Source organism: Castor canadensis, chromosome 6 (genome assembly GCF_047511655.1).
Source record: "Castor canadensis chromosome 6, mCasCan1.hap1v2, whole genome shotgun sequence".
Lineage (NCBI taxonomy): Eukaryota > Metazoa > Chordata > Mammalia > Rodentia > Castoridae > Castor > Castor canadensis.
Window position 1 is genome coordinate 100,273,670 of NC_133391.1, and position 144,179 is coordinate 100,417,848.

General features: G+C 34.6%; 1 long non-coding RNA gene across 1 annotated transcript; it reads left to right on the forward strand.

The window, feature by feature from the left end:
* Positions 1-13,308: 13,308 nt before the first annotated feature.
* Positions 13,309-113,118, forward strand: LOC141423906 (uncharacterized). Its single transcript, XR_012448669.1, has 6 exons — positions 13,309-13,895; positions 20,544-20,648; positions 71,951-72,112; positions 110,782-110,890; positions 112,037-112,116; positions 112,808-113,118. It is a non-coding gene; the product is annotated as an uncharacterized lncRNA (long non-coding RNA).
* Positions 113,119-144,179: the final 31,061 nt, after the last annotated feature.

Below are 144,179 nucleotides of genomic sequence, written 5' to 3' on the forward strand. Positions count from 1 at the left end.
GTAGGATCAAACCTAGAAATAATAGGAGGGAGGCTACTGAGTGTGTTGATGGCTGTCAAGACAGGGTAGATGTGAACTTTTGGGCAAAATGTTATGGATCGATGTGGTGATTGATTGTGGAAACTAGTGAAGAGTGATGAAACACAGCTAATAATATGAATTATATATTTCAAAATTGATAAAAAGAATATATTTTTAAAGTCTTCACAACAAAAGATGATAAATATGTCAGTTGAAGGATGTATTAACTAGCTTGATAAAATCAATCCACAATGTGTTTATATATACATATATATATATATATATATATATATACACACGCATGCATATATATATGTATACCTACCAAAACATGACATTGTATCCTATACATAGGAACAATTATTATTTGGAAGGGGTGAGAAGGTGGAAAAATAGTGAAGCGAGGGGTAAATACGGTGCAAGTACTGTGTACACATGTAAGTAAATGGAAAAATGATACCTTTTGAACTATTCCAGGAATGGGGGTAGAGGGGATAAAGGAGAATGGTGGAGGGGGTGAATTCAAGAATGATGTATTTGATATATTGTAAGAACTTTTGTAGATGTCACAATGTACCCCCACCTAGCACAATAATTAAAAAGAAATAAAAATTTAAGTTAAATAAATAAATAAGAAATAAGTTTGTAGCTAGGTGTGGTTGTGCATATCTATAATCCTAGCTGCTTAGAAGGCAGAGATAGGGAGGATTGCTGTTCAAGGCCAACACTGGCAAAAGGTTATGGAGACCCTATCTCAACAAAAAGCTGAGCACAGTATCACATACTTACAATCCTAGCTTTACAGGAGGCATATGTAGGGAGGTTAGTAGTCTGAGGACTGCCCTGGGAAAAAGCAAGACTCTATTTGCAAAATAGCTAAAGGAAAAAAAGGAAAAGAAAAGGCTGGGGACATGACTCCAGCAAGTGGCAGAGCCCTGAATTTAAACCCCAGCATTTCCCCACAAAAGAAGAAAAAAGTCAGTGATAATGTAAAATATTACAGCCGTTATGAAGAACAGTTTGGAGGTTCCTCAAAAATCTAACAATAGAACAACCCTATGATCTGTCAAGCCTTTTATTGCGTATATACCCAAAGCAAATGAAATCAACATGTTGAAAAGACACTAAACGCCTTTGTTTCAGCACTGTTCACAGCAAGCCAGAATAGGAAATCAGCCTTGGCGTTTCGCAACAAAGAAATGGATAAAGAAAATGTGGTATGTGCATACACACACACACACACACACACACACACACACACAGAGGAATATATTTATCCAGAGAAGCAGGAAATGTGGTCATTTGTGACAGCCTGGTTGGACCTGGAGGACATGACCTTAAATGAAATAATCCAGGCAGAGAAAGACAAACACCACACCCTCCCACTATTAGTGGAACCTAAAAGAGTCATCTCCTAGCAGTTGAGAACACAGTAGTTACCAGACGTGGGGAGTGGGGAGTGGAGAGGACAAGGAATGGGAAGAGGTTGTTCAATGTTATTGTTTGACAGGAGAAGAAAATTCTGGGGTTCTATGGCACAATAAGGTGAATACAATTAAAAATAATGATCAAGTATCTCAAAGTAGTTAGGAGAGGCATTTGCAATGTATCACTGTAAAGAAATGATAGAAGTTTAAGGTGAAGAAATAGGTTTAAGGTTTAAGATATGCTAATTGTCCTGACTTGGATCACTATTCAATATGTATGTGAACCAAAACTTGACATTTTTCCCTCCTAAATCTGTACAAACAACAAATATTATGTGCTAATTAAAACAGTAAAAATTCAAAAATAAATGAATTCCAAATTTTTGTTCCCACTCCCAAATAAAAAATAAGTGAAGAAAAATACTGACTTTGAGTTTAAAGATATTTTCTGAAGAAAATACCTCTTGTCCCCTAAGATTCAGATTAAGCAGGGTGCTGGTGGCTCACTCCTGCAATGCTAGCTACTTGGGAGGCTGAAGTCAGGAAGATGGTGGCTCAAAGCCAGCCTGGCTAAATAGTTTGTGAGATCCCATCTCCAAAATAACCAGAGCAAAATGTACTGGCTCAAGCAGTAGAGTACCTGCTTTGCATCCTGACTTCAAACCCCAATCCCACCAAAAAAAAAAAAATAATAAAGATTCAGAGTAAGAGAGGAGTATGGAGGGTGTTGGATAGATTTAGTGGGGAGTGGACTGAGGTACAATGAATTTGGCATTAAGCTTGCAGAATTTCAGGTACACCTGGAAAGATCTGTGGTAGATAGAAGGCAAAAAGCTTCCATGAGGCACCTACTTATTTTTAGTTTTTATTGGTTCAGTAATATAACTTAATGGTTAAAACCCTAGATTCCAGGAAAAACTAGAATCATATTTTAGTTTGCTTAGCATGTTCTGTATTTATAATTATATACAAATTATATAGTCTCTCTGAGATTTAGTTTGCTAGAAGTAATGTGATTTTACTTTATGATTGCCACAGGCTAATTATTGTAAAACTTCTAGCAGACTGCACGTAACAGGTAAAGAGCTACTATTAAGAAAATGTAAGAAGAAAAATGGCGCATCTTTATTATTTTAACCTGGTGGTGGTTGTATTTAAAGGTTAAGTTTTTTCATAAATGTTGGTTTATTGCAACTATACATTCCTATGATATTGTTCAAGACTCTTCCTTTGCATGTGATAGAAACCGATGCACAATAGTTTTAGGGGGAAAAAACCCCACTGGCTCATGCAACCAGTTAATTCTTGGAGGAATTGGATTTGACTTCCTTAGATCCAGAGGGTCAAACAATGTTGTTCTCTTCAGCCCCAGTTCTAGCTCTTGCTTGCACTTGTTCAAATTTGCCCCTCAAAAAGTGATCCCCTTCCCTCCTATGCAGAAAAACACCCTCCTGTGGCTGAGGACCATGCTCACGATTGGTTCCAAGCTTTCCTCATTCTAACTTGACATGGCGGAAAGAGAGCTTCTGTCTCCTAAAATCCATGACTCAGTCTGCTGGGATCTACTCCTTCACCCTGCACAGACCAGCCAGCTTTTCTTGGGAGCACTAAACTCTAAGTTTCCATTCTGTGTAATGGAGAAACTTGCCTTTTTTGCTTCTAGCCTGGTGCCCATTTTGTCACTCAAATTATTTTCTGTGTTCTGTGTTTCAGATAAAAAACTGGTTGCCAAAAGCTTGGTGCTAATGTCTTGAATGCCCAGCCCAAAGTCAGAGAGGTGACCAGAGACACAGGTTTGGAAATCCTGGACAGCTAAAGAGCATTAAGTACCATCTAGGTTCAGATGATGGCATGACAGAAAGCAATGTCTGTGTGTCTTAAAGAACATTGATATGTTGGTTTCCGTGATGAAGAGTCCCTGTTTCCATCACACCCCCTGCCAGGCACTGAAGTGAGGCTGCTGTCATTCCCACCTTCTGTGGTATGGAAGAAGCAGGGTTCTGCTGTGTCTTGTTGTCTGGCTGACTTCAGGTCTTCCTTTTCTTGAAGTCTTCATTGAAATGCTTTAAAAAGTGTGTGTATGTGTTTGGGGGTGGGGAGTGGTAGAGAAATTTGAGGTGAAAAGTAGTAATATTCTTTCGGTTGCTAGAGTAACATTCATGCTCTGCCACAAAATGTCCCTTGGTGCCACTGTCAGAACTGTAATAAGGCTCGTTTGTCAGATCCAATGTGACATTTCTTATGTTTTTATATAATGCTTCTTAGATTACAATCCTTAGACAATAATCATTGTCAGCGTGATCATCTTTGAAAACACAGGAAAACATGAGCATCCAGTGCCCCAAATCTGAACTGTTCTGCTTGCTCTAAGCAGTGTGTGCCTGCTGAGGGGTGAGTCGGCTGTCCTCTGTGTCCTTTCAGCAAGTAACGTGATTGACTTGCTTCCTGCAATGAATGGGGCCCAGTTATTCATTCCACTTCAAGGGCTTTTTGACTCGCCTTCGTTTTCTCTTGTGTGTACATATGTGTTGGCAAGATTTTGCTCAGAAAGCTATTACCCATTTAATTTTGTTTTAAAGGTTACAAGGGCCATTAGAAGAGAGCTGTGTGGATTTTGCTGAGTCCTTGGTGAAAGCCAATCATTGCAGCTCAGTTTCTTACATTAGAACTTACATACATTTTTAACAAATAGGATGCTTTAGTCAAAATTATGCTGCCGTTTGCTCTTTCTTCTTATGCAAAAAAAAAAAAAAAAATCCCAACTTTAGATATTAGGAAATCCAAGGAAAAGGTGGGGTCTTACATGCAGTTTGCAGGTGGCAGTTTCTAGCTTGTTTTATTTCTAAATAATCTCATTTAAAGAGGGTAAATCACCTGTAACCAGTCTGTGTAGACTGAGAAAAGCTGACATGAAACCAATAATAGACTTTCTCATATATAATAGAACTACTTTTGTGTAAAATATCTAACCAATTTGTGCTAAAGCTTTTGTGTGGTTATTTAATTATTCAGATAATTACCTTAATTTGCCAATGGGAATATAGCTACCTGAATGGAGTTCAGGTTGGGAATATAGCCCAGTGCTTTTCATTTTGTTTTATTACATTACTCAGAACATTGGTTTGTTCAATCTTCTATTGTTCTCTTTACACTTTCTTCCAGGCTAATTTATTTTTACAGTCCCAAACTGCACCTCTGTGTGAATAAAGTCTAAACTATGGATAATTTCCACTCTGTCTTCTCAGACATCAATTCCTATCTTTTTAGATACCTACTGGACATTTCCATTTAAATGACTTGTCACAATCTCAAACTCTGTGTAGCTAAAATGAAGTTGGAAATTTAAAAATCACACTTTATTTTTGACCCTAAACCACCAAGCTTTCCTGCCCTGTCTGTGTTAATACTTTCATTACTTTTGCAGATACAATCCAATTCTCTTTCATTCCTTTAAACAAAATTCCTGAGTTGCTCATCTTCATAGCTTCCAAGATTTTTTTTTATTGCATCAAGCCTAATTAAGCATTTGCCTCTTCCTCTCCACAAAAACACTTCTTATAATTGATGACCTCATGTGCAAAATGTAAATGTGAAACCACTTATTTAAAAATTAGTAAGAATTTCAAGAGAGCAGAGTATTAAACTAAGTGCAGATGAGGACAATCTCTGATTCAATATGTTGACAACATATTGGTTTCAACTAGAGACTTGACATAGATATTGTAAGTTGAAGCTACCATAAGTAAAAAATTATATTTAATATTCCTAACCTACCAAACATTATGGCTTAGCAATATAGTATGCTGCAGACTATCAGTTGTTTACTAGGATCGTGTGGCTCGCTGGGAACTGGGGTTCACTGCTGCCTGCATTGCCCAACATCATGAAAGAGTGTCAGACCACCTATCACTAGCTCAGGAAAAGTTCAACATTCAAAACTTGGAGTAGTTTCCATTGACTACCTGTTGCTTTTACAACATCTCAGTCAAAAAAACTTTTAAGATGAATCATCATAAGTTAGGGACCATCTGTACATCTCACCTCTTCCACTCTCATGGGATCAATTAGCATCATCATTTCTTCCTGAGCTGTCTAAATGATGTCCTACTAAGTCTCCCTATTCCCCCTGCTGACCCTGTAAACTTATTCTCACCTGAGCAGTCACAACCACCAATTAAAATATAAGTCAGATCCTACCACTCTGCTCAAACTCTCCAGTGATTACTGTTTCACCCATAGTAAAGTCTTCATTTTTCTTTGAATCCTAAGTTAGTAAGTCGTCATGTCCCACCGAGATAACTGTAATATTCTACATGCTTCTCCACACCACTGAGTCCTGATTGTGATGTGCCTCAGCCCTCGATAAGGCTGACCTCTATGAAACACCATTTTTACCACTTCATAACACACAATCCTTATACCATTTCAGCTGAAAAAAAAAAGAAATCCCAAAACCCAAAAAAATGGCCTGACTCTTAAAGCCCTCTACAGCCACTTCAACACTACAGAACAATTTCACTGTCATCTTTTCTCAAAAAAAACTTCTTTTAAATTAGTTAGGCCAGTCACACATATACTGCATATTTACTCATAATCCTGCTAAAATCAGATACTCTGTGTCTGTCTCTATCATACACATCCTACCCTTCCCTGAAACTTTTCAGAAGATTCTCACAGGTTTACCCTGAACTCTGATATTGATTGAACTTAGATTTTTGTATTACCCATTTTAAAACAATTTTATTAGTGTATATTTATTGTACAAAATAATGGATTTCATTATAACAATTTCATATATGTATATAAGGTAATTGGATTGTATTTACCACCCCTATTATACTTACCCTGCCTCCTCTGGTTCCTTTTCTATTCCTCCCTATTTCCTAGTAGTTGCATTTTTATTTTCAGGTGTGTGTTTCCGGGAATCTAACTGAGGGTCTTATGCTTCCCAGGTAAACACTCTACCACTGAACTACATCCCCAGCCCTTGGGTTTTTGAGACAGGGTCTTGCTTTATAACTCAGTCTGGTCTTGAACTTGCTATGTAGCCCAGACTGGCCTCAGATCACCATCCTGCTTCTTTTGCTTCCTAAGTGCTGGGATTATAGGCATTATCCAGTATGCCTGGCTATGGTATTGCCCATTTTAACACAGAGGTCTGTGGAATTGGATACAGGTTGTTTCACTTAGTATGCATTGCTTTAGGCAGTGTCCATACCTTTCCCATTTGATTATGCATTGCAATTCTGAGTCCAAGAGAAGTACTCAAAACACATGTATTTACTAAATGGTTGTATATGTGATCTTAGGTTATTACTAGATACTGACTTATTAAAGAAATTGTATGTTTTATCAACCAGGTACTAAATAAGAAACAAATTAAAGCAGACCCTTCTGGAGTGGTACTAGAGGGGAAACTCAAGATATATTAAATAAAAAGAGCTATCATTTATTGAGCACATTCCAGGCATTCTGCTAAGGGTTTTCATAAATAAGTTCATTTCATCTTTATAATAACCCCATGAGTTAGCTATCTTTATTATTTCCATTTTAGTTATGACTAACATAAGATTCTAAGGAGCTCCCTCAAGATGCAAAGCCAGGACGCCAGGACATGGAAGAGTGGGGTTTGAACATATGTGTCCTGACAGTTGAGACCATCCACTGAACTGTATTACCTTCATGGTCTATATTTGTTCACTATAAAAATTTAAGGTCTTGGAACATGATCATAATCTCATTATAAATTTCTCTATATGCTTTGCTAAATACAAATAATGTTTTATCCTTTTTGCTATATCAGAGAACTATAGAGCCTTGGTACTATGTTTCTGTCAGATATTAGACAGAAAAATAGCTGAATATTCACCCATTTTCTGTGGTGCCCTCTTTATAAATAGCTCTTGGCAGACTAGGGACCCACATGGTGAGCACATAGCACTCTCTTTCAGTCATTCCACCACTGGGATGAGAATTTCAAGGATCTGCCAGTCTTACAAATTAGTTTCAGAAAGACTTGTTTTCAATAGTTGAGTTTAAAAACATTCTAAATTACATTTACTACAGTTTGTTTAAAGCTTTTTTCTGGCCTATCTTTCTAGTTACAGCTTAATTTTTCACTGTCTCATTTTAATTTCTTTCTTTTTTTCTAGATTTCATCCTCTCATTTATTATTCTTTGTCTCCTCTGTGTTTCTGGCTTTTCTTCCTGCAGCTGGGCTTTGGTTAGAAGGGGTGGACGCAGCTGCCCAACCATTTGCACATTCTTCACTGATATGATTTTCTTGAGGTAAAACATCATTTTAGAAGTATTACTCAACAATTAAATGTTTCTGTCCTCTTCAAATTCTGTGTCTGAAAGTCTGCCAATAAGACCCTTTGCAGTTGTTTGTAGTGGTTCAGATTCCTTCCTGTTATGCATTATTTTATTTGTTCTGTCCTTGTTTGCCTCTTATGTTAATATTTTGTTATAATTCTAATTTCCTGTTTCTGTATAATCTTCAATACTGACTTGTTTCAACTGTTATCTTTATTTTTTTCAGAGGATGGGAACTCATTGATAACTTTCCAGTACTTTTGACTGCTTTTTAAAACTACATCTTTTTTTGACTTTTGACTGCTTTTTAAAACTACATCTTTTTTTGATGGGCCACATTTTTACAGGTTTCAGAGGCAGTTTTAGAGGTAGGAGTAAAACTCTTGCTTAGCCTTTGGAGACTCCAGCTTGTCTGCTCTGCTTTTGATTTGAAAATTTTGGTTTGAAAATTTTGGTTAATATCACTGTTGAATGCACAAAATTGAGCCATTGAAAAAGTGATTTGCAGTGGAAACCTGACACTATCTGGTCTCGAGTGTGATTTCTAAATGGAAGTGACTTTAAGACTTTCATTAGTTACACTGGTTTTTTTTTTTTTCAGAGTAGTACTTTAACTTTTCTTTTTTTTTCCTGTGTAGCTATTTAAAGGAATTCTGAGTAATGTACACTGTTTAAGTTTAGGCAATTTTTAACAATTTATTAAGAAAGAAGAATCTTGGGTTATTTTCAATGGAACTATTAGATATTTAAATATCCAGTTCTTGATAATTAATGGAACAGTATTAATTGCGCTTAGTTTATCTTCAGATACATAGAGATGTATCAAATTCTTACAAAAGAGAAGTATGAGGTTGAGTTCAGGACTATTATTAACATATTTAAGAATCATAAGCACCAAAAAAACAAAATGGAAGCCAGTCTTAGAGAAGGAGTTGGATCTTGGAGACTTCTGTCAGGCTAAGACCTTGAATGCTGAAATATTGGCAAACTGTGGTCTCAGTGGAGCAACAAGAGATAAATTGGGGAACATGAAATAAATGGGATTATTTTAACACTTTAATAAATGGTTACATGTCAGTCTTGGACCAGAGTGTGTTTGCCATTGATTTATTTCCAATGCAAATGCAGTCATCCCTTTCAAATACGTACAGTGTGGCAGGTAGACTCACAGAGATACTGAGGTAACGTGATTTTTCATAGTAGTTCCTAAAGAAATGTTATGTCCAGGTAAAGTTTAGATTCTTATTAATTGAGTTTTTAAACTTCATGGGAATCAAAGTTTATCATTGTCTATAGAAAGAAGAGTTTTAACAAATATATTTAAAATGCACTGAATTTGGGTAGTTTGAATATCAGCTGTATCAATTATTATTATTATGGATTATTATTATTAAATGTGATTTGGGAAATATAGCATAATAATTTTGGTTTTCATCCTCCTTCCTTATCAGTAAAAAGGAGAGAAGTGGATCAGATAAGGTTTAAGTTCTTTATAAGAACTAACATCTTCTAATTTCATTGAAATACCAACAAGAGTGCTTCTGATATTTAATACAGGATTGAGTAAAAACCAAAAGGAATTATCTGACAAACTCTGGGCATATAAATCACCCTGTTAACCATTTATTAATTTTTTTCTATGGGTTTGCAGCATTCTGCTTAAAGACTATCTTGCCAAAATCTTTTCTCTCCATTGATTTTTTTACAAAGGCAAATAGCTATAGAAAACAAATTGCTTTTTCTCTATAAACTTAACATTGCATTATATTCTGAAACATCACTATAGCATTTCTACAATGAGGGTACAGTGATACTGAATTCTTCTCTCTGTTTCATATGGAAAATAGAATTTTCACCCAATGTTTATTTCAATTTGAGAATGGGTTGAACTTTGTGATAGTTCACTGCTGAAATAGTGTTTGTCATTTTCACAACCATGGCAGAGTAAGTTGTTTTTCATATTAATGACACCTATGTAGCAAGACTGAACTACTGTCAATGTGTGATATAAACAGTCCTTGACCAGTCTAAAGGAAGAAACAAGAAAAAATAATCTTCTCTGCAATTAATCTGGTACACACACCAGAATCCTTTTAGCTTTTGCCATTTCCACACATCTAGGAAGCACAATAGTTGAGTTGTTTAGGTTATATGGTTTTATCATTTTATAGGCTATAGATTGAGTCTTTAAGGATCACATTTTGATGATGCTCTTACTTAGAAGCTAAATCATGCTCTTTAACAGAACATTAAATAGAGTCCCCTTCAACTAAAGACCAATATTGTGGGTTTTAGTTGTCAGTTACAATACTATAGATCATCTGTGACAAACATGCTTTTATGATAAAACAGCCCTAAGACAATAAGTGCTTTATCAATACATTTCAATCCACCTTAGGTGTAAGTGTTTTGGTTTCAATTTAACTGGAGTTTATTATATAAGAGTATACAACTGATTAGGGATGATACTAACAACTGGAGCTAGAAACTAGAAAGAGAAATTATGAAAGAAAAAGACTCAGCTTGGCAATTTAGTTAAAGATGTGTTCATTTGTTCTTCATCTACTCATCCATTTTGCATTAAGGAAATATTTATTCAAGGCCTAATATTTTCTAAACAATTTCTTATTTTTTTGTGATGTAAACATGAAGAAAAATAGTAGTTAATCCCAAAGAATACATCTTTTGGGGATAAATCAAAGATGTACATTATTATAGCACAGTTCAGTTTATAAAGCTAGAGAAATATATCATAAGGTACAGTGGTGGCAATGGTAAGAAAATTTTATATAGGTCTTATCCATGCCAGGAAATCATTTAATTTTTGTAAGAACAGGTATGAGACAAGTACTACAATTATTATTCCTATCCTACAGATGGGAAGGTGAAGTACAGGAGGTTACTTGTACATTATCTATAAATGCATTCTGGTTCCCGTGAGAGGGATATTTCTCTGAGAGGGGATTCAGATCTCTCAGAGAAGAGAGATGAACTCCTAAGTACAATTACTAAGATACTGTATGCAGCAACACTGAAGGAAGTCCTGCTCCCATCATGCCCTAAGGATGTTTTTATCCAGAATATGCAGAGTATGACTTATATTGCTGAGGATGACTATAAAGGACCCAGTCTCAGCATCATATTTTTCTTTCCAGGTACTTATATTTCATAATTGTCACTGTTTTTTAAAGTCTATTTCTTGAAAACATTACATGAGCTAACAAATATCCCTACTTTTTCACCTTAATGGACACCAAAGCATGAAGCATTTAATCAGCATACTAGGTATGAGAAACCCAAAGAGGGAGAGACCCAGAGCTCCAGCAGGTGTCCAAGTACTTCAGCTAAAGGTCCACAGCAGCATCTTTGGATGGCTCCCATTGTCGCCTGTCACAATTTCTGACTCAGAAGTTTCTAGAGAAACTTGTCTCATGAATCACTTGAGAGAAAATATTAAAGAAAAATACTATTTAGTTTGTATATGTGAAATGTCATCTGGTATATATGAAAATAAGACTATTTTAATCAGTTTTAAAATACTGCATGATCTATTTTCTATTTAATTAGAGATAAATTATTATGCTTAATTTTGTTGAGCATATAAGGAAATGAGTTCACTTATTCAAATTGTAAGGTTGTAAATTGACCTCAATTTGGTGGAGAGAAATGGGAATATATATTGTGACATGATAAGATATAATAGATATGCACAAAGATAAGTGAATGGTGTATATTATAGCTACTTTCTTGTAAGGAAAAAGACTGGAAACATTTACCTAGCACTGGGGATTGGCCTGGCAATAGTATGCTATCTCCAAACAATGGAATACTGTGTAGCCACTGAAAATCACACTATGCAAGATTATTTATTGAAATGAGGGAAATGCCAATGAGATATTTATTATTGAATGAGTGGCTATGCAATACTATCTGAAGCATATCATTTTTATAAAGAAAGACAAGTATATATATGTATATAAAGGAAAAGTATAAATATATATATGTAAAATTATGCATATGTATAAATATACTTTGTGTGTATTTATTAGACTTTTAATTGCTGTGACAAATACCTAAGGGAACAATTTAAAGGAGGAGAGATTTATTTTGACTTACTATTTCAGGGGTTTAAGTCCATATCATCTTGCTCAATTGTTTTTGGCTTGAGGAGAGGCAAAGTGTCAGGCAGAGAGGCACAATGGAGCAGAGGTGCCCACCTCATAGCACTAGAGAGCAAAGAAGAATAACGGGAAGGGTTAGAGTCAAGATATAACCTTCAAAGGTATGCTTCTGGTGACCCGCTTACTCCAACTAGGCCCCACCTGCCACAGTTCTACTACCTCCCAACAGTATACTCACATTTTGAACCCATCAATGGATTAAACCATTAGGTGAGGTCAGAGATTTCATGATCATTACATCTCTGGAAATGTCCCCATAGACACACCAAGAAATATGCTCTACTACTCTCCTAGGCCGCTCACAAGCCAATCAAGCTGGCATTCAAGTTTAATCATCACTGAGTGTACATAGCCATTCTGCAGAACATTATAGACTAACATTCCACAGTGGGATTTTTGGGATTTAAAATTTTTCTGCATTTAGCATGCATTGTGTAATTAGAAAACATAATAATTACTATATAGATTAGTACTAGGTATGGAGTAAGAAGTTCAGATAAAATCAACAAAATACCTCCTTTTGTCTTTTCCACATTTGGTCTCAGCTTTTTGCCTCTTTCTTGTCCATTCATGGACTAATGCCCTCACTAAGGTCTTTATTATGGGTTAGGACAGTTTTGTTTTTAACTTCACTTTGGCTACTTTATATTATTACCATCACTTTCACATTAAAAATAAAACAACAATTTTGTTGATCTCATTGGTATTCATTTATTTTCAGTAGAAAATAAATTCATTTATTTTTGTAGATCACAAATCATTATGTGGCTGAGGCTGGGCCACAGGTGTTGGGATTAAATGCCATAGTATCCTCCAATATTTAGAAAGCATGAGATTTTCCACATAAAAATCTGTGTTTGAGAAGTCTCTTGAAAAAGAGTGGACTTGCAATGTAGAACTGAAACTTTCACCAAGCCATTGCTGGCTGAAGATGAGCAGCCGTTGTTCTTTATAAATAGGCAGAGTACTTTAGCTCAGCATAGATTCAACCACCCCTTACTTTGCTCAAATCCTCGTTCAAATTTATAGGCCATTTGTTTTTCTATTCCTTTTTCAGTCATCCCTGTTTTCATCATATTTAAGAATATGGAGAAAGGAACTGAAAAGAATTTATAAAAGAGTACTGTCTTTACTATCTTAAGTAACTACTGACCATTTAATTTCAGAGTGTGTTTCTACTTTGTCCCCTCCCAAAAAGTTAATGAGGAAGGATGGAGAGGAGGGGAGGAAAAGGAGGGAGAGGGGGAGAAAGAAACAACATAAGGAAGTCATTTATCAGAGGAACATGTAAAGTCAAGAAAATTGGTAATTGAAAGATTTTGTTTTCTGGTTTACAAATTTATCAGTGCCCATACAAAAAATATTTTATTTGAACAGTTCAATGTTTATTCAGTTTGTGCTTTAAAGTAAATAACTGGACCTTTCTTCCCCAACGGCCCAACTGCCTCCTGGGAACAGGAGCAGGAAAATAATGCAACATTTAAAGAAAACCAGATTGCAAATTTATGGAAACCAAAAACCAGAAAAGCAGATCACTGGGAATACTACAAGGGGCAATGACACTCTGGCCTGTTAGGACATGAGGCACCAACCAATGTGCAATTAAAAAATAAAACCTGTGAGAAAGCAAAGTGGGAGAATTAAAGCCTATTACAGTGCTCCTAAGAGAGAAGGCTCTTGCCAGCAGAGCCATCTGTCAAGAGATTATGGAGAAGGAAATTTCTGCAGGAATTTCCCCTTGGGACTAGATGAAGTGCCAAGAAAAGGTGTGTGGCATTAGGAGTGAGGACAAATGCAGAATCTTCCACAGTGCTTATCACAGACAGAGAGGGAACCACCAGCCCACTGGTACCCAGGGAAGAGGAGGAGAAGACAGGGAGTCTCTTGATTGCTTTTGACTGGTATACTGAAGTCAATTGAAAGGACTTTATGAAAATAAATCCCTTTTAAGGTAAGTCAAACTTTGTTCAATTGAACTCTTAAAATTTTCTGTAATTCAAAGACAATGGTTTGAACTTTTCATACTAAGAGCATCATAAAAAAATGAATGTTGAGTTTGAATCAAATTGCAGAAGATGATCAAAATTACTTGAGCAAAAGAAGAATAACATTTTTAAAAACTTGAATTTTTGGAGTTTGTGAAAATACTCAAGACATTATTTAGATGAAATATTCTACTAATGCTATTTTCACTTCTTCAAAGTAAATGTTGGTTATCGAGTAATCAAGATAAACTCATGACTACTTTCCTCTAGAGAATTAAGTTCATTCCAAGCTGTGAAATAATTAAAAACCATATGACCATGAAATTTATAAGAGTTAATAAAAAGGACACACTTTAGGAAGTTCCTACAGTCATGTCAGGAAAAAAATACTTTAACAATTCCAAATAATTCTTAGTTCATATTCCCTGACTTATGCTGCTACATTGCAACATTAAATTTTTTTTTGCAATACAATTATTCCCCATTTTCTCTGGTGATTGACTTTAGGTTTTCTTTAAGATAAAAATGTTGAGTACATGGTAAAATAAAAATATTGGAATTATTATCTTGACTACTAGATAAACTTTATGCAATTTTTTCAGATTTATTAAGGCAAAAAAGAGAGAACTGTGTCTTTAAATGAAAGAAAATAAACAATAGAAGCTATTCTCATGCTAATTTAGCAAATGTTTTTAAACCTGTAACACTGATAAGAAATTGTTAATTAGAAATTAAGACTAGAACATATGTTAATTCAATTTTATTTTTGTTTAATTGACAGATAAAATTGTGTTTATTATGTACAACATGTTGGATGTGTATATATATGTTTGTGTATATATACACATGTACATGTACAGATATATATATATACATCCATATATATATGCACTATGTAATTGTGATTATATTTTGTCTTGATCAAGTTAGAGGCAATGTTTAAGTCATTGGGGCTTAGAGAAATGGGGACGGGCAGATATAAATTCTAAACAGGGGCACAAAAATAATACTGTGTGCTGGGAAAGGACACAGAGTCACAGTGCAGTGCTAAGTTGGAGTGATCACAGTGATTAGTTTGAAGCTGGCACTGTTCCCATATCAGATTGTTGTGTCTGCAATTGGAGAGAAATCATCCTGTGCATTTAAGTCACTTTACTTTGTGAATTCAATTACACTGGACAATTAATTTTAATAATCCAAGCTTTTGACTCTTACTTCCTTCCTCTCCTTCAAATGAATAGCTTTGCCTGAGTTGTCAGGATATTATTTAAAATACTTTGTATTTCAATATGTCATTCATTCCTCCATTCACTTGTTCATTCTACCAGAATTGAGCGAATAATGTCTAGGTGGAGGTCATATTGGGCTGGGCATGATATAGTGAATGGTTTCTGCTCTCAGTGGGCTTACACTTCATCGCACTGCAGTCTCTAGTTAGCTTTAAAGTAATTTTAAAAAGACAATTTGGATCTTCTGTCCCCAACATGAATTTAAGGTTGCAGAAGGTAAGTGATAGCGAGAGGAAGTATCTATGTTAGCATTATAATACAAGACTTTCCTTATGGATTTTATTTGTCCTTTAGTATTTTCTAAAGTTTGTTTAAATTAACAGGATTGAAAGGAGCCTTACTTACTGTGCTGTTAGGTTCTCATTAAATCTGGCTTCTGGTTCTTCATAAAAAGTACTGAATAGACTTTTTTTTTTGACAGAAAAGGTTAAAGAATTATTGTGCAATAAAAGGCAGGCTGGAGATTTACCAGTATTGTGTATTATCTGTGGTCAGTCTTCTCTTCTCTTCACATATATATGCGTACCCCCAAATATTAAGCTATTTTAAATTGAGAAATAGAGTATTAGCTGCTATATACATTGTCATTCCTAAAAATGATTTGGGGTTATGTACATCTCTAGAATCTTGGCAATGTTATAATAGTTTTTCCTGAACAAAAATGATATTTGCATTCTTGAATTATGGAGATAGTCCCTGGGATCCTTGCCAGATGCAATGACACTTTTGCTTGGATGTGTGGGTCTGGAACCTCTCACTAAAAATGTGTTTGTAACAGAGCACTTGTTTTATATCTTTTCAAAATTAATAAAATGTTATGTTCAATAGTCATTATTTTGATAATGTTAATACAAGTATAGTAATATGAATATAATATTCTTTTCATACAGAATAAATTAGTAAAAAAGAAACAGGTTTTAATCCTATAACTATAGAACTATTAAGACCAAGATACGGAACATTAAAATAATATTTCAATGGAATTCAGAAAAAAAGAGCAACTGATTACTTTTGACTTTTTCTCCTTTAGGATGAAATTTGCAGTAGGTTTCCAGCTAGAATTTGATATTTTTATTTTTTGTTCAAAGACAATTTATTGGTCACAGAACATTTTCTCATATTATACTGTACTATACTATATACTATACTATGTTATACTATACTATAGATATTTGAATATTTATCTCCTTTTGTCTATGTTGTATACAAAGGGGTGGAGACAAGACTTTAAATGTATTTTTAATTGTACACGTTTATGGGGATACAGTATGGTAATGCGACGTGTTTAAAATGTGTAATGATCAAATCAGGGCAGTCAGTCATTTCCTTAAACACTTGGCACTTTTTGTGTTGGGAACCTTCAAATTCTTTTCTTCTAGTTCTTTACAAAATATGTAATACATTTTTTGTAAACTATAATTATCCTGCTGTAGACACTACTCCTATTTTTCCTTACTGTACTTTAATAACTCTTTTCCAGCCTCCTTGTATCCCCAGAGCTTACTTTTTTTTGTAACCACTAATCTACTTTCTACTTCTGTGAGAACAAAAATTTTTTTAGCTTCCATGTATGATTAAGAGCATGTACTGTGTATCTATCTGAGCCTGGGTTATTTCATTTAACATAATGTCCTCCAATTCCAAAAACACGATATTTGTAAAGTTGTGAGATAATGAAAAGAAGTCATGTTCTCCACTGTGTCTAGTACCCAACTGCTGTATATACAGAAAGTAGCAGATCCCTAACCAAAACAATCTCTGGACTACTCTTGAGATCTTGTGAATTGCATGAAGTAGTGTGGGGACACAGCTGAGCATGAGCTGCTAATACTAATCCTTCTGTTCAATATTAACTCTTCTGATTACTACTTTGTAAGCACTGGTCTCTGACCTGTTTTCCCAGCTATAAAATGGGGATAATAATGGCACTATTGCTACTCTGCAAATCCAATGAGATAATAAATACATAGTGTTTATCTTACTGTGTTGGTACTTGTGGAGGTGATTATGATGGTGGTGGTGGCTGATGATGGTGCTGGAGACAATGACATGATGGAGAAATCCAGACTTTTCCAGTCTGGCTTGATTTTCACACAGCCCTTACCTGCATCCAGTTTGGAGGGCTTTTTTTAATTGCATTCCATGCAAGCCACCAGAGCCAGCCTTCTATTGAGCAAATCTAACGGTGTTACTTTCCCAAGGTCATTTTTGGCTAAAGATGCTTAAGTGTTGGACACAAGGCCCTTCTCTTATTCCCTCTATGGTTTCTCACACTTCTAAGTCTTGTTCTGTCTGAAACACCTATTCTTTTTTCCCACCTGTCTAATTCAAATTTAACCTTCATCACTTAACATAAGCTGCCAAGAAAGCTTTTCGGATCCCAGCTTCACCCACCCATCTCCGTACCCAGGACTATGCATAAATTCTATCTTGGCTTAAATTTTAGTCTGTCAGCTTGTCAGTTTCTTTAAAGAAACTGTGAACTATTTGAAAACAGGAGCTATATTCTTTTCATTAACCTAGAATATAATACACTTTCTGCTGCATAGAAGGTGCATAACAAGTGTTAACAGATGAATGAATGTACTAGTGAGCCAGTAGGGGGAAGTGATTCTTCTTCTTCTACAATTCTGTAACTTCAGGGTACCAATATCATACAGAGATGCTGACATAAACACAGGGATCCATGATAGGTAAAGCTGGATTGGTTTTAAATATACTCTGTAAAGATGGCTTTTACTCCTTTACACAAAAACAAAATATGCTTTTACTTTATTCTTTATGCTACTGAAGTGGAATAAGATTTTGCTCTAGTGCTTTTAATTTAAAAATAATTGTACAATTGGTACATTAGCAATAAGAATGAATTATTTTTGTTGAAATTTTTGACCATACTAGTTGTCTTAATGTGTCTCCAAAGTAGTAGTGAGAAACTTCTGGATCTTTGATGATTGCTTTTTCTTGTAGAGGAGTTATAATGAATCTTGTATTGGGAAGTCACAATTGTAAATGTTCTTAGAATAATGATATCAGTGTGGGTATAAACACATGGTATTAGAAAATAAGATTAATATCTCCCAAATACTATGTTAGACTATTAGTACTGTTATGAATACATTTAAAGTGTTTATGGAAATAATTGAGCTGTGTTATGAGACTCTTCTTAAAATTCTCACATTACACTGACATTTTGAATATGATTTGGAATTTTAATGTGGTTTGCATATTATTGAATAAGCAAGTACAGATGACTAGGACATGATCTCCATCCCTTCTCCACTAACAGTGAGCTGCTTTCAGAAGTTTTAATATTGAATGTTTGTCACTTTGAACAAAATGTTTCCAAAGTATAAGAGCCTATATTTCAGGTTCTTCCTACTACTTCTCTTGGCACCTGGCTTAAGACTCTCTGCTTTGCTGTAATACCTAGAACAGTGGAGAAAGAAAAACCTCTCATTGCAGCCTGTACTCCCTGTGCATTGCACATTCTTCTGCCAGCTTCTGCTCATCTGCTTCTATTTTTTATTGCTACCCAAGCAGAATGACCCTTTTTGGAGTCTCAGTTTTGAGGTTCTGAATCCTCAACAGAGTGCAATGAACCAAGACTCAGTATCATTTAATTGCAAAAGTCTTATGTTTGTATTAAACTTGTCAGTCAGCTGTGCTATGCTCATGGATTTTCTTAATTGATCTTTTATTTAATGGAAAAAATAACTGTGGCTGGTTATGGATGAAAATAGAAACAGAACCCAAACTTATCTACTATGCCAGAAAGTTATACCAGAGTAACAGTCAACTAGAGTAAAATTACATTACCCCTTAAATAGTTATTTAATTTTTGTCCTATCCTTAATTCTTTATGATATACTCTGATAGATGTCAAGGACTGTTGTTTTACTATCTTATTCTTTCAATAATATTTATTGGAGGTCTACCATGTACCAGTATTTTGGATTTGATTGTACTTATTGGGTAAATAAATCTACATGCTGAATTTTCTAATGGCTTCTTTGTGGTTCTGGAATCTGGCATAATATTTGACACATAGTGGATAGTTAACATTTGTCAATACTTGGATATAGTAAAACAGCTGGACTGTATGTTATGTGTAGGAAACTTGTGAAACTGCAGATTTGACTTCATTTTTAGGAAGAATGTAGCATAAGAAAATAAATGAGAGATCATCTTTTAGATCATTGGGTTTCGTTGAGACATTTTTAAGGGAAGGATAATAAGCAAAAGGAGTACAGAAGCTACAGACATTGAAAGTCTTCCTCTAAAATTATATAGGAACACAACTGTAAAAGTGAAAAATTCCATTTAGTTCCATGGAATGCGAGCCAACAATAAATACTAAGGGAACATATCTATCTAGTATAAAATGCATAAAACTGAGTTCAGATTAAGAGCATAATAATTCATTAAAATGGGAAACAGAAATCCAGTGACAAATTTTATCTATGTATATAATTAAATTCTAATTTTGCTTTGTGTTGTAATAGCACTTTTCTTTTTGCCCTTTTTAAAAATAAAATTGCTGAGATAAACACCTTACCATTGTCTGAGTCACACAAAATTATATACAATATTATTTTGTGGTGCATGAATGCATGGAATTACTTTATTAGTAGTAGTAGTATCAATGAATACAATAGAATTCTGCATTTATTTAATAGTTTAGGTTTTATTAGTCACAAATGTTAGCCACATAAGGACCTTACCAGAACTCTAAACAAATTCCTTCATTTTACAGATGAGGGAGTTGAATCATATAAAGGTTAACTTACTGAGTTTTTTATAAGGAAAATTAACCAAAATTGCAATTCAGAGTTATGTTTTTTGTTATATGAAAGTGGTTATCAATGAGACACTCAAGGTCAAGGTTGATATCTGACTTTATCTCTTTTTCTGAAAATGAATTTAATGACTTCATTAAAATCTAGGGATGTATAATGGCAGCAATACTATCACTCAGTGAACAGAGATTTACTTATCATAAATTTCAAACAAGGAATTCATCAATTTAGAAACTCTTTTCAAGGAACAGAACTGTCTTGTATTCAAAGAATAGTAGGGCTATGTCACCCGTCATGCCCTTGATGAAAATTCTGACAACTTATTCTATGATGTGGCTGAAAGGGGCTGCTTTATGCTTCTCCTAGCTCAGGGTATAGAAGTCAACCAAGATAGAGACAGAGTTAGAGAATTTCTCTTTTTTTAGAGAACCAAGATGCTCCCAGCATCCTCAAGTGTCTATTCTGAGTCAGGTTTCCATACTCCTAAGTTAACATTTCTGGGTGCCCTAAAGGTTATTTATCCTTCTAGGTGTCCTAAAGGCTGAGAACAGAACTTTAAAGAAGAATTAGCCTCCCACAGTTGCTCAAGACCCAAGACCATTTGAGCGAAAGCAGAAAAAAGAATACCAAGATTGTGAGTAAAACACTGACATGACAGACACTGCAGGAAAATCAACACACATGCGCGTGCACACACACACATGCACACACATTATGGGACTATATATCATGATATTGTCTTCTCTATCTTTAATAAAATACAAAGTTTTAAAAAGAAATACAGCATAATTAGGATAAAACTGCCATGACTCAAAAAATAACAGTTTGAAAATGTTTTCTTTCCCTGATTACAGCTTAAGAAAGCATTTCTGAATATATGTTCTGTGTGAACACCAGCCCCTTGGGATATCCTCTTTGTATGCCCTCTACATTCTGAGAATTTAATTATCATATAACTCTTGGAAACAGGGATTTAAGCACAGGTGCAGTCATCTTTATTTTAGGGCTTTCATATATCTTTGTATATCTCTAGGAAAATATTTAAGACAGAGATTTTTCTACATGTATCTGAATACAGAAACTTTTTTAGTTTGAGGCATATCATGATAGCAATGTTCTGTGAACCACACTTCGGAAGCTGGGGCTCCTAGCATTAAGAAATGCATCACACATTTGGGGTAACCAAAACATTTTTTTCACCTTTGTGAAGAGCATAATTAAGTACCATAAAAGGGAGTCTAGTTTGTAAATTTTGTGACTGAGAATTATGACACTATTGACCATAGTGTTTATTCAGAAGAGACCACTGAAATTCCAACGAGCTGTTCAGAAAGGAGAATACACAAGCTACTAGTTTTTCAGCTTTTATGTTTCTTTGTTTGAGGCAGGTCTTACTATATAGTCCAGGCTCATGCCAAACCAGAAATCTTCCTACCACAGCTTCCTAAGTGCTAAGATTAAAGGTGTGAACACCACACCTGGAAAATTTTCCAGTTTCTTAGGACTTCCTATTTTGCACACTTTTCTGTATATTTTCAATATGTAAGATGGATAAAAAGTGGACTTCTTGGAATGATTTGGTATATCATAGCAAGGGTTCTGAGATCATAAGGTGGTTATACTTGTCACGTTTCTTGAACTGAATTTTTAAAAATCCTAGCTGAAGTGAGATTTTTCTTTCTCCTTCTTATAAAAAAGTATCTTTTAAATTTAAATTTTGTTAGCACATAATAATTGTTCATATTTTCAGGGTACACAATGCACTATACACTTCAAACAGCTAGATGAGAGGATTTTGACTGCTCTTACAACAAAGAAATAGCAAATGTTTAAGCTGATAAAAAGTATCTTAACTGGCAACTGCATATACAAGCCTACAAATACCCTTGCTCAATAATTCTGGAGAGTTAAAAGCCACCATGAGTACACTGGTCACCTAAAATTAAATAAATAGGAAAAGGAAACAAAATGAAAGCACTAGTTGAGAAAAAAAATGGATTTGGGAAATACAGGTCTTTTTTATTTTAATTTTTTTATTGTGCTGGGTGGGGGCACATTGTGGAATCTACAATAATTCTTATATCAAATATATTATACTTGAATTCACCCTCTCCATCTTAAAATTCGTGCTGGTTTTCTATTGCTGTTGTAAGAAATTGCAATTTTAAATTATGAAAGTATATTGTTTTGTAGTTCTGCAGACCAGAAATTTCATGTAAGTCTCAGTAGGCTAATTTTCAAATCTTTGGCAAGGCTGCTTTCATTTTGGAGACTCTGGGGAATAATTTGTTTCTGTTTTTTCTGAAGCTTCTAGAGTCTTCCTTCATTCCTTAACTCATGTATACCCCATGCTCTAAGTCAACAAATGAGCAACTTCCCAACCCTGTTTCTCTCATCCCATGTTTCAGTGACCACCAGCGAGGAAAAGGTTTTCACTTTTAAGGGCTCCTATGATTACATGGAATTTATCTGGGTAACCCAGGATAGCTTCTCATTTCAAGGTCTGCTATATTCCTAAACAGATTTGCAAAGTCCCTCGCATCAAGCAATGTAACCTATTCCCAAATTCCTAAGATTTCAGATGTGATCATCTTTGGGATATATTATTCTGCCTGCCAGAGTATCTTCAGTTCTTCCCCCCAAAGCTCAATCTCTAAATGTGTTACAGTTTCATAAAATTAAATAAATGAGTCATTTTTCCTCTTTGCATGTGAGATCTACTCCAAATGAGCAGGAAAAGTCTTCTTATCTTTCAAGATCTTGGGCCAGCGACCGCTGCTATGGGACCACATCCTCTGCTGCATCTGATTGCTGCTCCCTCTGGGTGTCTTCTCTATTGTCAGTAGTGGCTTCTGTGTCCATCTCCCTCTGTGTGCTCCTTTGTCTCTTCCAATAACGCAAGTTCCTAAAAGCAAGGACTCAATGCAATTCAGCTTTTTAAAACAACAGTAGATGTTCCCTAGGTGATATTCCTAGAGGTACTTCCTAGGTGACCCTCCCACATTATAGACTATGGTCTATATGCCAACAAGCCCCAAATCATTCCTCCTAGAGTTCTCAGTTCACTTAGCCAACAACCTAGAAGTATTTTCTCTTTGGTGTTCAATAAACATCTGTGTTGGAAGTTCCCAAGACTGATCTCAGGTTCAATTATTTACTAGAAGGACTCACAGAACTCGGAAAAGCTCTTATACTTATGGTAACTGTTTACTACAATGAAACGACACAGAAGGCAAAGTCTAGGAGACATCAGATGATAGCTTCCAGTGATCTTTTCCTGGTGCACTTGTGTGACCAACACTTAATTCTCCCAGCAATGATGTATGATAACACATGGAAGTAAGGGCAATTGGGGAAGCTTAGCTAAGCCTTCCTGTCCAGGGGTTTGGGTATGGGTCACTCACATAGGCACCAAGTGCCTATGTGACTAATCTTCCCTCCCCAGTCTGCAGCCTTGTGAGAGGTCAAACTAATGTAGACTCAGGGTTCCACTGAACAAAAACAGTTGCTCACCATAAATCATACTGTTAGCATAAACCAACTGTCACTGCCCAATATCCCACATACACAAAGACATTCTTTTTTTCTTGTTTCTTTATATCAGGCTATATTAAGTGTTCAAAGAAGTTTCATTTAGAGAAGGATACTCAAGCCAGGCAGGATATTCTAAGAGCTTACGGGTTTATCTCACATGCTGGTCATGGCCCAGATATTTCTTTGGAAGGTGAAGGGATTGAATACCGTGATCTTGAGTTAACCTTTTATGTGGTATTTCAAACTTCACATGGCTAGTGCAGAACATCTCATTTCTCCCAAACCTGCTTTTCCATGAGTTTTTCTTATTTAGATAACTGGCATTACTACCATCAAGCAACCAATATACAAATAAATCTAGTAACTATTCTCATTAATTTTCCCCTCCTGTTCTACATTAGTTTCATCAGCAAGTGATAGTAACCCCCTTTTAAAACATTTCTAAAGTATCTTGAATACAGAAATAATTCTGTATCTACCACTATCGGCATAGCCCCAGCTATTTTGGTGATGATTTTCAAAATGATTCTTCCCTGCCTACCTTCAGTCTGTCCCACCCAGAGTACCTGGAATGACTTCTTTTTTTTTTTTCTTAGAATAATTCAGATCCTGTCATAACCCTGTGTAAATACTCCAGGAGCTTTCCATAATCAGATTCAAACTCTTCTCTAAATTAAAAAGTTTTAAATAATTTTGCTCCTGTTTATTTCTTTAAGCACACTTGAATCACATCTTCTCTTTTCATCTATGATATAGCCAGAGTAGGCTTCTTTTAGTTCCTTGAAGTTTCCAATCTTGTCTTTCCCACAAGGCCTTTGTACCAACTGCTCTGCTACTTGAAATATTCTTTCTCTATTTTCAGATTACTGGTTTCTTGTCTTTATTTGTAATTTTCAACTAAAATATCAACTTCTAAGGAGGCTTTTCATAACCCATCTTAAAAATGGTAACTGTATTCTTAACTGATATCACTGTATTTTCATTCTTTCCATTGAATGTAGTCATCAATATCTAATAGTTTTTTGTTGCTGTTGTTTGCCTTAAGCAGCCTCCATATAAAATAAGACTTGGGGAGTACAGGCTCTTGCTTGCTCCTTTTGTGTGCCTTGGCTGACACATATCAAAGTTGCAGTGAATATTTTGTCAGTGGATAACTTTCTTTTTTTCACCACAACTTAAAATTTCTTGGATTATAATGGGCATTTAGTAGAAAGCTGTATGAGTGGATTTGAGGAAGAATAACAATAGAGAGAATTCCACTCAAGTTATCTGCCTTTAACTCATAATTTTCATTCCACATATTAATTTGTATGAAATGCTTTTGATGTTTGATCTCAGCTATTTAAAAAAAAAAAACAAGCCAAAAATGATTCCCACAATCTTGGTGAATATTAGCACCATGTTGAAGTTTGATTTTAAGAATGACATGGTTTTTACATATTTTCATCATCAATTAAATAATAAACCAGAAATACATTGAAGGATGAGGTTTATAAGATTCCTTTACCTCTTATTTGATATTTCTAGGGCTTCAGACTAGGCATATCACACGTAGACTAAAGGATTATGTCATTATTTTCATTTTTTTTGTTGTATATTGCTTTTCTCTTCAGTTTGTTACTTATGGTGTTTATTTATTGAATAAAACAACAGTTTTGCCACTAAAATTTAATACTGAGTTGGATTAGCATGAATTTATGATGATAAGGAGAGGCAATGGAAAACTAACTTATTTTCATATTTAACTGAATTATAATTTCTAAATATTTATTTCTTTAATGGCAAATCAAATACCCTTCTAAAATAAACTCAGTTTGATCAAGAGCACATTGTGACATCTGATTCTAAATGATATTGAGTAATTTACTTTAATATGCTGACAACAAACATGCACCAACTGCTGGAATCCCTGCAAGTAGATGAAAGCCCAAGAAATGATGAAAACATATTTGGTAACCATAAAACACCTCATTATCAGACCTGAGATTGAGCTTGGTACAAAGTAAAAAATGTTGCTAACTCTTAATCTGCAGTATTAGCACATTTAAAAATTGCATAATAAATCAATAGCTCAGGAAAAATATACTTCTAGGTGCATTCCCTTTCTGTCTCTAATACATGTGCCTATGACTTGATCCTTACGCTGCTGTTCATACTCGAACATGAAAAAAAAAAAAAGACATCCAAGTGCATGTGTCTTCCACTGCACCCTGGTCCCCAGTGTTATGCCAGGCTTGGCTGACATTAAATAAAGTCTTTAGGGTTCAGGAAGGCTGGGCAGGTGCATCAGACACATCAGAGGCAAATGTGTACAGCGTGGAGCATTTCTGCTCAGCTTGTTGGGTTTGACATGCCAAAATAGCCCAGAAGGAATAGCAGTGTCTTTTGAAGTGGCTGAGATGCTTCCCTGATGTCACATCTCTAAGTTTTAGATCAATGCCTGGAAGATGAATCAGAACATGTAAGAGAGTCACTGAGGGGAAAGGTGGTGGTAAGGTTGCGGGGGTGAAAGCCAGAGAAAAGGTGCAGTGAGATGTGCAAGTGGGAAAAACAAAAGACTGAGTCATTGGATCCTTAATTGACAATGGCACAGCTGTGACAACAAATTGCCGGCTGCCTGACCTATGTGATGAAAGGACCTCTGCTTTCCTTGGAACCCCAGAGTTGCAATGGCTGATAGGAACACACCACTCATGTTTCCAGTGGCTCTGCCTCATAAATACCTAAACTCATAGATGACATTTTTAATGCTTTGCAATTGCTATTCTGCATTTATATTTATTGCAATTCAACATATCCATTAGTGCATCTATCATTGATAAATTTGTCACTGCTTCAGGAATAGTCCATCATGATGCATCAATTTAACTTTACAAGCTATTAATGTACTCTAATACAGCTTACAATAACGTGTGGATGTATTTGATTCGAGAAGTGCCAAAGTCAGTCAGACTGAACTGAGAATTGCAAGAGGACCCAAACTCTTAATTTATTTATTGTAAAGATGAACAGCCTTGGTGCAGAGTGAATGTGTTAACATAACAGGTGAATCTCTTTCACTTTCTCAAATAGGCACTGAAAAGAACAAGTTTAGCAATCTATTTTGACTCAGTTTGAAGCACAGCAGACTTACAATATTTTGTTGACACTTGACATGTTTATTCTTTTAGCAGACTCATAATCATATTTTAATATTTTCGGCATTCAATTAGCAGCTTTATACAAGAGACAATGATGGCATATGAGTCCAGGAGATAGGACCAACTCTGGCTTTCAGAAATAGGGTAAATTAAAATGTTAAAACCTTTGTAAATAAAAAACAGATTTTCAGTCCATGACTTGAGATATTTCTGGATGCTGCAACAATTTCTGTTAAAAAATAAACAAAAACAAAAGGCACCTGTGCAGCAAAACTTTGAGATTATATAGAAGTTAACAATGCTTATAAATATGGACTATATTATTTCATTTTGCAATTAGATTCTGACAAATCACTGTTAGTGTCTGTGGACTCCAGAGGTTTAAATAGAACAAGGCAATCTGAGCTATTTTAGCATTTCTGGCCATAATAAAAGACCTGAGCCATTAAAATTTCTCATTGTACCAATTATAAGGTATAGAGAAAGACCTGCTAAGAACTTACAAAAATCTGCTTGTGAAACACTATAAAATCCACCAGTGAAATTACTTTTCTAGAGGGGTTATTAATAGCTTACATAGACAGATTTGAACTTGAACACTTAAAAAGTATTTCAAATGTGTGGCATCATACAAGGCAAGAATTTCTTTAAACCTCAATTTTAGTTTAATTGTTTATCTCCTTAATGGAGATAAAAAGGAGTCATTCACAGAGGTGTTCTTAGAATTAAATGAGATAAAAATTGTAGTATATCCAACCATGTTATACACGCAGGTATTAGATTAAGATGGCTCTACATGTGATGTTACAAAATGATTCACAAGAGCTAGAATCAAACATGAAGACCAGAGTACCATAGATAAAATCATGATCCATGATATACAAGCACAAAAGCTACTTTGGGTTAGATGTACAAAATATGGAACTCTGTATTGCATTTACATGAGATTGTAGGATAAGATTTACTTTTCATATTATGTCCTTTAATACTATTTGATATCATGCAAATTCTTTGTAATTTTATGACAAAATTGATAGCTTAATTTTAAAAAGGATATAATTCATTGAAAAGATTAACACATTGTCTGGCATATAACTAGAGCTCAATAAAGTCTGATTCTTTGTATAATGCCAATAATAAATGCTCCTTTCCCCCAATGAAATGTGATACACATCTTTGCTGTTGCTCCAAAAGCAATGTTAAATTTGATTTTTTAATTCAAACAAGAGAGTTGTAGGGACAGATGAATTTACAATGTCCATTTGATGAGTGTCTCCACGTGTGGATACATTAAAAACTCAGGAAATGCCAGTAGCCTGAAAGATTTCTTTAAAAGACTGCTAAAAATTTGAGGGTGTTTTCCTAAGCAGAGTCACAGAATGAGGGAGGCAGTAGTTCCTGCCCACTCTCCAGCACTCATAGCGCTCTGAAACCTTGCCTTGGGAGGTTTCCTATTTTAGGAAATTAGATTATGGACAGAGTAAGGCAAGCAGGGCAGTGTAGAATTTAACAAATTCGTTTTGTTAAACAAACACGAGTAGTTGAGGAACTGAAACGAAGCAAGCCCTTATAATGACAGTTCAAGGGCTGCAACACAGAAGAGGGATTCTATTTAATCTGGACTTTGCACTCGCCAAAGTTTAGTAGGTTGCAGAACTCCATACTATCTTTGGCTTCAACTCATCTTCCAGATTCTCTCTTTTCAAGGCTTTTAGCCTCTAACCATTCATTCTGGCACCACAGCCTCCAGAGTTCAAATCCTGGGTGCCACTCCCTCTGATAAGGGACTTGTTTCCCTGCTTCTAGTTTCTTCCTGACCAACCTTTAAATCCTCAGTGCCCCCATACCAGTGTCTTTATACTTCTGCTGTGTATTTAACTTTTTCCTTGCATCAACATTAGTTGGTAATATTTGTTTCCTTTCACTGAAATATAAGCTCCTTGAGGGTTTAAGAGCCACATATTCTTTACTTGACTATCCTAGAATACAGCAAGCCTCAGTAGATTGATCTCACCCTTTATGAAGAGCAAATGGGGATAACTGTGTGTTTGTTATAAAGCTATTCAGACTTCTTTTCAGCTCATAGTTTTTCCATCTCTGATGGTGGCAAGTAGCAATAAAATACAAAGTAATACAATCAGAAAAAAATTTTAGATAATGATGTACATATCAAACTTTCGTCATTAATTGAGAAAACTTACATATGTATATTTTCCTTAGAGTTTCTGGGATTGATACTATGACTAATTTTACATTTGTCCAAAGGTGATATTCTGAATTTGTTTTTTTTTTTTTTTTTTGCTTCAGCTTCATAAGGACGGACAAAGGTTTGAAGAAATGTTGAAAGTCTTCTGTTGTTCTAGGCAATAATTCTTGAGCTTAGACAACTCATTATCCACATTAAACATACCAGTTGAGGCAAACCTCAGGAAGTACCAAGGATAGGATGCTCAGTACAGTGGGTATTCAGACTTTCCATGAGAGTTACTGAGCCCTTTAGACAAGCCACTTAACCCTAGTAGGGCAGTGGAATCTTGGGTGATGTCAGGGCTTTTCAATATGTGGATTTATTTTTCTCTCTAGTCTCTGGAACCCTACTTCAATAGCATATGAGAATTTTTAGTAATGAAATGAAGGTTTAATAAATATCTCACCTAAAATGAGGGAAGCAGAATAGAATTATAGACCTTGTACCCCCCAAAGTGGGATCTTCGGATTAGGATAAATATTACAGTGAACTGTCCCAATTGTTTGCCATAGATTTCCAAAACTGCAGCTCAACTTTGAAAATTTGGCATATTTAAAATAGTTTGTATCAGTTGGAAATATTAGCAACTTTTAAAGTTTTCCAATATTATTTAAGGAATGAAAAGCAAGTATGTTGAAGGAAGGAAAGAGGCATTATCTTGGAAATCTCACACATCAAATTTTTCTTACAACTGTGTCAACAATCTTATAAAAATTGTTTATATACCCATTAGCTCAATTAAAAAGACTATTATTTATTAACCATCTGCTTCTTGCCAGACATATTCCTTATTCTCACTGGACACACATGGATGAGTACGTCTAGACAAGTGGCTATAGTCTTGGGAACTGATATGTCTACAAAACACCTCAGATTTATAATTTTCAGAAGAATTTATTTAAGTTTTAAATTTCCCATTACTTTGAATGTTGACTCTATGTAGACAGAAACCTCTTCTTCCTTGTCCAGCAACAAGCCAATATCAAGCCAACATCTGGTAACTGGCACATGAAGTAGGTTCAAAACATATTTGTTGAGTGGATGAATTACTAGATAAACAAATTACTTTCTTTCAAAGCAGAGCAATAGCAGCATTTGAGGAAAGAACTCATAAAGTACTGGGAAAGACAGGCATCTTTGAATATTAGGATGTGCTATCGTTTGGATCTGGAATGTCACTGAAGACCCATATGTCCCATTGGGACCCTATTGGGAGGTGGTGGAAGTTTTTAAAGAAGTGGAGCCTGGGGATAGAATGGATATGGGTCTCCCAGTCATTGAGTGGATGGTCTTAAAGTGACAATGAACGTGACCTTTCATGTTCCTGTCTCCTTCACATCCCAACTGTGAGGTGAAGGGCTTGGCTATGCCTAATGCACTTTGCCATGATGTGTTCACTTTACCACAGGCCCAAAGTTCTGAACACAACCAATCATGGACTGAAACCTTTAAAATTATAAGCCAAAACAATCCCTTTCTCTTTTAAGTTGATTATCTCAGGTGCTTCGTTGTAGTAACAGAAAACTGAGTAACACAGGGAAAGAATTCATTAGTCTGCTTTTTGAGATATCTACTAAGTATTCGTTATGTGTGCAGAGAGTTGATCAGATAGAGATACCCACCCCTACCCTTCATTCAAAAACATCTAATACTTTAGTCCACAAAGTGTATCATGAGATGAAGGGAAATATATGGGACAATGCTCAATTACCACCCCAACTTACACCTTCCCACAGAGCCAGTGCAGTTACTATCACTGTCCTTCCTAACAGCAGGGAGAGGGAACGCTCTTGACTCGTATTTACAGATGATGGACCTGAAGGTGTTTCAAGCCCTGTGTGTGAGTGCAGACCATAAGATCAATGGAGTCCTGCAGACTGTTCTGCAGGCACAGTATGAATGACTTAGTACTTTCCTAGCTTAGGAGCTGCTGGTGGGGAATCCTTTTGCTGTTAGTAATCCTACATGTGTGTTTTACTCGTGGGCAGTGTGAAATTATTTCTCTAGTGTGAGTCACCCCATTTCTGATTGTTGCATGCTAGCGTGCACTTCTGTTGCTACCCATAAAATGACAGTTTTTCCTTACTGCCTCTGGTGGTGCCTCACAGCAGCCCCATCACTTGTGATCAACAGCTTTCACTTCTCTTCCCACTGCTCTTTAGTCTGTCTCTGTTGGTCTTCCTTAGACTCTCAGCTCAGCAGTCTTTGGTGGCAGTAGGCTTGGCTTTGATGCCACTTGGCTTGGAGAGTAGGCACTCCACAGTAGGAACTGGGGATCCCTTCATTTCATCTGAGGTTACATACAGTTGCTACTAATAAAATGAACAAGAGATCCTGAATTGGGGTGTGATTGGCAAGTGCCATTCTCTGCAGGGCAGAGGCAATCAAATTGGGGTGGGTGATGATTCACTCACTAAGTTAGCATTTTGGTACTCTGTGAATCAAAGGATGGATTAATGCACCCTTTGAAAAGATCTCGTTGGCTCTGAATTAGATAAGGTATTCTGAATACCTGCTACTCCTCTGATTCATGCAGACATTGCATTTTTTGGGGGGAGGGCTATGAGAAGCAACACTAAGTTTGCAAACAATTGTAATCAGTAAATGAATCTCCTCTCTCTGGAGATGAATCAATATACATGGATGGCCATTGAACTTTAGATACTGACAACCTAATAATATGGAAAACCATCTGAGGTTTTCAAATGGGATTTCCATGTTCTTCATCTTATCTCCCAGCACAATTAACTATAAGTACATTTAACTTTCTAGTACTGTTCTGATATTGAACTTAGGGGCCACATTGAATCTAACCCAAAAATACAACCCTCATTACCAGAGTCTCTAGAGTAATTGGCCTCAGTTATTATTTCTTTAAATTCAAAATCTTATTGGATGTGGTAGCCCATGCCTGTAATGCCAGCTACTAAGGAGCTGGAGATCAGGACGATCATGGTTCAAGGACAGTACAAGCAAAAAATTTAGTGAGACCTCACTCCCTTAACAAATAAACCTGGGTATGGTGGTGCATACCTATAATCTCACCTATGCAGAGGCATAGATAGAAGGATTGCAGTCTGAGGATGACCCCTGGCAAAAAAGTACAAGACTGTATCTGAAAAATAACGAAAGCAAAAAAGGGCTAGGGGGTGTGTGGCCTGACCAACAAACATGAGGCCTTGAATTCAACCCTGGTACCATCAAAAAATGTGCAAAATCTCACTTTATGATTTCTAATGATCATTTATAGATTAGTTATTTCAGTCATAAGAAGCAGATAATAATTATTCATAAACGACCCATTTTTTATTTTAAAGTTAGAACTCCTCATTTTTCCAGAGAACTTAAAAATATTTCACAAAACTCTTTTTTCTGCCTGGTTCAATGAGGTGTGAAGTTGTTTGGTGGCTGACAAATGCAGTTATTTGTCAGTACAGATGTATTCAACTTGTATAATTTTAAGTGGTAAACACACTTGCCAGCTTTTGATTTATTTCAAAGAACAAACTATCTCTTTAGTATCAAAATATTTCTATATGTGACATTGTGAAAAGGGTAAATATGCAGTATTTTCATCTATTTACCATTTTTCTTTGATCTAGTTTTGAATGCCATACAAATATTAATCTCTTTTGGTTTTAAGCCAGTGGATATTCTTTTGGTCCGTCTCCACTTAACCAAATCTCCATTTTCCTTATGAACTACCTCCATGAGCATAGAGAGCTAACTGCAAGAACTAGCACTGTTCTCTGACATTCTTCTATCAGTGAGCTGAATACTTAATAAGTGTGAGCTATCCTTGTTTCCAAACCCATTTGTTCCTATTGTAGCATTATAATTAAGTAATTTAATATAATATCTGTTTCCTGATGAGTTACCATTGTGAAGAAGAGAAAGTTGTTAAAACTGAATGAAACACTGGAGAAAACTTGGTAAAGACAAATCATTAAAACAAAATTGTTCAGGAATCAGGTGTGGGGAGGACAACTAAGAAATAATCCTTAAATTTTGGAAGAATTCTTTGTGCTGATTGCTTTAAAATTGGCTCATTATTTATTAGAAATAATGATTATTGCTTTTTGGTCATGGCTTATATAGGATTAACACTGAGAACTCCAATTCACAGATACAAAAATAATTGGAAAATATGTGTAAGTTTTATATTTTAAGTAAAACAAAGATTTTTCTTTTGGGGGGGTACTAAGGCTTGAACTCAGGGCCTCTACCTTGAGCCACTCTACCAGCTCTTTTTGTGATGGCTTTTTCTGAGATAAGGTCTCATGAAGTATTTGCCCAGGGTTGTCTTCAAACTGCTATACTCCTGATTTCTGCCTCCTGAGTAGCTAGGATTACAGGCATGAGCCACTGGAGCCTGGTAAAACAAAAGATTTGAGATGTCCACCACTTTTACAATTTTCTACTAGAAATCAATGACTTTTAGATTAATCAACCATCTACTGGACTAGATCCTTTGGAAAAAATGTTTCTATTATAGCAACAACTGACTCTAACTAGAAGATTTCCTGGAATAATGCTGAGTATCTTACTGAATCTGAAGATGATCTGAAGCAAGAACTAGAAGGGAAGAAGCAGGGCAACTTGGGGAAGTTCAGAAGCAGTAATGTATAATTATTATCATTTATGCTGTCCTGGCATCTCAGTTTGTGTCTTTAGATAACACATTTCAAGTTTCTGGTAAAGAGAATCTGATTTCACTAGCTTGGATTGGATACTCTTGAATGTTGTGTCAACCATTTATACTCTAAAAGAAAGTCCTATGTTATAGTCATGAATCAAGAGGCAATTTTTGGAAATAAAGAACTATTTCTCAACATGCATTTGACTCCAAGAAGGATGTATTGGGCCCCAAAAATGGATGATTTGTTGGTAATGACCCTGAGTTGGTCATTACACCAGTATATGTGTGTGAAGTTATCCTGCTGTAGCCATAAATTTGTATATTAAAAATAATTAATTTATAAAGAATAAGCTGAGGATTCAGAAAAATATGAATAGAAGTTTTAGTGATAAATATACAATGAGGATGGAGAATTTTGTCTACCACAGCTCTGGGAAGATTCTATCAGAGCTAAGAGAAAGTCAAAAGGGGATATCTGGGTATAAGTGTTAAAGATGCAAGAAGTATTCTTAGAGGAAGTCATTCATAGGAGAAGTGGGGCTTTTGGAGGCATAGAGTATGAGCATCCAAGATCTAGAAGAAGGAAATGAAAGAAAACAAAAGTGAGGAATAAGGAGAGAGTATGAAGGAGGAGTTCTTGGCTTTTTACGAATGCAATATTGGTGAGAGAGATCTAAGTTTTTTTTTTTTCAGAATATTTGCAGGGTGAAACACTGCATAAATGTATATCGTCCATATTTTAAGAAAGTCAGAGTAAAAGAATGTAGTTGTTTGATTGGATGAACACAAGAAGCAGAGTTCAACAAGACAGATAATAATTATCCATGCTAAATATACAAAATGTAATACACATTGATTGAAGTATTTTTAATTCAGTGCTTCTTTTGGGATCATTCCTGCTCTTCTCTACTTAGATTATTATGAAGGAAACAGGTAAAGCTAACACATTTATTCCAATCAAGTTAGAGATTTAGGCACTCAAGTTCTTGTCTCTGCTTCTCTAGTTACTAGAAATATAAGTGAGTAATTCCACGCCTCATTTTACTGATTCATAAAATATGGACTGATCTGAATATCAAATGAGTTGACATATACAAATGCATGTGGTATAAAAGAAAAACATGATTCCAGTGTGAAGTTATGAATGACTTGTTGTCCATATGTTCTTATTCATTATGAAACCTAGAATTCTAGAGAGGTATAGAATAGAACAAACATTAATAAACAGATCGATAAAGAAATGGTATTCCATTCTGTACCTTTACTCTCCTCCCCTTTATCATTTCTTTTGGAAGATAACACATCTATTTGTTTTTCTCCAGCTTCTCAACACATTTAGATATTCTGGAGTTCCTCCCCACATACCTCTATAATTTGATGCAGTCTCACTGGTTCTCTCTTCCTACATGATCCAGGAACAAATGTGCAAGTCCCTTTTCTTTGAGAAATTTATTGCTAAGAAGAACTTGAAAATAAGCAGTAAAAACAAAAATTAATTTATATTGGAGAAGATACATCAACCCATTTTCAGGACACTTGACACTGGGCTCTGCAGAAGCACATGGGTTGCTGGCCCTTTACCATGCCATATCTCCTCCTATCTCTCAAAGGCCTTGGGAATGTTATTATGCTTTTAGTATTTTATTCTCTAATCTCTGAGCTTGAATCTCCTAAAGATCTCAATGAAAGTTCTCCAGTTCTTGAAGAAAAGTAATCTCCTGCTTGTTCCCCTCTTTTTGTCCCAGCACCCTTTGTCTCTGGTGTGAAACCTTACTATTATGAAGGGTGACCTGGGAAAAGAAAAATTAATTAGGATAAGTTGAAGACATTACAGTGAATTCAGAGTCAAACAGATCACTAGTAAATTAAGTACACTCTTGGTAAATACCTTCAATTTTAATATCTCCTTGTTTCTCACAGGAAAAAAATACACCTTAGCTCATTTCTGATATTTATTTTGGGTTTTCATTCATATAGCAGCTAAAAAAAGATATGGTTTTGTGAGTTTATACCACACTATATTGCAAAAAGCTTCCCATTAACTTAACTCATAAAGTAATATTCAATGCAAGTTGTTTCTTTTGAGAGAGATTCCCATGGAATGCCTGTAGTTTTAAAATAGTACTCATTGTTTATTGAACTACTTAAAAGAAATCAAAAGTGATTATGCCATGTTTTCTTAAAGAAGAAAAAAGTTAGTTTTTAATGTATTCATGTTCTCTCTATGAGAGTATGTTCCAACTGAGAAATGGGACAAAACAGGAAATACTTTATGATTTTTTATGTGAAAGGAGGCCATAACCATCACTTCTCTGTTTAGCTTATAATTCTTCAAGTTTTGCCAGGCTTTCATCCCCTCCTGATGGGACATTTCTTAACTCTCATCATATACAGTTATGCAAATTGGCATTAACCAAGGAAAAATTACATAAATTATTTAGGAAACTAAAATGCTTTACACATTTCTGTGAAAACTAATATTTCACCATAATTTTTATCATCCTTTGTGTATTAAAAGTCAACATTTACTTACTCTGAGAGAAAATGGAATATATCCTTATGTCAAAGTTAGTGGGAAAAGTTGCATATATATATTACTTACTACTTCTATTTCTAATAAAGTGAATTTTTTTGAAATATTGTATCTCAAAATGTAATATGTGTGAGTGATATTTGAAGATCATTTATTTAATTCCTTCATAGTAATTCCTTCCATATAGTGTAAATCACTTGAACCACAGTCATTAAAGTGCTTTCAAGCAGTAAAGTCCTATACAAGTAGGAAGTACTATTATTATGTGTACAGTTTATTAATACCCTATGCACTTCTTTCTGCATTTTATCGAATTTTTTTATTTTTGAAATCATTGACAACACAGTGAAATTTCCAAATACCACAAACTATGATATACACAAGCACTCTGAAGGAATCATTTAGAATGTTTGAATAATAAAAAATGAAATCAACCTCTATTTGTACAAGTTCTTAGCTGTTACAAATGCAATGTGATCTTCATATTGACCTATCAAAAGAATGCACTAAAATATTGTAGAAAAGGCCATGGGGGCATGGGGAACTCTCTTTTTTTTACTTTGGTTTTCTTTGTGTATTAATTCCACATTCCTCTCTCTTCTCTTGGTCATATTAATGGTCTTCAGTCTATTACTGAGCAAAAATTTCAACATGAAAGAGGCTTCATTTTATGGAGGCTATTGTGGTAATGAATAATCTGCATTTTAATGTTTTTAGATCTTATTAGGACAGTCTAGCTCAATGAACAGTTTCCTTACTTGATAACTTTCTTATGCATTTCTTCTACTGAAAAATTTATCTCCCTTCCTCCTCCCTGCTTTCCTGCTACAATATATGTTTCTGAGTGGTTCTTTATAGTACTGCTTTTAGTCTTTTTTATTTTGCTGATTGTTTTTGCATTCTGTTCTTGTATTACTTTGCTTAAGACTCAAAATCCTTGCTCCAATTAGTCAAGAATAAGTGAGGAGCTGTAATGAAGTGGTAAGAGGAACCTTTTGGAGAAGGAATCTGGAGGGATTCTGATTTTTTTTTTTTTTAACAAGCTATATAGGCATGTTCATTTATTCTCCCAAGAAATCCCCAAAAGTAAGATGGCCTGTTGTGAGCAAAGGGAATAGGCAATGTGCTCTATAACCAGGACCCTTAAGTGGAACAGGTGGAAATATAGCATAACATTGAAGAAAGTGGAAGTTTCAGATTGGCCTAGAGAGAGCCAAGAACATTTCAAGGATGAATCCATTTGAATTACTAATGCTCAGTCATTCATGTTTATATAGTCTTGACAGAAGCAGCATGAATCAAACCATCACAGAGACAGTACCATTATGAACTGTGTAAGTGTTTAGAGTCCAGTAAGTGAAGCTAGTTTGTAATAAGAGTCTTTGTAAGGATTTTGGTTTATTCTAACTTTACCTGAATTTTACTTGGTCATTTCTAGCCTTATTGCAAAATAATAACACATGTACAACTTTTCACCTTCCTCACAAGGGAATTGAGACTACTGTGAACTAATTTATGACTCTGATGCCCTCAGAGGGAGGTTCAAAGTATTGCAAACAAGGTATGTGAGAAAATGAGTTTCCCTTGTTGTTTCTCACTTCAAGTTTCAGTTGTACTCTTTACTTGTTATGGAACTTTGGGCAACTATCTTACATTCTGTGTTTTTAGTTCTCACATAAATACGCAATATTTCTATTGTTGATTATTTGATGTTTATATTGAATATAAGATTTTAAGTTATGTGTAGAATTAAGTATATTATCAGTTATATTCTTTACATTAACCTTGGGGAAAATCAATGCATTTAATAATTTAAAAATCCCAAATTTGAAAATTCTATGCTATCTTCTAAGTAAAAGAATGGCAGACCTGTTTAATAAAAAACATACATCCACAGTACAGGAATAAAGTTGAAGCTTTGATGTTTCTACATAGCTGTCACTATTCTTTTAAAACTAAAACTGTTGTTACAAATTTGTATAAATGCCACCTTTACTCTTTCTAGTGTTTTGTAAACCAACAAAGATAACTCATTTTCTATCAACAATAACATTAGATTTCCTAGTTTAAAAATATACATCTAGTGCTTCTCAATTATCTGCATCAAGGAAACAGTGATATGGATGCTCTAAAACAATAGCTAATATAAGCAGGACTATGTCACTGGGTTGGCAAACCTCGCTATGAGCATGCTTTAATCCGAGTCTGTCTGATCTTTGGGGGATCATTAGTTAGAACAAACTTTGCATAAACTGGATCAGTAGCTGATAGCTTTGTTGTGTGATTTAATTTGAGGAGGTATATTCAAAAATATCTTCTTGGAAAATCACACCAAAACTCTCTGAAATACCTGTTTAAGAATTAAACAGTATCTAAGAAGAGCAGAAGGTTAAATTACTAATGACCAGAAACATGTTTGGCTTCTCTGATTGTGGCTCCAACCCATCCCTCGGTGTTCCTCTCCAGAAAAAATAATTTTCCTTCATTCTTTCTCAAATATTCCTATAACTATACAACTCCTGTTTCTCCTTATTCTGGAATTGACTCCTCTTTTCTCTCTATTTGTTATAATTCTACATCAGCTTTTAAAGTTCAACTTAAAGCCTGTCTTCCATAAAACTTTTATTACTGACTCAAGTTAAAAGGCACTGTCTTTTCTCTGAACACTTAAAAGTTTTGTGGTCTGTATGACTCATTTGGTATTTAATCATTTGGTTTTGTCTTGTGACATCTACTTTATTATATGTTTAAACTTTTTAAAATTGTTTCTATTTCTTTTTCTCTTCTTTTACTCCCCCTCACCCTCTTTTTCTTGTTCAAATCTTTCTTCATATAGCTTCTGGAATGATCCTTCCAAATGTCACTTTTCTGCTTAAATACCTTTCTACACCCAATTCAGTCTAGATTCCTTACCTTGACTTGTGAAGCCACATGGGTCTTCTTTCAAATCACATAATACAACAAGCTTTTGCCTTCTTCAGGGCCATTTCCAATACTGTCCATTCAGCCTCAAATTTTCTCTGTCTCTTTCTCTTAATATGGTTGATTCCTTCTTATTCTTTAATGTGTTACCTCATCCCTAGTTTTTCTCTGTCATTATTTTTGAAATATGACTCTCTTTGGGTTGTTTAGCTTATGATCTTATTCATTTCTTTCATATCTATACTGATATTTTCCACTTACTGAAATTTACTTTTCACCATTCCCTACCTTGCTTTTAAATTTTTTCTGTGGGCTCTCTGCCCTCTGGATTAGGAGTGGGCTTGTCCAGGACTATGGGTGATAGAAAAGGACGGGAGTAAGGGCTGGGGATTTGTTCTCCTGGCTCCCTCTCTTCCATGGCATCCAATATTGACTGTTTGCTATAAAGTAGATTCTGCTTATTAACATTTTATAGATGAAGAAACAGAAAGAATGGTTAAAAGATTTATATTATTAGACAGTTACAAAGTGGTACTGTCAGGACTTAAATTTAAGCATTTTTTTCACATCACTCTGCCTCATTTAACAATTGAACAATCACACTTGATCCAACTTTTATTTCTCAGTCCACTTGAAAGCATTAGTATAAGTATTGTCTATCTTTATATCTCTAAATTGACAACAGAGGGTGGGGATAAAGTCACAATATTTATACCATGCATATTTGTTATCCAATATGTTAAAAATCATCTAGATCTATCACAAATAGCTAAAAGTTGGCCAATTTTTTAAAAAGTAAGAATCATCTTGAAGGATATTCTGAAGATAAATATAATGGTATCATAATAGTGATAATTTACTTTTAAGAATTATATAAAAATTTTCTAAAGATTGTAACAATCTAAAGTTACACATATTATCTACCACACAATATTGAACAAACTCATTTGAGAGATTTTTACAATCATCACACGACAAATTCTTAAACAGTAGTATTTCTATATTTAATTTGTTAGCTAGAAAAAATTAGTACTTATACTTTATTGATTGGAAATGTTAAAATATAAATTCAGTCAGAATGCAAAACTCTTAGAGTTTAAATCTTAGAAATAATCTTATGGAGAATAATTGTGTAGGTCTTGAACATTTGAACCTTTTACATGATTTGCCAAAATATTCTAAAATCTCCTCTCTACTCTCAAATATGAAGAACTGCATAAAAAGGCTTTCATTCTTTTAAGGAGAGAACTTCCATGAATTTCCTTAAACACAGACAAGGCAAAAACATGAAAGATGAGAATGAACTCGAGTGTAAATACAGATAAATATGGCGACAGCTGTAGGCGAATAGTTACAGAATTGGCTTGAGAAATGAAACCTCTGTAGTTCACACACGACACACACACACACACACACACACGCACATGCACACTCTTTGGATTTATTTATGAAACAGCGTCTTCTAAACACAGAAGCTTGCATTGCAGAAAAGGCAATTAAATAGAACAGCATGAGGTTGTCAATCACTTCAACAACTAACAAAAGCATCTACTATCAAAGCAAATAATGTAAATGTGCAAAAAGGTAGCTTGCTATCAAAGCAAATAATGTAAACATGAGAAGGCAAAGACTTCTCTGTATCAAATGTCATCATTTTAATGTTCACTATTTTTGTATATGTTTTTGCATATGCATGATACTATATCAGTTATTCTAAAAATTATTAATAGAATTGGCCATTATCATTTCTTGGAAGATTTGGTGTGATGCTTTTGAGAGATGTTGAGACTTTCTTCTTCTTTCCTTCTTTTTTTGTTGCTAGTGTTGTACAAATAAATGGACAGTCACAGCTTATCATCACTTAAAGATGCATGTGCATGCTGCAGTTTACTGAAACATGATTGGCTGCTACATAAATCAATCTGATAGAGATCGGTTTCATGAAGAAGAGATAAATCATTAGCCAGAGCTTTTGGAATGTAATTCATTTTAGATAGTGATTATTGATGATTTAATTTTAGTGGTACATGTACATGTCTAGACCATTTTATATAAAATGTTAACTTACAGAGATATTCATTTTAAAAGTGAGTATAAAGAAACCAATTAGAAGTTTACAGGCAAAACATGTAAATGAAGCAGCAGGGTGGTGAAGTCCATAAAGTTCTGTTATTAAATAAAAAGTGTAGAACATTTATCAGAAAAAAAGTGAAATATTCCCTTAAGACATAAAAGCACAGAGAAATGTCCCCAAATTTCATCTGAATTATTATGCACAACTAAGTGAGGCCCAGGAACATTTTAAACATATATCTTTGTATCTTGGCTTTCTACTTCTCTCTTTGCCCTTAGACCCACCCTTCTGTTCATTTCATTAGTGGGAATACACCCAAGGAAAGATCTTGTGATCTGAAATGTACTTTTTGTTTTCTATCATAAAGGTGAATCAGAAAGAAGGGACATGACTTCATTTTGTTAACATCAACAACTTTGGGTGACAGTGGCATGAGACTGGCCAACTCATACTGAGGACTGGATGAACTGGGCAGTCCACAGTCTCTAAGGACCAGCTGGGTAGTGCCTTGGGCCACAGTCTATAAGGAACACTAGGACATCTTTGGGAAATTAACAAGATGGAATAATTTTGTTTATTTGAACATTTCCAAGGAAAGTTATATACTCTATGGGGTGAAATGCATTGGGACTCTACTTAGAGTGAGAATGAACAGGTCACATAACAGTAGCCAGTCACCAGAATATCTTCTCAGAAATGTAGTTTGGATTGGAGGTAAAAGCTGCCAGCAATAGAAATGTTTCTCTTTAATCTTTCCTCCATGAAGTCCTGCACTGAATAAATATGAACAAATATTCTAACTATACTAGTTTTCAGGAACACCAATTATTGCCCTGTCCAAGTGCCTGCTTGTTTAAGTCCTTAAAGAATAGGGCAGGTAAAAAACACAGTGACTACCTTCTGAGAATTTTTTGTTTTTAATATCAGACCTCTGGTCTGTGCCCCAGCTAACACAGAGTCAGCCACCTTGTGTTTTTCTCATCAACCCCTAGCCTTTAAAAAAGAATTGCTGTTTCACTGAAGAGACATATTATGTTATACATCCAGATTTCTGATCAGTTTTTCAGTTTTCTTTCCTGTTGTCTGCACATCCAGAGTGTATACTGTCCCAGGCCTGAGCTGAGGAGTTGTCGGCCCTAAGCTCCAGCTCCTACCTTATCCCTTTATACTTGTGACTTTGCTATTCACTGATTTCCTTTGACTCTGAGTGATCTCAAGGCACTGTGACTTCTACTTACATCACAGTGGGTGTTTCTTTTTAGACATCAACTCATCAATGAAACTGGGTGCCTGGGAGGACACTGATATTTATTTGAAAATGAATGACTAGAAGCAAGAAACATCCTGCCCTCTAAACTGCATATCGTTTTCTGTGAATGAGAAGGTTTAAGATATTGGAGATAAAAGCTGCCATATATGAGAATATAAAGGGTGGATTCTTTGTAGATCACACCATGTTTCCTTTCAGGAGCATAAATATTCCCCTCTGTGAGGGTCACAAAGGATTTTAGGGTCTTGATTCCAGATGAGAGAGAAGTAAGAGAGCCAATGTAGCATGAAGTAAGAAGTGTGTGTGTGTGTGTGTGTGTGTGTGTAGAGTAGAGAAACATTCTCCAGGAAACCCCTATGGAGGTGGACATAATCATAGGACATCATAACAATCTACTATTCCATTCTATATTTCTTTTCTCTCATTCTTTCAACTTTTCTTGTAAAAAAGTTGTTTTTACTGTCATTCTTAGGCATTCAATGGAGTTTTGTTAAATATTTTGGCCTGCTGTTGGTTGTCCCATGGGGAATAAGTAGACAGGCTCACGTTCACTTAGGGAAAAATGGCAAGTAGACAGCAGAAATGGCTTCTGGGAAGTCAGACTGGGGCAGCAAGAAGGTATTGGCAGAGGGCACACAGAGACAGATGTGTAGGGAGAGGAAGGTGACAGCCAGCCTAAGTTCTGGGATGTATAAGCAATTTCTGGAATTCTCAGTTACTATGGTACAAGAAATCGCTAAAAGACTCCAGTCTCTCGGGGTGGGGTTTCAGACTATTGTTGTATACTCATTAAAGGGAAGGGTGACCCCTGGAGGCCAGAGCAGCCCACAGCGCGAGCTGGCTTCATTCAGATTCCTTCAAGATTCATTCCTCAGTAAATAATAAAAATGCTAAACCCCCCTTCCCCAAATGCCAGCTAAGCATTTTGAAAATGCATTATTTTATTAGACTATCTTACTGAATTAATGTACAGTTAGAGCTTAAGGAATAAATGCAGACTTAGCAGTGTTTAGCTTGCCAGGCACCACCTGCTCCTTGGTTCTCCTGAGCCAGGGATTCGAGAGCCCTTTCTCTTCCTGAAGACACCACACACAATTCCAGTGGCATGGCTAGCTCACCTCTCTCCAAAGCTTGCTCACTACCAAAAAGACATCTGTCTACGAATACAGAATATTTGTTAGAGCTGATTACTTTTTCTTACAGTCTAGCAAATAAACTTCTTAACTAGATTAGAACATATTACACATTTTGGCTTCACCATCATTCTGTGTGTAGTGGAGAGTTACTCATGCTGAAATTGCATAGCCAGAAAGTTATGTTTACAGCTCTCTTTCAAAGTTTTTAAAGTGGTGTGTTCACACTAAAGCAGAGGCATGTGCGGTAGCTAGAACTGTATCTAGGCCTGGTGGATTTTCTTTGAACCTTTGACAAATGCAATAATTAGTCTTTTTCAAACAGCATTCTCAATCTCACCAGTTTGGAAACAGCTTTTATGTCCTTAAATACAAGTTATGATCCCCAGTTGCCTCACAAGTTACTTTATGATCAAAAGTAGACTTGTTCTGTGGCTTGATTTCTGCTTTGTCTTTTTAGCCTAAGTCACAAAGTACATAACACAATGCATGTATTAAACAATTTCTACTGGAAATACTTTCTGAGAGTAAAACTCAAGAAGAACTGATTTGACTAGTTTTTTAAATTAAAGTTGCCATTCTACTGCAATGAAATAAATTATATGTAGATCATCTACTCTTATAATAATCTAATAATTTTATTGTAGACCTGTGGGTCAGTAAAGCTGTTTAGGCACAAAATGTTCAGGTAGTGATGATTGTGTCAGACTTTGAAGACCAGAACAAAATTTGTTGTTTATTGTGTTCATACTTTATGGAAGTCTATGAATGCTACAAACTTTTTCCAAGTGATGTTTTACAGAAGTGCTTTAAAAAAACCCCAGAGGGTAAATAGTATTCTCAGAATAAACAGAAAAATGCTGACCTTGTCAGATTTAGCTGCTGAAAGCCAAGCTGTTTTAAGACTGGGAGGATCAAGGGTCATGGTTATAAACAATGCAGATAAAAAAAAAAAAAAAGAAGAAGAAAGTAAGAAAGCTGGAAAGGGAAAAAAGCGTAAGTGAGCTACTCCAGGAATGTGAGTAAAATATGTTGACCTTGACAAAAAGGCAATGAGATATTTATGTAAAATATGAAATAAAAGCAAGGCAAAAAAAATTCAGAAAACCTGAGGCTCAAAACTATTTGAAAAAAAAAAAGTTTCTTAGAGCATATTCAGAGCAGGAAATGAGTCACTTTAACTTCATCTGTTTTTGGTTTCTGAAGGGGAGAAAGGTCAAAGCTCCTTTGTTTTAAGTAAGCTGGTCACTCCCTCTGAAGTGTAACATGATAGGGGTCAGGAGCCCTAATGGGAACAGGCCTCTTTCCCAGACACCCACAGTTGCAGGAGAGATACTCACAGTGGCAAGCCAGAAGTGGGTTTCAAAAAGGTGTTTTCCACAAAGGCGAGGCAGAGCTTGACCCTTTCTTGACTTTCACCATATGGACGATAGGTTGCAGAAATAGGCCACTCCTTTCATATATTCATAAATTATGACACATTATAGCTCTGCAACCAAACCATTATAGTGCCATTCACACCTAGGCAGTAGACGGAGTTATGCATTTTTTATGTTGCCTTTATATAAGTGATGCCTTTTGATAAGTCTAGACAAACTGAAAAAAAAGTTAAGAACAAATTCTCATTGCTGAGAACAAAAGAAACAACTTAAAAAAATTCAAGAGCTTAATTCTACTCAAATCAGCATCCTTCTAATGGGAATGTTAAAAGTGTTCCATGTCTAGAACAGTGGTAGGGCTGAAGTCCACTGAGGAAACAGGTTTTAAGAAGTGAGCTCCATCCCATCTTTAAGCCTGAGAGGCCAAAATAAAGAGAATATCTTCCTTCTCATGTCTTTACTACATTTGTCAACAAGAGGTCTGAATTGTGAAGAGGGAATTTAAGAGGAAAGAAACAACTTGTAAATGCAGTTAGACACTGAAGATTTCCACAGCCTCTACTATTTGCTGGTAGCTGGCCTCTCCTTTGCTGGCTGCCTTTGTTCCATCCAGAATGTTCTGCCCATCTATCTGATCTCTAGGGTGTTCTGTTCATACCTTTGAACTCTGGGCTTGCTGTTCCTAACTTTGACTTGGCAACTTTTTTTCAGCCCTATTTTATTCCTGACTTTGCTTCCCATGTGCAATATATTCACTCTGGGTCTTCACTACCATGCCTGTCACCATTTTGCTTAATGGTTGGGTTTTGATGTTTTTGACCTTGGGTTGAACTCAGTAATGAATAACTTCTCTATACAGGCTCAGTGGCTGAATTATCAGTGCCTTTGCCTGACAATGTGCATGTTTTCATTGATTAGAAATGTAGCCTCCAAGTAAGGAAAGGGATAGTATTTACATACTCCTGGCTTAGCTGGAGGTTCAGGAGCTGCAGAATAGGTAGCTATTCATACAGTAGCTCCAAAGTTGTGCTTAAAATAAGGACAGATCCTCTCTAAAACCCTATATAAACTTCTCCTTCCACCTTGTCCCTTTAGGACCTCAGAGAAATGTTTCTCAGCCACTAAATGCAACTCTTTAGAATTCACAAAGATTTTTCATACACATGTACTATCTTATAGGATTTACCATAATTATAGGAGCTTTATAATAAAAATGTCATACCCCAGAATCACACCACTGGAAGGTGGCAGGTATGAAACACAATTCCATGCTCTGGGCCTGAGGAATTGCTCAAATGGTAGGGTACCTGCCTAGCAAACACAAGGCCCTGAGTTCAAACCAGAGTATCACACACAAAGAAAAGAATCCATTCCCAATTGTCTCCAATGTGAGCCCTCTTTTTGTCATGCTTCGCCTCGCTCCCATTAATATTATAAGAATAATAAGCCAACAGTTGCAGAGCTTCAGAGCTGTATGAAAATTTGAAGATTGTCTAACTTAACTGTATCATTATTATTACCATCGTTGTTGTTACAAAAGAGAACATTTAGCTCCAAAGCAAAGAAGCGACTTATGCAGCATTATTAGAGGAAATATCACATCCTCTGACTCCGAATCTCATGTACGTTCACGTGGGAAAAGAGAAAAGGAAGGGAGACTGAGACAAAGTAAATAAAGCTAGGAAAGAGTAAAAAGGAAAATAGCAATATAGCCTCTGGTTTCATGATAAAAAAACTCAGTAAAGGCGAGGTTCTGGTATGAAAAACTTCAAAATAGTTGGTTAGATTTTTTCTTAACTACAGAGGTTGTGTATACAGACTAAGGTTTTGATAATTTTTTTAAAAAAGTCTGTAACTTACAGTTCTTTTTAAAATTTTATTTATTGAATGTCTCCTGATTTTAAGATGTTATTGATGATATAAATATGACCAAGACATGGTTTTCACACTCAGAGGACTTTCTCTGTCACAGGAAATCATGGCAGTTTTAAACCATGGCCACAAATTCTTTGATACTCCTCCCTTCAAAAGGTGGAATCAGCTGTGCGTTGGTGGCTCACACTTGTCATCCTAGCTACTCAGGAGGCAGAGATCAGGAGGATTGCAGTTCGAAGCCAGCCCAGGCAAATAGTTCTGTGAGACCCTATCTTGAAAAGCCCTTCACAAAAATAGGACTGGTTGAGATGCTCAAGATGAAGGCCCTGAGTTCAAGACTCAGTAGTGCCAAAAAAAATAAAATAAATAAATAGTGGGAGTAGTTCCTCTCTGCAGGAATCTAGGTGGTCCTGTGACTGCTTCAACCTGTTATGGTGATGCTTCACAACTTCTGAAGGTAGGTCTGATAAGGCCATGCACTTGGTGACTTGAACAAACAGGAAAGAAGCCCAGCTACAATGAGCCACCATGCCAGAGAGATAACACATATACCCATATGCAGGCACTGGCACACCTGGTAACAGGCCCAGCTAGGCCCAATCTTCCTATCAGCCTTATCAAGGCATCAGGCATGTGAGGAAATTTATCTTGGACTCTTTAAAACTGTTCACTTTCATGCTGAATGCCACCAAGTGATCCTGATTTGTCAGTGACCTGGAAGAGAAGAATCACCTGGCCAAGCCCTGCCTAAATACGGCATCCACAAAAAATCATGAGACATAATAACTTGGATGTTGTTTTCAGCTACGGAGTTCAGGGACAGTTTATTATATAGTAATAAATAACTAGAAATGGTAAAATAAATACATTTTAAGGAATTCAGAAACAATATAAATAACACTAGGAATGATCTTGATATCTAGGAGTTTGTGATGCATGTGAGTAAGAGATAAGAATGTTTCTGGAATAAATTAGATTAATAAAAGCTAAAAAAGTCAAGGAAGACAGGAGAAAGTCAAAATTGAATGAATCTTGGAGAGACAACGTGCTTTAGTGAGGAGGTGATTTAGGAGTGAATAAGACGATATTTAGTGAGCTTCAAACTCAGTATTCCTAGTAATAGTGACAACAACCATTTATTTAGTGCTTATTATAAACTAAGAATTCTACAAAGTCTTTTATATATTATTTCATTTATCTTCAATAAACTCTTAAGATATCTTCACACCTGATAGGAAATAGACCAGTTAGCTTGGTTTACACATGTAATGTATAGCAAGACCAGGACTCAGAAGAGTTAAGACTCTGAGGCCCATGCCTTTGACCACTGGTCTACAGTACACTTCTGAACTCACCCTTTATCAGTGTGGAATAGATAACTGTATTATACCATAGTTTGTGTAAAACATGATTTGTATCAATAAGATGTAAAATAAATTAATTTTCTAGAATTTTAGTAAGTAAAACAAACAAGGCATATATTTTACCTCTTCTTGATTTTGTGATATAAACCTGGTAATTAAAAATCATTTATCAAAATTTTTGAAGTCATACAAGTATGGGATTTACTTTTTAGAAGTTTAAACAATGCCCATTTCTCTAGTATCATCCCTTTCTCACTTGCCTAATTTTATCTTTTTTAAAAAATCTTTTGGTTCTAATAGAGACATGCTGACATTTCTAAAAGGTCCTCTTTGTGGAATTCTCTTTATAAGTCCTAAGAAAATATCCTCTGTGGCAGAACACAGGTTTGGTTATTTCATTGAAAATATTATAACCTCCGTAAGTTATTAAACAAACCTTCAGTAAGTTGGAGCTCAAGCTTGAACACACTAAAATAAATGACCAATCAAAATAAAATGAAACACATGTAAAAAGGTGCAAAGATCTGCAGATAGGTAGGTTGAAGAAGTCACCTGATAGTGAAAGGATATTGGTAGGTTGGACAAGGTTGGTTTCTATAATTTAAATTGTTATGAAAGCAGTGTTAATTTAGAAGTGATAACCACAAACTTTACACGACCTACTCTAAGGAGAAACTTCTTCTCTCAGGGGAGAGAAAGGGAAGTAAAATGTGCTCACCTAAGCAGGCAGCTCTGCACAGGTGAAGGAAGAGAGGGTTTCTGGTAATCTTGATTTTGATGTGGACTAAAGTACATGACATTGTTGGAGAGAAAACATCCATGAATGGAGATAGAGCTTTACCCAGGAGAAATGAGAAGAACTTACAACAGAGCCTGGATAGGAGACTTCAAAAGTCGAAGTATGTGATACACACACACACACACACACACACACACACGTAATGCCAATGGTCTATGGCATCTGGTGACTACATTAAGACTATTTCAATGATAGAGTAAATGTCAAAAAAGTAAAGTGGCTACACGTTTGTAATCATTTGACAATCTGTGTATTATAAGTATTTCCCTGTCATTATTTTTTCTATTATATGGAAATGCTAAATTTCACTAATTTAGTTTTGTGTTTATTGGGCATTATAAGTTCCTAATACAGAGAACTTACTTGAGTATAAATCTTTAGGTACATTCTTAACACTTTCCCTAAATACATTCTAATTAATTAACTTACTGAGTTAAATACACATTTCTCAGGCATTTCTTAAATATTGCCAATTTGACCCAGAGGCAAGTTGTCTGATAGACTAGAATAGTGTTTGTTTCTTTTCACTGAGTATAGCAATTTATGAGTATTTTTCTTAACATGAAAATATCTCATTTAAAAAAATGTGTGAATTTACTAAGCCTATTTACATTATCTTTTCATTTTCTAGGTACATTTTTCTTCAGATGTGCTACTTCTTAACTATCAACTATATCAATATGTTCCTTAAAGTTTCTCGGTTTGCAATGATAAGTCAGCTGTAATGTCTTCTAAACTTTTATGACTAAATTTTAAAAGCACATTAAAAAATTTTACAAGCACATTAAAAAATTTTACATAGAATTCATTTTGATGCATATGGGAGAAAAAAACAGTTTCTACTTTTCAAAAAAGCATATTAAATATTTCATATCTAAATATAATTTTCTTCAAGGTCATTATCTTAGGAAGCTAATCACATATTCTAATGACTTCAGAACATATAATTCATAACTTTTATCTAAAATTGTCTTCAATGCCAGTAGAAATTTACAAAGCCACATAAACACCCCATTTTGGGATTTATAACTATGCTTTGATTTTGATCAGAAGTGGAAAGACTCAGCTTGATCACTTACCTCATTCAGCAGACTTTGCTTTGATTGGCTTTTTGCTCTCTCTAAAAATAAAATCTGACCTCAATTGATGAAGATACAGCATCACTAAGAACATTTCAAAAGGTATATACCAAGGATATCCAAAAATTCCCAATAGAGGATTTCCAAAAATATTCTGAGCAGTGCGATAAAAGTCTGTCCTCCTAAAGTGGCAAGTCTGACACTATCAATTCTCCTTTTATTATATTTATTTTGGTTTAGGTGTTTAAACTTTGTTTTCCTTGTATATTTTATATTTTCTCTAAGAATCAACTTGCTGAGGGACCAATCCTATGTATTAAGCATAACTTGTATGATTTCAAGATGCAAATGTACTTGTGGGAGGAAAAACATTTATGTCAAAGCAGTAGTATGTGTGTTTGCATGAATATGTGTGCGTGTGTGTATTTTAACTAGATTAATTCTTGGACACACATGACATTATGTAAAATTTGTGGATGATATTCTCATTAAATATCCATTCTTTTTCTGATTAGTTTAATGAGAAGCAATAGAAAACTGAGGAGAAAATGATGCATCATGTTGATTTTCATATATGTATTGTCTAATAATGATTTTGTATGGGAAAGAAAGTGCTTTCCCAAAAATATCAAAAAAAAAGTATAGGAAGAGAATCGAGATAATTTATTATCCTTTACCTTTGGAGTCCACTTACCTTGTGACCTATAATTTTTAATTCCTGCCTGAAAGTTAAAGGAGACCTTGGGGTTTGAAGTCAATTTCTGTCTGGTCAGGAGAGTTTCAGTAGCACCAGGCCAAGAACACAAATAGGACACCCTCTGGCTTCCTCTTCTCTTCCCATTCCCAGATGTACTCTGCACCTTGACTGATCTTGTGCACCCACAGATGGATTTTATAGCCACATATCTAAATTCAAGCTCCATCTTTCTTCCACCTTTCTCCAAAAGCCACTTTGCAGCTACAACTCAGGAATATAAGTGCCCACACAGAGGGTGCTGTCAGTTACTGAGAGGATAGACCAGGACAGGATTATTCAGGCCCCAGAGTGTGCTTGGGTTTATTTGGAGGAGATTCTAATAGGATGGGTTCAGGTCTAAGAGGGATGGTCTAGAAGGATAGCATCCTCCTTGAGATATGTTGTCTTGTTAGCATAGTGTACTCCTTGATCATGGGAAGCAGCTTCTCTGGAAAAAGTTACCAGAAAAATTCTTTAAAGCACAGCAGCCAGATGGGGGCCTTTCTTGCCACAGTTATCATCTTGTCTCCAGTGTCTAGAATCTTGTGATTCGTTTAGTCTTGGTCTCAAATCAGCACTTGCATTCTGCTGCCTTCTTCCTAAGAACCAAGCTATATTTGGAACCCAAATTACAAAGGTTATGTACCTTCTTCTACAGATGACTTGAATCTATCAGTTCTTTCTGAATCTATTCTCCCTAGGGAATTAAGAGGCTATTTCAATGAGAGGCCTATTGTTCCTTCTGAACATTTATATAATCATTCTGAAAACAGGCAAGCAGATATATCTTCACTGTAGGCCTTATTTCTTGCCTTTCTTCTTGGAGATGCCTGGAATGTCTTTAATAGGAATACAGACTTTCATTCTATAATTAGAGACAAAAGGCTCAAAATACAGTGGCTTGACTGGTTAGGTATTTACAGAAACTCATTCACACTCACATGTCATCAATCAATCAGTTGACACCTATAATGGCAGATACTGCATTAGATCCCTTCCTGTTTTGATGGGGAGAGCATAGAAAAAAAAATTAGAAAATCAATCCTTCCATATATGTAGGTGAAATAACAATTGAGATGGGAAAAGAAATTAAGAACCTAAAAGATAACATCAAAACATCATGGGTTCATTCACTTTATCATTGACAGACTGAGTGTGGAAAGGTCACACAATGTCACTCTTAGGACCCAGTATTCAAAGAAAATCATCCACAGGGGATTTATCAGTAATGCAAATGTGTTTGAAGAAGAGACTATCACATATTTCTATCGAATCACTATAGATTGGAGAGGAGACAATCTTTCAGTTACATTTTGAAGCTAGAGTGCCCAGATCTGAAGATGCTTTTCGTGTGTGTGTGTGATCTATAGGTAAGTCACAAATCAAGCATGGTGTCTAGACTGGTGCCCTGACAGAGGATCTTGCAGCTGCTCTTACCCTCACATACCATTTTCTTCTCTTATCCTTACTTTGAATCTAAGTAAAACAGGTTTCATAACAATCCAAAAATAGTATCTTTTACTTTTTCAAACAAAATATTGTGTTAAACAAACTAGATTACATTATTTCATTTTTACTGCAAACTTTGGAGACAAAGTTGAAGAAATTCACAGAGAAATCCTGGCAGAAACAGAATTCTCAAGCAGGCAATTTGATCCTGTCAGCGCTCATGGAAATTCTCATTGTTCCCTATGAAATGTAACAATAAAAACTAGATCTTATGGATTCTTCTGTATATTTTTGTGTTCATGTTGTGGTCTCCTTCAAGACTTTGGGTTGGAGAGAGTGTTTTGTGATAGTAAGGGATGATACAAGAAACACCAAATTTTCCTATAGTTTAACTCTTATGAGCATAACATGTTTTCATCTTATAAAACCATGAAGTGAGATAATAGGTGGTACAAACCTGCCCTTAAAGATGGCTAATGACTGATGAATATAGCAAGATGCTAACTGTGGCCTTCTGCCAGGAAACCAAAACAGAAACACATGCTTGAAATGCCTCATTTGGAACATACAAAATAAAAGTCTGATGCAAACCTGCTTTTTAGATTTCTCCACTGAAAGGATTTTGTTCTTCCTGGATAAACTAGCTGGAATGCTCTCGTTAGAAGTCAGTTGGATTCTTTGTTTTTGTTGTTGGTAGGACTGGGGTTTGAACTTGTAAAACTTTACACTTCCAAAGCAGGCACTCTATACCTTGAGCCACACCTCAAATATGTTTTTATCTGGTTATTTTGGGGATGGGATCTTACAAACTATTTGCTAGGACTGGCCCCAAATTGTAATCCTCCTGATTTCAGCCTCCCAAGTAGCTGGCATTACAGGCATGAGCCACCAGCACCTGGCTTCTGCTGGACTCCTGATAGAAAGTTTAGGGAAAGTGACAATTTTTTTGCTACAAGATACTTCACTTCTAGAACTTAGGTGATACTAGCATTATGATGAACGTTGTAAGATCATTGAAAAACAGACAATTAATTATCAATTCTGTTATTAGTTACACAAACATTTATTGAACACCAATGAGTGATGATGCATTAGGCACTATGCTATGTTCTATGGAAGATACAGATATTACCCACATAAGAATCAAGTTTCTTGGCTGTGTCAACAGAAACCAAGTGAAGTTAATATTGAATTAAGGAAGATTTATTGTAAGTACATATGAAATTCAGGTCAGGCTCTGTAGCTGAAGCCTGTAATCCTGGCTAATCTGGAGGCAGAAATTGAGAGTGTTGCATTATCAACGAAGGCAAAAACTTCCCATGACCCCATCTCAACCAATAAAAACTTTGGCAAGATGGTCATCTTGGCATGTCTGTCATCCCAATTATGCAGGAAGCATAAATAGAAGGATGGCAGACATCCGCTCAGGCACACATGTGAGGACTCTATCTCAAAAATAACCAAATCAAAAAGGGCTAAGTCTGTGGCTTAAGTGGTAAAGTGTCTGCTAGCAAATGAGAGGCCCTCAGTTCAAAACCCTGTAAAGCCAAAAAATAAAAGATGTATGAAATTCTGAAAAAGATAGTACAGATGCTCCTTGACTTGTGATGAGATTATATTCCACAATTCCACCATAAATTTAAAATACTTTAAGTGGAAAATACATTTAATATGCCTAGTCTAACTGGATCTCATAGTTTAGGAACAGAGTACACCAGATTACCAGTTGTTTATCATCTGATCATGTGGCTGACTGGGAGTTGTGGCTCTCTGCTGCTTCCCCACATTAAGAACAAGCATCAGACCACATATCACCAATCCAGGAAAAGATCTAAATTTAAAATTCTAAATGGAATTTCTATCTAATATATATTGTTTTCTTGTGGCAACATTTTAAATATCTTATGTGAAACCATTAGAAGTCAAACCATTGTAAATGGAGCATGTCTGTGTATAAAACCTAAGGAAAGGATGTTCTAAGCGGTCATGGGGCTTATCTTTTTAGCATTGTAGCTAGAACCACCAATCCATTGGTTGGTGTTTGATTACCAGTCATAGAATAAACCTAGGGCCGACTCAGAAACAGAAAAGTTTGTAGCTAGAAACCCAGAAAGTAGTAGTGGCCAATGTCCATGTTTCATCTCTTTGCCTTTACATTTGTTTTCTTCTGCTCAACTGACAGAAAATATGATTGCTCTTTTATCCAGAGTTTGAATATTATAATCCATCAACATATCTTAACTGTATGCTGCTTTAATTGGCTCAAATTGGATGCTCAGGCATAGAGTTGGCCTAACTTTCTTGACTAGGAATGAGATTATATAGAAAAAAACATGGCTGCTGGGGGTCCACCCTAGAGAGAAGGAAGTAATTATGAAGTTGCTATTAATTGCAGACTTGACAAATAACTCAAGAAGTATTTATTCCAAGCTAAAAGGAGATACTGCACTAAGAGGACACACACATATACACACCAACACAAACACAATTCCAAAGTCACAGAGAAATCCTGACAGTAACAGAACTATAAACCAGTTGATTTGACCTTGAATACTCATGGAAATTTTCTTTGTTCCATGTAAAGTATAACATTAAAAACTATACTTTACAGTTTCTTCTGTATACACACATTTCTGAGCACATGTCATTTGAGCCATCTCATTATAGTTCTTATGAATATACTTCTTACACCCATGTTTTCAATAACCTCTTATAAGTTAATTATTCCCAAATTTATATTTTCAGTATAAATTTCTCTCTTGAGCTCCAGATCCATATATACAGCTTTTAAAATTTGTATTATGTACGTCTTTTAGATAGCTGAAATTTCAGTTGAAAACTGATTCAATTTAAAACTGAAATAAATCATCTTCTTTTCAAAATTTGCACCTTCTCTAGTATTCTCCCTTTTCAGCATGTAAAGGTGAATATTTTATGAACACATAGTGAAAGGCTATGGTGAATATTGGCAAAGGCTTCTCATTAGAAGCAAAAGTATGTGAATACAAAAAGGGCATCTCACAAATTGAAAAGGAAAACTATAATCTGAAAAACTCTAGTCATGTGACACATTAATAAATGTATGTCCATGCAAAGTCTGAAAAACAATGTGATTTTAAGTTCAAATTACTGAATTTGGTTATTGATGTTGAAACTTAGTAGTAGGGTAAATGTTATGATTTGAAATCCAAATGGCCAAAAAACACATGAAAAAGTGCTCACCATCCCTGGCCATAAAGGAAATGCAAATCAAAACCACACTAAGATTCCACCTCACTCCTATTAGAATTGCTATTTCAAAAACACCACCAACAACAAATGTTGGCAAGGATGTGGGGAAAAAGGAACCTCATACACTGCTGGTGGGAATGCAAGCTAGTACAACCACTCTGGAAAACAATATGGAAGCTCCTTAAAAAACTAAACGTAGATCTGCCATATGATCCAGCAATCCCACTCCTGGGGATATACCCAAAGGAATGTGAGTGAGGTTATTACATAGGCACCTACACACCCATGTTTATTGCAGCACTATTCACAATAGCCAAGTTATGGAAACAGCCAAGATGCCCCACTACTGAAGAATGGATGAAGAAAATGTGGTATTTATATACAGTGAAATTTTATTCAGCCACAAAGAAGAATGATATTTTCTCATTCACAAGTAAATAGATGGAACTCGAAAACATCATCCTAAGTGAAGTTAGCTAGGCTCAGAAGGCCAAAAATCACATGTTCTCCATCAGATGTGGATTATAGACTTAAAACGAATGCAGTAATATTATTGGACATGGGTCACACACTAAGGGGAGAATGTACATGGGAGGAATAGAGAAAGGAAAGGAAACCTAAATCTTGAATATGGTTGATGTGCTTATTGTACAGAGGGAATAAAGTAATCTTAAACTGGCAGAGGGAAGAAGGAAATAGTGAACAGGTCTGGTAGAGATGAAACAATGTGGCTTGCAATACACAAATGCATGGTAGCAACACTAGGAAACTCTGAATAGCTACTTTATTTCAAACTAGCAAAAACTGTATGTCTTTCTATTATCACTTATGTTTGCTCTTCAACAAAATCAGAAAAGACGAGGGCAGAACAGGTTCTGCCTGGAAGTGGGGGTGGGGGTAGGGGATGGCTCAAAAATGTATACAAAGAATTCCAAGATGGCTGCTAAAGGGAGGAAGCAGAAAGTGAGCCTCCTATAGTGAAATCTTGGAGAGACACCAGAGACCCACTTTGCAGGCATAATCACTGAGAAAAGGCATAATTTTGACCCTTCCACACCTCCTGCTGGCGCAGAGAATCTCCACTTCACATTAAATGGAGAAACAAGGAGGGCCCCCGGGCCGCCAGTTGCCGTTGCCCAGACGGCTTGGGAAGACGCGGACCAGGTGAGCTTTGCGGTACCGCGGTACTCCCACAGACAAGCCTGGGCCAGAGCAGCATAGCCCCCTGGACAGACTGACCTCCACCCGGGGAAAAAAGAGAAACTGAGTAATAAGCAATAAGAACAAATAAGACACACAGGAAAGAGGGTGGGGCGCACTGAGCGCCAAAGATTGGGGGAAGGGAATCCTTCCCAGGACTATAAATAAACAAGCCGGGCAGGCCGGAGAGCCTCTGGTGGGAGCAGGGGCGTGCACCCAGCAACCAGGAGTGGGAAAGCTTGTGAGAGTGGAGGAGGGAGGAAAACTCCACAGGAGAGGAGGGAAGACCCACTTCCCACATGAGCTGTAAACAAACATGGTGGCTGGCAGGAGCAGCAGCACCACCAAGTAAGCAGGATCAGGAAAGCTTGTGAAAGTGGAGGTGGGAGGAGAACTGCACAGGAGAGGGGGGAAGACCCACCTCCCACATGAACTGTAAATAAACACGCAGGCCTGAGAACGCGGGTGCAGTGTCACCTTTCCCAGTGCTTGGAAAGGGGAAAGCTTGTATCAGAAGCTCATGCACAGGAGAAATCTGAGTAAACAAAGCCTGCAGGGCCAGGTGAGTGCTAAGCTCACCCCAGAGATCTGCATAAATAACGCCTCCAGCAACAGCAGGCTGACAACAGCGGGCAGGCAAGCCACAGTTGCAGAAACCATTCTCAGAATGGTCTCCAGATGCTTTTTTTTTTTTCTTTGTCTCCCTACCTTTGATGAGAGAACAACCGAATTACACCTGCAAGCTGAAAAACTTACTGAAACTGTATTGCATTTGAACTTGGGACACTTGGTGGGGTTTTTTTTTTGTGTGTGTGTGTGTAGTTTTGTTCTTCTTTATGCATCCCCTTTGATGAGACAACGACAGAACAACATCTGAGGCACCATCTCCGGGATTGGAGACTGTGACTTCACTGTATTTGAACTTGGAGGTTTTTTGGTTTTTTAAAATTTTCTATTTTTTCATTTTATTTTAATACATTTTTATAAATAGATTTTTCTTTCATTTACGTATTTTTTATTTTTATTCTTACCTTTTTTTTTATTTTTGATTTTCAATCCTCTCTGTCTCTAATGTCTGTTCAGCTTACTGTTGATTAGTACACTAAAGCTCCCTGTTTATACCTTTGAAATCTTCTTGTCTGATACCTTGTTCTGTTTTCTCCCTCCAGTCTGTGTATTTGTTTTTCCCATTTCTTTAACTTCTTGCTTTCCATCTCAGCTCACCCTTCCATTCTAAATATTACCATTGTTATTATTACAAGCTAGAAAATACTTAATTGCACACAGTACAGGGACAGTAACAACACCAAAGACAATGACGGGAAAACAGAAAAAACAGGGAAACCAGTTTCCCCACAGCAAAAACTTAGCACAAGAACCAGAGGGCAATGAAGAAAACAGAAACTCAGATCCAACTCCAACAAAATGAAGATAAACTATGCCAAAGGACCCAATGAAGCCCACAAGAATAATTTAAAAGAAGACATACTACAGGTACTCAATGAGAATTTTATAGAGATGATACTGGATAGGGTCAACCAAAATGTACAGGAGACACTCAAGAAATTCCAAGACAACAAAAATAGAGAATTTGAAAAAACAAAAGAAGAAATAAAGGAAACCATTGAAGCACTTTATAAACACCAAAGTGAAAGAGAGAACACGATGAATAAACAGATAAATGAACTCAGGACAAAAATAGACAACATTAAAGAGGAAAACAGCCAGGATATGGAAAACCTCAGAAAAAAGAATGATACAGAACTGCAAAACAAAACGGAAGGCCAATCCAGCAGAATAGAACAAACAGAAGACAGAATCTCAGAACTTGAAGATGAAATGGTAATTAAAGGAAAAGCTGAAGAACTATTAATTAAACAACTCAAGACCTGTGAAAAGAAAATGCAAGAACTCACTGACTCCATCAAAAGACAAAACTTGAGAATCATGGGCATCGAAGAAGGAGAAGAGGTGCAAGAGAAGGGAATGCGTAATATATTCAACAAAATAATAACAGAAAATTTCCCAAATCTAGAGAAAGATATTCCCATACAGATGCAAGAGGCCTCCAGGACACCAAACAAACCAGATCAAAATAGAACTACCCCATGACATATCATCATTAAAACAACAAGTTCAGAAACTAGGGAAAGAATATTGAAGGCTGTAAGAGAGAAAACACAAGTAACATACAAAGGTAAAACCATCAAAATCATAGCAGACTTCTCAACAGAAACATTAAAAGCAAGAAGAGTGTGGGGTGAGATCTTTCGGGCACTGAATGAAAATAACCTCAACCCCAGGATACTCTACCCAGCAAAACTATCATTCAAAATAGATGGAGCAATAAAAGTCTTCCATGATAAGCAGAAACTAAAACAATATGTGACCAAAAAGCCACTACTACAAAGGATTCTGAAAGGTATTCTGTACACAGAAAGTGAAACACAACTTAACCATGAAAAGACAGGCAGCACCAAACCACAGGAAAAGAAAAAGCAAGAAAGTAGAGAGTAACCTCAACTTAGGTACACACAATCAAACCTTCAAACAACCAAGACAACTAAATGACAGGAATCACCACATACCTATCAGTACGAATGCTTATTGTTAACAGACTTAATTCACCCATCAAAAGGCACCGCTTAATGAAATGGCTTAAAAAGGAAGATCCAACAATTTGTTGCTTACAGGAGACCCATCTCGCCGAAAGAAATAAGCATAGGCTAAGGATGAAAGGCTGGAAGAAGATTTACCAAGCCAATGGCCCCCGAAACAGGCAGGAGTAGCAATACTTATCTCTGACAAAGTAGACTTCAAACCTACATTGATCAAATGAGATAAAGAAGGACATTCCATACTAATAAAAGGGGAAATAGAACAAAAGGAAATAATAATTATCAACCTGTATGCACCCAATGTCAATGCACCCAATTTCATCAAACATATCCTGAAAGACCTAAAAGCATATATAAACGCCAACACAGTGGTTCTGGGAGACTAACACCCCATTATCATCAATAGATAGGTCATCCAAACAAAAAATCAATAAAGAAATACAAGATCTAAAATATGCAATAGATCAAATGGACCTAGTTGATGTGTACAGAACATTCCATCCAACTTCTACACAATATACATTCTTCTCAGTAGCCCATGGAACCTTCTCCAAAATAGATCATATCCTAGGGCACAAAGCAAGTCTCAGCAAATACAAGAAAATAGAAATTATACCGTGCATACTATCTGATCACAATGCAGTAAAAGTAGAACTCAACAACAAAAGTAAAGACAAAAAACATGCAAACAGCTGGAAACTAAATAACTCACTACTTAATGAAGAATGGATCATTGATGAAATAAAAGAGGAAATTAAAAAGTTCCTGGAAGTCAATGAAAATGAAAATGCAACCTACTGGAACCTATGGGACACAGCTAAGGCAGTCCTGAGAGGAAAGTTTATAGCCATGAGTGCATATATTAAAAAGACTGAAAGATCCCAAGTCAATGACCTAATGATCCATCTCAAACTCCTAGAAAAACAAGAACAAGCAAATCCCAAAACAAATAGAAGGAGAGAAATAATAAAAACAAAAGCTGAAATCAACGAAATCAAAACCAAAAAAACCATACAAAGAATTAATGAAACAAAAAGCTGGTTCTTTGAAAAAATAAACAAGATCGATAGACCCCTGGCAAACCTGATTAAAATGAGGAGAGTAAAAACCCAAATTAGTAGAATCAGGAATGCAAATGGGGAGATAACAACAAACACCATGGAAGTCCAGGAAATCATCAGAGACTACTTTGAGAACCTTTATTCAAATAAATTTGAAAATTTTAATGAAATGAACAGATTTCTAGATACAGATGATCATCCAAAACTGAACCAAGAGGAAATTAATCACCTGAATAGATCTATAACACAAAATGAAATTGAAGCAGCAATCAAGAGTCTCCCCAAAAAGAAAAGTCCAGGACCTGATGGATTCTCTGCTGAATTCTATCAGACCTTTAAAGAAGAACTGATACCAACCCTCCTTAAACTGTTCCACAAAATAGAAAGGGAAGGAAAACTGCCAAACACATTTTATGAAGCCAATATTACACTTATCCCAAAACCAGGCAAAGACACCTCCAAAAAGGAGAACTATAGGCCAATCTCCTTAATGAACATTGACACAAAAATCCTCAAAATAATGGCAAACTGAATTCAACAACACATCAAAAAGATTATTCACCACAACCAAGTAGGTTTCATCCCAGGGATGCAGAGGTGGTTCAACATACGAAAATCAATAAACGTAATAAACCACATTAACAGAAGCAAAGATAAAAACCACTTGATCATCTCAATAGATGCAGAAAAAGCCTTTGATAAAATCCAACATCATTTCATGATAAAAGCTCTAAGAAAACTAGGAATAGAAGGAAAGTACCTCAACATTATAAAAGCTATATATGACAAACCTACAGCCAGCATTATACTTAACAGAGAAAAACTGAAACCATTCCCTCTAAAATCAGGAACAGGACTAGGATGCCCACTATCTCCACTCCTATTCAACATAGTACTGGAATTCCTAGCCAGAGCAATTAGGCAAGAAGAAGGAATAAAAGGAATACAAATAGGTAAAGAAACTGTCAAAATATCCCTATTTGCAGATGACAGGATCCTATACCTTAAAGATCCAAAAAACTCTTCAGAAGCTTGTAGACATCATCAATAGCTATAGCAAGGTAGCAGGATATAAAATCAACATAGAAAAATCATTAGCATTTCTATACACTAATAATGAGCAAACTGAAAAAGAATACATGAAAACAATTCCATTTATAATAGCCTCAAAAAAAATCAAATACCTAGGTGTAAACCTAACAAAAGATGTGAAAGACCTCTACAAGGAAAACTATACACTTCTGAAGAAAGAGATTGAGGAAGACTATAGAAAGTGGAGAGATCTCCCATGCTCATGGATTGGTAGAATCACCATAGTAAAAATGTCGATACTCCCTAAAGTAATCTACATGTTTAATGCAATTCACATCAAAATTCCAATGACATTCATTAAAGAGATTGAAAAATCTACCGTGAAATTTATATGGAAACACAGGAAGCCACGAATAGCCAAGGCAATACTCAGTCAAAAGAACAATGCTGGAGGTATCACAATACCTGACTTCAAACTATATTACAAAGCAGTAGCAATAAAAACAGCATGGTACTGGCACAAAAACAGACATGAAGACCAGTGGAACAGAATAGAGGACCCAGATATGAAGCCTCAAAAGTATAACCAACTTGTCTTTGACAAAGGAGCTAAAAATATACGATGGAGAAATAGCAGCCTCTTCACCAAAAACTGCTGGGAAAACTGGTTAGCAGTCTGCAAAAAACTGAAACTAGATCCATGTATATCACCCTATACCAAGATTAACTCAAAATGGATCATAGATCTTAATATCAGACCACAAACTCTAAAGTTGATACAGGAAAGAGTAGGAAATACTCTGGAATTAGTAGGTATAGGTAAGAACTTTCTCAACGAAACCCCAGCAGCACAGCAACTAAAGATAGCATAGATAAAATGGGACCTCATAAAACTAAAAAGCTTCTGGTCATCAAAAGAAATGGTCTCTAAACTGAAGAGAACACCCACGGAGTGGGAGAAAATATTTGCCAGCTATACATCAGACAAAGGACTGATAACCAGAATATATAGGGAACTTAAAAAACTAAATTCTCCAAAAACTAATGAACCAATAAAGAAATGGGCAAGTGAACTAAACAGAACTTTCTCAAAAGAAGAAATTCAAATGGCCAAAAAACACATGAAAAAATGCTCACCATCTCTAGCAATAAAGGAAATGCAAATTAAAACCACACTAAGATTCCACCTCACTCCTGTTAGAATAGCCATCATCAGCAACACCACCAACAACAGGTGTTGGTGAGGATGCGCGGAAAAAGGAACCCTCTAACACTGTTGGTGGGAATGTAAACTAGTACAACCACTCTGGAAAAAAATTTGGAGGCTACTTAAAAAGCTAGACATTGATCTACCATTTGATCCAGCAATACCACTCTTGGGGATATACCCAAAAGACCGTGACACAGGTTACTCCAGAGGCACCTGCACACCCGCGTTTATTGCAGGACTATTCACAATAGCCAAGTTATGGAAACAGCCAAGATGCCCCACCACTGACGAATGGATTAAGAAAATGTGGTATCTATACAAAATGTAATTTTATACAACCATGAAGAACGAAATGTTATCATTCGCTGGTAAATGGATGGAATTGGAGAACATCATTCTGAGTGAGGTTTGCCTGGCCCAAAAGACCAAAAATCGTATGTTCTCCCTCATATGTGGACATTAGATCAAGGGCAAACACAACAATGGGATTGGACTTTGAGCACATGATAAAAGCGAGAGCACACAAGGGAGGGGTGAGGATAGGTAAGACACCTAAAAAACTAGCTAGCATTTGTTGCCCTTAAAGCAAAGAAACTAAAGCAGATACCTTAAAAGCAACTGAGGCCAATAGGAAAAGGGGACCAGGAACTAGAGAAAAGGTGAGATCAAAAAGAATTAACCTAGAAGGTAACACACACGCATAGGAAATCAATGTGAGTCAACTCCCTGTATAGCTATCCTTATCTCAACCAGCAAAAACCCTTGTTCCTTCCTATTATTGCTTATACTCTCTCTACAACAAAATTAGAAATAAGGGCAAAATAGTTTCTGCTGGGTATTGAGGGGGTGGGGGTAGAGGGAGGGGGCGGAGTGTGTGGTAAGGGAGGGGGTGGGGGCAGGGGGGAGAAATGACCCAAGCCTTGTATGCACATATGAACAATAAAAGAAAAAAAATGTATACAAATGTGAGTAAATGTAAAAATGATAAAATAAAAAAAATTCTTTGAAAGTCTTCAATTTCCTACATAATAAAGTTCAAACTGTCATAATGAAGGTTTTATCCTGGTTTCCATAGCTTCTTTATTATCTCTTCCCCCATGTATCCTTTACTGTATCTATGCCTGAAATATATTATCCTCCTTCAGGATATGGGGCACATGAAATTTGCTCGAACTATAATTTTTTTTTCTTTTTCTCTGCCTGACTCTCTTAATGTAAGATGCATTCCTCTACATAACGTTTAAAAAAGACTACACTTCGTCCTAACAGAGTTACGGTATTTTAAAATCTTTCTCTTTAAATTGTGAATTTAAGTAGAACAATGAGTCTCTCTTTTTTTTTCTGTATATCCAGTATTGAAAATAGGCATCATAGACATTAAATAAATTCCTTGAATGCAAGGTAGAAACAGTGCTTCTTGATGAGAAGAAGCTAAGGGATATATTATTTCCAGCTAGGAAGAAAGAGAATTTGTTCTTTCAAATCTGTCTTGTGGTATGTATAGGATTTGGAAATGCAAGGATGGGGCAAAAAAAATTCTAGGCAAAAAAATATATAGCATGAAATCATAGGAAGTACCCTAGAAACAGTGAGAAGTTCAATGTGGCTTAGGTGATTTACAGCATGAAGCTGAGTAGTGAGAAAGATTTAGGAGGTCCAGACTAAGATTCCTGGATAGCAGTCAGTCTAAATACAGACTTTATTACTTAAAAAATATTTTGAATTCTCGAGTGAGTCATGTGTCTATACATAAACTATGTGAGATGGTTTGCATAGAAGGAAAAAAATATTAATTAGAATATTACTGTAAAGGCTAGGTGAACAGCAAGCTGTGCTGTCCTGGAGCTAGCTTATACTGGTTTGTGACAGCCAATTGCTTAGTTTTTAGAAATTCTGTGTGTAAGTTTTGATATGCAATAACTCAAAAATTAAATTATGCAAACTTCTAATTAAATAACATAGCAAAAATAAAGGTAATAAATATTCCAAACTATTCATTTCACAATTATTTTCTGATATATTACTGCTATCTAGGTGCTTAATGTGATATATAACTGAATGGTGGAAATAATATAAAATGATATATTATTGGACATTTCTTCCCAACTCAGTGTTTAGTGACTTAGGATGGTAACTTGAAATCAGTCACGATGGGAGTATTTACACTACAGCAATTGGCAGCTATATAATTATGATTTGATTTATTGTTTCTTTGATTGTTAGGATTTAAGAAAGAAATAGAAAAGATTATAATTATGCAGATTAAACTTAAAAGTGTATTATGTTAATAGTGATTGAATTATGATTTGTATAAAAATTTGTATTCAAAAGTTATTCAAATGTTGCTTGTGTCACCGAATGAATGTTTGTATATATCTTTATTTTTCACAACTATATATTGGTTAACTATGAATACAAGAGTGGGCCAAAAATCACCAAAAACATTAATGAGAACCAATTAATTCTGTAGAATTTATACTAAAGAATATTATATGTTTCATTATGATTTTAAAATTGTGAGTACACATTCTTTATATCAGTAAAATTTATATATTTCTGTATACTTATATACAGGGAATGTTGGCTAAATATTTTCTCTCACAATGATGGTAGCATTACCTTAGCAGTAGAAATGAGGAGAAAGGGATACATTCAAAAGTATTTGGAGTCAATGCTACAGAATGTGAAAATTGGTTTAGTGGGAGTAGACAATGGATGCCTGGGTAGATGAGGCATGTCTACATATACAGTTTTGATAAACAGAAAGCACAGGATAAAAAGATTTATGAAGTTTTAGAATTAAATTTTATTGTTGGTGATGCCCAGTAGGTTAGGGTAGAGTTTTAACATCTAAAATTGTATAGGTTGGAGTCAAAAAAATTCTAAAAGAAAGAAAACAGGTTAGAAAATTCTGTGAGGGGAATGCTAATCTTAAGGAAAAGGAGAAAAAAGTATGTGCTGAAAGGGTTCATGAGTAATCAGAGAAATAGAGAATTGTAAAACTCTGGAGTCTTAGAAGACTGAGGAAGAGAAATTGTCAAAAAGAACCTTGTTAATAAAGATAACACAATTGAGAATTAATCATTAGACTTCTATAGTGTTTTGTTTGAAATCATAAGCCTAGAGGAAAAAGTTGGTATTTCAGTTGAAACAGGTCACCATGGAGCACAGTATAAGGTAGAGTGTACAATGGTAAGTGTTCTCACAAAAAAAAAAAAAATCAAGAATGCACAAGTAGTTTATGTTTCAGAATGTCTGTAGGCTTATCAAGAACTCCTAATCCTCAATCAAATTCCAGAGAATTATGCTCAGACTATCTTGAGAGAATCATGAATAAAGACTGTAGATTCTGAAAATGAAAGAATCCTTAAAATAATTTGCAAGCCAAGTACCTCAAACTCAAGTTATGACAGTTGGCAACTTTTGGTGTTAGGAACTCTCAATTATTCACATGATAGAAAAATGAAGAAGTTAAGTATTTGCCAGGTAAAAGTCATGTAGGTGGCATACCTAATACAGACTCATACTTGTAACTATTATGCTTCATTTGGTAAGTGCCGTAGCAGAGGGTGTATTTGGAAGGAAACTGGGTCGTAGGTGCTCCAAGCTCTCTCATCACTCAGGGATTATAACAGATTGAATGTTAAAGAATCAAGTTGCAGTTTTAATGGAGGTAACTCTTGTCTTTCACTTCTCAACCCAATTAAGAACTGACAAGACAAAGTTATATCTGGAAATCTACTATGTCCCTCAAGTACACATGAAGAACCAGAATTTTCTAGAAATGGGACTGAGGTGGCTATACCTGAGATTTGGGAAATTGTATTTCACATATTCTGAAGGTATTGCCTTAATCTCTTTTGAAGATATTTACCCCTACAGAATGTGGAGATCTCTAGAATTGACTTGCATTTTATTAGTATTGGTATTAATATTAAAACTTTATACTTCCTTCTCTATATTTATCAAGGTCACCTGATATATTATGATGTAAGATATTTCTCTCATCAAACTGTTAATATATGAATATATTGTAAAATTGTATTTTAAATAAACTTCCAAAGAAATATCACTCTGTGTGCGTTCAAAAGCAAGAAGAGTGTTATATAAACTAGTGGGTGGGGGATTAGATACTATTGTATTTGTAATTATATATTACCAAATACATTGTGATTAATCTATATATCTATTCATCTATCTACTTACCTATTTATGTCAATCATCTATCAATATCTGACCCATGTTGAATATCTGTTAATTCCTTACTTTAAACAAATAAACTTAACACAAACCTTTTAAATCTCCAGCTATGGGAAAGTAGACCTTGTGCTCTCAGGTAAGTTTGTCTGGTATTAAAGACTACAGTTACAGCCTGGCAGATATTACTGGCATTACTCTCACCAAAATAAGTTAATATAGTATGAGGGGATTTCTTTTTTTTATTGATTAATTCTGAAACTTCCCTTAGAAGAATTTTATGGACAGATATTTAAACTGAGCTGTGTCTTCCAAAATTTTTATATTGAAACCTTAGCTTCCAATGTAATAGTACTTAGAATGAGGCCTTTGGAAAGTAATTAGTTTGAGTTGAGGTTGAGATTAGTGTCCTTATAAGAAGAGGACAAAAGAACAAAGCTCTGACTCTCTCTATTCTGCATGTGTGGACACAGAAGTTTTCAGTCTACAAGTCAGGAATAGAACCTTCACCAGGAAACTAAATTGGCTTTTATCTTGACCTCAGACTTTGTATCTCCAGAACTAAGAGAAACAAATTCCTGTTGTTTAAGTCATTGACTTTAAGGTATTTTGTTATGGAAGCACCAGCTGACTAATAGAAAAAAATTTGTCAATTGATAACTGGTAGTTTCCACAAAACTCATAAGACTGCCATAACAAGTTATAACAAACTGGCTGACTTAAAACAACAGATATATATTCTCTCACAGTTCTTGAGGCTGGTGTCCAAGAATCATAGTATTAACAAATTCATTTTTCCTCTTCATGCTCTAGGGAAGAATTCTTCCTTGCCTCTCTCCTATTTAGTAGTTCCCAGTGTATCACTTCAATTTCTGACCTTCCTTCCTTCCTTCCTTCCTTCCTTCCTTCCTTCCTTCCTTCCTCCCTCCCTTCCTTCTTCCCTCCCTTCCTTCCTTCCTTACTTTGTTTTTAAGGTAAGGTCTTGAACTTTTTCCAGTCTGGCTTCTGACCATAATCCTTCTACCTCCGGCTCACAAGTAGCTGAGACTACAGGCACCATGCCAGGCAACCACACAGCCTTCTTTTCTTGTGTTTTTCTATGTTGCTGTCCTCTTCCTATAAAAACACCATGCATTAAAAACAATAAAAGCACCATTTGTTAGATTTAGGACTCACACTAATCTTATATGACCTAATTTTAACTTAATTACATCTATAAAAATTCTGCTTCTAAATAAGTTTGCATTCTGAAGTTTTGGGTGAACATGAGTCTTGGGGGGGTATCCAATCTACTACAGCCTATATTTAAGTTCTAAATTTCTGTAAATATTAAAATAGTTATAAAATTATAGATATTAGTTTTATACATATTGAAAATCATGTTCTGATGTGAACACAAGGTGAAGGATAAACTGATGTACTCTTTCTTAAATACTTGACCCTCAAAAGTAGCCTGACACTAATACAAACAAGCAAACACCTCTATGTTTCCCAGTTAGTGTGCCTGTGTTTATATTAACAATGGCCAAAGTAGACCTCAAGACAAGGTATATTGTCAGAAATAAAAAGGACATTTAATAACAATGAAATGATCAGTTCATAGGGGAGGCAAATCTTAAATTCATATATGCTTAGTAAAAGCAGCTCAAAATCTGTGAAATAAGATATCAAATCCAAATTCATAGCTGGGCATTTGAAAAATTATACTCTCAATAATAGAGCCAATGGCTATATAAAAATAGCAACAAAGACATGGACAATTTGAGTAGTACTACCAATGCATTTGGACCAACTTACATTTAAAGAACATTCTACCTGACACTGCAAAGTACACATTCATTTTAAGTCTAGGTGGGTTGTGCCAATAAAATGGGCAACATAACAGATCAAAACGTGTTTCAGCACATTAGAAAAAGAGAAGAAATCTTACTTGTGTGTGTTTGTTCTCTAACCACGGCAGAATTACATTACATTAGAAATCAGTAAAATATAATATCTACAAATATTTTGAAATAAAAAAATATGTTTTGTGACCTCAACTTTGTTTTGTTTTTGTGGAACTGGGTTTGAACTCAGGGCCTTCATCTTTTTTTTTTCTTTTATTCATATGTGCATACAATGTTTGGGTCATTTCTCCCCCCTTCTCCCCCACCCCCTCTTTTCCCTCCACCTCCTCTCTCTCCCCCCCTCACTGCCAGGCAGAAACTATTTTGCCCTTATCTCTAATTTTGTTGAAGAGAAAGTATAAGCAATAATAGGAAGGACAAAGGGTTTTTGCTAGTTGAGATAAGGATAGCTATACAGGAAGTTGATTCACATTGCTTTCCTGTACATGTGTGTTACCTTCTAAATTAATTCTTCTTGAACTAACTTTTTCTCTAGTTCCTGGTTTCCTTCTCCTATTGGCCTCAGTTGCTTTAAAGTGTCTGCCTTAGTTTCTCTGCGTTGAGGGCAACAAATGCTAGCTAGTTTTTTAGGTGTCTTACCTATCCTCATACCTTCCTTGTGTGTTCTCGCTTTATCATGTACTCAAAGTCCAATCCCCTTGATGTGTTTGCCCTTGATCTAATGTCCGCATGTGAGGGAGAACATACGATTTTTGGTCTTTTGGGCCAGGCTAACCTTATTCAGAATGATGTTCTCCAGTTCCGTCCATTTACCTGAGAATGATAACATTTCATTCTCTTCATGGCTGAGTAAAATTCTGTTATGTGTATCTTGGCTGTTTCCATAACTTGGCTAATTGTGAATAGTGCTGCAATAAACATGGGTGTGCAGGTGCCTTTGGAGTAACCTGAGTCACATTCTTTTGGGTATATCCTCAAGAGTGATATTGCTGGATCATATGGTAGATCAATGTTTAGCTTTTTAAATAGCATCCAAATTTTTTTCCAGAGTGGTTGTACTAGTTTACATTCCCACCAGCAGTGTAAAAGTGTTCCTTTTTCCCTACATCCTAGCAGGGCCTTCATCTTGAGCCACTCTGCCAGCCCAATTGTTTGTGATAGGTTTTTTTTGAGATAGGGTTTTGTGAACCATCTGCCTGGGCTGGCTTTGAACTGTGATCTTCTTGATCTCTGCCTCCTGAGTAGCAAGGATAATAGGCATGAGCCACAGGTGCCCAGCAGATTTCAATTTTTAAAAAGAATGCTAGCTGGGTGCAGTAGCTCAGAATTGTAATCCTATCTGCTTGGGAGGTTGCAATCAGGTGGATCATGGACAACCCAGGCAAAAAAAGTTCATGAGACCCCATTTCAATGGAAAAAAGTTAGATATGGTGGCATATACCTGCCATCCAACTATAGTGGGAAGTGTAGTTGAGGAGGATCATGATCCAGGTCAGCCTGGACAAAAAGTATGACACTATGTGCACAATAACCAAAGCAAGAAGGACTAGAGGCATGGCTCAAGTGGTAGGGAACCTGCCTAGTGAGTGCAAAACCCCTGAGTTCAATTCCAGTACTGCCAAAAAAAAAAAAAAAAAAGCTATAAATTCTGGGGCAATGAAGAAAAATCTCCATTAAATTGCTCAAGAAAATTAACCCTAGAACAAATTAATCTTTTGAATTTTACTGTTTATGGAATGCTTTTAAATTATCTTAATGTTGGCATTGACAACTGTCTGACGAGACCAAGGTGCTCTCAGTAATATAGTACTCCTTTAAGACAGAGTATTTATGTCATTATCCTATATTACTTTTCATGGTCCCATTTTTAAAAGTCCTTACGATCTCAGTCTTCCTAGAGCAGGAGATGGGATTGGCGATCGTCTTCGAATTGTAAAATAAATGCGTTTCTACATCTATTAATGCCACTATCTATTGAATATGTACTCAGCTCTGATGTAATTAGAGTCATTTAAGGAAGCAACAACAGCTCAGATTCTGTCAATATCTGACCTTTAACACAGTAGGAATATTCTAGATTATTGGATGTTGAATGTAGCCTTTTCATGGCAATGAAGCTGTTGTTGAAATGCAAACAAGAGCAGAGGTGACATTCTTGTGAAAACTTTTTCGGTGGGGCGAGTGGGGTGAGGAAATGTCTTCTGTTGCAGACATGGTGTTTCAAGAATCAGACAAAATATATTTCATGGAAAATCTATTTTGAGCTCGACATTCATTTGAAAAGCTAAAACTAGCATCCGGATAAAAAAAGGAAGGGATGAAACATCAAACTGAAAATATCTTCCTATATTGTGACATTTTAGCAAATGTAAATGAAACCACCTTTAAGGCTGTCACAAGCAAAGAAATCCAACTGGGGTCTTGATGACTGAAGGGATGTTAAAGAATCTCTCATCAGCAGACCATAAAGGATAAAGCAAAAGCTATCAGTAATGTGCAGATGTTATCAGGATGTGACTTCAGCACAACCCTGCATCCCAATGGAGAGACAAAACTGCAGATGTTTAACATATTACAGGAACTAACCACAAATTCTGTTTTGCTTCTCCTACTTTACAAGGTTTAATTTTTTTTCAAAACACACACACACACACACACACATCAATTGCACTTTGGAAGAACTTCCTCCAATCTCAATCAGTTTGAAAATGTAGATGCTTACTACTAGGTAGCAGAGAATTCTGGATAAAGCGGCATGCAAATTACGACATAGGAATGGGCAGTACAAAATCTGCAGAGGAAGGATGTGTTTGTGCAGGTGGTGGGAAGAGAGTTCTCATTATTGTGTGATAATAGACCCCTAGGTGTGAGATAGAGACCCTAGACTGATTTGACAACAAACCTACTTTATATCTGCTTAAGTCCTGGCAAACCAAAAGAACTCATAGAAACTCAAATTGGTAACAAAGTAGAACACATTTGGAGATGTGAAGAAAATAGCACTGCCCAGATGACTTTTTCTTTGTTTTTAAAGTTATAGAGTAATAATTCACTGGATTATATAGTTTCAAAAAGAGTTGCTTGCCTTTCACTATCTACATCTCTTTGGTGAGAATTCTTTTGGTCGGGGGGGCTTGCTGGGATTTTTATTCTTGAAAACAGCCAATTATAAGATCACAGTGGTGAACCATGTACTTCTGTCATTAGGATTCATTAGTTCAGACATCCTTATTTCTCCAGAAAATTTGGTTTCTAAAAAATACCAGTCCATGTATTCTGCTCCAATGAGAGTTTGGTCTCTAAGTGGGTGTCAGCAGTTGGGGTGCTGTTGGTCAGTTTGCTGGTGCCTTCTTTTGCTTGACACAGGTCTCTACTGTCCTCTGTCTTCTCTGCTGTCCATGGCAGATGGCAGTTTCTGAGGCAGCCAGCAGAACCTTGCTCTTCAGGGGCCCATGTGCCAACAAGCCAACATCAGCTGGATCTCATGGAGTGAAAACTACAGAAAAAAGCAGAAAAAGGAGAAAGAAGGTAAGTTTTTTTCAAAAAACAGGATAATTTCCTTGAGATTAAAAACATAACTCACATTAATTAAGTTGGGATGGGCTTTTACTTCAGAAAAAATGTAGTTTGCATTTGAAAGAATAAATATTAGAAAATATACCAGTGAATTGCATTCTACTTTCTGGAGGAAATGTTTAAATCTGATGTGTAGAAAGATGAAGAATCATAAATAGATATCACATGGAATGAAGAGTGGATTGACATGTATTAGGAAAATAATTTATATTAACATTCATGAAAGAATAGGCTGGAAAATGGGTGTTAACATTTGTGTCTATTCTGCTGTAAGGAGACAAGAGAGGTACACTTTCCAAAGGAAAGAGGTGAGAGAAGTGCAAAGTAGAATAGATAGCACTACTTAAAGTGCAAAGGAAAGTAACTACAATCTGATGATTTAAGAAGAAACCAAAGAAAAAGCAAAATCAATTCTTGGGTTTACAATACATTTACCTATTGCTATCCACATGGATTGAATATAGTAGAACACAAACATTGTTCATCTTTAAAGTTTGGTTTATAGTGGGTCCAATGTGTTCTTTTCACAGTTTTTTTTTTTTTGTGGTGCCTAGAACAATGCCTGGAACCTTGGTATTGTACAGTAACATTGGTTGAATTAGCCATTGAAGAAGAGCAAAGCACCCTGGCCTGGATATTGGACAAAGTACAAGGTTAAAATATTTGAATATTCCAGCATTCTCTGTCGAAGGGCTATCCTAGCTTTTAAGAAAATGTCATGCAATTTTTTTGCCAGGGTAGGCAACTATAGAGGGAATGAAAACATTCTTTAGCATAAGGTGGTTCTAACTTTTGCTAAGATGTGATCAACAAAAAAACTCAAAACATTTTGAGGAGATGCTATCTGCCATAGTAATTACCACAATACATGTAGGATCAAAGAAAATTCCACATTTTACCCTGGCGATTAGCAGTAATTAAATAAAGTAAGTCTTTTTAAACTTCATTAGCAGCAAGATGTTTGCTACAGCAGAGTGGGCACAAATCATCCATTCTTAATTAAAAGATAATCCACAGGATGGCCATAATCTTCTTCTAAAAATACACCATTTTCCCCTGAAAGATTTTCTCATCAAATAAGGATAAATAACAGTTTCTATGAGTTTAAGCCATGAAGGAATGGATGCTCCTCCCGTTTGCTTGAGTGAGTGCTGAATGTGGCTGATAACATCACTTTGGCATGCTATTATCTAAAATGGTAGAATACCTCACTTCAGCAAAGTCTGACATAAATCTTTGAAAACAAAGACATTGCATATGTATGAGCTGAAATAGATATGACAGTGTTGGCACATTAATATTCCTGTCACTAGGGGGTTTCAAACTTTTAAGGAAAGGATGGGAATAAATTCAGACTGTAGCTGGTAGAACAGGGAAACATACAGTGGGACAATTAGGCATTGCTAACCATAATAAAATATGTACAGAGAAAGGGCTCCCCTGTTCCTTGATTTTGGCAAAAAAAAAAAAAAATGAAAAATGACTATAGAATTGTCTCTTGGGAATACCAAGAATAATTAATTTGGCTTAGAGTTTGCATGGTTGTTCTAAGCATGCTAATACGAATATTCCATAAAGACCAGTCCCAATTCATAGAAGAGAGAACTGTTTTTCCTTGTGTAACAACTGCGGTGGTTCATGGGTAACAGATGTTTCCACTTACTCCACAACAACCCTCATTAAAAGTAAATGTGGGGCCTAATTGAATAGTTATCCACATAGTTGGATCTGTGCAGAAAATAGTTCCATGATTGCATGTTCTACAATTATTTCTCTTCCTGTTTTTGGTGGCTGATATGAAAAGCTTTACCATGGACTTTTTACTTCTCAAGTTATTGAATGAAACCCAAACTTCTTTTTACTTCATTTTGCTCTGTACGAACTTACTATGTGTTGGATGGCATGTACTGTGAAATGCCAACCATCTTTAGGAAAGCCTTATAAATCATCAGATTCTGGGAAATTACCACATACCAAGAAAGATGGCATAAGCATTCTATTAGGTTGCATTGTGCATTGGAGTGGGTGAGAATTATTCTATACTAGGCCTTAATGAAACAGTCACTAAGTTACAGCTCTGGTGTTTGAAGCTTATGTTGAAATGTTAGAAGTTTTCTTGTTATAAAACATGTGTTGATGTGGTAAGTGGACATGAGATGTTGCTTAAAAGGTTTTCTCTAACACTTTTTGAATACATTGCTGTAGTCCTAGAAGGCTTGATCTGAGCTGACAGCAGTAGCCAGTTGGAGAAAACAAGACTTTGAATCTCTCCTTTGACAAAGAAACGTGAAATGATATACAACATAGTCACCTCAAGCAAACATGATAGAAAATCAGCAATTACGTGTGTTACAATAGAGAGTACATCTCACTTCCAAACGGCTTTCTTCTTTTTGTCAGACTTTAACATATAGGTGCTTAGGTAAGAATTTTAAAAGCAATTTCAAATATGAGTGTGCTTTGGGATTGGGTCACTCCTTTATTATACTAATGCTGTTTATCATTTCGTGCATGTCACAGCATTGTGTTTGAATAGCAAAAGGGCTCCAGAATAAATAGGCATAAAGAAAGGCTCTTGCAGCTCCCTATATGCAGTGTTGTTTTAGAAAGAAGGTATATTCAGTGGAGATAAGTTATATGCTACTAGAAAACTTGTTATCACTCAGATGGAGCTATATGTTGAAAACAGAAAAGACTTGCAATAAATTAAATAATATTGGCAAAAATGGCAGCAAACTTAACCATGGTCAAGTCACCCACTCTATTTCCTTTTCTTATTCTCCTCCCCCTTTTCTCCTTCCACATACCCAATAATCCCTCTTTTACTCTCATGTCTTTCCCCTCCCCCGGATTCCTTATATGGAGAAAAATGTGATACTTGTCTTTGTGAGACTGACTTATTTAATATGATCATCCCCAATACCATCTTTTTCCATGAAAAAGACATAATTTTATCCTTTTTTATGGCTGAATAAAGCTTTAATGTGTGTATATGCATACATTTTCTTTATCCATTCATTTTATAACCTGGCTATGTGAATAGTGCAGCAATAGACATGGGTGTGTAGGTATCTCTATGGTATACAGCTTCACTCTTTAATCTCACAACTTCTGCGTACTATTCTTTTTTATTTTTTGTGGTACTGGGGCTTGAACCAGCCCTTTTTCATGAGTTTTTTTTTATTATTATTAATTTATTCACATGTGCATACACTGTTTGGGTCATTTCTACCCCCTGCCCCCCTCCCCCACCTTCTCTCCCCTTCCCCCCTCAGTTCCAGGCAGGTCCTGTTCTGCCTTTATCACTAGTTTTGTTGAAGAAAAGAGACAAGCCTAATAAGGAAGACAAAGTGTTTTTGCTAGTTGAGTTGAGGATAGCTATACAGAAATATTCCTAGCATTGCTTCCGTGTACACGTGTTATGACCCATCTTGATTCATTTCTAACTGATCTTTACCCTGGTTACTGATCCCCTTCTCATGATAACCTCTGTTGCTGTATTAGCTTCTCATGAGGGTTTTTTTTTGAGAAAGGTTCTTGCGAACTATTTGCCCAGGCTGGCGTTGAACTGCAATCCTGATCTCTGCTTTCTGAGTAGCTAGGATTACAGGTGTGAATCGCTGGCGTCCGGCACAAATGTACTATTCTTGACTTCAGGAAATAGGTAAGATAAGAGCTTTCCCAAAGGAGTTGAACAATTAAATTTAAATGTTAAGATATTTACTTTGTTTCATTAGTAAACTATAATACCATGAAAAATTTACATGCACAAAATGTATATTTTGATCCTATCATATAAATAAATATCATTAAAAGCATATATACCCCATGTATTAAAGCAACGGTTTTAACCAGTATGAATAATAAATGGACTGAAACATAGACTTCACAAATAACTGTAATGTTAAACTTCCCCCAAATTTCTGCCTTTTTATTTCATAGTAATCAATATGCTACTGATTGAAAATATACTATATCTTAAATAACTGATATAATTTCTGATTGTATTGATATAAACTGTATATAAAAGCAAAGCCACTTGTCCTCTTAAAATGTTCTCTTTTTACAATGATTTTTTGCAGAAAAGTAATGAATGATATCCTCTTCTTCCCCTGACATATTTGGGATAGTTTACATGAATTTGAAATGCCATAAATATTTTACCACCCATCTACTATAAAATGTTCTAAAGAGGGGAAGAAAAACTTTCATTCACTTTGGTAATGTTAGAGTACTTCCTTTACTACATTCATTTCTTATTGTATCATTCTGTATTTGGGAGTACAGGGTATTCTGTTTAATGGTAAGGAAAGACATTAGTCAGGTTACTAAAATATGTTAAACGTTATATTAGAGGGCACTTGATAAGAATCAATCAACCCATTTACCACATGCTGAGTAGTATGGAAAATACTGTAAGTTCTCTGATACCTTCATATGTTAATCAAATTACTTGTAAAGTGGCTCTAGAAAAGAATGCTCCTAAAATTACACCAGATACCATGTGAGCAAAGCATGAGACAGATGTGGAATTTTCCCAATCACGGTCACATGAAGAAATTTCCTTATTTATACACTTATTATTTATTTCATGGAGCAGTCTCTTTTGTTCTATCAGATCACACAGACTGAATTCAGTGCAGTATTATGTTCTCTGATAATTATGAAGCAGCTGGAATTCCAATATTCTACTGATAAAGCCATCACATTCCTTTGTTTATTATGTATAATGCACCTATTATGGTTTAGGTCTTCATAAAAACTAGTATTTATTAAGAACATTTCAGATATACATATATATTTGATTTCAAATATAAAATGTACCACATCTTCTTTGTTTGAATTAAACATTTGTCTCACATTTCATATATCATTCTCATTTACTCATTTGATTTGAATAAAAATTGTCATGGGTTTGATTTTATATGGAACTGGTACATTTAGTAAATAGCGATTTTATTTGAAATGCATAACACTAAGATGTACAAACAAAAGTGAATTTGGTATAACCAATGAAAATTACATCCTCAGACACATGTAATCTTACATGCTATAGCATTTCATTATTTAGAAAAACAAGTCCTCCATCTTCTGCTACTATTTATTATAAAATAAATAAAAAATCAACTTCTTTTCTTATCCGTGCATTGCTTACTCCTCGAAAAACCAGATATGTGTTATAAAAGCAGTTGTTATATTGAGATGTATGTCTGCTTTTCTTCAGAAGACAGATTAGAGTGCTTCAGCTGCCACTAAAGTTGTCGTTCTTTGTAACAAAATGTAGTGCTGCATATATAAAAATGCAAAGTGTAATGTAGAGTCAAATGTCTCTCAGCACAAGAGTTGTTCGTTTTAGCACCCATTTTGTTGGTATTTATCAACTTACTAATTATAGGCAAATTGCTTCCAACACGAAAACTGTGATGATTAGCAGTTTTTTCTGCTAACTCTAGTCTACTGTAGTTCCGGTAAAAGAATGTCAATAATCCAGATTCCTTTCTTTTTCCTGGCTTAGAATATATAAAAATAAATTCATCAGACTAGCATTTCTCAACATTTGGGAAACGTGGTTTGGATGGATGGGGGTGGGAAGAGGAAAAGGGATATATATCAAAGAAGGTCTACTTGCTATCTCCCATAAATGGAGGGATGTTGAAGGCTGACTGGAGACTGGTCTATTACTGAATAGAATTGAGTAATCCCATTTTACTAACAGAGTAAATGCACTTAAACATTGTAAGGGAAGTGCACCAATTGCTGGAATCCAGCATAAAATCTCTGTAGTAAAAAATGGATAAAGAAGAGTCTTAAGAACTAGCTCATATACCATCATTGATGGACAGAAAATGGCTGGCATATATTGTTTTAAACCTCTCATATAACTATGCAGCCAAGCTACATGATATTGCTTGGTCAGACATAAAACAGTTTGTAACCTTCAGCCCTCCATTACAATCCTTTAAAGTGAGCTCAAATGAAAATGAGAGTAACATGCCAATCTAGAAAATGTTTTCATAACATGCAATACAATAATAGGTTGAATTTTCTATCACCATTGCTAATTTCACCCATTTGTTTCTCATTACAATAAGTAAACAAGATTAAATGGAAAATCTTACAGTTCACAGAGTACATTACACAGCAGAAATGTCTGTAGCAAATACTGACTTAGTGTCTTAACCAACTTATATGCCTCTAAGTGACTATTTCTCCCTGCTATGAAGTTTTTACAATTTTAAAGTTATATTGGCAGGTTCCAGTCAACAATGATGTCTGCAATGGCCTTCTTTCTCCAATACATTGCTTTTAGTCTAATTGCTTATTTGCAGTCTCAGCAGCAGAGAGAAGAATTTTATCCTCTTTGCCTTGTCTTTGAATACTAACTAGCTGGCCTAGCCAAGGCGCTCTAAAGAGAAAAACTGCATGAGAGACACACAGCATTTGACACAGTCAAGAGGTAAAAGAAAGGGCAAAACAAAAGTCTATTCAGGACCAATTCCTCTGATATTCTCCCTCCTCCCCCCAGTCTTTTTAAAAATAAAGTGAAAGAGGGGAACCCATAAATCCATGCCTGAATGCCTGAGGTTGTCAATTAATAAAGGACAACGAATGACAGGTGACTGTCAGTATAATTCTCAGTTTCCAAGTTATCACTTTTTGGCATTGTTGAACAAGAAAAGTATATACATAAAAAGGAAATATGTCATAAATTCTCTATGAATGCACAGACAAGTTCAATATCGGAAAAGCAGCAAAGTATTTCCACATGGGTTGCCTTCCAGTTCTGTGTATTTTTCCTAGAAAATGCTCTCAAGTTTTTTATAACAATGCTAAGTTACTTTGGATAAAATTGCTGAAGTGTTGTGAAACTGTTTCCCTTTAGACTTTTTCTTCTTTAGAATGGGAGATCTGGTTTGATACGTAAAATTCCTTGCACATGTTGCTAAACTTTTTTAAAAGAAGTAAGAATCAATTGATGAGAGATTTTTTCTGTTTGATTTTTTTAAAGGCTCCTCTCAAGCTGTTTCCCCCAAGATCTCCTTATACTTTCATCTTCCCAGACTGCCTTAATCCTCCTGTCTTTGTTGTTTCAATGTCTGATCCATTTGTTTTAAAGTCGACTCCACTCCACATTTGCTAGAACTGAAACTTGTCTTCAGGCACTTGCAGTTATAAATCTCGACAAAAGTACAGGTTTCCAAAGAAAGGTAGAGTGTTGAAGCAGGAAAAGGTTTGATGGTTACTTCAGTAATGTATATTAAGTTGTCTGTTGCATGAACTATAAGTACTCAGAAATAACAAATGTTGAGTGATGGAATGATTTGTAATTAAAATAAGTTTGGCCTCTTCTTAGATTACTGGCTCACTCGTCTGTTGACCATGTGTAGTAGAAGGACAAAGGTTCTATTCTCAGTTCCATTGGGCTGGGTAAGAGATACAGCTACCCAGAGCCCCAAGTTTCTAGAACTTGCCACAGTAGACATGAAGATGTGTCACTATGGTCAACCAGGCAGTGATCAGATGAGTATAAAGATCAGGATTTGCGGCATGGCAAATGCATGCAGGGCAGCGTTTTACAGAGCTTTGCTGTTATTCCTGCCCCAGCAGGTGTTGTTTGCTAAACATTCTACATCTTCTGAGAGAAATAAAGAAAGGAGGGCGAGAATACAACAGAAATAAAACAAGAACATCAGAAGTTAGTTCCCTGATCACAACTTTTTGTCTTTCCCTGCTAAAAGGACAAAAAATATTTAAAAACATCAATCTGGAAGAATACCTGTATTTCACTGTTAAACATGGACAAAAATTTGTTTCACTTTGAGCTTGGAAATTGAAAGCACTTGATAGGATAAAGCCATCTTATACAGATTTATCTCAGTCTTTAAGAAATTACTTTGTGTTCTGTTTGACAAACTAATCATATGACTTTCTCTGATTGCATGTGAATTTTACTTTTGCATGAAAGGTAAATAAGGTTTCTGGATTCTATTTTTCATTTATTTTTCACTTAACAGTAGATATAACATAAAATGCAACATCTGAGTGTTTATTTTAGAAACCCACAAAGAAATGATCATATAGAAAACCTGAAATTGTTTTCATAGAGTCCTTATTTGTAGTAATTCTTTCTACAGCTTAGTTATGGTGGTCCTTATAAAAATTCATAAGGAAACAATAATTTAAAAAAAATCCTCCAGGTGTAATTGATATCGATAAGTTTACAGATATTAAACTTGGAAGTCACAGAAAATATTGTTTTATAATTACAGCCATTTTTAGTTATTAGAAAATCCATAAGTATGAAAATTGTGTAAGACAGGGATATGAGGAAAGAATTAACTTGAGATAAAATAGGAGGCTAACTTTCAACTTTTAACAAATGAAATAAAATCTATGCATATTTAAAGAACAATTTTCTATTGGATATATTCACATAACTGAAAATTATAGTTTACTACTTAGTAGTTGCCTAAAAATTTTTCTTAGTGAGAAGAGAATTATTATTACTTTAAATCACAATTCATTTGTGGAATGTGTGTGAGTACAAGTATGCAATGGCAATAAGAAAGCAGGGAAGACTTGGGAACTTTTCAAATAAAGATATGTAATTCTGCATTTCATTTATATTTAATAAGATACCCACTATATGTTTTCAAGGGAATTCTAATTATTTTGAAAAGATAATAACCTATGGGTCAGTCATATCTTGACAACTAGTGGTGAATGTTTAAGGAAAAACTCAGGCTCTTCAAAATGCAGAAATCTAAGTAGATCACCATCATGATGAAAAGACAAAAAGGTTTGTGTATTTTCTTAGTAAGAGAATTATTTTATGATCTAGTTATATCTATGGTGACTGATAATGACAAAGGAAAAGCTTGTCAGGAGAAGGGATGAAATACTCAGCCCCATCCTCATTCTTTTTTTTTTTTTTTGATGGTACTGGGGTTTGAACTTGGTCTCAAGCTTACTAAGAAAGCACTATATCATTTCAGCTACTCATTCTTAAATAGTAGGTTATATATGCTTTCCTTCTGAAAGCAATTAAGCTTAAATGCAATAGCAATTGTGTTTTAGACAATATTTATCCTCTAGTTATAGAAATGCAGTGCTGGGGGTGAGGAGTGAGCCAGATAATAAGGGAGGAAGCATGGCAGAGACTGGCAGAGACCGGGCTGGTCCTCTACATTGAAGGATGGGAGGTTTGGAGTAGATGAGAGATTGTAAAGCTTTCTGCATAAGTAATAAAATGAGCAAAATTACATATGAGGATGGCTATATCTTTGTAAAGATAGGTGACAGATAGATAGATAGATAGATAGATAGATAGATAGATAGATAGATATAGATGCATACTGAATGAATGACCTTGCGGTGGAAAGTGAAATTCAGTGACGCCATTTTGGGAAAGTATATGCTGCTTTAATGATATTTAAATTTAGCTTGTTATCATATAAAAAGTACTGAGGAATAGAGAAGGAGCAATTTGAATTTTATCTGTTTTTGACTGAGAACAAAAATTCAGATTAGACATTCATACAGCAATTAAAAATGATCTGTCCAAATTCTTCTGACTCACATACTGATAGTTTGAGTATAAACTGGTGCAATTTTTCTGAAGAAAAAACTAACAAATGCCCAAGTCAAAAACATTGAAAATATGAATATTCCTAGCAGTGCTACTGTTTGGAATTAACCCCAAATAATCAGATAATCCAGGTAATTAAATGGAGTCAATTTAAATATGGGAAATGGTAAAGGCTGATTAAATAAGTTATGCTATATCCATAAAGCCATCATAGTCTAATTTCAACGATGAGATTGTCAGAACCATTGACTTTGGTTCCAAGTAGGCGAAATGGAGCTGTAATTATTTATCAGCAGTCTTTGGTCCATGCATGTATAGTCCATGTGGGTAGTCAACACTTCATGTTGATGAGATGGTTAAACAGATTCTTTTCCTTGGCCACATCACACAGGGAAGCTTTTCTACTAGGTCACATATGATTATCTGACACTTATATTCCTCCAGTGAGAAGGTTGAGTTCGGTTATGAAGTAGGAAATTATTCTTTACACCTAGAGGAATTTTAAATACCAATTGTATAGAAAGACATAGAAAAAAAGATAGCCAGATGGCCGGCAGAGATGATCTTTGACTTACTGGCTCCCTAAATAGATAAAATGTTTCCTTTATAAAAAAAAAAAACTTTGGCTAAAATCTGTCAGAAAGAAACAGAGATATAAGTACAAATTTTCTCAGGGAAATTTATCATGGAATTATAATTGTAAAATTAAGTTTTCCTTTACTTATAGGTTATATTTTTTTAAATGAATGCTTTTGCACTTACTCAAAGTGTTAAAGTGAGAATCAATTGAAGTTAGAAATTCTCACAATTTTCATGAGGTGCTACCCTTGAAGGTTTCAAAGTCTGCTCATTACAATTTTAAATGCACTGTACTTAAATCCAGTATTATTTTGTTTTTTCTACCTGTAAATGATGCATTGATAACACCAAAAATTTATTTTAGAGAAGATACTATTTCTTCACACACTAGATTTGGGGCCATGGTCAAAATCTTTTGTTAACACATTCCAAATGTATCATTCTCTACTTGAAGAGCTTTTGTGCTTCCAGGGGAAGGCACCTGGTCTTATCATTCTTCATGTTCTCACAGTGTTTAATTGATGATATTAAGCAAACGTTTGTGACAAGACAGCACTTTCATGTAATCCCTACCCCAGTTAAGTTGATACACTTATTATCCTTTGACTACATGTGCCCCTTCTCTGTAGACATCTGCCTGGATAGTTCTCTCGATTCTACTACACCTATTGAAACACTTCTTTTCCTCTCTTTCCTTAGTATCACTATCTCTACTATTATTTCTTGGTTAGCTGAGACCACCACCATTTCCCACTTTTTTAAACACATCAGAATTTTTGTGTTCCACTTCCAATATTGCATATTATCTTGAATTATTAGTTATCTTTCATAATTATTTACTTTATATATCAGTAAATTACTAGTAGCAGAAACCAACTGGGGTAACAAAAGGGAAAAGGAACTCACAGGAATAATATGAGGCTAGAAGCGGGGATTCATAGAAATCAAGAAGTCTGGAGAACAGGTTTTAAACCACGATCTAACAAAACTCAGACAGAATAGGGTTTAGGAAGGAGGAGCCACAGTAACCTTACAGCAGCTAGAATAGAGTGGTCAGAATATCACCATGGTGATAGTTATTTTTGAGTCACTCAAATCCTTTCCACTGTCTTAGATGCAAAGATCTAAATGGCAGATTCAATCAACAGATAAAATCTCTCTCAATGAGCATGGGAAAGAATTATTTGACCTCCTTGTCTTGCTGGAAGAGAGAGAGGGAGTTATGGTGCTTGCATAGAGGAGGAGAGGAAGGGGATTTCCAAAATAAATTATGGTCTTATGAAGAAGAAACATGAATAAAGAGCAGCTGTTTATTCAGATAGCTGGTTCCTGAGGCAGAGGGAATAGTCTGTATATTGCTTTATCTGCTAAAAGGATACAATAGTGCCTCAGACAAGTAGAAGATCAGGTGTTAGCTGAAGGAGAAGATGAGTGGAGAAAGAGATAGTATTAATATTTATTGAAATCATATGATTGGGCTACACTTGTCCTTGAATGCAGTCAATATTCTGATGGCCACATGAGTCAAAACCAGGTAAACAGGATTCATTGCAGAAGGCTGCCTTAATGAGAGTAGTGTTCCATGTGTGCTGAGATTGTGAACAAACTGGAAAGTCCATGCATTAATAGAGAGTACATAAAATAATGTACTTGATACAGTACATGGTTACAGGTATTCAGTAAATTGTAATTCTTTCAAGTAGCAGCTTACTATTAGATTAACATTTCTCTACTATTGCAGAGGTAAAATTCTCTAGGCACTGGTGGCTCACACCTGTAATCCTAGCTACTTGGGATGCTGAGATTGGGAGGATCACAATTCAAGGCCAGTCTGGGCAAATAGTTTGTGAGACCTCCATCTCCAAAATAACCCGACAAAAATGGACTGGAGGTGTGATTCATGTGATAGAGCCCCTGCTTTGCAAGTCTGAAGCCTTGAGTTTAAACCCTAGCCCCATCAAAAAAAGAAAAATCCTCTAGCTGATGATCATGCATCTTGTTTCATAACTCCAGAGGACTGATAAAACATTGTTGAAGATTCTAGAGTGATCAGCAGATATCATACAGGCTAAGGTAAGTGCTCATACCATTTTTACAATTATATGATAAATAATCCTCTCCAGCTGCAAAGTTTGAAAAACAAATATTACTAATAAAATGAATTAATGATGACAAATAACAACAAAACTCCTGCAAAGCCACAAATTTTGATGAGAAACAAAAGCACTCACCAGACTCATTATATAAGGAATATATTCAGTGTTCTGGCATTAGTTATTTCCTCACTTCAACGTTAAGCCAAATGCATATAAGGAAGAAGACAGTTGCCAGGAAATGTGTCTCCATCCCCTTTCCTCCCCATCCCCTTTCCCATGACTGCATCAACTATCAGGTGCTAGTCAAAGTTGAAAGGTCAGCAGTCACCTGTGGCAGATGTGCTTCATTCTGATAAACACTTGGATGTTGGAAATGGCTCTGCTTACAGATTATTTACTATTTAGGTGAGAAGTAGGACTATGAGGGAGCTTTACTGCTGGGAATCTTATTTCATATTTGAGTGCAATTAGCCAGCTGATAAATAGGCTTTTGTTTTCCATTTGAATGGCCAATGCCCACTCATTGGGACACTATCTTGTCAAATGGGCAACAATAATAATAAAGTTTATGTATCTTGGCTCTCATTACTCTAAAACCTGTAGTAACCTCCTGCATTGTAATCAAGAACCTGAACTGAGCATGCAAAATAATTATCTTCCAGAATCCGCCTGATGATGATGATATGAAGGGCTATCTTTTGTTTTGAACTGGAAATAAGGAATAAATGCTTTAATGACTTTATTTTAATATAGTCAGATCATGTTTGAAAACCTTAGCATTCTATATTCCATATGTGTACATAGCTCAAATATGAAGAAGATATATATTCCCACATTCCAAAAGATATTCTAATTTCAAAAATCCTCTGACAATATCTGAAGTATCCTGTAGCAATTTTCTAGGCACTTGTTATTGAGAATGTTGAGGACTTTTTGTCACTACTTATTATTTGCATCTTTAGTTTTTTTCCCCACCAATTTATTTTCCAGTGTACAATATTTGATTCCATTGAAATAATTCTAAATGAGGTCCTCTTGTCCTATTTTGGCTTAATGTGATAGTTTCATAAATGAAGATAACACATGATTTCATTGTTTTTCCCATAGTGATGATTGAAAAGAAAAGCCACCTAATATCCTCTTGTTTAGTTTCCCTTGAGAAAAATGATCAAAATGAGCATGAAGCCTTGTAACCATGGAGCAGATTTCCTGTTTTATGTTCACAACTTTGACAAAGTAACCATTGCCACACAACTTCTGGTAAATTTTGTGAAAGAATGGGAATTATTAATCATTATGTGTTGACTCAGATATAACTGGATCAGTGTAAGAAGGAAAATCAATGTAGATTTTTATTCATTTCACCAATACATCTTTATTGAGCACTAGTATGCTCTATTTACCTGAGGACAGAAATGTGAGCAATGTGTGGCTTCAGCTCTCAAGGATTTAATAATTTAACATGCTGGATTATACAGGCAGTAGGGGGTGGTGAATGGTGGTGGTGACTGGTAACAGTTTTGGTTTATGTTCAGGAAGAATTATACGGATGTAAATGAAGATCTGTTCATATATCACCTGGGAAACAGACATTAGCTCAATTTCTAACCTGTTTCATCTTTCATCTATTAAGACAATTTTTGCTGTAATGCAATATCACTTGATTATTAAATATCACTCAAATATCATTTATATTTTAATGATTTCAAAGACCAAACAAGGAATGGTGGGATCCAACTTTAATCAAATGTAAGAAACTTTTCTCAGTTCTTCCTCTGTCTGGAAAATTGCTACACACTCTGTAAGGAATATATATTCATTAACCTAAAGGATATAATTTTCTTGTGGGGTTGAGACTTACATATATATATAAGTTCTATATAACATACAAATGCATGGGTACACACATATGCTTATGCACATTCATCTACATAGAGATGTGAATCACTATAGTAGAGACTATATATAAAAAGTATTACCTCAGTTTGGAATAATAGATCATTGAGGGGAAAAGTGAGTCATAAAACAGGGATATAAAACTTGATATAAGATGAAGTGTCGCATTTGCTTTAGTGAAAAGGGAAGAGGAATATATACACATTCTAAATAACAAACATAGGAAAGGGGAAGAGAAACAATATAATGGACTTAATTTCATTGACAATTTTAGGAATTGTAAAAGTCCAGCCATCATTTTCACTACAGTCAAATAATTAGGATAATCTACTATTTTCCTTTATGATTTTTATAATGAAGAATGACTACTCTTACCATAAATTTATTTCCAGTAACAATTACTTTTACAATATTAATGATTTTTTACTTTTTTTGGTTAATGGTACTACAGTTTACTTGTTTACAACATTTGGTAAACAACTATATCAACTGAGAAGTATTTGTTGATTTTTTCATGTGACTAGCCCTGGGTCAGTTTTTACAGAACATAGTAGAAATATAAGACATACATCCATTCTTGGGAGGCTGTTCTGATATTATTAGGTGGTCCACTCCCTGACAATACAATTGAGAGTAAGACTACTCATAATATGGAAAGTGACCTGAAGTTTTGCTGAAGGGAAGACTGACTTTGTATCTAAGGGCTTTTTTACAAACTTGTGAGTGTAAGCAAAATCCCTGCTCTGTTATGCATTTTAGGAGCTCTGTAATTTGGAATGTCTTCCACTCTAAATGCTAAAGTCTTCCAGGGGGTAACATGTTAAGACCTACAAAAGTCAGAAGTACAATTCAGACCTAGCGGCTGGAGCCCAGATTACAGCATGTCTTTCTTACAGTCACATGACACTGGACTAGCAGAACATTGTTGATGTATTCATTTTGGGTTAATCTTGCTACTTTGAACAAAAGGTTGAGTTAAAAACTCAGGTCTGCTGATAGTCCACCTCTGATTCTTGGCTTGAACCATGTGTGAGGGCTACAAGGTCAGTTCTCACTTCTCATGCTTCCTCTTATCTACAGTATCAGATAGCCTTGTGAGACTGCCTCAAGGCAGTTACCTTACTCCTTCAACAGACTTTGCACTACATGCCAAGCAGGCTCTATCTCTTCTTAGGACTTGGCAAACCATTGCTCCATAATGCCAGTCGGGACTTCTTAATGTCCTCTCCTGCCTGAGAGACATTTATGTGTCTGAATCATTTCCAGGATTAGTCTTTAGAATTGCTGGTCAAGAAACGAACACACTTTGTGTAAATATCAGCACACTTCTTGATCAGCTTATGAGGCCCTCATCAATTCCCCTGACTGGAAAGCAGAGGTGTGGACAACACTGAAAGGTATTCCATTATAGGAATATAATGATTTATGCTAAATATTTCAAGAGAAGAAATGGTTGAAAGACATCTAAGCCATAATAATATTAACATAACAGAAAATGCATAACTCACCTTTTTTCATATGTTCTGTGTAAAACTTACCTTTGTGGCTATCATCAATGAAATATAGTTATAACTTTGGATAGGGTCATCGGAATGTATGTAAAGATGCAGAATCATTAGGAAATCTGTAACTAAATAAATGGTATTAGGAAACTGGGGTGGCAAGAACTATATGGTTTCAATACAAATGGCATTATTATCTTGCTCATGTGGAATGAGATATGAAATTATTTTTAAAAAAACACATTAGACAATCAATAACAGAAAGACACAATTTTCAAACATGAACAGGAAGAGATAGTGCCTGGACAATAAGACGAATCTTCACATGCACTGATTAGACAATAAATAAACATATAACTATTTATTAGACCATTATTCTAAGTCTGTATCTCTACCTTATACAAGCCTGTGAGTTTTGTAACACATTTTAAGCCAAGCTTTTTATATATGGGGGTGTGCAAAAAAATTTTTCCAGGGTTTCTACAAAATGGCCTTGAGTAAACATATTAAAGGAAATAAAAGGCTGTATTGAGAATCTGTTGAATTCTCAGCTTTACCAGTGTTGGGTCCCTTAGGACTGAGTCATTGTACTTTCAATGTTTGAGTTTGTGGATTTTTGCACCAGTTGACACTTAGAACAGCATCTCTTGCCAGATAAACACACACATTAGTAAATTTGACATGTCTTCTTTCAGAAAATAACCAAGCAATCAATGTTTTATCAGACCTTCTACAATGAATGTAAACTCATATTGAGTCCAGGTAAAAACTCAAATTCATGGTGGAGCTATGGAGTCTTGTTTCATTTCAGTCTCCATTGTTCTATACCATCAATCACATGTTGTTCACATCTAGAAATGAAAATTTGGGGTGAAACTGGAAACTTCAAGTAAGCATATTTTGTACAATTTACTTAAGTTTATGAGTTAAAAAAGGAAATTAGATGCAATGCAGTCAAATTCTTGGCATGATTTTAATTCAATAGAGACTTTGCTCTAGTATGTATCATGCATATTTATCACCAGCATAAATAATGGTATCTACAAAGGATAATTGGGCAGGTCTGATGGATCACAAAGCATCAAGGAATAGTGTCATGGGGGCAGTATTGCTAAGAAAGCATGCAAATTTGTTTTTGAAAGATTTTAAAAGATTTTTAAACTAAAAATGAGTTATTAGATAAATGGAATACCTACCAATGTCTTTTGGCTAGTCAAGGTTATTCTTAGGTGAGGAATTGCTGTTGCCAATTTAGGTCAATTCTATAAACATATACACATAGCTACAGGGTAGCAGACAAAATTTAGGCATTCAACATAATCACTGATCACCCACTTGGGTGCCATGCTCTCTTCTATATATCTATTATGGCTTGAGTATGAAATGTCCCCACAAGCTTATGGGTTGAGTGCTTGGTTATCAGATGGTAGTGCTATTTTGTGAGGTAGTGGGTACTTTAGAAGGTGGAGCCTTGCTAGACACTGATGTTGTACCCTTGAAGGTTATACCTGGTCCTGTCCCCTTTTCTCTCTCTTCTTCCTGACTGACATGAGGTGAAGAACTTTCTCCATCACATACTGTTGCTGACAGTTGTTCTACTCAAGTACATAGGGCCAAGCAGCCATGGATTGAATGTTCTGAGATCCTTGAGTCATAATAAATCCTTCCTCCTTATGTGATTTTGCTGAGATATTTAGTCACAGTGATATAAAACTGACACAATATTTAGACATATTTCCTAATTGTTCAGAATATGCAAAGTATAGAATGATGATTTTGTTTCTGTGTCAGTCTACTATGCACGCTATACCTTTCTTATGAGCAGTTGTCACTATTACAACTTTAATTAATGTTTTATATTACTGCAAATACTCAATTATAAGTTATTCATGTGCTAAATAGTATTAACAAACTTCCCCCAACATTATTAGACACAATTAAAGCTCCATTCCCTACACAGAGAAATCATAATCACATCATTATCATACAATAATTTAAAACCTACATATTTTCTACATGTGCTATTATCCTGGCATAATATTTAATAAATGAATACAGTGATAATATAGATTGAAGAAACAAAAAAATAGTAGTTATTACCCTAAACTTTGGACTAATTCTTATAATAATTAAATTTTCAATTTGTTTAAGAAATTTAAATGATTTGCTTTCATTACTTCCTTTTGTTAAATTATTTTTCAGATAAAGCATGAGAAATTACTTATGATATCATTTAGTAAATTTCACATCTTAATGAGAAATTAAAAGACTTAAAATGAACCCAGGTATAAAATGCATAGTTCAACCTATAACATATCCTATCACAATGCAATGGGCTTGTTTGGGCGCTCAGGTGCCTAACATTTTAACATGACCATTCTATGTATCTTAATTTTTATTTTATAAGCCACGTAGCGAGATGGGCTCTTTCAAATGACCAAGAAAAAAATTTCCGATTGTACTTGGTTCTTGTAGTCATCAAAGGGTGTTTGCTTTCAAAAGAATTATTATATTTCCATCTTGTTTGCCTTGGGGAATGTCAATTAAGTCCAAATTATTTTATGACAGAGATTTTTCCATTTTTAGAGACAGAGTAAGTGAACTAGAAATAACAAAAATCAAATGAGAAATGAAAAAAATAAAGTTTGATATTTACCTTCAACTTGCTTATCTTTCAATTAGCATTGGTTTACCCTTGGCAAATGTCCCCATTTGCAAACACCTATTAAAAAGTAAGCTGCTTTTATTTCTTGCTTGTACACAAATAAGTCTTTTTAAACGCATGCTTCTATGCAGCACTGTCTGAAGAGCTTTGTGTTATCTCTGGTATCTAATACTTACAAGGAATCACTTTCATTGTGTGTGGTCTGATTCTTAACAGCCTATTGATTCATTGGATTTTGTGAATTTTGGAAAGAGACCAATTGGTTCTTTATGCTGCCTGGCATAGCAATTCTTAATTTTTGTCTGTTTCTTCTCAACCTCAGTTTTAAGAAGAAAATGGTTTCTTTACGTTGCTTTGAAGGATTTACTGAATCCTACATCACCAAGAACATTTTAAAGCTTTATTTGGTCTGTTATTTAAAGTGGAAAATGCTGTCCCTTAAGACACTGGCATACTGCCATTTGCCTCCAGAATAGTTCATGGTTCACTGTCAGGACTGATGCTTTTTCTAGAAGAACATATGGACCGCTTTGGAGACATTTTCAGCAGCACTCAGATGTGGAACATATATCTATTTACATTTAGTCTCCAATAGATAATTTTTCTAAATTTTAATACCTTCGACTTTCTTTGATACTTTCTGAATAGTATATTAGAACATGATGACATCAAAAGAAGCTGGTGATTTGGAAGTAGATGGGACTAAATTTAATTGAAGCAGAGTTTAGTTTGTGTATATTTCTGTTCCCGTGATATTATTATAGCTCTTGCTGAAGTGTTATATTTTCTTTTTCTTCTTCTTCCATGATTTTTCTTAATTTTAGTGATTCTAAATAGTCACTATAAAAATTGAAAGTGAGTGGGAAAATCTCCCTGCCCTCTGCGATGTTAATAACTAAGTCATGGGAATGTAGTAGGAGCTAGCACACACTCGAGGATGATTGTATCATTAAAATTGCATCCAGTCAATTTGGTATACCTGACATAACTTGTTCTGTAAATACTCTTCTCACTGAAGCACCTGTTTTGTTTGATTGTGAACATTTTGAGTAAAAAAGGCAAACAAAAACACATTTAAAACAAGCAATTAGAGTTAAGGTGTGCCTCCATTCAATAAGAAGGGGCTAATTCCAAGTCTAGAGAGAATAGTTTCCTATCTTTGTATATAATTTTGTTTTGATGATTAGAACTCCACATATTCTCTTAGAAAGAGACTGATTCCTTATATTATTGTTCTGTCAGATTGTCTCTTTACTGGTCATTCAGTAAACAAGTCGTTGATTTACTAAGATATGGTGCTGGCTGCTTTTCAAAGAAAGCTAACCTGAAATCAGTACTGTGTTGATGAAAGAAAATGGAAGATAAAACAAAACCAAATAAGACAATTATAACCATGTTCTCAGTTGGGAAACCACTAATGCTTCACTAGTCAGATTCCTTAGCATTGAAAGTCTTTTTTGCCTAAGCAATTGTGAGATCTTTCCAGATCCTGAGGCACTGAAAAGTTGAACAGAAAGACAGAAGTGGTGATGGTCAGAGCAAGATCAGAAGAAGAATTATGAATATATAAGGTAACCTCTGTGAAACAACAGAGGATGCGAAATCAGAAATAGCCGTCAGAAAATGTTTTCTTTGTGGAATCACCAGGGAAGGATGGCCATGTATCCTATAACTTCAATTATTTGGTTTTTCCAATGTTGCAAATATATGCATCATCTGGTTGTCATCTTGACAGGAAAAATGTAAGCTTGGGTGAGATCCCAACAGGCAATACATTGGAAAATCAGCAGAATTTTAACCACCCAGGCCACACAGAACAAAGACAATCACATAAATTCACTCACGCCTATGGCAGGACATCAGATGGGTGAGGCAAAGGAAGAAATTATTTGTTCACCCTCATCTTCTGTAGAATTCCAAAGAAAAACAGGACAAATTATCTGAGAAAGTTTCAAAGTAGTTGTTTGTCTGATTGATGACTGGTTAGTATATTTCATTTTCCCATAGAATATAAAGTGATTATTTGTATATGAGATAGTTTATAGAAATAGCAACTGTCTTTCAAATTAGTGTGTTCTACTTAATATTTGATGAAAAAAATATAAATGTGACTTTGTTAAGTCCCCACATATATAATACTTAAAAAGGACCTTTAGAGGAGAGCAACATATTATAGTTTACCAATATCTATTGGCACACTGATACATTTATCAATAACTGTCTACCTGTCAATCTCCTCACCTCTCTGAGCCATTTGATACTTTCAATTTTATTTATCCAGAAATATAACTTGAAGTTACAATTTATAATATATTTGGTAGGGACTCAGAAGAACACTTACCAGATATGTACAAAAACTTAGATATTTCCCCATTCTAGAGATACACTTTGAACAATGTGTTTGGAAATGTGACCTGTTCTGCATCTATCCAAAGGACTCTAAATCCTGAACTGTATTATATAATAAAACAGAGCCAATTTTAAGTTCTACTATCTCTGGAAAATATTCATAAGGTCCATGAATAACATACATGTAATGTACAAACATATCCACACTTGCTCTCCCTGAAGCTGAATGATCCTGAAAATGTGTATTTTTATAGTGAACTAGTGGTAAAGAAACACACACATACACACACACACACACACACACACTCACACTTACAGATGTATGTACATGCATACACATACACCTATAAATGTGAGACAGAGAGAAGCAGAGTCAGCTGTTTCCAAATAAGTATAGCAAGTCATAATCTTAGAATCTTCTTAAAGTGGATTAATTTCCAAAAATGCTACTGGAAATCAATATTAGATCCCAGGTGGTCATCAACATTTCTTTTCACTCAGTTTATGGTGACAGTTATCTGCCCTTCACCTTTGCTTCATGATGGACAGGTGCAACTAATGCTCTTCTATTCACCTGTGGCACTCTGACCCTGGGGGGTGAAGACCTTTTCCCTCTGTGACATGTACAGCTCTGTATACTAGGCCATAGCCACTAACTGTAGTATTGTATCATCATGAAGCTTCTTTTCTTAATGTTTTGAAATTATCATGAGCTCTAGGTCATCGCTGAGAATAAGCAAAGATCAACCATATAGGCTGCATGTTATTTTACTTAAATTATCACCATTAGTAAATATTCTGTCTTTAAAGAAGAGTTTTTCCAGTCTTATTGTGTTAATTAGTGACTTAATAGGGCCCCACTGTAGTTTGGTATGAATGATAACCATGTTAAAGTGAAGTCTTATGCTAATTCAATAACTTAAGGACTTTTTTCCCCATAGAAATCTCTTATCAAGTGGCTATATAGTAAATGTTGGTTGGATCCAAGCATGTCATCTAAGTGCCATAGAATGGAAGAGGCACCCTTATTTTTAGCCACTTACCTGTCATACTCTTACATCTGCTAAAAGAGAATCTTTTCATTTTGCTTAATTGGCAGTAATTTTAAAATTAGATCAGTCCTCCGTGTCCCATTAGATATATAACTTCTATACTGACATCCACTCGAATATTTCTAATGACTAAGTCAGCTTTCTCTTTGACATGCTTAGAAGAGACCCTCGCTTTGACTTTTTATGTTTTCAAATGCACTATGAATCATTCTGCCAAAATCCTGCCCTTCATGTGAATGATATATTTTATTTATACTCGTAGAAAAAAATCTATGCATGGCCATTATTAATCACTCACACCTTTAAGAATGATCTTACCTTTTGGCTATTCATCACCATCTGTATCCTTCCTGTTAAAAGGGGACACATCATAACGGATGTACAGTCAGGCTGTAGATGGTCCAAATGCACAGCTATTACCAAATCTATGTGTCTTCATTTTAAGACTATGTACACACATGCGTGCACAAGCTCATGTACACACACAATCTCTAGGTTGCATCATTTCTGGAAACTTCCTTTAAAATACCAAAGTACTAAAACCATGTCAGCTTTCAGACAATATATCACTATGATTTTGAAGAGCTTCCAAAAGCTGCCCCTACCTGAAGCAAAGACAGTAAGAGATTGGGCGATTGGAATGAGCAAATACTCAAATGAGTGGAAAGTGCTATGTAGCTAGGTTCTTATTACATACCAGTTATCAGCAAGTATGTATAATGATAGAAATATCACTAAAATAAGTACATTAGAAGATAGAAATTACTATACAGTTAGTAATTTTAAATTATAAGATCAAGAAATAACAATAAGGCTTTAAAATTTTAAAGCTTTGAATCTAAGGAAGATGGTAAGTACTCTTTTCATCCGAATATTTAACTTTTTGGGCATTGAAGAATTACTCAATGGAAAAAAAATAACCCATACAGGAATATGTAGTCAGTAGTAAAGTTGCTTATAATTTCAACCAACCCTAATATGGTATAGTACAAAGGCAAATGAGTCTATGCCCACTCCCAAACTCTATTTATTGAGTTTCTTATTGTTTATTTTTTCATTGTTGGCCTTAAAATTTTCCAAAGTAAAAGGTTAGGATATTAAACCTGTTGTGAAAAACTTTCTTACTGATTTCCTGATTTTGTGAAGCATACTTGCAAGATACAAGATTAAATCCTGACTTTTATAAGTAAATGCTAATGCAAAGAAAGTCAGCTCCATGCAAAAAGTTATGTAGGTAATTGGGATATAAGTATATATTGCCATTAAGCATCTTAAATATGGAGTACCAGTTAACCTTTCCAAAAGCTGTATTTCGTGTATACTTATGATGTGCCTTTCATTGTGTAAAATGTTGGCAGGAACAGAAATATGGGAAGTAAAGTTTTCTTTTCTTAATATGCTCCTGGTTTGGTCTAGTTAATGAGACTTGTGAAAATACTAACAACCTATTGTGACATGAGTCACTGTGTAGATGAGACAATTCCATAGAGACAGATGTTCTTCAGAATATTTGATGTATATTTTAAGCATATTGTAGAAAAGCTAGACTATATTTATTTTTAAAAGGTATTTGCTGAAAACCTATGTAATTTTACATTTTGTGCTGCTTTAAAAACTAGTAGCCTTTCAATAAGGATGCTACTTTAAGTCATGGTGAATACAGAACAGCCACATTTATGATCTCATCTTTCAGTAAGTCAAAGGCAAAGATAAAGGGCTACTTCTTTAGGGTCTGGATCAGTTTGTCTCTAATATCTCCGCAATCAAACCTGCCCGAAACGGATCCAGATTAGTCAACAAGCAGATGATTAGAGATAAAACCTCTAATCTTGGGATAAATTTAATCCAGGCAGCATGTGCTCTTTGGTCATTTTATAAATATGGCATTTTAGAACAGCATTCTCAGAGATCCAGCAGTGCATATCCAGCATTGTAGCTAAAATATTCAAATAGAAATAAAAATAACTTCCCAGAAAGTCACTGGCATTCATGTTTCCTTTAGAGAATAGTTACAAAAGTCAGCTTAAATGCTCACACAAGATTTGGTAAAATACTACCTCCCACCCCCACAGAAATGCTAATGGCTACTGGTGTTAAAGATTTATAACAAAGGTTCCAAAACCTTCTCTTTCCTGAATTATGGTGTCATAATTACTGGGCATGGTCAGGCTCTGGAAGGAAACAGGGAACCCTGGACAGGGATGAGCTCCACGTACATGCCTCCTAGGGTAGTAGAATTTATCTCTGAAGGTTTAATATTTCTAACCTGTTATTTTCTAATCCTATTACTATAATGTTTAGGTAAATTGAATATATTTCCTTCTTTATCTGTGTGCAACTGAAAGTAGTTTTTGCAATAATGACTTTTTGTTGTGTCTAAAAACAATTTTGATTCTTCAGTTCTTAAGTTTTATACTAACATGCTAAATATGTTAGTATTTAGCTAAATATGTTTATACTAACATGCAGTTATGGGTGTCCTTATGACACCTCATGGCAAATTCAGTGATATAGTGACTACACATCTAGTCCATGACTTCTTGGCTCTTTGTTAACCTAACTTATTATTATGTTAAGAATCAATGGTTCCAGTGACTATAGACTCAGCACACTCATATTCACACTAATGTGTGTGTTTATGTGTGTGTGAAACAGCTATGCAATGACTTATTGAATTGCATATGGAAAAATTGCTAGGCAACTGCAAATTACAAGGATATAATGCCATCATGGGAGTTTAATGGTGACATCATAAATCACAAGAGGAAGGTATAAATGGACTGTGCATCCCCACAACTCTGAGATGCTGCTGGAGCTATGATTTTAAAAGTCGCTCACTTCCCCAACTAGCATTACTTGTACATGGATAATTTGTGTCATCATTTCCATCTTGTCCAATTCTCTCTGCTGTTCCTCATCAACTTCAATCCTTTAAAGCTGAGAATCTAATCCCCTATTGCCAGCCTGTGCTATTAGAGAAGCTATATTTAAATATAACACCTGATTGTCCCAAGTTGAAATCTAACAATTCTGAAAATCTTGCCAGTCTGGGATAGGTGTCACACTCATGCACTATGACAGACAGGTGACAACACACCCAAGAATTAAGAGATTTTCTCCTCTTGGATAACAGCATGCTTCATGCACCTATTCCTTTTTCCTCTGAGACTGGGAAATCTAATTACATATAGTACTCTCATTATGACTGCAAACACAGAAATGATTTTACAGTTTTGCTTTTTATTCATATCTGAAGTTCAATGAATCCAAGTTATATTCTAATTTATTTCTTATGTCCTAAGTGATTCTTTTTCCTCTCTGATGCTGTCATACTGAGGAATATATTAACATAAAATAATAACTGGCCCAAACTTTTGTCCAAATTTAAATATGTCCTAGCAAAGCCAGCCCTATTCTAATTGCTTTTATGTGTCACTTTAAGGCTAAGAGACCCAACCTCCTGGCAGCTTTGCTCTGGGTCTTAATTAGCCACTTAACTGCAAATTGGTTGGCACCCTAGTCCTTTCATCAGTTATTACCCAAATAGCATCACCGACTTAGGATAAAGAAAAGAAAGATCCTACATGTAGCAGGTCTTTCCATCATTATTGCCCTTTAATACGAAGTGGTGGTGGGGGGGTCCCAACTCTAATTAGGACGAAGATTCTAATAGGCAATTGGCATCTTATTTAACTCCCTCTCAGTGAGGTGTCTGAAAGGAGAAACAATCACAGTAATGTGTGTAGAGTGCTACAAAATTTACAAAATATTTTCACCAACTTTATTACTGTCACATACCATTTGCTTTAGCCATGTATTAATCAGTATGTTTGTCTTAGTTAGCATGCTTTAAGATATAGATTCTTATTTTAGTCCTTATTCCCTTTGCCTGTGATACACTAAGCAGTTTCATAAAATTAACAAAGTCAATCACTGATATCTGAAATGGAGTTAACATCTTTATTTTTTGTCACACTTCTAGAATATGGGTAATTTGATAATTATATTTCCTGGATGGATACTCATTGGCAAAGCAAGCCTAAGCAAACTTGTATTAATTATAGAAAAAAACGAAAGAATGGAGAAAGAGCAAGGGAGTTTTTTTCCTGTGAATATAGAAATAAACACACGTGGGAGAAAGAGACCAGACAGATATAGATATAGATAAAAACCAGATCTTGAACTTGCCAAAGGAGGTTGAAAATTAGAAAAGAATGTAAATGTGGAACATGTCATTTGTTTAGTGTTTTTGGAAAATAACCTTAATTGATGCTTTTTGTGCAATATAATTTAACATCCTTTTGTTTCTGCTGGAGAAGAAAGAAACTAATTATGGTGCCTTTTTAATAATCAGCTGTGTGTATGTGTGTGTGTTTAACCTGGTTCCCTTAATTTTTCCTATAATACTTTTTTACATGTTAATTTCCTTTTTCTGTTACATATTTTTAGGTCATCAGGGATTATACTTGGTTATAAATATTCAAACTTCTTCTGCACTCCTGAAAGCATCCTGAATTGAAACTTTGCACATCCAAAATTTCCTCTGCTCATCACAACTTCTGGAGCTGAGACTCAAGTCCATTGGCTGAGCAAAATTAGGATTCTTTCAGGCTGTGTGTTTCTGAAAACTTGGAAATGGTGAATTATGTTTATGAGATTCATTTCTGAACTGTACCAGAGCTTATAAAATATTAGTATTTATAATATCTCAGAATAATAAACATAGCATGGAGGCAGCTGCCTCATCAGAGACTGAACCACAGTGATCTCAGACATTTGTCTATTTATCATGGATTAGATTTCCTTGGCAAACAATTCAATAAGGAAGACAACCACACCAGTACAACATGATGTTCTCTGTTGTCCAGTACTGCACTCCATGTTGTGATGAAATTTGCCTCTTACTATTGCCCCATGCACTTAATACTTCCTCTTGGTAAACCTGTTGTCTTTAAGATGAAGTGTGAAGAATAATAATATGGAACTCAGCTCAAATAAGTCAGGTCTCTGAATAGATCCAAAATAAAATGTAGTTTGAACAGAAAGTAGTTATATTTTCATTTTTTGGCCAATACAGGTTATCTGTACAATTAAGTCCCAAAGGAATGGATATGTATTTATAGAAAAAAAATTTGAAAGAAAAATTATTAGGAATTATTTTGTTTTAGTAACCTAAAACCCAATTTGTTCTTGTGAAATAGCATTATTAACCCTGGTAACACTTTAGCTTCTTTTCTCCTATATGTGATCATAGTATATTCTGTTTTAAATAGATTATACATTTGAATTTACCTGGTAAGTTCTCTTCCCTGAATAAAAATGCAACGGACTCATGGAAGAGGCATGATGGCACTGAAGTTCTTGTGAATGACTCAGTTAGCAAAGGGTTTCATTTTTCAAGTCAAACAAATGATTGTACTTTACTACTGTCTTTCAGATAGCTGGTACTTAATAAAAAGTTTGAAAAAAGAAAATACATGAGAAGAAAGACCTAGGGCTAATAAGGGAATAATTCTAGTTAATGCTACATGGTTCTACCTTTGATATCTAAGGAATCTTGGTTAAGCTACTTCAAAAGGAAAATCATATTAGCTTTGTTTAATTACCAGAATATTCCACAGGGCAGCTGCTTGTCCACAAAGAACCTTGGATAAAGGAATGTCTACCTAAAATCAGTGTGCAGCCAAAAATGTGAAACAAAACAAAACAAAACAAAAACTTTGGTTGTATCTGAGTGTTCTCTAGGCCTTCCATGTGGTAGGCATTACCCTGAAAAAATAAAACAGTGAATCTCTTTCCCGCCCTCTGCATTGAGTTTATCCTGGACACAAAACACATTCCAAAGCTTTTCTCATTTCCTTTTTGGTATGTCCCTTTGGGTAAGCAGCTACAACAGTTGGTTGAGGTCAATGAACCAGGATTACAATGCCTCATGTCTCTTGACAGTTGTAATTTTTATATCAAAATGAAAGGTATTCAGGGTGATTTTTCCACTTCCCCCCCCCACCGCCCACTGTTTTTAAGCAGATAGTGTGCTGACCACCCACTGGATGGGACTGGGATGAGTGAAAATGGAAGAAACTGATATGAATCAAAAGAAAAATTGCTAGTTTCTTGAGGAAAATTCAATCATGGCAGGAGACCATGAAATACTTGTCTTAATTTGTCTTTGTACTGTAGATTTCAAGCCTTCCTTCTGTAAGCAACCTTAGAATTAATGAAAACAAAATGGGAGGCCAGTTCTGAGAAGTGCTACAGGAAGAGAAAGATATATATGAAGGCTGTGTCAAATCCACAAAATCAAGAAAAGAGTGACTCTCACCTCTTAGTTATTTTGATCTGTTGTTTTGTACCCTATTTTGAATGATATAAAAAGTATAAGTTTAATATAAACTTAATAAACTTTAAACAAGCTATTCTTTCCTCATGATTTTATAAAACTGGATTTGTGGAGTGAATTTACCTAAACAAATGGTTAGGTAGAATTGGTATTTACAATGTAGTGAAAGATTGGAAGAGTATTATGACTGTGTGCTTTGTTTTAGTTATGAATTAGTAACCATTCTTTAAATGATGGACCTTTGGCTAATGTGGAACTATTAGTTTATCAGATTGCAATAAAAGTAAAGACATGTTCACTTTAATTGTACTAGTTAGAATGTAAGTTTCATGAGATTGGAATAATAGACTTATTTATTACTATATTCTAACACCTGGAAAATTCCTGAAGGATATTGTTAAACCATTTTCTGAATAAATAACCTAAAGAGTTATTTAACTTTTTTTTCTGAATAAATAACTTAAGAGTTATTTCACTTGCCAAAGGAAAAAACTATAAATCCAAACAAAACCAAAGCAAATTCCACAAAACAAAACCCAGAAGGTACATCTAGAACATGGAAATTTGAATGTTTTAGCAATCATCTATTTTCTTGAACCACTTAACTAGATTCAGCTTGGTACCATGAATTAGAAGTCATAAATGAGACCACAGATGTGGAGCTCTATTATAACAGGTCTATGTTTTTTATTCTTCTCAACTGCCTGGCCACTGAAGACGTTTGTGTTTCTGATCCCTGAAAAATGTAGACTTATGATTTAGCTTTGACAAGACCCAATTTCTATGAAAATTTCAATTTAATATTTATTTCTCTTTTTTTGTTTAACATTTCTTATAAGAAATGATGTGTGTTTTTGAGATTAAAAAACAGGAAAGCTAAGAAGAAAGTTGAAAAGGATTCCCTTTAATGCTCCTTGTAACTGTGAATGTGTGTGAAGCCACTGATATAAGCCTCAGGTATTTAGCAAATTTTCCAGGTTTCTAACGTAGCTTTTATGGTGGGAGGAATTCAGGAGTCACAGACAGAAAAAGAAGTTTATACCTTGAGGACTTGAAATGTATTCACTTTCAAATGCAGAAATCTTATTAGTTATCTTTAAATTTAATGAAAAAAAGAAAAGTACATTTAAAAATAGGATTTACCTCTTTCAGGTTAAGAATCAAAATTCAATGTATCTATACAACTTGAAGTAGCCTTTGTTTCTGTCTTCAACCTCATCTCTTACCATCTCTCTGAACTTCATACAAACTATTTTAGTTCCTGGAACACACTGTGAGTTTTCTTGCCTTTTGGCCCTCCCACATATTGGTATTGCCACTTGGAACACTTCTCTCACATTTTCTCAGCTGATTCCCTTCTTAGATTCTGGTAAGAAGTAATTGCTTCTCCCCAAATTAACAAGAGGTTCAATGTAATCCACTTGACACCAAATTGCTCACTGATTCAAAGAATGGTGCTCTACCATTGACTCAGATTTAGTCTCTGTTGCTGGTAGATAGGAAATGACTATAGATAGATTGGTTTTAGTAGGAAGGAAGCCATACACACCCTCTAGCACTTCAACCATGGGTACTATATTTATGTTCCCGTTACAGGAACACATTTAGGCAATGGACAGCCAAGGAAACAAACTGGCTACAATCCACAACATAAGTCATCTTAGTCATCTGTTAACGAGTACTTACTCTGTACTCAATGTGGGAGACATATTCTGGTTAGGATTAATACAGGAATCAAAGATCTACATGGATTATTCCTGCTCCCAAAGCCCTGCTGTGTATCATTATTCAAGACTTTCTATCTTTTAATCCTCCAAATGTACTGCTTTATCCATGCCCAAGGTATTTCTTACTATCCACGGGTCCATGTATAAGCATACCTCAGATTACTTTTTCCTCTGTATTAAGTGAATGGCCAAGCCTCCTGCTCTTACCTTTGCCTTCTGGTAAGATCTCCCTTAACAATGTGAAAGGACCGGAAGTGGTGTACATGAAGTGTCTGGTGCATAGTCTCAGGTTTTTCATGGTGTTAACTGGAGATTCCTACAATATTTGTGGGGTTTATTATCAGAAGCACAATGTCACCAACATTGAAACAGTTAACTATTGTGAGAAATTAAGGAAAGTGAACTTTTAGAAAACTTAAATAGAAGGAGTTGAGATTAAAATGGTTATTGCAGGTGAGAAGAAAAGAGTCGGGGATGACCATTAGGCTAAAGCAGATTCAAGAAATGTAGTATAAATGAGCAAGTATGCCTGAGAAGATATGGGGGGCAGGGAGTTCTGACACTTTTGAAGCAGAGCGTAAACATCTACATGGCTTGGAATCCCCTGGGAGATGAAGTGTGCAAAGGATAGTGACATTTCAAAAATTGTTTATTTTCAAGGATTAATTTGCTTCAGTTCTTATGGATTATAAATGCAAGCTGTTGTAGTAAGAGCTGAAAGTTCAAATCTAGAGCTAGGTATTTTCGTCTTCCTTTGACATCTTAAGCATTTTTTTTCTTATCTGCAAATGTAAGAGATGGAAATGGAGGCCTGCAAGTCTCTTTTAGGTTCAACCACTGTAAAATTAGGTTGAAAATTGAGACAATGGGATTCTGTGAATATCCAATATAGGCATCTGCAAAGTCTGTCAAAAGACTATTAAGATTTGTAGTGTGAGCCATGTTATATAAGACATAAAATCAATTTGTTAGATGTACAAGTGATTAGATTGTTAAGTGATTAGATAGCAAAAATATGATGGAGAAGATATTTTGTAGTGCATACATGGTAAGAACAATGAGAAGTTGCATTTTAATATTGTCTAGTTCAAGATGTCGATGAGGCATTCTATTGACAGGAAATTAGAGAGAGTGTGAATAGATAGAGCTGTTCAAAATGCTATTCTACATATCTTATGTTGGGGTCACATGAAACTTTCCTTAAAGTTGAAGGAAATTCTGAAAGAGTGCTCACTAAAAGCAAACACACACAACTAAAAAACAAAAAAACCAAGATCAAACCCAAATCAGTGATCTCTAGGTGATTAAGAGAAGTACATATTAAAGAGAGAAAGAACACACCAGAGTAATAACTTGGTCTTGCTAATGTTGAAATGAAATGGTAAAACCATTGTTTTATAGCAATTCACATTACTGATACACAATATGACTGCTTTCACTGTTTCCAAAATTGCTCTCAATTTGATGCAGGAGCTGCTCTAATGTGGTCACAAACCAAACCTGATTTTGACCATAACAGAGTTCTACCTATGTCTAGTAGAAAGGTTAGTTACCTCTTGCCTGAAGCTATCTAGCTTCTCCCTTTTTCTTTCTTTTTTTGATATAGTATTGTGTGAACAATAAAAATTCAGAATTAGACAACTTCAATTCAGAAAGTATTTCAATATAAAGTTTTTGTTAAAAAAATATGTCGATGATGGGATGGCAGATGACCTTGGCATATAGATATTTTGACATACATCAAGATAAACTGGATTCTAGCACAAACAAATTGCACTTGCACAATTTTCTTAATAACAAATATAATCATGTTGTCCAAATTTTTTATAAAGACACAATTTTCTTTACTTCAGTCTAACAGCCTTGAGATGCATGCTCCATGACAAAGGTTAAGGTAGAGGATGCAGATGTAACAGTATACTATAAGAACATAATATCACCCATCTGGATTGACTTCCATAAGTTTATTATTATTTATTTGGGAAATTGCAAAAGAGCAGAAAAATGAATTTCATTAGATTTGTAAAAAACCTATTGAAATAAAACAGTATAGATTGTCCATCAATTTATTTATCATTTGAACTAAAGAATATGTCAATTATCCAACTATGTGCATTTCCACATACAACTGAATACCCTAGATATTTATACTTGGATATGCTGTCCTATGTAAAAATCTTTAAAAGTGATATATTGTTTTTATCTGGTTCTTTTCTTTCTGAAAGTATGGCATTTTGTAAATTGTCCCAAAGAGTCTTATTACAATGTTTAGATCTTTAATCTCATGTCAAACTGAAGGTTAGTTTGACCTGTATTACATAAGGGTAGAAAAATAGAAAAGAAGACTGGTGACAAACAGTGCTTAATTCCATTTTGCAGAAAACAATCTACTCTCTTTCTGTAGGATAAAGCTGAAAATGGCAAAATCTCACAAAATATACAGTGCGCTGTATCATTCTTGGGTTAATAAAAACAATTTATATGCAGAATAGTGAACAAGAGAAAAATTATGGAAAACATTTCTCACCCAAGGACAGTATACCAGATGGGCTAAGACTTATGGGAGCAATCAGAGGTGACCAAGTCTCGGTGGCAGGTCTTATTAGGTTAGATGGTGACCCAACACCTTCAACTTATTAAGCTGTCGAGAACTTCAGTGATTAAAACCAAAGAAAGGTCAGATATAAACCTTTAGAATGTTCTTGCACTAGTGCTTTCTTATAGGCATTAGACCCTCATAAAGATACTTTACTTTGTCCAAGGGCTTTTAAAAATTAGGTATTTGAATTGAACCTACCCAGAATTTGAGGACAATTTCAGTAGATGATGCTTTCTTAGCTTTTCTTTTACCAGTTTCAAAATCTTAACCAGAATATGAAGAAGGATTCTTCCAAGGTAGTTTTGTGTATCATCAGGACTGAGATCTGAAAAATAGATTCATGGGGATTATAACATGTTCAGTTAGGTCTTAGTTGAGAATTGAGAGTGTACCTACAGATAGAGATGTTAGAAATAAATTTTCAAAATAATACAACTAATATATGTGCAAAATAATTAATACCTATTGAAGATTTAATGCCACACCAAATAATATCCTAGGCTTTCATTATTGTATGATAGATTTTCCTTGTCCTAGGCTTTTCTTCTGTAAATGTAACTGTTTCTATATCTCACGGAAACAGTGGTATATATATATATATATATATATATATATACCACACTCTTGAATACACTGTTATGTAAATGTAGCTGTACAGGGATTTCATGCTATAAATAAATACTATGTATGCATCAAGATAATACTAAATATTATCCTTTCTATTATGTTAAGATTTAAGCAGAAATTTCAATTGAATAGATAGAAGCCCCTTGCTGCACCACCTTACAGCATGTACTAAAAGCCTGAGAAACTGGATTTGCAAATTTTAGCCTATTGTTCACCTCTACATTACAAAAGAATTTGAAAGAACAGTTTACTCCTATAATCCCTTATCTCCCCCTCATGATATTTTCTCTTACCTCTTATTAAGTAAAACTCTTCAAAAGAAAAGCTTTGCAATATAAACAGATTTGATGAGTATTTAAATTGCCTGGAGTTTGAGGGCCATAGGTTCAGGCCACTTTCTTCTGTTGGAGAATTCTGAAGGCAACACTGCAGTGGAGAAAGTGCAGAATAGAAGCTAAGCATAAACACCATGCGTGAAAAGAGCCACTGGCAGCTCCAAAGAAAGGAGTCTTTCCTAAGTTTTCTCTGAGGGATTCCACTACATCATGGCACCACCTGTAGGGTGAAGCGATGATGCAAGATTGAACAGAAATATTGAGTAAAGGAGTATGGCAGCCAGTTGGAGAAACTGTCCTAAAAGTCACAGAGCTCCCTGTGAGAAGAAGGATCAGAAATTGTCATGTTCATTCCTCCTTCTGTCCCATATTTTAGGGGGTTGGGCAGAAACAAATTTGCATAGAAATATGGACTTAGGTGATTTTTTTGGTAACTGGTCTTTTAGTATTCAAGTGTAGCATGAAGTGTAGCATGATCTACCTAATGTTTTCATTGGCACATTTTTACATATTACAGTGATGGTTAATCTTGATTGTGAAATTGATTGGACTGAAACTTTATGAGATTATTCTCTAGTGTGTTCGTGGGGGCATTTCCAGCAAGGATTTACTAAGGAGGAAGACTTACCCTGAAAGTGACCAGGACCATCTCATTGGTGGAGGGATATGATGGAATAAAAAGATAAAAAGAGAAAGCCAACTAGCACAGGCATTCTTTCTCTTTCTGCTTCCTGGCCACCATGATGTGAGTTTTTCTTCTCTGCCCTTCCCTCCCTACCCCAATGGATTATAACCTCTGAAACCAAGAGTCAAAATAAATAATTTCTCCCCTCAAGTTGTTTATGTCAGGTATTTTGTCACAACAATAAGTGTGACCAATACAACCGGTCACAGGATTGTAAATATGAGCATTTTGATGAAAAATGGCAACATTTATTAATTTCCTGGAACTTGTATTCCTTGGCCTTTCATTTCTCTTCCTATGAACCAATCTCTAGAAAATAATAAAAATTCAGATACTACTGTTCATCATAATGTTATTTCTAATAATAGAAACAAAGGAATAACTTGTATCTAGTAAGAGAAAAGTTAAATATGTTATGAAGCATTAGACTTTTTGAGACATATTGCATGATCATTGAAATTATTCTTTTGGAGATTCATATATAGTCAATCATCAGAGTATACTGTTGAGTGAAAAAGAAAGATATAGGAAGTTTAATATTAATTTAAAATATTTCTGACTATATAAAAATATATTTAGATGAAAAGGTTGAAAAATTTAAATATGTCTTAGCAAAGCCAGCCTAAAATGTTCTCTGTGAAGTGAAATTTGATCAGTAAGAAAAAGGAGCTTAGAGTCAGGCACATTAACTCTTTCCTTTTCTTTTCTCCTCCCATGGACTACTCCAAAGCTTAGTTCTTTCTTACAAACTGTATAGACAAGTTATGAGCACCATGTAATTCATGGACTAGATGAATCATCCTCTCTCTCTTTGGCTTATTGATAAGAGGCAAATGGTTCAGTAACTCATCATAGCATTTCCTTTATTAGTCCTCTTTTTCTTTCACATTCACGAAGATTACTCCATCAAAGAGATTTCTAAGGTTGTAGTAGTTACAGTACTCTATCAGGAAGAAAAAGTTTCCTCAGTCTGACCCTCAGAAACATTATTGCCTTCAAGTTCATTGTTTTTAAGATTGTATAGCATAGTACAGACTGCATCAAAATTATGGTTTACAACTCAGTGGATGATCGCAAATACATTATCTGAAACTCAGTGAACAACCCAAAGCTTTTGTGAGTACAAGTAAGTTTAATCTGGATTCAGCTACATTGGTATACATGGAAATATTGGTGTTTATCCCAGAATCTTACCTGGATGTATTTTTGACAATTATGGTAATTGAATGTGGCTACGTGGAGTGAAGGGAATAGGGGAAGAACTTGGCCATAAAAATGAATTTAGAAATGAGAATGGACGTTGACAATGAAATTTGGAAGAAAATCCATAATTTGGTGCCTGTAAGGTGTTAAAATGGAAAGAATACAGAAACTTTTCTATTGATGTAAGTGTGGCTTACTTAATTGGATCACATTTAAAACAATCTCCAGGTTCATCTAGTATCAATGATCATTGAAATATATAGCATAGAGGATAAATTCTTCTGAGCCTTTCTGTGTTCTGTGTACTCCAGGATTACCTTTTCTGTAATCCTGTTAAATTGTATTAATTTAACAATAATTAATTGTAATAATTTAACAATAGATATATTTGGACATCCTGAAAGGTCTAACACAAGTATTTTACCCGAATTTTATGTTGAAGAATTGTAAGAACTCTAATGTAACTGAGCACTCAGTTGTCACCCATGTTCATTGATCAAATTTATCATTTCCTACTAAAGGAATAATTTGATCCTACAGAAGAAAAGCACATTTAACCTACAAAGCATTTTAACTTATGAAAAAATTAAATTGACTATCATATCTGCTAAAAAAGAAAGAATATAATATAAAAAGTCATACATACTTTGCATGGCTCAACCTAAAACTAAGTAGAAATATCTACATATGCATTAATTCCCTTTAATGAAACAAATAACTATGTACACCAGACAGCATTTCCTTTTATAATATGTGCCTATAGTTTTAGCAGCTAATTCTGGGTTATTTTGTAAATAAATCTATTGGAAATTAAAATAATAACTTTTACTGACTTTAAAAATTATATAAATAATGTAATTTTTCCTGTAGACCATATGGTATATAAAGAAAAGCATATTAAGAGAAACAGTTTGCAACACCCTGAAGTCAGGGCTAATTTTGCTGTGTTTGTTCCCTAATATTTTTACATGTGTGTACACAGATGGATCTACTTCCAAAATATATAGGTAGTATTATAGTTTGTTTCATGCTTTGCTTTTATCATTAATTTCTATACATTTCCTTAAATTTTTAAATTTTATATATATGGCATATTTTATTTACTCATTTACTCAATTGGTGGATGTTTAGGTAGGTATTTTTTCCATTTTTTTACTAGAAAAATCCTATACTGAGGACATCTCCATGCTATTTGTGTATGTGTGTGTGTGTATGTGTTTATGGCCTATTCTTTCTTAAGAAGCATAGTTGGACAAAAGCTTAAATAATTTAAATTCCTTTGGTACAATTATTGTACCTATTAATGGGGCAATATTTTAATACATATATATTTTTTTTAATGTTTAAACCAGATAAGTGAAATATAAAATATGCATTATATATATTACATATATCCTAAAACATTTATAATTTCTTTATGGTGAAAATACTCAACATTCTTGCTATTATGTTTGTGAAATATGTAGTACATTATTGTTATCTATAGTTACTCTGCTGTTCAATAGCACACCATAAATTCTCACTCTTAACTAACTGTGAAATGGTATCCATTGGTCAGCCTTGCCCCATTCTGCCATTCCTTTACTCTCTCCAGCCACTGATAGTTCATCCTGAACTTGTGAAACCAACATTTTTAAATTCCACATATGATTGAGAACATGTAGTACTTATCTTTCTCTCCCTGGCTTATTTCACAGAACATAATGATTACCACTTGTATTATTACTATTGCAAATGACAGGATTTAATTCTATTTTATGACTGAATAGCATTCCATTGTGTATATGTAGCACAGTTTCTTTATAAATTCATCAGCTGATGACTTTTTAGATTGTTTCCATTTCTTGGTTACTGTGAATAGGGCTGCAACAAACATAGGAGTTCATATGTGTGTTTGACAGACTGATATTTCTTTTTAATATATACCCAGGAGTGGAATACTGGATCATATGGTAGATCTATTTTTAATTTTTAAGTACTCTGCATACTGTTTTCCATGATATTTGTACTAATTTACATTCTTACCACAGCATGCAAGCTTTCCCTTTTCTCTAAATCTTCACCGGCACGTTTCCTTTAGTCTTGATAAAAACCATTCTTATTGGGTTGAGGTGGTGTCTCATTGTGGTTTTGATTTGCCCTTCTCTGGATTAATGATGTTGAACATTTTTTCATATATCTGTTGGCCACTTGTCTGTGAAATGTCTATTTAGGTCTATTGCCCATTTTTACTAATTTTCAACTAAGTTGTTTTATTTTTCTGTATTTTCAGGATATTAAACCCTTGTCCGAAGTACAGTTGACAAATGTTTTCTCATATTCTGTAGGCTAAGTCTCTTCATTCTGATGATTGTTCCCTTCACTGTGAAGAAGCTTTTTAGTTTGGTGCAACTCATTTGTCTATTTCAACTTTTGTTTCCTGTGCTTTGGGCATCTTGCCCCCAAATCCTTGCCCAGTCCAATATCATGAAGCATTCCCCATACCTTTTCTTCAAGTAGTCTCAAGTTTTAATTCTTTTATTTAAGGCTTTAATCCATTTGAGTTGATATTATCTTTAAATTCTATTGTCTTTACCTATTTTTTTCTGTATCAAAAATTTATATCATATATTGGGTTATATGAACTCTTAACATATTAAGGATTCCAATGAGTGTGGTAGATATATGTGAAAGGGAAAGTATGTGCTTATTTTAGCATTCAGAGACAGAAAACAAGTAAGAAAATAATGAAATCAAACATTTGGTTATTTCTTACAAAGACATTTCTTAGCCTCTAATAGTTTCGGTAGTGGCATACAGAGGGTGATACTGTAATTAATGTGGCCAGAGCATGATGAAGTTCTCTAGTCTCTCAAATCTTTATTTTCAGTACCTATATCATTGTTCTCATTTAGGTCTTACTCATTTGTTGTCAAATTTCCTTTATTGAATTTTTCTTTTTGTTGTTATGGGAGAGATCTTCCTTGCATATGTCTCCTAACTCACTGTAGCAGGAAACTGTTTTGTGATGTCTTTCATTTGAACTATGGTAACAATGCTAGCATTAAGATGAGGCAGTTAACGCAAGGTGGTCTTCCACTTACTATGTGTCTCCAGGAATTCTATCTCCTTAACTTCATATACTCTTACTCATTGTGTAAATATCAGAGTCAGAGAACCTGATGATAACCAAAAACTTAGCCTTTTACAAGTGTTTATGTCTGTATGTAGTTCATTTCTTGAAATTGTATTGTGAAACCTGTAAGTTATCAAACACTTTAATTTGTATCTTTGGCATTGTGTCAAAATTAAAAACTTTTAAAAGGGATTTATACATTCTAAAAGTTCACTTAAAATTGCTGAAGTTCAATTATAGTTTTGAATTTATTTTCTTACAGATTTTCCTTTAAAGAAGAAGAAAAGGTTTTCATCACACCTAGATAACAGAACAAGAACAAGAAGAACCTTGCTCCTTGACTCCCTGATGCCTGAGAGGGTGTGAGTGGGGTATGAATGGAGTTAAGTGGCTTTAACTGTGGGAATAGTCTCAGGAATGATCTTCCTGTCTTTCTGAGTGTCAACTTGTACATCTGCTTGGCACTAATTGCCACATGGGGCCCTGATGGTTCATATTTGCCCAGGGAGATATGGAAGTCAAGGAGAAACATTTTTGTATGATTATTCTAAAGGTCTTCCTAGGGTTAGTAGGAAAAGTTTTGGGACACTTTTTTTCTCAAGACATTCAAAATATTAACTATAATGTTGCATTAATATAGTGCACTAATATTCCATGATATAATTAAGATTTCCCACTAAATTTGAAGGCTTTGACAATTTTGTGTTTTGGAATCAAGCCTGTATGTTTATTGTTACACTTTTCCTTCACAGGCTTAGCTGAGAAACATTTATGTATGAGAATGAGTGAGAACATTGATATCATTAGCTGTTTTCCTCCCTATACACCAGACATTCAACTTCAGAGTAGGAATAAATGTTTACCTTCCAATACCCAGTTTTAAAGGGTCATTAAGGGCTATTCCCATATGCAAATCACTTCCTTCTGTATTGCTTTGTACAACAGTACATTTAAAATTATATCTTTATGTGTTTTTTCCTCATTGGATTATAGCTTCTAAGAAGGTAGGAGACTGGTTTTATTTTTCTTTGTCTCCTGGAACCTCTGTGGAGAGTAAGGCAAATAGTAATTGCTTATTTAATGAATCAACAATTCATGAAATAATCATTTTATTTTGTTCTCACATTACTTCTGAAGTTGATCAACATTGGAGTCTGCCAAGTGGTTTTATAAATTAATTCTATATCAAGTTACTAAAATTTAAACAATTTTCTGTTAAAAAATAAAATGGTTGTTTTTACACAGTAAATTCATGTTTGGTTTGATGAGTAAGTGTGTTTAGACATTTATCTGGCAAAGTTGAATAAATTCCTCTGGGACGATAGATCAGTGCACTGTTTTTAAAGTAATAATATAGCATGCAGAATTTACTCTGACAGCTTCTAGCAGCAGCAATAGCTAACATTTTTATAGCGTTTACTGTGTGCCAGGCTAGTAGCTGACTCAAACTACTTGCCAGGCATGGTTTAAAGACTTTACATATATTAATATATTAATTTGTTTAATTCTCCCAATAGGACTTTGTGTCTGGTATTGTTTATTCCTGTTTCATGTGTAATAAAACTGATGCAGAGAGAATTATATGAACTACTAAAAGGTAAGTGGTAGGGTTTGCATTAGAAACAAAACTCTCTGACTTCACAGTCTATGTGCCACAGACACTTCAAAGACTGCTATTTTCAATAACATTTAAATGAGGAAGAAAATATATTAAGTGGCTAAGGTATAATTGCAGAAATGTAAACAATCTTGAATTTAATAACATCAACATTAGACTGAGAGAAATTTATTGGTGGTGATAAAGTCATGTGAATCATATGCGCCTATCCTGCAAATTTTGAGGTAAAGAAGTGATACATATAGGGACTGTGGTGGTCTGTAGTGGCCAGCCCTAATCCAAAAAGGCTTTGAATAAATGACATTGTAAGATCTGTGGCATTCTTTTATGCTGAAGTGGGGTTTTCCTGCCAAGACTAATTAGTGCTGGTTAAGAAAGACTATCCACCTGGGTTACCACTCCTCTTCACACCCCCAGATCTCCCTGAATGTTGGCTAAGAAAAAAAGATACCAGATCTGCCAGCCTATCCTTTGTGCCTCTCTGTTTTTCCCCTGCCATCTGTCTAACAACACCCCCACCTCTCACACAGTACCTCACCCTTCAGTTTCCAGTTCTCCTCCCTGACTCTCCATGTTGCTGCCACTCTTGTTTTCATCTGGTTAGGAAATATAACATGTTAAAGTGTTTTGGTAAACAAATGAGAATATAACAAAGTTCTCATTGTTATAGGATGTGATATGCAGAATGAAGCAAAGTAGGAACAGTTTTGATGAGTGGAAGGAGGAACTTTCTTATCTGCCAGCTGGGTTCACCAGAGATTCACATTCATGTGAGTAATGTCTGCAGAACCATGTTACTCCTGAAGAGACAGCTTTGCTTTAAGACTTATTCTCTTAATCCCAAATTCTAATACATTATTTTTTTTCTGAGCAACAATAGGTAAAGATATGCAGGTCAGTGGAGATGAATAAATATAACGGTCTGCAGAATTTCAGTATGGCTACCCTGTCCATTATATTGATGGTCAGCATTTTATTTAATAATAGGTACACTGTAATAGTAGTCAGTGTTTGATAAATAAGCATTCAGTGAACATTCTCTCAACTCCTTGTAGCATTATTTTTTGGATGTATAAGAACTATAATCCAAAGATGCACAGTCATCTACTCAATCAATACCTAAATCATTTGAACCTTGATTTGATTCTTAAAATTGGGGTTTTACCCCACAACTCTCATATAGGTGCTATTTTACATATCTCTTTGAAGGTTTATTGAAAGTACATTATATACATATTTGAAAATGTCCCAATAAAACCCATAATTTTAGACAGTTGATGTATGCTAATAATCCCAATCACTTAATGAACACTTTATAATGATGAATTTTGTTGTATAGATTACATTTTGATAAAAACATAGCTTGGTTTTAGACACCAAGAAAGACTGAAGATTGTATACACCTGTCTTTAAGGGAAGCTCATTATTGAAATGTGTAATTTAAAAGAAGACAAAAAAAGAAGAAAAGTATGTAAACATTTCAAGAACTTTAGTAATTTTTGGAAAGTTAAAGTGAATATGTACTAAATGCTGTTGGATTTTTTTTTAAATCAAAAACACAGGTATCACAGTTCAATTAGCATTCCAACTTTGCCACTTATAACCTATGGGATCTTGGGAATTTAAGTCAAAAATGTGGTAAGACACCATTTGTCCATTTTAAAATTTGATTAAATGACATCATATATTTGCCATCAGGTTGTTGTTAAAACAAGTATGAAATAATATATGCAAAAAACATAGCATATCTGGGATATAAGAAGTATTCAGTACCAGGTATTAGTATTGCTATTAACATTATTATTGTGCTATACTAATGCAATTTTCCAAACAATTTTAAATTTTTCTAAGCAGCAGTTAATGTCATAGATTCTCAGAGTACCCCACTGAGATGGCAAATACATCCATGACTGAAATATGTTTAATAAGGCATGACTTATCCTATTGGTGTGTTAGTTATCACCAGGGAAAGTTAATTCTTTGGTAGTAGACATTCTATTTTTCCTGGTTCTGGAAAAATATTTTCCCTGCTTTTTGTCCCCCTTCAGTCTATGTAGCTAAAAGGAAAAAGAAAAAAATGTTAATTTTCTGGTGTCTAAGTCTTTAGTTCCAAATCCCAGCCTGAATCTTTCCTCAGCACACTGGTTTGCATCGGTTGCAAGGCAGGCTGCTCCATCTCTCACACATGTGGCCCACCCGCTGTGCTTTCATCCCTGTCTCCTACCACCTCCTAATGAGTCCCTAGTGCTGCTCCGTTAAGAACTGTGCTGTCATCCTCAAGTTGGCACTCGCTGTTTTCGGCAGTAATACTTCTGATGATGTGTTTGTTAGGGGGTGATTTGCAAATACCTGATGAAGTATCACCAACATTAAGCTTCTTGAAAACAAGCTAGTTTTGCTAATCTAAGGACTGTGGAACCTCTGGGATTAGGGTGCATAGTAATGACTAAGTTTGGTTCCAGACCACCTGTCTGTGACAAAGGGCTGGGGAGTTGGGACTTCCCTGAGATACACTCTGCACAGGAAACGAAGAAGGAAGGAAATATGTCTCTCCAATGCAGATTTCTTTCTGATTCTATGACAGTGTACTCCCCAGAGAGTCCCAGCCTGGCAATTTTTTTGCAATGAGTACTTTTTTTGTCTCATTCATCTGCAGATTAAAAACAACACCTGAACTAAGGAGTAGTGTTTATCATGAAGGTTAAAACAAGTGTAAAGTAATAAGTTGTAGAAAAGGGCCTATAATTTTCTGAAGTTTATGACTCCAAAAAGATTCAGTAGTTCTTTAGAAAAATTAATTAGATCCTCTCAGGGAGCTTGCTAATAACTCAAATTCTGAGCGTACCCCACCGTGATTCTGAATCAGTACGTCTGACATAGTGCCTAGAAATCTGTATTTCAATAAAACAATTATATAACAATTATGGTGTAGATGTTCTTAAGAAAGCACTTTAAGAAGCATTGTCAGATTTTTAGAGACTTGGAATGTATTCTTTAATCTTTATCTTGGTCCATTTTAGTCAAACAACATGATTACATGCGAACTGTCCAAGTTTCTGCTTTCTTTCATGTGTAGATTCTCATTCCTGTTTCTGTCTAAACCAATCTCTCATTTCCTTTTTATGTGTTGCTGGAGGCCTTGCTTTGTCCTCCAGAGCCATTCACCCCCTTTTGTGGATAGCCTTGTATCTAGGAGAGCAGCCAGTGTTCTTTCTTTCCAAAGCCCAGTGGAGAGTGAAGCTGGGCATTTCCTTCCATGTCCATCTCCAACAGTGGTACATTTTGTCAGAGGCTGAATTCCTCCTCTAAGGACTTTCAGTAGGCAGCATTATAGCTTTAACTCAGCTGGATCTTGGTTGTCCCTTCTGGTGAAAGTGAATAACAACTTCTTAAGACCCACCAAAACCTGTTTAAAAGAAGGAAGAAGTGGGAGAGGGGGCGTGGGAATATCATGGAGGGGGTGAACTGTTCAAGGTACACTTACAAATGTATAGAATTACTACAATGAAATGCCCTTCTGTTATTAATGTATGATAAATCAAAAATAAATTTAAAAATTAAAAAAGACTGTCTAAGCAGGGTGCTGCACTACCCCTTGTTGAGTAACTCTGTTCAAGTTGCTGAGGGCTACTCCCTTCAGCTACTCTTTTTGAGGGTGGTGTGAAATATGTTAAGTGATACTGATTACTGTAGGAAGTAGTAAGTATCATTACACCAGTTTCTGAGAAGGCCTCAGAAAATAAAGGATAGTAACAAATAATTACTCTGAATTGGGATGGGTACCAGAGTAGAAGCAGGTACAGAACAGAGTAGAGAGAAAAAGAATCCTTTTTGGGCACTTGGGAAAATCTTACAAATGAGGTGACATCACCTTAGAGACTAGTATTAGGAAGTCTTTATGTAGAAAAGCAGAGAGGGGAATAGTCCCCTGGGAGTTCCCTGAGGCCTCATTGCCATCATGCTATCAGGTCCCCATTGTCTCTCACAAGAGTTAGCACTACAGCTTTCCCTCATTCCTTTTTCTCTCCTCCCATCCTTACCCCCCATAGCATAGGGGTCTTTATAAAACATTGATAGAATAATGTTGCTGTGTGTAGGTGGATGTTATAGCTAAAGGAGAGTTTTCCTGAGTATTTGCTAGTTAACACTTGGAGTGCATGGGAGGGGGTGGAAATAAGGATGCAGGTATTCTAAATAAGAGGGGAGACACTGAAAAATCATGGAAGGTTTGACAATAGAGGGGCAACATGATCAGATTTTTACTCTAGGAACTCTGGAAGCAACATGGAAAATGGACTGGAATGAGATACTAGAGGAAGAAAAAGCTTATTGGTTGCTGTTTCTCACATGACTGATTCTCAGTGATTTTGCAGAAAGGATGCTATCAATTGGAATAGTCTCTGAAACTGACCATTACAGACAGCAACATTGGCCTCTGGTACAGAAAATGAAAGTTCCTAGTGACAATTCATGCCTTACATTCCACAGTTTTCCAGGCCTGTTGTGAGACATAACATTTAAGTCACTTTAATGTTGTATTTTAGTAAAAACATTTTCCATAGAGCAATATTTATTCCTCAAAATTTAAAAAAAATCCACAATTGTATCTTGAAACCAACTTTCTGAATTTTTTTCCTTTTCTTCATGTAGGCATTATTTAATTAGATTATTTATTTTCCCAATAAGTTATAGTTTAAAAATGCATCTATAATCATGGAAATTTAAGCAACTGCTTTCTGATGAAAATCCCTGAGAAATACTGAGCCTAAACTATTCCTGAGCATATTTGATTATTCATTTAAAAAAAAAAGGATAAAATTTCCTGTAACTTTGGTTCCAATAAAATGGAAAGAACTATCATACTCCTTATTGAAAGATTCTTAAATTGATCTGATTTTAATTATTAGAAATTCAAGTGAAAACTAGAGGAAGACGTGAAGAGTGAAACTAAATTTAATTGGCTCCGTCAGGTGCTATGAAATCCTTATAAAAGTACTCTTTTCTTTCTTAGAATCATTTATCTTGCATTTTTCTTGTATGTGTTTTCGAAAGCAACTTTTCTACATATAATTGATGGACAATAAAACTCTTGAAAAGTTCTCAAGAATGTGTGCATCTATGAAACAGTTACCATCTTCAAGATGGTGAATACTTCCATGATTCCAAAAAATTTTTCCCATTTCCCACCAGTTAACCCTTCCTCTTAACCCTCCCTCTTTCCCATATTGCCCCAGAAGACCACTGGACTGTTTATGTATGCTACCAATAACCTCACATTTCCTAGAATTTTGTCCCAATATAATTGTATTTTATGCATTATTTTGTCTAACTCCATCTGCATTATTTCGGTTTAGTTATGTTGTAGTGGGAAGGAATATTTCATTCTTTTTGTGAGTGAGTAGTATTCTGTGTTAATATGCCATGGTTTATCCATTTATAAGCTGATGAACATTTGAATTGTTTCCATTTTGGTGTTACAAATCAAATTCCTATGAACATTTGTGTACAGGTCTTGTGTAGACATATATTTTCCTTTTTCTTAGATAACTAGGTGTGGAATCTCTAGATAATATGATACACATGTGTTTTACTTTTTATCTCATTATATCATTATCTTGAAAAATGTATTATATTTTATTGCCAACACTTGGTACAGTCTATTCCTTTTCTTTAAAAACACTGTGTGCATTATAGGAGGCTTGAAGTCATCCTGTACATAACTGATGCTCTGTTTGTTTTTTTCAATTACTTTTCATCTTTTATGTTTTATTTATATTTTTCATATCTTCTTATCTCTACTTGCTTTTTAAACATATGTAATGTTCTACTGTCTTAATAACCTCATCTGTTTTAACATCTGTTTCAGCTTTCGGTCGATTTAATTGGTTGAATTTTTTTCTCTTATGGGTCTTATTTTCCTGCTTTTTTGCATGACTGGTATTATTTTATCAGGTGATTGACATTGTTAACTTTACCTTGCAAGGTGCTGGGAAATTTTTGTATCCCTGTAACTATTCTTGTGTCTTATTTTGTGAGGCAGGTAAGTTACTTAGAAAAAGGCTGATCCTTTTGGGTCTTACTTTTAAGCTTTATTAAGTGAGACCCAAATAATACTCAGTTTGAGAAGCCTAACTATTAAGGTGAAACCTTTCTAATTGTTTTACTTGATGTCCTGTCAATACCTGGTGTGATCCTATAGGAGTGCTGGGCATTTTTACCCCTACCCTGGATGTCTTGTGTACTTTCCTATGATGCATGATGCATACATATATTTCTTGGTGCTGGAGCTAATACTGAAGGGAGACTATCTAGATTTCTAGGATTCTCTCCTTGTTCAGTTCTCTTCTTCCTGCAACTCTTTCTTGTGAACTTTAACTACATTAATCTTCCTGGACTCTCTTATGCATTGTATCAGCTCAGGGAGAGTCTGCTGAACTTCCCTTGGGCTTCCCCTTTTTGCACCATGGGCCAGAAACTCTCTCAAGATAATAAGGACTTCCCTCATTTGTTTCTTGTCTCTCAAGGATCACTTTCTTTTTGCCTGATTCCAAGGCTTTTGAAATCCATTGTCTATTATCACCGTGATAATTATCATCATTTTGGTTATTCCATGTGCGAGGGTAAAGCAGGCTCTGCTGCTTTATCTTGGCAAGATGAAATTCTCTCCTATATCATAACGGATGACTTTGTTTAGGCACATTTCTAGCATTATACTTTCTTGAAAAAAATTACTTGTTGTGCCAGAAAGAGGAATTTAATTATTATCTATGATTTCAAACTTAATTTTATAAATTGTAAAAATAGTAAAAATTGTTTTCTAAGATATTGAAGATAGTTTAGTGAAAACTTCAGATCTATTCTCTGAAATATTCTTACTATTCCATGGGATATTACTAATCAATAATGAAAAATGAAATTATGTCATTTGCAGGAAATTGTATGGAACTGGAGATTATCATGTTGTTCATCATAAGTCAAGCTCAAAAGATCAAATATTGTATGTTCTTGCTCATCTGTAAAGCCTAGACCTAAAACCATGATCATAATGAAAATGGGATAGGAATGCATAGTGGGGAGTCTCTGGGAGGGTGTCAGCAGTGGTCAGTGGGAGAAAGAAGGGGGAAAGGAAAGGAACTGAGAGGTGAAGAGGATCTAAGAATGCTATATATATATATATATATATATATATATATATATATATACACACACATTCAAAAACAGCTATATATATATATATATATATATATATATATATATATATACACACACACACACATATTCAAATAAAACACACCAAACACTGAATGAAAGAGTGGGAAGGAGGGAAAGGAGGAGTGGGAATACAATGGAGGAGTGAACTTGTTCAAGGTGTACTGTAGCACCTGTTTATGGAATTATCACAATGAAATCCCATTGTATTATTAATGCATGCTAATTCAAAAAAATTAATTAAAAGTCATTAAAAATTCTGCCAATAATAATAATAATGTGAGTAGAATATATTTAAGTTAGATTTACACTTTAGCCACCTATATGACTACAATGAATTTAAATATGAAGCATTTATTATTGGAATACTCAGTTATCCTTAATACTGTTATAATTGTGAACACATAATGGATTCACCATTTCCCACTTTGAAAAATTCATTTACATCTCTTGACATGTACATTTAGCCATACCCATAAGGACTGGTTTTAGGGCCATGATATAGTTCAGATAAGCATAATGTGTTAGTCTGTGTGTGGTACTTTATGTCTCCGAGACAATCTGAGTAAATTTTATAAATGACATCTTGTTAAGGTCCTCATTATTCTGCTGCAGTTAATATAGTTCATGTGAATCACTCTTACCATCCATCATTATTAATGGGGAAGGTTCAAATTCTAGCTCTGTGGCTTACCAGTTGTGTGAGGCTGGGCATGTTATCTAGCCTCACTTTGTGTTACATCCTTGTCTATAAAATATTAACAATAATAATAATAGTAGTACTTAGAGCAGTGCCTGACAAACAGTAAGTTCTATGTAAACTTTTATTAAAATAAGTAACTAATGAATACAATTGACCCTGGACAAAGCTTTCTGGAAAAGGTGTATCTGGTATTAAGAACAGTGAGCTCTCTGGGGATCAGTGGCACAAAGAATCCATGGTTGCTTTCTGAAGGATGTCTTGAGTATCAGAGAACCTGATGTAAGGGTCTTTTGAATCAGAAATAAGAAGGCCTGAGACAACTCTCATGCCTCCTGCTTCCCCAAGCAGTACAGGAGAGCATTCTATAGTTGTTTTTTTCTCAAGAATCCCAGAGAGGTGGCTAAGATTTGTACTGGGTTCAAAGTAACTGTTGAATGCCCATGTGCTGGGCCATGGAAGAGCCTCGGGTACCAGTGGATGCAGTAGTGATGAAGGTCAGTAGTTTAAATCCATACTTGCTAAGACACATCTCCTTCATGCCAATTCAGGAACCAATTACCCTGGGCCAAGCACCTTCACCTCTTGTTATGAGAGCACATAGGCCACCTGACCAAGGAAAAAAGTAAAAGGAGGAAAGACTCAGAGAAAAAAAGGGGGACAATCAAAGGTGTCTATTACTAAAGTGCTGAGCAATCAGGAATATGACTACATTTTTCCCAAATGTGGCTAGGATGTTTTCTACCCTTAATGAGGTTTTAAGGATGAAATTAAATTCAACTATGACAAACTGAAGTTTGTTTTTTTTGAACTCCTGAATTTTTTGACTAAAATTTTTACTAGTAATTTTTAGACTATTATGATAAATGTACATAGTGATATGTGATATTTAAATCTTTAGAGCCTCAAAATCTAGCCATGATTTTGCTGTCATCATTATAATAGCTTGAGCAAGTCCTTTAAACTAAGGAATTTTTTAAAATAGTAGGATGTATGTTAAAACACCTGCCTAGCACTCCTGAGGTTTCCACTGAGCATCGAATGTGATTACTTCTGTAAAAAGTGCTTTGAGAAATTATAATATGATCACAGGAGATTATACTGAAGAAGAATATAAACAATGGTGAGTTTCAGTGGTATCCATGGAATGCAGCTTTATATCAAAATACATTCCCCCCAAATAAGGTTATAAAAATCAATATGTGGAAAAGGAAGTCAATACACTGAACTGCAATATATTAGTCGTCAGAGTCAGCATGACCTGGTAAAGAATTTAAGAATTGCCAGCTTGGATATTTATGAACTTTATAGCATGAATAAAATTATTTAAACTTTTTAAGTCTAAGCTTTCTCAGCTGCAAAATTAGTTTGTGGTAATGATTGAAAATCATATTTATTAAGGGTCTTGCTCCTAGGAGGCCTTCACCAATAAATGATTATTATTTTATTTTAAGAATGTTAACTAGTTTATCTTAACAACACAGGGTGATAGGTGGGAATAGAAGAGAAACTGGAAGTCCGGAATGTGAACGAAGATTATTCACATATAGCACTGTAATGTTCACTGACTAAACAAGGTGTCACAAGAATCACGTGGGAGAAAGGAGGTTGGATTACTCCTTTACATGAAACTTTGAAAAAAGGCAAGTGAAAAATTTGGAGTAATCTTTAACTTGGCTGTAATTACAAAAACTGCATATAGTATAGAAATATAGACTGAAGGCAAGGTAAAAGAACAAAGTTTGGGACCGAGTAGAAACCAAAGCATCACTAATAAGAAGTAAACAAGCCAAAAAGCAGAGTGTTAGCTTAAAGGAAAGAATATGGGATCTTCCTTCTTCAGATAATTGTGAAAGTGCATGCTAGGTATGTGGAGATGAAGCCCCATGGAAGGTGCAGCTTGGACCAAAGGATCAAGTGGGATGATATTAGGAGTCATCTAACTAAGGATGTTTTTGACATCTTATTAAGAAAATCTGTCTCTAGAAAATTTGGAGTGGAGGACAAGGCATAAGGCATTTAGGCAGCCATGAATGGCCTAAAGATTTGAAGGAGGAATTTTGTTCATTTTGGGCAGGTGAGGTTTTAGGCAGCAAACTGCTAATACTTGGGTTTGTAGATAGCTTCTAGCTACCTTTTCTATCTATCTATCTATCTACCTATCTATCTATCTATATCTATCTATCTATCTATCTATCTAATCTTCTATCTACTTATCTATCATCTACTCCATCTATCATCATTTTCACTGTTTCCTATAGATTAATTATAATCTCAAGAAAACATTGAGAGTTACTGAAAAATAAAAATGTCAAAGAGAGCAAGTGGCTTGTTTAGAGTTATAGCAAAAATAATGATGTGGAAACCAGAGTTTCTAGTAAACAATTCAAGTCTTTCTACTACAATATATATCTCGATGATTGCTCTGATACAAAATATAATTTTAAGTAAGAGAATTGCCTAAAATCTATGGATAAAACTGAACATATTAGGTCAAATACAGATACTTGGGATAGGTCTTTCATTTAGGTGTTGTAGTAAATATTAGTTTCCTATCTATTGTTGTTCTACTAATCTACAAACCTGGCATGACCTACATTCACCTTTCCTGGTTCTCAGTTTTCCAGTAATGGAGTTTTTTACACTTTTAAATATTTTTATGAACAAATTCAGTACTTGCCCCTTTCCTCTTTTAAAGAGAAAATGGGGCTCTTTGCATTGGCATTGAAAATCAAGAAATGCTTAATTAAGAAGTAAGACATCTACTTTGATAAGCCATCATTCCTGGCATCAACCTATTGGGAAAATGCAGCATATAAATAGGTCAAAAATATCTCCCATTCCTGAGATATTAAGCTGATCCATTATGGACATTAGAGAAATTATTTTTCTGAATTTCATTTGTGAGATAACCTTAAAATGAGATGCATTATCAGATTGAGAGATCATGGCATTTTTAAGGTCATTTTGTCCTTAGCAAACCTACAAAGGCAAGTAATAAAAGGATGTTTATCAGTTAATTTTAGTGACGTATATAATTACTCTCATTCTGGTCATTAGAGGTCTCTGAAAAGTTCATGTTCACATTAGAGACTGTGGACTTTTTCTTTTCTTTTCTTTCTGTTCTTTTATATTTTGTGGCCCTAAACTATTAATTGTCTTAAGCTTATAGGTTCAGCCAGAGGGTTTGAAAAAGAGGTAGGGTTTCCAGATACACACAAACTATTCAGTAGCTATTACTGATTCTGAAAATTCAAAAGAAGAATGGCATCCTACTTCAGAGACATCTGTCTAGAGACGTAGGATCCTATGACATGCTGGCTGAGGTGTTTGTTCTGGATTTGTGTAGTTTTGACCAAGCTTGACTACATGTGGCTTTGTAGATTGTGATGATGCCCTCTATCCAAGAGGAGGGGTCATGTCCTCTTTTTATTTGTGTTCCATTTCATTTAGCATGCATAGTGGGCACGGTGCCATTCTGACTTTTAACCCTAATGGAGAGAGCACACAAGTTGACTGAGAACCTCCAGGGAAAAGAGAGCTTTAATGACAATTTGAGTGTAAAATCTGGTCTTTGGAAGAAAGGTCACCACATCTGCATAGCCCCTAGAGTCAGGCTTAGAGCCCTGTCTGCCTTGGAATAAAGAAGCATTTTCCTGTGTCTTAAGGCTGCTTTAGTTTGAGGTATGAGGAGCACATGACAGAATCAGTGGAACTGAGTGATGTTCGTGCATGTTTGACTGCACTTTGCATCCTAAGAGAAGACTTTGGAGAAACCCAATCAATACAACAAGCATGTCCCGGACAGTAGCAATGCTGTTTTCATTCTGTTACAATAATGAATTGAAGTCTCCTAACAGCAGGTATAATAAGCACTAGTCAACCCTTGATATTCAATCACCTTTAACTGGTTATATCTATCTAAAATTCACTGTTAACTGTGGTTTTACAATACCCCATTGGCAACCTTTTATGGCTCTCTCTGCACAAAAATGCAAAAACATCAAAAATGCCTCTCAGTGCCATATACTCAGTGCTTCCCTACATTTGCTAAAATGTTTTCCATTTTTTATTTAAAGTCCAGTGAAAGACATTCAGACATTGTGCACAAAATGAAGTGGTTTTGCCTTCACTTTGAAGTTATTTTTGCCATTACTGTTAGCCTAGAGTTCATATCCTCATCGTTCCTGGTTGAGAAGTGATTTCATGTTATCTAGATGCCCCAAAGCAAGCTAATCTTTTAAAAATAAAAATGAAGAAATTGGTTTTTTTCCTTATGAAATTCACTTGCATTTTTTGGAGTGTCTGAATGTATATTCTAAGCAATTTTTCTATAGCATGAAAGGCAAATTAACAAATACTGTTTCTACTGTGCTTAGTAGAAATGAACAAGTATATCTACCTTCCTTTGTTAATTTTAGTGAGACGAGAAATTAGGGACTCATGAAAAATGCTGATAAAATCCACGTCCCTGAGACAATCCAGGTTTGGAATTCAGTCTGAATATAAAAAACTATATTTCTTTATTTTACTAGGCTTTCATTTGGTTTTTCAATTTAATATCAAGAATTTAATATGTTAGGGCTCATTCAACATTTGAAGAAAAATATCTAGTCAATTCAAGCTTTACATGATCATATTAAATTAAAAATTGTTAAATTCTGAGTTTTTAATTTGGTCAGTTCAGAGCATTTCATGTAAAAGGATTGATTAATTTGACCAAACTTAGATTTTTGTCATGTAAACTAGTGACCTATAGAAATACCTGTTTTACTAACCAAAACTGGTTTGTAACCATTTCACTTTTATTTACAGTTCAATACATAGGATTTGTTCTTTGAACCATTTCTTTTACCATTTTAGATGAAATCAAGGCAACAATAACAAAAAGCCCAATTGTTTATCATCATATACAAGTAGTTTAACTTTTTTCATTTCATTATTGGTACCAAAAATGCCTCTATTTTGAACTAAATATCAGAAGATAGATAATAATTAAAACCATTCCTGTGACAAATTTCACTAGTTCTGAAAATACTAATATAAGAATAGTTTAATATGATAAAATATTTTATACATGGATTTATTTGCAGATAAGATTAAAATAATATTCTTTGCTTTTTTATATCCTGAACTTAGAATAGGCAAGCTTGTATTTCTGAAAAAATAAAAGCTCAAGGTTCCATCAAAGCAAGGATGGTAAAACTAAACTTAGGTTTTATAATAAAAATAGTGTCAAATTCAATTTCCCTTTCTACTACCAAGTAATTCTGAAATGTTTTGAAGTAACACCAGGTTGTAGAGCAATGAAATCTGCAAAATATCAGCAATATTTTCAAACATATGGTAATGATTTTTCTCACTTAAAAGTGGCCCCAATTCTAAAAATAAGCATGGTTGCTTTAGAAAAAAATGCTAACTTTGACAGGTTTGCTAACCATTTATTAAGCTTAATGAGGGATCACTAATTTTTCTAATACTTCAAAAGATCACTGCATTTTGGTGGAGAGCAATAATAATCATTATAAACCCTTATCACCCTAGCAAGTAGTAGTGCCACTAGGCTAATATGTTAATGACTTAGGCTACTTATCTTTGAGATATGCATACTTTTGACAATTATTAATTCCAGAATTGAGGAATACATATAGTCTACCTTGTAAGAGATACTATTTTAAAATATTCTATTCTCACAATATTTATAATGTAAAATGTAAACTTTAGTCTACAATAAGATAGTCTCAAAATTGTGAGCATGCATATTGCTGATAAAATATGAATTATTTCTTTAAATTCTAAATAAATCTAAGTTCTACCAAAATTTGGAAATGTATTAGAATTTACCTCAGAGTATTATAAAAGTAGATGAACTGGTACAATGACTTTTGCAATAGTGATATAAAAGGATTTTAGAGGGAAAAATTTCAGAAGCAGTGTCATACTAAATTCTTTAGTTTGTTTTAATCGAATTGCAACATAATAAGTGTTTTACATGGTAAATTAATGATTAGAAGCACAGAAAGTTGTGAACATTTTTCATTTTGAAATGATAAATATTTGTATTTTTGATATGCCATCATTCAAGATGTAAAGTAAAATTCCTTGAAATTCAGTCACTGTAGAAAAATGTTTCATAGCTATAACACAGAAATGATTTAATAAGTTCTATGAAAAGTCAATTTGCATGAGATCAGCACCTAGCCTATAACCGGTAGTAATGGATTGTTGGCTTGATTTTATACCACTTGACATCAGATTACAATACACTGAATAAATGTTAACCTATAATCCCTTTAGTAAAAGCGAGCGTTGTTTGTCTTCCCTTGTAGAGGCCACATTGATTTTCTTTTATTGGATACTCAACCACTGCACCTTAGATTGATTACTGTGAATTAAATGCACAGAGAACATTTTTATTATTCTAAAAGAGCAATCTTAACATTAAGGAAATGCACTTCCTCCCATCCCTTCTGTACTACAGAATATATATTCAGCCATATCATTTGGATTTCTGTAGTTGTCCCATTTTGTTTCAGGGCTGCTGTGATGCTGACCCTGACTCTGCCCCTATGACCCTTGACCCAGACGCATCTGACCAGTCAAGGCTCTGGGGGTGGCAAATTAATAGAAGCCCTGCTTGTTAATTGCATAAAGGAAAAGCCAAAGAATTCATCACCTCAGTCATGGCCATTGCTTCCCTTTGACCCCCTTCTCCCACAAGGCTTTTCCTGGTGGTCACATCTGTGGTTTTCCTATAGCCTACATATTTGCCATATAATTATTCAGCATCAAACCTTATTAATCAAATCGATGCTGTGTTTTAAATGGAAATTGCAGGATTAATACAAGCATTCATTTCATTCTGAAAATCTTGATGGCTTTAGCACATGGAGTCCAATTGGAATATAAAAGAAGGGATGTAGAGGCCTGATTGAATTAGGGGATGTATAGTGTACATTAAATTACATATGCCAGCAGGGTTCCATGCTTTGGTAGTAAAATATTGCTCTGGAGTCCACACATTATACCCCTCTTGTGATTTTCTGTTACTCACTAACACTCTCGAGAAAAGCAAGTGTGTAAAGGTTTCAATATTTTTAAAAGATATTTAAAAATACCCAATATGTTTTTAGTAAACAAACCATCAAACAAATAAACAAAACTGTCCTGTGGCTATCTCATTGAATGTAAAAGATTAGCACAAGAGGATATAGCTGAAACTCAATATATTTTCCATTAATCGGTGCTAGACCTATTTTCTTATGATGGAAGAAGTTAGTTGAAGCTACAAAGTTAAATTTCAATAAGCCTTTTGTACTCAAAATACCTTTAGACAGAAGCTCAATTAATGTTAATTGAATTAGTAAATTAAAAGTATTTTCTGTTTTCTAGAGCCTGGGAAACTATTTATGCTTATTTCACTGCATTTATTATATAATAGAAAACACTGCTTGAGACTGAAACTTGGAAACCAAAGCCACAGCCAGACTGTTATTGACAAGTACCACAAAGATATTAACCGAGCTCAATAGTTTATTCTTTGAGGTTAACCCTGACCTGGTTTAAGATTAGCATTAGCACATCAATAACCCAAGGAAATAAGGTCAAAATATGTTCTTTAGTTCTTCGACTTGAAAATTCTGTCACATTCTAGAAATTTTCTTCTCCCACAGAGATTTCCTTCACTTAGTTTTTGTTTTTAATCTTTGCAAACATGGAAAAAAAGAATGCCTTTGTTTTAACAGCCTTATGATTGTGAATAAGCTGTTCATGTATTTATACATGACTACTTGAAAGAGATTTAAGTACAATGGAATTACAATAGTCTTAAAAGACAAATAGTTACAAAATGGTAAAGCTACTGGTTAAGTGGGCTCAGTAAGGAGGAAAAAGTATTGTTTCATCATTCAGAAGTTATGTATCACAGAAGGCATTCCAAAAATTCTAGCAATTCGAAGGCCATGCTTTGTCTCACCTCAAGCAAGTATAAACTCACATTGTGATTGCCTGTAATGTTTCGTTTTATTTTGTATTGTTTGAACATGGGGTTTTGCTATGTTGCCCAGGCCTATCTCCAATGTGTGAGCTCAAACTATCATCCTAGCTTAGCCTAAGGAGCTAGGAATACAGTTGTGTACTACCATGCCTGTTTTATTCCCTTTTGTTTTAACAAATGAAACAAAGATATTTCTACAAAGACCTCTTAAAATCCATATGTGTCATTATGTGAATTAGAAGAAGGCACAAGCTTTACATAAAAATAGCCTTTTCCCTGTTCATTGTGGTGAGCTCTTGTCTACATTTAACAAAGAATAAGAAACACCTTGCTAGAATGTCTTGAGTGAGAATTACATTCCATGTCCTCTTACACTCACATATTTGTACATTGAACAACTTGTACTGCTGTATGTGGCTGTCCTGGTTTACATGGATATCCAAATCTGTATGGAAATCCTTGCTTGCTTTCCATTAGTTATTAACAGGTTATATTTAGTATGTTTGTAAAAATCAACTTCAGTTTAAACAAAATGAAGGAGCACAATATAGAGAAAGTTCTGACAAAGGGGAATTTTCTGTGGAGTAGATCCAAACACTAAGTATTTGCTACATTCAACTTTGGTATGTTTTAAGAATGGAAGACAGATTCCTGTACTTAGTTTACTTGGGTAACTGTACATGATAAATTCCTTTGAAAGACCCTTGCCTACTGTTGCTCCTGTTATCTTGCTCCTGTTACCTGCACTGTCATTCTGGAGGTATAGCTTACAAATCAGGGGATCTTTCCCAGCCTTAAATACATTTTTGAAATGTTGAATGATTTGTTCTTCTAAAATTAGCATTTTAAAACAAGACAAAAATTGCTTGGAGTATCTCTATGATGACATATATATGAAATTGTATTTGACAATCATAAAAAGAAGCTCCTATAATATATTTTATGATACAAATGCATCATTTTAATATGTCTCTTGCCAAATTAGATGATTTTACTTAACAAACTTTGTATATACTTCATATAGTTGTAAAAGACAATTTGTTGTAAAATAAGTCAGCTTAGCATTCAGACAGAGGATTTTAATAATAACTTGATATATAATACTGTCAAGTCCTGTTAGAAATAAATAACATCCCCAGATCCTTCACTGTAATTACCATTTTTCACTATTTATACATGACCAGAAGTTTGATTCATCTTGTAATAGACTCAAATGGCTGTTTCATTAGGCTTCTAATTCGAGCTTAGATTAAAATGAAAATCACCAGGATGAATGAAACTATTAATCCAACATTGTACCTTTTCTTGAGCTTGGTATGATTTTGTATGTATTTAAACATGAGTATGTATAGGTATATGTATGTGTGTACATGTATAAGCATGTGTTCCCATGTTCAAATGAAGGGTGGTAGAGAAATTCTGTTCGAGGCAAATCTCTAGGTAGTTCTGCCAATATTTTCTTGCTAATGGTATAGAAACTGAAATTTTGTAGAATCAACTTGGCAGTAAATAAAAGTAATGAATCAATTTCTTGTTACTTTTTATTAATGAAAAGACAAACCTTTCTTTTACCAGGAAAATGTTATTTGCTCAGTTATGACTGATGTTATTTTTGATAATATGAAAAATGAGAGATGTTAAAATGTGTGTTTGGTGCATTATAAATGTTTTCATGATAGATGGATGGAGAGACCAAAAAAGGAACATTCGAAGTCTAAGCTATGTATTTTCTTCTGGACCAAACATGGAAGTAACCCCACTGCATGAAGGCGATCAGTCCAACAATTCAAGTCCTATTGGAGATGAACATTTTCTTTTCTATACAAGGCTAAAACTTCATTCTTTCTGTTCTTTTGGGAAAACTAATTATATAGTTTAAATTAAAAGTAGCACAGATCAGAAAATATCTAAATCTTTATACCATAGCATATAGTTAGGATCAGAAGAGGAATAATAATACTTGAGTCTACCTTATAGCTATCAGATCAGAGCAAAGATTTTTAAATAGTCAGTTAAAAAACCTTTTCTTTTTTTGTGTGGTGCTGAGGATAGAACACAGGACCTCAAGCATGCCAGACAAGTGCTATTCCACTGAGCTACAATCCCAGCCCTTTAACCTGTCATTTTCTGGGAGACCAATGTACAGAAAAGAAGTATGTGAAGTTTGGGTGGGAAAAGGTATATAAATGTAACTCCTCCATAAGACTAGTGAGAATCATCATGAAGCCACATGACAGTGTTCAAATTTCTTAAAGTAATATTTTCTTTAAGTAATATTATCAAGTTTATCTGTGATTTTCATTATTATATTTATGTTGCCACCACTTAAGTTATGGAAAAGACAAATCTTCCTTTACAATGGGAGTCAATCCTACGTGATGGAAGAAAGAAATACTGTCCAAAGGCATTTGTATTGTCAGTGTATCTTATTAGTGAAAATGAAAAATATTTTAGTATTATATTAAGTTAGTTTTTACTAAGCCTTTTTGTTTTTACATTTTTATTAACATATGGAGAAATAGCCTCTTACAACTTAAATAAAAATAGGTAATAAATGTCTGGAGAGATAGTTTTTGGAATTTGTGCTTATACCCATAACTAACATTTTCATTCTGAAGTTCAGTTTAAAATCAATGTGTTAAATTATCCAAGTTGTACAATAACATATTACTTGAAGTCATTCTATATAGTGCATGCCTTTGGGTTGTATAGAATTGATTTAATTTGATTTACTTGTGATGTAGGTGAAAAACTGAATTTGGACAAGGATTTACATGTGTTTGGCTAAACTATCTCTACCCTGTGAAAAGTGGTCTGTTACAATATGCAATGCATATTTGGAGAAGATGCCCTTTTCCATAACTGAAGAAAAGACATCTTCATTTTGTCAGTGAGTGCCTTAGAAAGAAATCTCTTAAACTTGTTAATGTATTGATCTCATATGGAAGCAGACAATCTAAATATTCTTCTTATGATATAGATAAATTTGTAATATCGAAATACCATGAAACAAATAACAGTTAAGGGGTAATGCTTTCTTTTTTAACAGTAGAGTACAGTGATAATGAAAAGCATGTTCTAAGAACACAATCATACAGATAACAAGCCATAAACACAGAATGATTCAGTGAAATCATTTTAAACAAAAATTGATACAAGCTAGACGTTTTTCAAAAAATACATTTTCAATGTACAGATGATGTTTGATGCCTAATGAGTGCAGTTTAAAAAGTGTAAGTGATAGATTTGTTCAAATTGTGCAAGTTATTTGAGTCTTGATTGATTGCACGATGTGCACACTGTGCAGTTCAAACATACTCTGGTGTTTTGCTTTACAGGAGTTGAATGGCCATAGAAACTGACAACAGCCAGGACTTTTTATTTTAATGTGGGATTTTAAACCAGGTTTTAAAAAATTTAAGAAAAAGAATTAAAGACAAATGCATCAATTCAGCCATCTCTTTCTAAGGTCTACATTTAACGAGGGGCCAGACATTCTTTAATGAAGGCCCATCACACTAATAATGCACTCTGTGCTTTTATGGACCAAATAATGCCATAAACTAAAGATTCAGTCCAGGATGATATCCAACCTTGCACCAGCCTCTCAGACAGTCCGGGACATCTCAACAAACACTTGAAATGCTACCAAACCCGAGCCGCCACTTCACATGATTTATGATGTCATTAATGTCAAGCTATCAGTGGACAAGAGTAAAAGAGACAACAGCAAAGCTGACTAAAAACAAATAGTTTTGATTAAACTCAAGGACGTTCAGTACAGCTTTCAGCAAAAAGGCATTCATCATTTCCGAAGCTGACCTTGGTTGTTTTTTTTCCTTTCCTTCGTTTCTTAAAATCCTAAATGCAAACGTAATGCACGTTGGTGTTTGTGCAGACTCTGAACAACATTGTAGCTGTATCCACTCTCTAAGGTAAAACAAACCAAGTAAAGGCTTTCACACCTTGTTCTCTGGGGCTGATTGTGTAGCTAATTGACCCTTTTCCTTAAATTTTCCCTTTCCCTCTCCTTCTCTTTATATTCAAAAGAGAAAAGCACTTAAAAATTTGAAATAATGATAAAGAAATATAGCTGAAGTAAATGAGAGAAGCAAATTATTTTCATGCAAACAATTCTAACTACAAACAGTTTGGGCTACAAACCTTGTTTTCTAGAGAGATAGTCAGATTATTCCTCAGAGTATTAACGTGTTTACCTCTCTTGTAATAAGCAGACATAATGCTCCTTTCTCTGACATGGGCTTTATTTAGAACATACCAGTTCTTGTTTAAGCAAGAGTTAAAATATAAAACTTTGGAGCAGAAACAAATGATATTTCAAATATTTTTCTCTTCATCAACATCCAATTGGATCAAGTCACCTCCGGAAATCCTATTTCATGCCCTTGTAAAAACTGTCATAACTCATTCAAACAATGGGAGAAAACTAATAGTTTAGGCTTTAAAAATGTATTTAAAAAAAGCTGTCAGTAAGCCTGTTTTTTTTTTCTCCTTTAAGGTAATAAGGTTTTCCGTTAAAATACAAATTTTAGACAGTCCCACACATACCTGATATCTTTGTAAGTATCTAGATGCTCATTCTTTTATTCCAATAATTATTTTTTGTTTTATTAACATTACACATTTCAAAACCAGGAGGTTTTATCAGCTGACGTGGCTTTCACAGGCATGTGTTTATTAACATTACACATTTCAAAACCAGGAGGTTTTATCAGCTGACGTGGCTTTCACAGGCATTAATATAAATTAAATTATATTTCAATAGCAGAATAAAATAGTTTAATATGGCACTTAAATATTAACTATACATTTACTTAATTTTTTTTAAAAAACAACCTGCATCTCATGAGGCTTAAGATAAAATCTACAGTATTATTATATTTTTAATTTTCTGAGCATCTTCTAAAATACTGCCGATTTTTAGCTGGAGTCATTTGTTCATACACAATTAAAAGAATCCTCCCCAAATTAGGTATATTTACTCTGATTAACAAACTTTCTGCTGAGAATTTTTTATGAGAAATAAGACAGGCTGTTTTATAAGTATTAACTGTGCATGAGAACATTTGTAATATCACCCTTGGAGAATAATAAACAGATACTAGAGATTGAAATTCTGACATAGTTTACAGAACAATAATCCAAACATCTGTTATAATGACAAGGGATTTGAACAGATAGAGAATACATGGGAAAGCTATGCTACTTTTAGTACAGTTATAACATTAAATCAAAGCATTGCAGTCAAGGCAGCTTGCTGCTAATATAAACAACTTTCTACATATTCCTGGGCCACCAGCTAGATCTTAGGATTCAGTTACAAGCACAAGGTCAAGAGGGAATCAACAGTATGAAATTACTGCCTATGAATCAAAAGAATAAATGGATAATTAAATATGAAAACAAATTAGAAGGTATACTCTCAGCTAACTCATCAAATGAATTTGTCGAGCAACTTTATGTATGGAATTTTTTGCAGGAGAGGGATTGGTGGAAGCTTTAATGCACTTATTGATTAAACTTGAGCTTTTAGCATTTTCCCTGAGTCAGGCTTACCATATCATTTTCTTTGTACATACATATTTGATTCCTTAAGAAAATCCAACATCTAATCATAATCATGAAGATAAATATCAAGTCATGGCATTTTCAATAGAAAAAAAGAAATGATGCTAGAATGATATAGTAATCATATAGCAAGTCAGTTTTCTTAAGCCTGAAGTTCTAAGACATACAGCGTTGTACGGAGAGGCAAGCCTTCTGGATGTTAAATGATTAAAATCTATTTTCACTTTGCTTAGTTTCTATAAGATCTTGCCTACATTGTTTACTCCCTATAAATTTAATTTCCTGTAAAATTCAGTTCAGATTATAAATTCTATGATACTTTCTGGGATCAAAATTAATTATATATATATATGTATATATCCACACAAAACAAAAACTGATGTATGTATTGGAAAAATATAAAAAAGAATGATAATTGGTTTAATCTTTGGAATTATAGTGTCTGAAGAATTTTTCAGTCCAATAATATATCTGACTTCAGATATGAGTAAAAGTAACCTCACTGGATGTTGGTTAGAGATATCTTTATTTTAGGTTAGTGGCTGCTCAGATTTTTCTATTATGAAGAGGAACATTTCCAGATCCTACTTCAAATTTGAAAGAAATGAAAATTGTTCAAATAAATAATGGAATTGACAGAGTAAGGAAAATTAATGTGTTTTTTTTTAAAGAAGGTTAGGAATTTCTGATCAAAACCAATAATACTTTCTCTTCCCAGCACACATTTTTTAAAGCCTGGATCTCTTAAATGTATATGGGAATGAGGGTCTATGAAAGAGGAGCAGTTCTTGGGGTTTGAAATCGGAAACTGAGAAGGCAAGATTTATCATGGAAAATATATTCTAAATTAGTTTGGAATGTGCTCACAGATTGATGTAGCATTAACATCCTGTGGAACCATCATTTTAAATTATTCCATTCTAAAAGCAGTCAGTCTATAGCCTCCTCCCCACTCCAAAAAGTCTCAGAAAATGTAAAAATTTGAATTACTAAAGTTTAACAATGGTTAGAAAATGCTCTGAAATGTTGAAAAGTATTGATTATAAAAGGATGGTCTTCCAGTTATAGTAAAAATAAACACATGCCAGCTTTTCTTTCTCATTGAAGGCAATGATCAAAGCTGCATGAATTGTGTAAGAAGCATTTGAGAATACTGAAAAGTAAGTATCAGCAGGGAGGAAAGGGAAGAAATCCAGAATTTAAAGTATTACTGAATGGACAGTGAGTTTACAAATTTTTTCCTCCAATATCTCTTGATCTGAACATAATGCAATCCAGAACTTGCAGGTAAGCACTGTGTTCAGACTAAGAGTGGCCAAGGAGAAATTCTCTAGCTCTGGCTTGAGGAATGGAAAAGTAAACTTCTACAGTCAGAGAGCATGGTGGGAATCTATTGATTTTTTCTCTATTCTATTAAACCCCATATCCAAAGGCCCCCATGGCCAAAACTCTAAGGGAGAAAAGAAACTTTCTTTCCTACAGGTGGAGTTGCATCTCCATGTAGGTTGGGAGAATGTTTGTTGAGGTTTTTCTGCTGTTTTTATTCTGTTGCTACTTAGTTCTATTGAGGCTGTGCAATCACAAAAGAGAACAATTTCTAAAGAGATGGATGAAAAGTGAAATCCAGTGGACTGGAAAGTATCTATGAGATTACAGACAGGATATAGGTTGGGAAAACAACAATTTTGTTTATTAATTCTTGGATGATCCCCTGTTGTAGTCATAGAACTGATTTTAGTTAGCATACCAAAAACTTTGAGGATGAGCTAATGGATAGAACTACAATTAGGTCTCATCAGACTGAACACTGGGTTATGCATTTGCAAGACAGAAAAAAAAATAGCACTGTAAAGGCCTTAAAACCTAATCTGACATGAGACTCAGAGCTTCTGATTATTAACATCTCTTGTAAATAATTCCCAAAGTATCAGAATGTAATATCCAACATGATCACAATATAAGCAAAAGTCACTTGATATATGGATAACCACAGAAATCTTAATTTGTATGGGAAAATGAAATCAAGAGATACTTATTATAAGATAACAGAAATTAGATAAACTTGCAAATAATTTAAAATGGCATCATAGAAATGTTTCAATGGGCCATTGCAAACATTTATGAATCAAATATTAAGTGTCAGCAAGTGATAAAAGATATAAAGAACATATACAAACATACATATCTAAGTTGTATGCACCTATATTAATGAATCAAAAATGCTAGACTTAAATAGATAATTCAACAATGATTGGTGAGACAATGATACTCCATTTTTAGTGATGGATAGTAAAATATAGACCACATCGCATTAAAGACTTAAACACTATAAACCAACAAGTCCCAACATCTATCTACATAACATTCCACCAAATGGCAGCTACAGAATACATAATCTTTTCAAGTGCACAGGAAATGTTTTCCAGAATAGAACATATGCTAAGCCACAAAAAAGCCTCAGTAAATCTGAAATGATTTTGATAGTACAAAATATGCTCTCCAAACACAATCGAATGAAATTAGGGATCAGTAATATAAGAAATACAGGGAAATCATAAATACATGGAAACCAAATACTGTCATAATATTCCAGTGGACCAAATAAAAAATTTCAAGAGAAATTAGAAAATATTTTACAACTAATTTAAAATATGCAATAGTCAAAATCTAAGAAATGCTGTTAAACAATATTGAGATCCATATTTATGACTACAAATGACTACTAAAAAACAAAGTTTTCAAATCAGTAAATCAACTTTTTATCTTAATAAGCTAAGAAGAGAAGATTCAACACAAAGCAAGAAGGAAAAGTAATAATAATTTGAAAAATTGAAAAAAATCAAGACAGTAAGGTATGGGAAAAATTGATTATTAGCTAGACAGATAAAGAAAGAAAAGAAAGACTACTGAAATTACTAATTTCAAGAAGGAATGAAGAAGAATCCACCAATATTGACCTTAGAGAAAAATTTAAAAGATTATGCTTGAATATTATAGACAATTGTATGCCAAAAAATAGATCATTTAGACTAAATAGAAAATTCTTAGAATGACAAAAACCAAAACATATTTAAGAAGAAATTGAAAATCTGAAAAGCCCTATAGGAAATAGAGAAATAGAAATCATAGTTACATGCTTCTCCCAAAATATAGTTCAAGTTCAGATAGCTTCAATGGTGACTACGATGAAACACTTAAAAAATAATATCAACTCTTTGAAAACTTTCCCAAAAAACATAAGAGGATAGATATTCTAATTCATTATATGAGACCAGTATTACAGATCAGCATTTCATGTGAACAAGAACAAAATCTTAATAAAACCAAATCCAGCAACCTATATAAAAGGACTAACCACCATCACTAAGTGGGATTACCCCAGGAATGGAAGGTTGGTTTACTACTGAAAAATGAATTAATTAAATGAAGCACTTTAATAGAAATTAGGGGAATCATGTGTGTATGTCATTGGATGGAAGAAACACATTTGCTAAACCCCAACACACTTTCATGATAAAATGCTTAATAAATTATGAATAGAGAAGAATTTACTCTATTACTAAAGGACATCTGAAGAATCCCAAAGTAACATCATACTTAACTGTAAAATCAACAGTTATACCCAACAGGAGCAAGACAAGGAGACAAGGATATATTTACATTATAGCAAAGAAGATTTAGAAATGTCCAATATGTATATGAAAAAAAGATATGACTTGATGCACATCAGAATGGGAATTATAAAAAGAGGTAGATAATAATGAATTATGGTGTGAATTGAAGAAATCAAAGTTCTTATTCAGTGTTTTAGGAATGTGAAATGGTGCAGCACCATGGAAGACAGGGAAACAACTCCCCAGACTGTAAAATATAATCACAAGACTCAACAATTCTCTGTGTATGCTCAAAAGAAATGAAAACATGCCTCCACAAGAGTTCACATGAATGTTCATAGAAATATCATAGTAGTAAAAATGTGAAAAAAAACCTTTCTATCAACTTATGAATTTGTATAATGTAGTATATTCATACAATTAAATATTATTTTAGTAAGAAGAGAAATGACATATACAGACATACCAGAATACGGGTAAACCTTGAAAACACTGCACTACTTGAAAAAAGTCAATCACAAAAGGCCACAGATTGTATGAGTCCATTCACATGAAATAGCCTGACTAGGAAATCAGAGAGATACAGAAAGTAGACTAGTGGTTGCTCAGGATTGGAGTGAAATAGGAGGGAAAAAGACTGCTAATAGTTACAAGGTTCTTTGGGGAAAATAAAAATGCTATAAAATTCAATTCGTGGTTACACAGACATAACTGGAAAAATATACTAAGACATTAAATTTCACACTATGTAAGTGAAGTGTATCCTATGTTAATTATATCTCAAAATTACAAAATCATATGAAAATTACAGCATAAAAATACAACTTACATAAAAATTCAATAGTTAGACTAGAGATGACAAAGGATAAAGTCAGCAAACATGAAGCATATCACTGCCAATAATCAATCTTATGATCTGCGAGTAGAGAGATGGGCAGGGATGAAAGGAGGGAAATAAAGAATGAGAACAGAGTCTCAATGATGTATGAGTGAACAACAAAAGCTTAGTATTTGTGTCACTGGTGTCTCAGAAGAAATAAGACATTTTTACAGAGGAAAAATGTATTTGAAGAAACAGTGGCTGAAACTTATCACATGGGAAAAACAGCTTCTTTCCTTTAGCAATACCTTTAGGATACCTCCAGATTTATGAGTGGCTTGATAGCTCTTCAGTTCTAATTGGGGAATAGTATTCTATTGCATAGGTATATCAAAATGTGTTTATCCATTTACCTATTAGAAGAAATCTTTGATGCTTTCAGTTTTTAGTAATGATGAATTGAACTGCTATAAATATTTGTGTGCAGGTTTTGTGTTGGCATAGTTTTCACATTAGTTGGGTAAATGTCAAAAAGCATGAAATTGCTTTCTGAGAATATTTCAAACTGTTTTCTTAGGATTTGTAGCATTTTATATTTCTCACTGACTATGAGTAAGATTTCTTGTTGCCCTACATCCTCTTCAGCAATTGGTTTTGTCACACTTTTGGAGTTTGTTATTTAAAGTTATAATGATATCTCATTTAAAAATCACGTTTTCCTAATGAAAAATGATTTCAAGAGTCTTTTCATATTTTAATTTTACATTTGTATTCTTCCTTGGTGATGTGTTTCTCAGATCTCTTTCTCAATTTTACTTTGCATTGTTTTCATATAGTTAATGTGTCCTATTCCAGGGATGACTGCAACTATTTTCACCCATTTAGTGGCTTGTTATTTCTTCCTATGTAGTTGTTCTTTGAAGACAAGATTTTCTTCATTTTAATAAAGACTATTTCCTGTTTTTTTTCTTTTTTTAATCTACTATTTTTTAAGGCTCACATATTTAGTAGTGTATTTCAAAACCTATCACCAACCTTAAAGCCATGAAGATATCCTCCTGTTTTCTCCTAGATGGCTTATAATTTCCCATTTGATATTTAAGTTTCTGATAAAATTTTTATTTAATTTTTATGTGCTGTTTAAGTATGATATTTACTTTCATCATTTCTCAGAAAATTTGTTGAAAAATTAGTCTTTAAATATTAATACCCTTTGCATTTTTGTCAAGATTTTTGTGGGGTATATATATATATATATGTGAGTTTATTTCTAGACTCTCAATTCTGTTTATTAATTTGTTAATACTATACATCCTTGATCACTATCATTTATAGTAAGTTTTGAATCAATAGTGTGACACTTTCAACTTTGTTCTACTTCAATATAGAGCTGGCTGTTCTAGTAGGGCTTGACTTTCCCTAAACATTTAAGATTCTCTTTGAGGATATCTGTACGATATCTTGCCCAGGCTTTGATTGATATTGCATTTTACTTATGTATTAAGTTGGGAAGCAGTGATTTTTTTTTTTTTTGATGGTACTGGGGTCTTAACTCAGTGCTTGTGTTTACTAGGCAGGTGGTCTATCACTTGAGCCATGCTGCAGCCATTTTTGCTCTGATTATTTTGTAAGTAGGGTCTCACTTTTCCTGGACCACCAGTCTCCTTTTTTACACTTCCCCATCATACCTGGGATGACAGACACATGCCACCACACCCAGGCTTCTTCCATTGAGAAGTCTTGCAAACTTTTTTGCCTAGGCTGGCCTTGAACTGTAATCCTCCTGATCTCAGTTTCTCAAGTAGCTAGAATTGCAGGCATGAGCCACTGGCACCTAGCCAACATTTTAACAATTTATAATCTTCATGTCCATGGGCCCTGGAAAATATTTTCATTTACTTAGTTTTATTTGATTGCTTTAATCTGTATTGTATAGTTTCTACATATAAATCATATACATATTTTGGTAGATTTGTATTTGTTAACTGGACTATTGGTGCTATTGTAAATTGTTTTTGAAATTTCAAATTTCAGTTTGCGAAGTGCTGGTGTACAGGAAAACAACTAACTTTTTAAATTACCTTTTGTCCTACAACCTTGCTACATTCACTAAATTCTAGGCATTTGTTTTATATTCTTTGAGCTTTCCCACATAGATAATAATGCTGAAAAATGACAAGTTTCTTCTTTTCCTATCAGTAGTTTTAAATTTCTATTTCATATCTTATTGCATAGTCAGATTTCAAGGACTATGGCAAACAACATCAAGAAGAGAAGATATCCTTTCCATGTTCCTGATTTTAAGGAAAAAGAATTCTCTATGCAATTGTTATAATACTACATACAGGTTTTGGATATTTTTTTTAATTGTAGAAGTTGTAGAAGTTGTGGAAGTTTCTCTCTACCAAATTGTCTTATGAATGAATGTTGAGTTCTTGTCAATGTTTTTCTGTATCAACTGATATGATTATACTGGATTATAATGGACTGCATTTCATTTTGAATATTATACCACTGCTTATCTGGAATAAATATCATTTACTTATAGTATATAATTTCTAAATACAATGTTGGACTCTATTTTCTCAACTTTGGTGAGGCATTTTGCATGCATGTCCATGAGAAATATTGGTCTATTGTTTCCTTGTCTTGAGGCACCTTTAAATGGATTTGATAATAGAGTAATGCTAACTTCATAAGAAGAGTTAAGAAATATTTCCTTTACTACTATTTTCTAGAATATATTATCAAAATTTGTTTTATAGTGTATGATGGCACCACCAAGAAAAATTGGTATTATTGATCTGGGCATGGTGGTGTGCTCCTGTAATTCTAGCACTTGGGAAGTGGAGGCAAAAGGATCACAAATTCGAGGCCAGCCTGAGCAGGCCTTTTTTTAACTCTTTCTCAAGAAAATGGTTATTTTATTTTCCTTAAATTTTTGATAAAATTCAGTAGTGAAACCATCTTGGTTGTTAATTATTGGATTCTATTATTCTAAATTTGCTTAGATATACTTTATAGCTCAGAATGGGGACAACCCTGATAAACCATCTGTGAGAACTTGAAAAGAGTGTGATTCTACTTTTTTTGGGTGAAACATTCTATAAATGTTAGATCAAGTTAATGAATAATTTTATTTTACATATCATATTCCTACTGATATTAAGACTGGTTTATTAGTCAATTGTTGGTTGAGAGATGTTTGAGTCTGTAGTGTAACACTGGATTTGTTTATTTATCTTTGCAATTCCATTGTTTTTTTCCTTATGCATTTTGACAGCTGTTAGATACTTTGGATGTTTGCATCTTTGAGGAAGGCCTTTTACATCATGTTAGCTTTTATCTTTGGTATTCTTCCTTGCTCTAATATCTGTCTGAAATCAATAGATAACTGCTTCAACTTTCCTTTGTTTAGTGTTTCTGTGATATATCTTAGTTCATCCTTTTATTTTTAAAGTCTCTGTATTTGTGGGGGAAAGGGGGATAAAGGAGAATGATGGAGAGGATGAATTCAACTATGATATATTGTAAGAACTTTTGTAAATGTCACAAAGTACCCCCAGTACAACAATAATATCAATAAATTAATAAATGTTAATAAAAAATAAAGTCTCCATATTTGAAGTATTTTCTTTAGCACAATAGATTATTTTTAATCAATCCATTGAATTTCTATCTATTAATTGGTATATTTTAAGCATTCACATTTTAAGTGACTATTCATATATTTGGATTAATATTTACTCTATTTGTAAGTTATGTTTAATTGCTACATTTCTTTGTTTTCATTTTTAATTGTCCTCTTCATGTCTTCTCTAGTATTAATTATGTACTTTACAAGACTCCATTTTATCTCCCCCCAAAGTTTATCAATTTTGCATCTTTACAAATGTTAGTAATTAGCCTGGAAGGGTGATTCAAGCAATAGAACACCTGTGTAGCAAGCCCAAGGACCTGAGTTAAAATCCTAGGACCACCAAAAACAAGTATAAAAATGGTATTTATCTATACAGAAGGAAAAATATTTTAATTAAGCTAGACAAACTACCAAATAACCCTATACTTCTTCAAATATAATGTAGCTAACACAATAAAGCATTCTCAATTACCCTCTCTCACTCTCTGTGATATCACTGTCATATATTTCAATTATCCATAATTTATAATTAACAAATACATTGTTAACATAATTAATTTTAACATACAGTTGTTTTTTGCCTCAGCTAAGAACAAGAAAATAAGACTATTTTATCTGTAGTTATTTCTTCTCTGACAATTTCCTTTGTTTTAGTTTAAGTGGAGGTACAGGTTTTTAACCTATGTAATCTTCCTTTAGCATGAAGAACTTCTGACCTTTCTTACAAGGTTGGTCTTCTGGTAATGAATTCCTTCAGTTTCATGTGTATTAGAAACTCTTTAATTCTGTACATGGAAAGATGATTTTGCTGGAAATTCTAGATTGGTTGATGTTTTAAAACAAATTTTTTTTATTATTCATTTATTCACATGTGCATACATTGTTTTAAGTAATTGATTCTCCCTTTTTGTTTACATGAATTCTGGTGAGAAGTCATTGAATTTTTATCGTTCTTTTTTTACGCAAGGCATTTTACCTACATTTCTCAACCCCCAGCTTCCTTTAAGACTCTTTTACATTTTAAAATTATTTTGAAGAGAGTTCTGAAGATTGAGTATAATATAATATGCTCTGCGTGTTTTCTTTCTTTTTCTCTGTACTAATTCTGCTGATGTTGTCAGAGTTTCTGTATTTGTGGCTTTGTCTCTGTCATGAATTTTGGAGACTACTCAGCCATTATTACTTCAGATATTTACTCTGCTCTATTTTCTGTTTCCTTTTATTCTTATTTTTCAATTACAACTATGCTAGACCTTTTCAAATTGTGATACAGTTCTTAGATACTATTTTTTTCATGATTTTGTTTCTTGAATTTCAGTTTAAGAAATTTTTTCTTTAAATTTTGGCTTGCAAATCTTCTGCTATCTATCTTCTGGTTCACTGATTTTTATCCCCCCTTAGTCATTTTGTGTCAACTAAAAGCATTTTAAATTTCTACTACTGTGTACTATTTTTAGAATTTCCTTTTGTTCTTAACATGATGTTATTTATTTATTTATTTATTGTCTTCCCAAATCAGCATGTTAGATTCATGCAGGGCAAACTTTGTCTTTTTAAGAAATTTTACTGATGTATCATTAAAGTTTAGAAGTGTCTCTCTTACAATATTATTTAATGTTTATTGATTTGAGTTCATGGGTATCATTTTTAAATTATGTACTAACTATCCAAGACAGTCAAAGACTTGCTTTCATTTAATTTTAATTAATTAATTATTTATTCTTGCAGCATTGATGTTCAATCTTAGGGCCTTATACATACTAGGCAAGCACTTTACCACTGAACTACATCCAGCTCCCCTAATATCCTTTTTCTAGCCTCCTTTTCAGATCTCCTTCATCTGCCTTTCTATCTTTACAACATTCTACTTCATGGCAGCAGGCCAAAGTGAATGCCTGACAATACATAGAGAAACAATTGCTTGGTTGGTGGTTGTTTAGGTAATTTAAATATTCCTAGGATAATTAATTTCAGGAATGAGAAATAATTAGCATCTCACATATCAGTTCTAGTTCTAGTAGATTAGTATTAATTGCTTAGAATGTTGTGCTATAAAATATATTGAAACCAGGTTTTAGGCCAGGTAAAAAAATTTACATCCTTAGTGATGTTTGTTTTCTACTCAGTAGGAAGATAAAGTTTTAGTATTCTTGCTCTGAATATACCATCTCTTGCCATTACTTCAGAAGCATAAATTATTTTAAAATTGGTGTCATTATGGTTTCTAAAATCCTGTTTTAACTCTACACATTCTAATTCAGAATAATGTATGTGAAATTTCAGTAAAATAGTAAGATAATTAATTGTTAATGTTACCACTTAAAGTTCCATTGTATAATTGCTTGTTTACACAAATAATTTCAACTTAATTGTAATTCTTTCTAATGAATGAAAATTTCTTTAATTTCCAGTAACTAATGATATTTCTACTATTATAAGTAATATTAGGTCAGTCTACTTATATTTAACTTGTA